This window comes from Polypterus senegalus, chromosome 8 (genome assembly GCF_016835505.1).
Source record: "Polypterus senegalus isolate Bchr_013 chromosome 8, ASM1683550v1, whole genome shotgun sequence".
Classification (NCBI taxonomy): domain Eukaryota; kingdom Metazoa; phylum Chordata; class Cladistia; order Polypteriformes; family Polypteridae; genus Polypterus; species Polypterus senegalus.
Window position 1 is genome coordinate 71,749,641 of NC_053161.1, and position 144,179 is coordinate 71,893,819.

General features: G+C 37.2%; 1 protein-coding gene across 1 annotated transcript; it reads right to left on the reverse strand.

Moving 5' to 3' along the window:
- Positions 1 to 322: 322 nt before the first annotated feature.
- On the reverse strand, positions 323 to 100,349 carry ntn4 (netrin 4). Its single transcript, XM_039761260.1, has 10 exons — positions 99,335 to 100,349; positions 96,795 to 97,330; positions 58,380 to 58,655; positions 39,732 to 39,858; positions 38,877 to 39,065; positions 15,291 to 15,504; positions 14,263 to 14,375; positions 10,762 to 10,830; positions 6,475 to 6,645; positions 323 to 2,394 (listed from the first exon to the last, which is right to left on the reverse strand). The coding sequence occupies exons 1-10, from the start codon at positions 99,477 to 99,479 to the stop codon at positions 2,255 to 2,257; spliced, it is 1,980 nt and encodes a 659-aa protein (XP_039617194.1). The 5' UTR covers positions 99,480 to 100,349; the 3' UTR covers positions 323 to 2,254.
- Positions 100,350 to 144,179: the final 43,830 nt, after the last annotated feature.

Here is a 144,179-nt window from a genome sequence, read left to right on the forward strand (position 1 = left end):
ACTTAACTAAAGACAGAAATAACTATTGTAATGTGTCTCATACAGTATATGGCAAATTTCACATTTGAAAATTTTCTAAATAAAACTCCTACAGACTCACACTTGTATGCCTTCCAAAATTTAAAAAGTTAAAAAATTAGATGTACTTCATTTGGGTGTAAGAATGGCAATAATCCCAGCCATACCCATCATGTTTGCTTTTTTTTTTTTTAAAACAAGCACAAAACATCTTAATGGACAAAGACTTCACATGGAAAAATACAACTGAAGGAACATAAAGGAAAAAGAAAGCAATAAAAATGACAATTGTGTTTTCATTCCACAATCCATCCATCCATTATCCAACCCGCTATATCCTAACACAGGGTCACAAAGGTTTACTATACAAAAGTGGGCTACCTAACCCTCCATATGAACTCCTTCTCACTTCCTGGCCTTCTTATAATACTAAACTTGCCTCTACCCTCCTTCTTCTTCCCACCTTGCCCTTGCCACTACTCCTTTCCCATCTCCAAGCTCACCTGAGATGGTGGAGCTATATAAGAAGCTACTCCTGGGAGCATTTTGGTGCCCTTTCAGCCAACAAGAAAGTACCTCTAGATCCTCTTAGTTCCCATAGAGAACACTCACAAAATTACAGCTCCTATGTGCTTCTGCTGTTATTGCATTTAGCAAAGAAAACCAGTGGTGATGCCCAATAGTTGCTTAGAGTTTTTACTACCACCATGAAGCATTCCCCCAGGTGAGAATGACTTAACCTTATCATCCCAGTGAGGAATGGGTATCCCTGAAAGGGTATCTACTATCCTGTCACAGCCTTCACTTGCATACCCCTGCTAACATTACATATTTTTTACTGTATATAGAAGATTTGACAGGCCAATGCAAATGAATCGGGAAGTTCAGTTGAGCTGTATCCATTAGCTGTTTCTAAACCAAGTGAAGCAACAAGCAGGAGAAAAGACTTTTTCACTACACATTAGTTTTATGAACTTAATAGGTTAGCCTTTCTTTGTAGATACGGTATATGTTACTGAAGATGACAGCTTGACTATTTTTAATGCCTCCCCATTACCTTAACAGATAAGCAGTCTACACTGCTTTAATAAATGTGTTATTTCACATTGCAGGAAATGCACGATTGATTGTGCATGTACTCTATGTGTGTCAGTTTTGATTGCTATAAATTTATCCAGTCAGCCAAACTCTCTTTACAGGTCCTTTTTTTTAAAAAAATGTGATTTATGCTTGCTGACTGGAGACCTGACTAGTGAAATCACCAGAAGCTGCCTGCTTGCTGAATTGAGAAGAAGCTTTAACACAAATGTGTAGATGCCCTATAGCACTACTGCTCTGTGACTCCAGCTGTATACCTTATTATTTAAAATTTTCAAACTACCTTTAAAACTCTGCTTTAATTATATTCAAGCTTGTTTATCTTACAATAGATTTCAAGAACATTTAATTATCACTTTTATTTTGAACTATAGCAATATAAAATGAAAAACAACATTTCACAGAAGTAGGACAACAACATTTGACATTCCCAAGTCCACAGGACTTCTAAGTGCATATGAATACAAATACATAAAATTCAATGAATTTTAAATGTTTTGGTAACACTGTTATCATCTTATAATAATATGTGTAATTCAGGAGATGGATGATTTATAGAAAACATTTACAGTGATGTTTAATATGGCTTTATGATATGCATGTACACACAATTAATATCAGCACTCTCTCCAAAACTTTGAAAGTTGTGTGAGACGGCTAAAAAGCACACAGTACGTACAATAACAAAATATTACTTTGGCTTCTAGTAAGCTTTCCTGAAAAATAAGTGACTCTATACTTCAGAAAAAAATGTTCTTGGATTAATGAAACAAAAATCAATGGCCAATGAGTTTTTTAAAAAAAAAAAAACACACTCTTTTTAACACTTCATTGATCACTTTCTCCATAACATTGTGACATGACCTGAAGATCTGATTGACGTATTAGACATTGATCCACTCCGTGAAAAATATCAGCTGTCGATAATGCCAATAGACTGTAAAGTGCATAAGAGAATGAAAATAGGCAAGACAGGAACAGGGCCAGCTTTGGTTTGAGGTTAAACTCAAGTTCTTTCATACCTCTGTACCATTCTCGGCATTCATTTCCAGTTCTGCTTCTTAGTAGTTTGCAAACTTACTGCAGCCCCTTCAGTGCACAAATACATTTTAAGTCTCAGCTCAATTTCCCAAAATGTTTACCATCTGCAGTCTGTTTTCAAAAACTGAACAACTTTTCTCCCAAGGTCTCGTTTCCATGGCTTGACAAAACTTTTCATATTTACGATAAGTCTTTTCTTCTTTGGATCTTCATGACCTGCCACTAGGTACTCCATTCCTGAAAAAGCAATAATGCATCAATCATTTTTCATTTTTGTTACACTTCAAATGCATATTGTTTTAAAAAATTACCAGTAATGTCTTAGCTGCAATGATAAGTAATGCTTACAAAGGAAAACAATTGTGCTTATAATAACAGATCTGACACTATGCTGATGTAGCAGATTTGACACTTCTTTGACACTTCTTTTAGTAGAGAGTAATTTATAAAAGGTGCAAAATGACATCTGCTTATCAGATCCCTCAAAGCCGACCCCCAGCATCAACAGAGACATTGGGCTTGATCATGCAAGGTTTACTCTGAGTGCTCAGCTGTCGCCACTGCTTTCCTGGGGAGATTTCTGGTGTCTTTCTATGAATCATAATGGCTACCACACATCTGCCTGCCTCTTTCACCTAATCTCTAGGGAGTCATTTTTCTCAGATCTTGTTACTCACACTTCACTACACTGACAAAAATGGCTTGCAAAAAGGCAGTACCTGTTATATGTGAGTCTCCACTCCACTATTGGCACTGCAAGTTACTATAAAATCACCACCCCTTGGATGTTTTCACATATTTTAATACAACATTGAATCACAGTGGGTTTAATTTGGCTTTCTTGACTTTAACCAACAGAGAAAGATTATTTAATGTCAAAGTGAAAACAGATCTCAGCAAAGTGATCTTAATTAACTACAAACATAAGGATTGTGAGTAGACAGTCAGTTTAAGTCCAACCACAAATTCTCACTTGGACTGACATCTGGAATGTGACTCGGCCACTCCAGGACATTAATTGTTTTTAAGTCATTCCTGTGTATCTTTGCCGTTATTTGTGGGGTTGTTGTCTTGCTTAAAGACAAAATGTATCAGTGGCTTTGTCTTTGCCTCTCTTCGATAAAGCTGTGACTGGTGTCTCTCCAATCTCAGCCACCGTAGCTTATAAGTACTTATAGGTCTCTTGGTGGCCTTCCTCGTTTGTCTTCTTCCTATACGGTCACTTAGTTTTTGTGGATGGCCTGCTCTAGACAGATTTACAACTGTGCCATACTCATCCAATTTCTTACTGACCGATTAAGACATACCGTAGGGTGTATTCAATAGTTTCTCGTATCCATATAGTGAGTTGTGCATTTCAGTTGCCTTTTCAGTGATTTGCTTTGAGGCTTCTTTTGTCTTCACTGTGTAGATTAGGCCATGATACTGACTCATTACTAGCTGGACCTTCAGCTACAGGCGCACTTATACTGTACTACAATCTATTGAAACACCAGACAGGTGGTCTCCATTGAACTAATAATGACTTCTAAAGCTACGTGGCTGCACCAGTGATGATTTAGTTAGTTTGGTGTCACATTAAAGACTGTGAATACATATGTGATCAATTATTTTGTGTTTTATCTTTGTAATTAATTTAGACCACTTTGCAGCGGTCTGTTTTCACTTTGATATTAAGGAGTCTTTTTCTATTAATCAGGGTCAAAAAATCCACTATGATTCAAAGCTGAGTAACAAGTGAAAACCTCCAAAGGGTGAATACTTAAACAGACACCATATCTTACAGTAAGTTCCAATTCAGTGCTGAGTAACTGCAGAATAATGTACATTTTATTCATTAATGTATGTTTATTTTATATTACTACTGTATTGTGATGTAAATGTTTATAAGCTACTATAAAGTACCTATTAGTCACAATTATTCTGTCCTGGAGAATACAGCCAGTAAAGTAACCAGTTAAATAATAACTAACAAAGCAGGGGCACCTTATCCCACCCATAAATGTTTTATTTAAAAAAAAAATTTAATTAGGCCACAGAAGTATTGTTTAATATAGCCATTTTTATTTATTTTTTATTATAGTAATTCCACACCTTTAACAGTAATTGTGATTACAAGAAGATTGGTGGAACAGAAAGCAAATATGGTATGTGTGGAGCTTCTATTGCAGTTTTCTTTCTTTCTTTTGATTTATGTATATTTAAGGTTAATGAACAACACAAACTTATCGTGATTTGGATTTTACAGCTTTGACAGTGTTATGTTGGCTGCTAGTAAGTGTTACTGTGCCCTCCAGGAGACATTCAAGGTTGGCCTCTGCCTTGTACCTGATTCTGCTGGTACAGGCTCTGGCTGGCCCTGACCATGTAATGGGAAAAAAAGAAATAAAAGAGAGATGGGTGATATTTATTTGAGAATGTGAAACAGTGTAAAATGCTGAAGAATAAGTAGGTTTTGTGTTGACTTTAACTGATTTTATTTAGTATGGAGCACTTTTTGCAACATTATGTTGCAGAAAAATACACATTTTTCTACAAAATAATCTTTTATTCTGATTTATACAGTATGTCAGCTGACATACAGCTGCATTATGCTACACACATGACGCAATGTACAAATCTAATACTAAAACTAAACTGTACAAAAATAATAGAGTGGTATTTTGCACTTTGGTATTTTCTACCAGTTAGCCATACTTAAAAGTCAAACAAACTAGAAAGCTAGTGCTTTAGCATCAGAACTTTGTCCTCCAATGTTTTAACACAGAAAAATAACAGAAAATACAATAATTATAGAATAGAACTGTATGAATGAAGAAAACCCATCTAACAAAGAAGAAAAAAGTATGCAGACTAATTCTGATGCTTACAGATCCAGTTGTCAGGTCAAATGGTATTATGTATAGTTATTCCTCTGCCCCCATCATGGCTATTTCACACCAAATCATTAAAAAGATTTGTTCAGAATGTTGTCTCAGAATATCTAGATCTGGACACTTTCTACAGTGTGTCAGACGACTAGGAACCTTGCCCCACCAGGACACCTGGATCAGAGAAGGACCATGAAAAGGGCAAGAGGGCAGCCCCCCTGATTTCACCCAAGGACCGTGGATACGGAGCTGGGAAGCTCAACCCTGTGGCGGTCCATGTCCAAACCCAGGGGGTGCCTGGACGGTTCCTGAGCCCTGAAGGACAGCACTTCTGCCACACCAGGAAGTGCTGCCGCTCCAGGTGCTGTGTACGCCAGGAGTGCTTCCGGGCGCAAGGGCAGCGCTTCCATCACACCAGGAAGTGCTGCCGGAAGACCATCACCGAGCACCTGGAGCACATCCGTGGCTGTGATAAAAAGGGGCTGCCTCATTCCCTTCTAGGAGCCGGAGTCGGGAGGAGGAAGACGAAGCTTGTGAGAGAGGATTGAAGGCGGCAGTAGAGAGACAAAGGACTGGAGGAGTCGTGTGTGAGTTGCTGGAACCTGTTGTAAATAGTGTTGTAAATAAACCATGTGTTGTGGACATTTGGAGTCGTGTCTGCCTGTGGCCGGGCTATCTGTTACAACAGATTAAACAAATCTTTACTTTTTTAAGCAAAAAGATTAAGATTAACAAAGATGTTAGTTTTATTCTTGTTTTATTATTATTTGTATTATTGTAACCTCAATAAATACACTTTCCTTTATACTAAATTAGTTGGCCCCCGCAGCTCCACCCGTGTAGTAGTGAAACAGGACAAACTTTAAAAATCAATAAAGAAACGGGTATCGCTAGCTAAGTGGAGGCAAGGTACACTCCAAAATGTGGTGAGAGGTAGACTGACTCAAACGGAGGCTGGCGCGTAAATGAGGAGGGCCCTGCCTGGCCCCCCACTCCTGACGTCACTCTTCCCTCCCCTTGGCCCAAAGCCTCTGTCTCGGATTCACACGAATAAATTGGTGCCACGACCAATCTATAATTCATAGCACGCTGAAAGAATTCTCAAAATCAGCCGGAATGTTCAAGCAAAAAAAAAAAACACGATATGGATCCGTAGCTCTATTGTGAAAAGCGGACAGACAGACAGACAGATATTGGATTATATATATATATATATATATATATAGAGAGAGAGAGAGATGTAAGGCATCATAAGGTCAATTTCCACACAGTCAGTTAACATACTGAATTTAATTTAAAATGATTAAAATAATAACATCTTGAACCAAATTGTAAGCAGCTGTTGATAAATCAAATTTATATTTTTGTGTTTTACAAACAGAATTAATCTGAAAATCTTGTCATTTTAAAGTTTGTCTAGTACAGCGGGAAAAGAATAGCAGCATACCTGGGTTTAATATTGGACATGTGCATCCTCTGGTGGTCCAGGATTCTGGGTAAAGTGTTATTTTTTCATGAGCTATTTTCATCTTGGTAGGCAATAATACTTTTTTGACCTTTACATTAACTTCAGCATGAGAGCCTTTGTCATGAGCTGACAGTATCTTTACTTTGAGGACTGACAGAATTAAAAAAAAAGGGAGCTTGTTAGTCATTATAAAATACTAAGACAACAGGGAATCCTAAAAAGAACCTTGGAAAAAATATTTTAATTGTTACCATTATAATAAATCATCCAAAACGTTGTAATTTAACATGAAACTACTAAGGCATCTCCACCCTCCTCTGTACAAACAGTTTTTGTGGCAACTTAATTGTTGTAATATACAGTATGCCAAGCATTAATCATAATAGATCAGCTTAGTATGCTCTCCCTGGAGGCATTTACAGGTATGTTCTTATCTGCAGAAGATACAATGTAAAACTAAGCTTATTAGATAAGCAAATGAACATCATGGCATAGTGGTTACCTCACAGCTCCAGGAGGCTAGGTGCAAATCCTGACCTGATGGCTGCCTGTATGGAATATGCATTTTAACTTTCTCACTCTGTGGTGTTTTCATGTGTTCAGCTATGAATAGTCATGTATCTATGAGTTTGTTATGTGTACACCCAGTGATGGACTCGTGTCCCATTTAAGAATGACCCCTGCCTTGCTGCTGGTGACACTGGGATAGGCTACAGGCACCTATGACTCCATGACATAATGATTAGATGAGAGGTTTCTATGTATGCATAAACATTCCTGTTCTGTTTTTGTAATTTATGATTACATAAAGAAAAAATAACTTTTACTCATAACAGTCATCATTGTTGCCTATCATTGTACACCTAGAAGAAACTTACATGGAAATATAGGAAATACACAATATATATTTAATAACTTGTTAAAGTTAACAAAATCACTTAGAAACGATCTTTAAAATGATATAATTGATCTCAAGGATCAGTGAATTAGATCAACATCACATAATATCTTCAGACCTACTTAATCCTATTCAGGGTTGTAGGTTGGGTTTAAAAATGTTAGGCTATAAAATTATAACTTAACATTTTCAAACCTCCTATAAAATTATCTGAATACTATTTATGCAAACCTGTGGAGCAGGTTCATGAAATAATACATTTAAAAATACTTACTGTATATTAAGGACTGACCAATTAAGAGTAGAAATTATGATGTTGCTTTTTTTCTTGCACATCTCACATTAATAAACATTTGCTCAATTATGAAACCATTATTAAATGGTAGTGTCCAAGTAACATGATCAATTTAATAATTAGGAATGAGACATTGCTGTCTAGAAGTATTTTTAGAAGAACTGGTAGCATAGTATTGCCAGCTGCAGACTTTTGGGTTTGAATCCCAGTGTGGAATCTGTAAGGGTTTCATTTGGATAATCTGGCTATCCTCCCACATCCCAAAAGTGTGCATATTAGAGTAATTTTCAACTCTATTTTGACTCCATATTAATGAATGTGTGTGTATGTGACGGTATCCTGTGATAGATTCCTGGACTTCCTGTTCCAGTTGATCTTCTCCCATTTCTATGTGGGGTTGATGTGCTCCATCAACCTTCTCTAAACAGCTCAGTCCTACACTTCCTTGCCAGTCAAGCCCTTTTCCTTCAGATCTTACTTTGTTTTATCCATCCACCTCCTCTTTGGCCTCTCTAGCTTTCTCTTCCACTGCTCTTACATTCCCATCACTATTTTGCCCACAACATTATTGTCTCTTCTCATCATAAGCCCATAACACTTCATCCTAGTTTTTCTGTACTTTCTTAGATATATCTCCCAATTTTGTTGTGCTTCTGATTGTCTCATTTTTTTGTAACTCTACACCTCCAACTCACCATTCTCATTTCTGCCACATCTAACTTCTTCTCCTGTGCTTCCTTCACTGGAATTTGCTGGGCATGTCTCAGCTCCATACATCATTGCTGGTCTTATGACTGTCATAGAAACCTTACCTTTAACCTTCACCTTATTTCTTTGAAAACAACACTCCTGATAGCTTCTTCCAATTATTACATCCACACTGCACTAAGTGAGTTATCTCCACATCTATCTTGAGCTGCTATTGATCCTAGATATTTAATTTTATCCTCTCTTTTCAGTAGATCTCCCTGCAGGCTAACTTCTGAATCCTGAGGATTACTATCCTCATATATTTTACCTTCTTCCTGTTTATATTCAGCCCTCTGTCTTTCAAAGCCCTTCTCCATTCTTCCAACTTCCATTACACTTCCTCTTTTCTGGTGCTACACAACAAAATTTCATCAGCAATGTTGGTTCCTGTCTCAATCCTGCTGCTGTTGGGATAGGCTGTGTCCGCTGCAACTCTTAAACGGATAAGCAAGAGCAGAAATTGGATTATTGAATCAACCTGAATTCACCTCCGCTAATCAGTTCTCTGTGAGGTCGAAACCTAATTGTTTGCATGCTATGTGTATGTAGATCTACACCCTCTTAAAAAAGCAAGACAACTACTGGGAATGCTTCACTTAACGTTAAAACTTTATTGTATATCTTTGATAATATTTTTTTTTGCCAGGCTGTGATTTGCATGGTATTGATATTCAATAATTTTAAATCCTACCTGAAAGACTTTGAATCAGCTATATTTCTATTTAGTGGAGTTGGCACAGGGCAGCAACTCAGTGCATTTAGGTATGTAGACATTGTCAACACAACCTGCTGAAGCTCAAACTTGGCATCAGAATGGGGAAGCAGGGTGATGTAAGTGACTTTGAACGTGGCACGGATGTTGGTGCCAGGCAGGCTTGTCTGAGTATTTCAGAAACTGCTAATCTACTGCGAATTTCACTCACAGCTATCTTTAGGGTTTAGAGAGAATGGTCTGAGAAAGGGAAAATATCTAGTGACCAGCAGTTCTCTGGGCGAAAATGTCTTGTTGATACCAGTGGTCAGAGAAGAATGACCAGACTGGTTTGAACTGATAGAAAGGCAACAGTAACTCAAATAAGCACTTGTTACAACCGAGTTATGCAGAAGAGCATCTCTGAATGCACATCAAACCTTGAAAAAGCATAGCTATAGCAGCACACCAGGTGTCACTCTGGAGGCTACAGTTCACACAGACTCACCAAAATTGGACAACAAAAGATTGGAAAAATAGTGCCTGGTCTGATGACTCTCGATTTCTGCTGTGACATTCAGATGGTAGGGTCAGAATTTAGTGTCAACAACATGAAAGTAAAGATCCATCCTGCCTTGTATCAACAATCCAGACTGCTGCTGGTGGTGTAATTGTGTGGGGGATATTTTCTTGGCACACTTTGGGCCCCATAGTAGCAGCTGGGCATTGTTTAAATGCCACAGCCTACATGAGTACTGTTGCTGACTATGTCTATCTCTTTATGACCGCAATGCACCCATCTTCTGATGGGTACTTCCAACACAGTAATACACACAAAGGCAAGTTCAAATCATCTAAATATGGTTTCTTGAACATGACAATAAGTTCACTGTACTCAAATGACCTCCACAGTCACCTGACCTCTATCCAGAGGAGGACCTATGGGATGTGGTGGAAAGTGAGATTTGCAACATGGACGTGCAGCTCACAAATCCACATCAATTGCTATCATGTCAATATGGCCCAAGCTTCCTGAGGAATGTTCCCAGCACCTTGTTGAATCCATGTATGTATGTCTCATACGTAAAGTCAAACAGGAATCACCACCCTAAGATGCTGATTGAAATCTACCTTGCCACAGTGCAAGTTTATCTGTATTGGACTAGCATCTTTCCCTCCCTGGCATCCTCTCACTCTAACCTTTACAGAGGATTTGAAAATGAATTTATGGAATATTGATCTTGTTTTTCAATTTAAGTGGTTATGCCACTACATTCTGCTTTTGGTGGCACAGTAGGTTTCTAGTCATTCATTACTGTAACTAAGATTAAAGTAGTACAGTGAACTGGTGGACTGAAGATCGACAATTGATTTGATGTATTGAACTAGTTTTAACAAATATTTGTGTGCATCAGTTCATGAATTATTGGGATTTTCTCAATTACAAATTAAGTTTTCTCAATTTAGAGTTCAAAACCTTTCAAAGTTTGACTTAGGATGACTCCCTTATGCACCAAGTTCATAATCTCCACATGCCACAAAGCATTAACTTTTGGTGCAAAACACTAGAAATTTATTTAATAAAACATTGTGCAATTCACTTTAATAAAAAAAACAGTTTTGAAAACTTACCATATGCATATTTCATTGCACAGAATAATTTGGGATTTCCTAGAATCTGTTCCTTACATTCACATTTACCTGCAAATAAAGGCAAATGTTAAAAATAAAACTGAGATCTACACATAAAACAAAATAATACGGTTGGTTTTTAGACATTTTCTTCTTTCTGCTCTATCACAATACTCTATATTCTGTATTTTGATTATATACTTTTTATCCATAGCCCTTGTAACTGTCACCTGGAAATTCAGTTTTCTAGTTTGATCAGTTCCAATTTGTTCTCATTCCTGTTAAAACTTGACTCTTTTAGGCTTATTGTTCTGCTTGAATACTGTTCATTATCCATATATCTTTTTTGTTAGCCTCTGATGTTTTATGTGTCTTCCAGTAAAATTATGTTTTAATTCTTGAAGAACTTTGAAGTCAATGCTATTTTTATACTGCTACTTGCCCCAGGTCATTTGCTTTATTTTGACAAGTTATTTTTATTCACCTTATTTTAAGCAAACCTCTCCAAACAGACCGGAATTGCACCCAATAGAGGTCTATTAATTTAAAAATAACCAATGATAGTGTACATTATTTGCAGTATTTCTACCACCTCTTTTACTGTTTTATACATTCACCTCTGTTATATATAGTCACTTTAGTATGAGCCTTATCATACAGTATGGTGGAGAAGTCTTTTTGAACCTGTTGGGTACAATCCATATGAGCGCTGTCACAAAGCATCTTGAAAATGTATGGGGTCATACATTAAAAAATGCACCAACCTTGTTTCTAAAATTCCTTCTCTAATAGAAAATCTTTGTTTTAATTTGTCTTTGAGGAGTATTGCTGGTTGAGAGAGTTGCAATAACAAAAGTCAGCAAGGTGTTTTCCTTCCCTATACAACTGGCAATAAGATGTCATCTTACTGAGGGTACCTATTAGTTCATGTCAAAGCTGTATAATCCCATCCCAGAAGAAGAGAATGTGTGCAGTACTTTCAAAGCTGAAACTCCAAGAGAGCAGATGTTGCATGTACAACTGATCATGTCCTTAACACAGCATGGTAATTAGGCAAGGAGCAGGTGAAAATCAGGCTAAAGTACCTAAATAGTGCAGAAATGAGCAATGACTACGGCCCAAATTTCAAATGTGGATCAGGTAGTACACTGCTTGAATTACTACTCTCACATTAGTTGCAAAATTCTTGCAGGGCATTCATGACTGTATGTGCAATACAACACAGTTGGTTGAACCTGTCATAACACATTATTTTTCATAGTTTTTATTGTGTGGAAATTGTTTGAATTTATTTTATCTTTTCCATGTATTATTTACCTGATGCAAATTGCAGATCATCTGACCGCAATCATTGGACTTATGAAGTTCTGGTATAAATACAGCTGCAAAGTGAGTCAAGATTTATCCTTCAGTTAGATGAAGAAAAAAAACCCCAACAATCATTAATGTTAGTGAGTTTCAGTTCTAAGATTGCCAAGTGCTTTGTTTCAGTTTCAAGCTTTTCTTTGCTTTGGACTATGATTATGTGTTTGCACCACTGCCTTGTTTGTGGGATATTTTTTGGTCTCCTGGTTTTGACCTTTTGCCTGGCTCTGTCTATGATTCTAGTATACGTTATTATCTCCTGAGGTTTCTTTAATAAAATGTGGATTCGAGCATGAAAGTATGTGTTGTGGTGGATGGCCGGGTCCTATGCCTGGCCAGGACACCCCTTCGTTAGGTATTCAGGGGGAGCAGCCCTGGATGGTGCAGTACCTCCCCCTGGATGCTGGATGGCCGCCCCCCCTGGTTTGGAGCGGTGCCTCAGTCTCTCACAGGGCTTCATGGGAGATGGAGTTTTCCACAGCCCTGTTGGGATCTGGGTTGGCCGCCAGGGGGTGCGACATGGGTCCCTGAGTCTTCTTACTGCCACTCACCCTGTCAAACCTGCAGCACAAAGTCTCCTCTTCACGGTAGAAACTGAGACTTGCTTTTGTTGACCACTCTTATGCTGTGCTTGAAGCTGTTGTGCTGTGAGGCACCTATCACGCAAGCTGATGACCCTCAGAAACTTGTCTTCTAATTGGGTGATTGGGTTGTGACTTTGGGTCTGCCAGATCTCTTTCTATTAGAGTTTCTTCCTGTTTCCAATTGCCTTTGGATTGTGTAGGACACCATACTCACTAACACTTGAATTTTTTTGGCAATTTCTCTAAATGAAAGGCCAACACTTCTATGGGTAATAATACTGTTTCATTTCATTTGTTAGTTGCCATTTTCTTGCCGTTATAACTGGAATACTGTCCAGGCAGTACTTTAATAGGGACCCTAATTGCTGCAGAACATCTGTAGGTTATAACCTATTAGTTGTTCCCTGAGGAAGGCCCGTTTGTAATATTCTGAAATGTCCTCTTTTTTCAGTTTTTGCTAACCTAAACTTTAAATTTAATCATCTGGCAGTTTATTGTTTACCTTTTCAATCTTTTAGGTCATTACATTTCAACTGATTAAATTTGAAGAAAAACTGGAAAAATTGAGGTGTTCTAAAACTTTTCACCGATAATGTATGTACAGTCACACCTTACAAAAACTCAATGTAGTGCTAGTTAATAGCTTCCAGCACAGCGGGCATTATAGATTGAAACTCTGCTAAACTCTGTTGGCCAGCTCTTTGAGAAGTGACAACAACAAGGCGATATAAATTGATGAAAACACTAAAAAAGTTCTTCAGTGCTAACACACAGCATTGGCCCTCTTAAAGGCAATTACAATACAATGTATACATCATATTCATCACTTTGAGGTAATATTGTCACATCAAAGCACATTGTAATAACGGCTTGGTAATATGAATTATTATACATGTGAGTGTTCAGTTAGTTGGTTTGGCTGCATTTCCTAGCTTGATCAAGGGTGTTGTCATTTCCCAGTTTCTCTAAGATGGTATGAATTCATCAGTTGTTGTAAATATATGCACATTCTCCCATCAAGTTTTCTTTTATAAATCTAAATGTTTGCGTTGAAATCTGCATACACACATTTTAACCCTTTTTTATGTGTACACAAATTTTAAAAAGCAGACACCCAAATCCTTTGTCACTCACAGTAATTCTAGATAATCTGTCTCATCACAGAACCACTGTCACAATTAAAAATAATATAAGTATATAAATATAATAAACAAAGCAAAAAGGGCATGCATAAAGGAGCTTTTGTTGCAGTACACTGCATAATTTGTGTTTGCAATATCTTGATGCAGGAGAAGGTATGTTCACAATATTCTATAGGTAAATGACGAGGGCTACTTTTAAGTGTGCCACCCTGTATATAAAGCCGTACATTATGAATGGTAGCTGGTGTGGGACTCCAATGAAAAGAACTGTTAATCATTCCAAACGAATAGAGTTTTCACAATGTAACTATACAGAATTATACTCCTTTGCATTTTTAACTGTGTTGAATGCATACAGAGAGCATAGTGAAAAAATCAAAAACAATGTGAAAAAATATATCCCTCCTTACCAGAATGACGAAGAGCTGAAAAACCCTGTTCATCTTCCCAGTCCCAGACAGGTTCAGTTTCATTAAGTGAGGAGATAAAGTCAGGTTTGTAGTACCAGTCAAGAGCTGTAGCACTGGAAGCATGTACAGTATATTTAATGAAAATAAGATTAGCAGCATTACCATATAGTGCCTGTTTCTAATCCAGAGGAAACTGACCATTTTTGGTTAATAAGAAACTATAAACAGTTTAATTTTTTAAATAAAATATACTTTTACAATCCTATGTGTTTTCATTAGAATGAGATAAAAATGCATGACTGCTCTGGGTGAGTAATTTTGAATAGTTCAGGAAAGTATAAAAGCTATCAACTTTTACAACATGCATTTTAAACAGGCTTCTTCCAGGTCTCCTCAATTATTGCTAGTGTTAATTCTTGCAAAGCATGATATAAAAAGGCAGATATGTGAAACTACATCAGTACAAAACAGTCAGGTAAAAAAGCAAGTTATACGAATTTAAAATATTTTGCAATCAGAGCTACCGGTACTCATTTTTTAAACTCATAGGGTAATCATTGTACGTTTCCTGCAATTTTATGAAATGTTCCAGCAGACTGTGTTCAAAGCTGAGTTACGCCACTGTTTCTGTGGAGTTTGCATGTTTGCCCTATGTCTATTTAGGTTTTCCTCTGGGTATTCCAGTTTTTCTGCCATGTTCTCAAAGGAGCATGAGTTAGTTTAACTGACCATTCCAAACTGGCTGGAGTGTGGGTGTGTGCATGAGTGAGCCTTCAAACTGACAGGTGCTCTGTCGTAGGCTGTTTTCTTCTTTGCGCCCAGTGCTGCTGGAACAGACTCCCGCCTCCCATGACCCTAAATTGGACTGGGTGGGTCTAAGAATGCCTGCTATAGACCAGCAAGTTTAGACTGCACAAAAAACAGTTTCCAAAAAATTATAACAAGTGTGACATTTTTAAAGGCTTTGTAAGGATAACTGCATTATTGCTAAATCTAGTTATATGTTATATGCCTTGAACCGTACATACCTGCTAATGCAGTCTCCTGTATAGGGATCACAGCTTCCAGCACAGTCACATGGTCGGCAGCCATAGTCACTGAAACCCCAGTATCCCACCATACACCTGTCACAGTGTGGGCCACCAATTCCTGGCTTACAAATGCAGTCTCCATTATTTGGATCACAGAAGGACACAACACTATCATTGAAGGGTAGAGAGCCAATAGGATGGCAGCCGCAGGCTAAAACATAAAGGATATGTCAATGTTACCAAATCAATTAACTGGAAAGTATGCAAGTCTGGTATAAAAAGAAATGTACAAGAATTAGTTAAGATACAGTTATATTTTGTGCTATGAATACAGTAAAAAATGTCTAGAAAAAAACTAAATAAAAAAACACACACACAAACCAACTGTTTTTTTAACTCCATGAAGTGAAATTTTACTCCAGTTTAGGAGTTCCAAAAATTAACTTATAGATAATGAACACTTTTTAAATTAATTTGCCTTCAATTATGAAATCAATTTTTTTGAATTTCCTTTAATTTAATTTTTAAACAAATGCACTTTGCGATGTGGTCAGTTTCTCAAACTTCTTTTTGTTTGAATGTTTGTCTCTTGTGCATATTTTATAAACTCACAAAACACATGAAAATAATTTTCCAGGCAGAAGAGTAAAAAAAGAAAACTGAAAATGTAAACTGAATAAATTGTACCATTTTATAAAATTAAAGTGTTTAATACAAAATAATTCTGCTTAAAGAAATGTCACTATCCATCCATCCATTATCCATCCCAACTATAGGGTCACAGGGGGTCTGCTGGAGCCAATCCCAGCCAACACAGGGCGCAAGGCAGGAAACAAATCCCAGGGAGGGAGCCAGCCCACCACAGAGAAATGTCAGTACCGCATGTTAATTCAACAATGGTGCAATCCCGCAACAGAGCTCGGCAGAGTGCTGTGCTGTGCATGTCTTAAATAACCATAGGCTATCATGAATGTGTTGTATTATGTCAGTTTCTATCCATTGAGGTTACCACTTAATTTTCAAATTGCTTTCACTTTTTGATTTACCCTCCTATTAAAGATTTCTCTTTTGTCCATATCTTAGGAACATTTTAAATTCTCAAATAACACTTCTCAGAGTTAAATGGCCTTTACAGGACAATTATTTTTAAGAGTGTACTTCCAGGACGTACTTCATCAACGAATCTAATTTAAAACTCACCAGACTGGTAATATGTGCTGTTTCCACATTATTAATTTGTATCTATTCTGAAGTTACACACTTCAAGATACTGTACATATACTAACCCTTACAAAGGCTATTACTTAGGAAATTGCTGTTAGTCTCATGGTATTAGTGCTTGCTGGTTGAAGTAGTGTTAATTGTTCTAAACTTTGATTTTTAAAACTTTACTTTGCAACTTCTAGGGGCATTTTTTGTTAATTGCATATCGATCGTCGAGACCTGATAGGCTGATTTCAAATTTGAGTTTCATGTACCATAACAAAGTTTTAAAATGATATATATTTTTTATACCATTTAGTCTTTCTCTCAGGCTCTGCTGTTTGGTGTCCTCCTGTTGCTTAGGGTGTGTTCTCAGTGGTCGTGACCCTAACCTCATCATGTCAAACGTTTAAAGGTCAGCTCAAGTGGCCTTGTTTTATGGCAGATAAACCATTTAATTCCTTTCCAAATATTTCCTTTCTATTATTTCCTGCTGATGACTCCATGCTCTTGTTTTTGACACTGAATTTTTTTTATCACATTTTGGTTTTGATCAAACATCTCGTTTTTTTTAAACTTTTGCCTCATTCTCTTTGACCTTGATTTCTGGGTTTAGTTTTAATTCTGGCTATAAAATTGCTTCAATTTCCCATTAATAAAATTGTTGAAAATGTTGTCTCCCGTCCTCTATCATATTAAAATACTGTCTTTGAGATACTGTAGGTGTGTAAATCACAAACTAAATGTTTAATTAATTGAAGAATTCTAAATAAATGTAGAATTTATTGCTAGCTTCCTGCACATGAAACAAGTGTGTTATGACTTACTAAGTGAATTTGGAGTTAAATAATATAAAATGATGGATTATTTAAAAAGTTAAATAATGATATATAGTTTAACAAAAGCTTGTTTTGAGCTTTTATAAATGTCAAAATCAGCGTTGGGTTCTGCAGCCGAAACAAGCGTTCAAGTAAAAATAAATACATAAAAACTGCTTGTCCAAAAAAGTTACTGAGACTAATTGAAATTTAGATTAATATTTAATATTTTAATAATTGCTTATAAATTGTAATTTAAGATATTTAAAAGAAATAAATATATTTTAGAAAATAAAAAAAATGAAAAGAAAATTGTAACTTCCCAATGTTTTAAAACATGAGCACTGATAAGAATTTCTTGGTCTTTCCACCCATGGCTGGCAAGGAGAGAATTTCCAGAGCAGTCTAGTTTATATTTTAATTAACTGTATATTCTTTCGTTCTTGTTTATCTGAAACTACTTTTGTGCATCCTTTGAAACTATACAAAATGCTAACAGGAAAAAACATGAGCTGAACGGAGGGGTTCTGGGATTGCGGTTGTGCCTTAGCTGTTTCATTGGGAAGTCGTGACTATAGAGCCACGTTAATAGCAGGCTTGTATGCTGCAGGCTCTCTCTCTGCCATTTTCCATTCTGAGAAGAGAAGAACAGGCCATGCTGCCTGTTTCTGGCACCTCAATCAAAGGCCAAGTGGGAACAAGACCAAGAGACTAATTAACATAATAATCAATCAATCAATCAATCAATCAATCAATCAATCAATCAATCAACATTTATTTATATAGCACATATTCATACAAAAAAATGTAGCTCAAAGTGCTTTACAAAATGAATAGAAAAATAGAAGACACAATAAAAAATAAACATAAGTCAACATTAATTAACATAGAATAAGAGTAAGGTCCGATGGCCAGGGTGGACAGAAAAAACAAAAAAACTCCAAAGGCTGGAGAAAAAAATAAAATCTGTAGGGGTTCCAGACCAAGAGGCCGCCCAGTCCCCTCTGGGCATTCTACCTAACATAAGTCAAACAGTCCTCTTTGCATTTATTTGTACTTATTTAATAAGACAGAAAGCCACCTATTAGACTGTTATCAGGTGGTATTATTTTGGCCAACATTCATTTTATGATGTTTATTTACATTTTGGGCATAATTAGAAGCTTTAATTTATTAGAAATAAATAATTAAATACATAATAATTAGAAGCTTTAATTTATACATGCATAAAAGTGTAACTTTCTTTCCTGCCTGTTTTAGTGGTCTATCTTGTTGCCTAAGGTCATAGATATAAAATGTCATGTAACACATGAGGGCTATAGCAGGGATCTGGGGCATACAGACACCCTAGGACGTTACCATCACAAAACACCAATCTACTGTATAACAATTATCATCTCAAACATTACACTAAAATAATGTATACTTGACAAGTTACTCTGTAACTTTTTACTGCTTTAACCTCAATATGGGCAAAGCGTTTTATTTTGAAGCACAAAGAGCAATGTTCTAATGCAAGCATTAAATAATGGATTTTAAAGTTATACTCAAGAAAGTGATTCTGATTGCAGGTTTTTGATTAGTTCATATTTTATAGGGAAATGCCTATGAACAGACACAATACACATTTGAACACAAACACATGCTTATTCATTCCATAAGACTCATTTAGAGTCACAAGGTAGTCTAACATGTATGTCTTTGGTATGGAATTGAAAAACCACAGTACCCAGAGAAATCTCATTTATATTAATAGCAGGGGAATTCCACACTGGCTGTGATTGGGCTTGAAACTAAAACCCAATATGCTGGAGCTATGAGACAACAGTACAATACTTTTGCTAAAAAGACAGGAATTAATGAAAGGTAACTGGTTCTGGATTCAAAACTCAGAAGCCCCTATTTGGAGTTTATAAAGTATATTCTCTCCATGTATGTGTGCGATTTCTTTGGGTACTCAGGTTTTCACTTACATCCTAAAGTTGTATAACTTTAATTGAAAGACAACTTTTAAATATCTGAATGAGTGTGTGTAAGTCTGTGTTCCGTGATGAAGTTCCATGAGGCCAGAGTTGTAAAACGTACTCAGAAAAGATAACTTGAGTAAAAGTTGAAGTATTTGTTCAAATTTTTACTTTAACTGAAGTAAGAAATATTTCTGTTACAAAAACTTGAATAAAAGCAAAAATCATACTCATATCCTTTCAAACATACTTCTGTACTAAAAGTAAAAGTACATGTTATAATAATGAGAAGGTTCAAGGTTTTGTCTAGAGAAGACAATTTATTACTCATGCAGTATTTTTGCTACAGAAATGCACTGCATAATCATGAATAATGCAAATACAATCCTGCCTTTTGTCAGTATATAATAGTTGTGTTAATAAAAGTGTGGCTCTAGTGAGTGTGTATATGACTTACACTGTGCCTCCCCTATTAGGATATCTGGCAAAATACTTGAAAACCAAAATAGATATTGTTTATTATACATAAATAAAGTAAAGATTGATTTTAGAAGGGTAATCACTACATTAAATAGTAAAATAATAGCTATTTAACTTTAATAAGAATTCTTCGAGGAAAGCTATGGTTTTCTTTGCTCAATTTAGCATGTCATTTTTATTTTAAGTTGCTCGAGCACTTATGTAAACTAAAGAATTAACCAGAATGAAACTGAAGGCATATTATTAACTTCCATCATAACCAAATGTATGCCCAGTTGGTTGTGTCATAATATATATTCATATTTGTAATGCATAAAATTTTACAGATTAACATTTTCTAGCACATATATGCATTAAAGCAACTTGCATTAATACTCCATTACAATAATTCAACTTCAGTACAACATAATAAAATGGCAATTACAAATCTGAGAGTCACTGTTCTACTGAAGAATGCACTGGAAATGTGTAATTTCTGTTAAATTGAAATGCTTTCTCCTGGATCATGTAAAGGACTAATAAAAAGGATAGCTCTGAGAAAATAAAAGTCACACACTTTGCAATGTGCAGTAATTATCCAACAATTCACAAAGACAAATCATATCACCACTCAAAGGTCAGCCTTACAGACGAAACTAGAATATTTACTTAATAAGCCACCTATATTTCCTTAGCCAAGATGAATTTCCTTCCTAAGCTTCTTTTTCAATTTCAAAACATTCCAGTATACATCAATAAATTAGTTTTTTAAGAAATTAGATTCAACCATAACCTAATTTATTTGGAATTTAAAACATCCACGTATCCAAAGGGCGACCCTACAAAGACTTAAGGTGGAAGGTGGCATGGCTGTACCCAACTTTCAATTTTATTACTGGGCAGCAAATATACAAGCTATAATAACTTGGACATGGACATAAATAAATGAACATACACATGTTTGGTCCGCAATAGAAATAAAATCCTGCAGTACTTCTTTATATTCCATGCTTTGTACCCCTAAAAATACAAGCTATCGCCAATATACTAACAACTCAATTGTGCTTCACTTGCTCAGAATATGGAACCAATGTAGGAAGTATTTTAAGATAGAGAAGCTTTTATCTGTGGCACCTCTGCACGAGAACCACCTTTTTCCACTCTCTCAAACGTACACAGTTTTTAATGTCTGGAAAACATTCAGGATGAAATCACTTAGAGATCTGTACATAGACAACGTCTTCGCATCCTACAAACAATTACACTTCAAATTTAACTTTCCAGCAACACATTTCTTTCACTACCTTCAAATTAGAAACTTTGTTAAACTAATCCTACCTAATTTTCCTCACTTCCCACTTACCTCTATTGTAGAAAAAATATTGTTCAGTCTTGGGGACTCGGACAGCATCTCCGTAATATTTAAAACCATATTACAGTCCCTCCCTTTCAAAGATCCAAGAGTATAGTGGGATAAGGATCTCTCACTCAACATCTTAGAAAAGGAGTGGAAGGTAGCAATGCACAGAATTCACCCAAGCTCCATATACGCAAAGCATAGAATTATTTCATTTTTTATTACATAGAAAATTTGTCACGTTAACAATTGTCCAAAATCTTTCCCTGGCAAGATCCAACCTGCGAACATTGCAATCAAGTCTCAGCCTCATTGGGCCACACGTTTTAGCGTGTACCAAATTTGGACAAAATTTTTTAAATGCCTACCAGACAGCCTTGGGGTCACAATTTCTCCGAATCTACTAACAACTGTGTTTGGGGTACTCCCAGACGGGCTTAAAGTGGAGAAGGACAAACAAACTGTAATTGCCTTTACTACATTACTAGCACGTAGACTTATCTTGCTCAATGATGTTATATACTATTTTAAATTGGAAAAAATCTAATTTTCACTTACAGGATCTAATCAATAACATTTTAGAAAAAGCATTTAAAAGCAGATTATCTCCCCTCTTTCTTATTCTGTTTATTTTTATTCATTTATTAAATTATCTATTTACTTATTTTTACTAGTTTAAAGTTTTACTCTGCTGGCCTTCCTCTCTTTGTTATGGATGGGTGTTGATTTGTTATTGTAAAACCTGACTTGCTTGTACGAAATGTTATTTGATTTTAATAAAATCAATAAAATACAAAAAAAAACTTAGCATCATGGCTTACTCTCTTAGGAAAATTCTCTGCAATCTTCATTACTTTGTGATAAAAAACATTAGGGACTTTCATTATTTACAGTATTTATATTATCATAAAAGTTATCAAAAAAACAGAGCTAAACTAAATTACTTTATTTACATGCTTGGCATCTCAGTGATAAAGGTATGCTTGACTTTCTTTATTTTCAAATGACTCACAAGTACTAAAACACCTAACCATGCTAAAATTTAAAAGGAGAAAAAAGTCTAGTGTGAGTTGAAAGATACAGACGAATGTTTATAGATAAGGATTAATTAATTCAAACAAACAAGTTCGCACAAAGCTCCAAAGAATCTGCTTTCATCTAAACAGTGTAACCTTTATTTCCCTCTCTGCACTAACTTGCTAAGTTAAATTCCTGCTGGACAGGACAATGCACAGTTCTGTTGCATCACATTCATTGCAAACTTTGTGTTATTTTATGTTGACAAAAAGAGTAATAGGCATACTATTCCTGAATAAAATCTGTATTAGCAATTTTTGCTTTGCCTCATAGTGCACATAATTACTTTTTTATACTTCTGTATAACACACTGATGGACTACAGATGTATGATGTTTGATATCAAATTTCATGGCCACTAGCTAAGTGATACTATACACTACAACAGCCTCTATTACAAACCTCCTTGGGACTATCAATTAAATGATATTTGCAAAATTAACAATTCACAATATAAGTTTGCTCTACTATATTAAAAAAACACAAATCTTACAAATGATACATTTTTTACACTGCATGTTTTTCATTAAAATAAACAGTGGAGTTTGTGGAATGAAAATTTTGGTGGGGCACATGAACCTGGGAGAGCGACACTGTCAGTGGAGATAGAACCATACTAAGTAGCTCTAAAAAAAGATGTGTGTATGGTTGTGGGGGAGAGAGAGAGAGAGACAGAGATGGATGATCAAGCACATAAAGAGCAGCACTTACTGTATGAGAGCTGCTCCTCTGCTTAAATCCATTGGTCTTGGTACACTGTCACTAGTGAGACTTGAAAAGGATTCTGCCTTTGACCGCTCAAAGAGTTGGGAAAAATGAGTACAGGTGGTGCTCCCTCTGAGACAGCAGTATGTATGTTCAGACAGTGGATACTTCTGTGAAGCTGTGGATGATCAGAGAAGTGGCAGGGTTGCTGGATGGCAGCCAAGGAGGGGGTGAGGGAGAGACACCGCATTTCAAAATGTATTAGACTATCAGTGATGATAAAATGTCATATAAGTAATCAACTTGATTTATCATATTGATGTTCATGATTCTAAAAGAGTGAGATGTACAAGGTCACATATCCTTTAAAAAGGTTGCTTAAAATTCATCTAGCCTTCAAGCTCCAAGGCGGAACAAAAAATTTCAGGCTGTACATGCACACACATGAGCAAACATGCCAAGACTATAGCAGGGTCAAAGGACACCTGCCTAAGTAACCCAGCATTAGGCTAGCAGTGCCAGGCACAAAGACAATTTCGCATACCTCAAAAAGACACCTGTTTCTAGATAAGAAATGATATTAAGAATATCATGGAAAACTGGATAGAGTTGATTTGTGATGTCCAGTAGATTCTGGTGAGCATAGACACGTTCTGTTAGCTTTCTCTGAGCTCAAATTCCAAAAGGTATACTTATCTTTACTTGAAGGAAAGCTAACACCCTTTTTATTAGCTCTCACATAATAAGAGACGACAAGACCCCTCGCAAGATCTCACTGGAACTGTCTTATTTAGTTAACCACTGACTTTTATGGCTGGGCTCACTGTGGCATTTCAGTAATTTTGCTTGTAAAGTATGGAGCAATATTTTGTGCATGTAACATACGGATATTGTTCACACAATATATAACTTGTGGTCTCAAGATATTACTTGTGCCCATAAAATCTTGTTTTCACAAGGTTAAAAATACACTGGTTTTAGGGACTTCAGGGGCTCCATATGAGCTGAAAAACAGAAAAAAAATTGCTTATTTCAAAACGCTTCTTTAAATTTGAAAACAAATTCTTAAAGTAGAGTTTTTTTAGGTGCTGTTTTCAAATACGACCTTGAGGAAAGTTTACATTCAGTTTCCATGTCTTAACACTGAGCGGGAAGCATGAGAATGATCTACCAAACGAGCAGTGGAAGGTGTGCTGCTGTGCTTTTATTTTCAAATTATTGGCTGCGTCTCAGCAACGCTGATCTATGATCTAAGTTAACCACATACCCGGTAAGTCTCTTTCATGAATTTATAATAGTTTGATCTGTGTAATGCGTAATGAGGACTTGCTGGAAAATGCAATGAAGTAAAAAGAATGCTATTTGAGCCGAAAATGTAATGGAGTAAAAGTAAAAGTAGCCTTAAATGAAATTTACATCAGTAAAGTACAAATGGCAAAAATGTACTTAAGTAAAGTAAAAAAGTAGTTGTACTTTGTTATTTTAAACCTCTGTATGAGGTGTTACTTCTGCCTTATGCATGATGCCACCTGGATAGCTCTTACATCCTGTATGTATTGAAATAATAAGGTTGGAAAATTTGTGAGCTACTCTTTAAATGAAAAACATTAAAACTAACAGCCACAGTGGTACATCAAAAGAGAGTCTGGTTCTTTTTGCTTATGTTCAGACTTAACATATCAGTTTAACTGGTATGATCTATTAAAATATTATTTGTTTTAAATCTTTTGTAAATCTTGTTATTTGTCTAGTATCAAGGCTTAAATTCCCTGCAATCGTCATTAGTTTGATATGCAAAACATTAGGAACTTTCATTATTTACAGTATTTACTTTATCATACAAGTTATCAAAAAAAGCAGAGCTAAACTAAACTACTTTATTTACATGCTTGTCATCTCAAAGATAAAGGTATGCTTGACTTTCTTTATTATCAAATGACTCACAAGTACTAGGGCATCTAATCACACTAAAATTTAAAATTGAGTTTGATATAAACATTTATTAATATATTCCATTACTGAGGTTTGTTAAGTTTTGCAGAACATCACCAACCGCTATGGTGTAAGGGGAAGTGCCCCATACTCTTAAAAATAAAGGTGCCAGAGTGTTTCTTCAGAGTGATGCATACACATTAAGGTTCCAAAAAGATTTATTTATTATTTAGATCTGTAACAGGCTGCATAAAATGATTAGCCATGACTAGATGGAAACAGATTTGAGAAATATCAATTGCTCAAGATTGTAAATGGTCTCCTGTTGCATACGTCTAATAACACAGGCTAAGTCCAGGTTTTGTTAATCTTAATGTAAGTGTGCCATACATTAAATATTTTTTTATACATATAAGGAAGTTTTTACAACCATAAAGAACTGTCTTCAAAAGCAAAGAACCAATCCCAGAATTAAAAAAGTTCTTGGTCAAGCAATGGTTCTATGAAAAACAACATAACCTGGTAAAGAACCATATAGTGCCATTAAAGAACCATTATATTTAAGAGTGCACCTGCCCTTAATGTAGAGACATGATTGAAAATCCAACTTGATACAAAGACAAGTGTCTATGAGTGTTCCTGTGTATTTGTGAGTCCATCCTGGGCTATGCCTCTGTTACATGCCATTTGGCATGGGAGTTGTAAAAGCATTACTAATATATGTGATGCACCATTTGTTGAAATGAAAAATGGAATGCATTTTATTACTACATGCATTACAAAATACATTCCAATATATAGTGAACTGCAAACAGTAAAACTGAATACACTGAGGTCTATGCAGATTACTTAGATTGCAACATGTCTCAGATGGTTAGCAGAGCTAGAAAATTATAATATCCATGCACTTCCTGTATCCAATTATCCAGTTCAGGTCATGGGACCTGGAGCCTTCTCCAGGCATTATCAAGCACAGGGTAGTAACCAACCCTAGACCACATGTCAGTCGACTGCAGAGAAACCTTAGGCACACATGCTCAATCACTCACATCAGGCCAATGACCGCTACATAAATATCTTTAGAATATGGAAGAAAACTGGAGGATCCTGTGAAAAATCCAGGCAGACCAGCTCTAACAGAAGCCACTGCTTTCACACAGACGCTGACCACTGCACTTCTGTACAACTCACGATGTTTATTATGCATACGGTAGTGTTATTTGTTTTTACACATTGAAATGCAATAATCTAAATAATCTACATAGCCATTTAATTGTTTGGTGAAATGTATATGTCAATTTTTAGTTTTTGTGTGGCATTAAGTTAGAGCAAAGTTTCTTTTCTTTTTTTAAATAAAATGCTTATATTTAAAAGAAGAATATGTGATAATATTATAATGCCAAATATCTATGAAAGTCTTTCATTATTTAAACAAAATATTTCATAAGCATAGCATCACAAGAACAACGTACAGTAACAAAAATACAGTACATATAACAATGCATTAGAACCTACAAATCAGCTGAAGGTGATATTCCTCTGTGAGAACATTTCTGTGCAAATACTGTTGATTATCTAATTCTCTTACACAATAAAAAAAAATATCTGATGCTACTTTCCCTTTAAATATGTACTTATGGGCCATTGAAATACTGTAAATAATGAAAGTCCCTAATGTTTTTTATCACAAAGTAATGAAGATTGTGTTTAAGTGGACAGAGCTTGGAAGAGAGGAATGGAGGTGAGAGAGAGAAAAGGAAAGAAGTCTGAAGGACTGATTGCTGGTGATTGGTGCACTGTTTGGGGTGTTATTGTGTGTTACACAATAAAACGTGTGTGTTAAGGACATTCTGTGTCTACCTGTTTCTGTCCGGGACTGAATATTCCACAATATTTTTCTTGAGCTCAGCAATCATTACCTTCAGTTCGGACAGATCGTTTAGGCCTTCGCGTTCCGCAGGTGAAGCTGCAAGCCCCTTTACAGCTGATGTTCCCGGCTCACAAGGAGTAGATGATAATGTGGATGGCAAGGCCATTTCCAGTTTCAAGTGATCTTCTGGAATTGACAAACTATCATGACATGCATCGCTTGCAAATTCGCCCCCACTGTCGCTGTCAACAGGAGATGATGCAGCGGTACCGGGGTCCTGGGAATTCAGTGCTTTTGCCTGTCTGCTCTGGGTCAGTCTCTGTAAGGTCATACCTAAAGGTTGAACTTGGACTTGACGCTTGTCTAGGCTTGGGTGTATCTTTGGGTCTCTTTTCCGTTTCTTTCTGAGCCCCTTTATTACTGCTCATGTTTATATATGCTTGCATATACTATAATAGAACCTCCTCGAGTTGGATAAATACAGGATACCTTGAGATAATAAAAAAATAAAAGAAAAATAAAAGAAAAATTAAAGCCGCTGCTAATGGAGTTCTGCTCTAGACGTCCATCTCCCGCAATGGGCGAGACCAACCCTAACAATCACATCCTTGACAAATAAATTTTACTTTATTCTAATCAAAACATTCAAAACATCAATTACTGTAAAGGAACATTGCTTCCTTTCCTTCCAATTATCTAGGTACTAACCATTTACCTAGAACCATAAACAATCTGTTAAAAACAGAAGTGTCATAGTAAACACAAAACAATGTCCTCCAGTTGTAAAAACAACATTAATAGTTGTAACTGTAGTAGTAGTATTTTGGCATGCACACAGAGTGGACAACTTTTCTCAAAGTTTGCTATCATAAACCGCAGCAGTTGTACACACAAGGCACCACCAAACTGGTATCAACCCCAAGACAATGGCAAGACTATAAAGGCACACATGTCCTATTATTTTAAATCATAGGGGAGTTGAGCACCAAATGCCAAAAAGCAGCAGAGCTACGAAGTGCCTGATGCACAATAACCTGTATAATGAAAATGCTAGATTAACCAGAACCATGCAGTTTAAGTATAAAGCAGTATTTTATTTTTGCAAAGGTGAAATCTCCATTACCCAGCAGACACCATGTTGAGGAGTTCTTCATTGTTTTGTTTATGAGAACAGAAAGAAATCAAAAACATTATGATTTACTTATTGGTAAAATATCTGCACCGTGGTACCTGGGTGTGCCAATAAAGAAATACTGAACATACAGTAAAAATCTCATTTGTGAACTGTAGAGGTACTGTACTTTGTATTAGGTAAGTTAAGGTTCATATCTAAAACTTTAAAAAACATAATGTATAAATTCCAACTGATCTCAAATACACATCCTCAGGTGTCTACTAATGTATAATATGCTCATATTTCTTTTTGTGTTCATAAATCCTTTAAACAAAGTGCAAATCCATAACTGACAAGAACACAGAATGTTTGGTTTGTGCCTGGATTAACTGATCGTAATAGAATTAATATTATATAAACTACAGATCTTTCAGATGGGAATGCTTTTCTGCTCTGGCAGACAGCAAAAGAAGTAGTGAATAAGGAAACAAGACACAAGTCATTGCAAAAGCAATAATTAACGAGAACTTGCAGGGCATGGTCACTAAAAAAATTAAAAAACATTGCATGCTTGATTCAATTACTATTAATATTTATATCATTTCTTTTTCCCTAGCGTCATTGCTGGTTGTATTCTTATAGTACAAGTAATCTCTTAACACCAGAGGGTATTGATTCTGATTACATATAAGACACCATCCATTATATGAAAAACTACAGCAGCTCTTCTTATTTGTTCATTCAAAATAATGCAGTTGGGCAGAAGTCCAATGGATGTCCTTTAAATATTTTAAACTCCCAGCATAGAAAATCACTACAGGTGCCACTGCACAACTGGAAGCATTAATGATGGCTGTTGCCAAACAAGATCATAGCAAGAGTAGACTCATGGTTGTGTGAGGTATGATGAAAGTATTGGGGAAGCGACACATGAGCACAGTCGGCTTTATAGAGCTAGGAATAGAAATGAGACCAATTACTGCCAGCACATACTTATATAAAACCAACAGAAGGGCTTGGCACTGTCCAGGGTGGAATAAAATGCAATGTGGATGCCAGACAAATTTCCCAGGGGGGAAAAATTGACCCCAAAACAAAAGTTCACTGAATAAACCCATGGGGAGAAACTTTGCAGGCCTGTGCCAATTCTCTAAAATGCCTCATGAAGAGCAATTGTGGTCACTAAATAAAGTTCAACAAGGACTACACCTTTAGAAAAAAAACATAGTTAATGGTAGAAATAGGGAATCTGTGCAAAATTTGGTGGAGATAGCTTAAAAGGTGTAAATGTACAGGCCGGACAAACACACAAAGACCTTTATATATTAGATTAGATGGATAGTGCCTTCACTTAAACTACACAAATACTTCCTGGAAAGTAAATCAAAATGGTTAATTAAAGGTGCAAGACTGAAAATAATTAAATGGGAAGGTGTCTCACACAGAATATCTGAGCTTGACTTTTTCATCATTAGAACTATGGCAGCTATTACTAATACTATATGGTTTGTAATCATACATTTTGTATTTTGTTGCATTCTAGATTTTTAGTAAAGCACATTTTGATGATGCTTGTTGTGAAGGACACTATACAAAATAAGAAGAGTTTAAGTCCAGTCATTCCCTTTTAATCCAGTTATTCTGTTTATGACACTTTTCCCAGTGTTATGCACAATGCATAAATCAGCCATATCCAGTCCAAACGAGAGAGAGGAGGTTAGGATTGTCATACCCACCACATGACAAACCAACTCAGGATCCCAAATTAGGACCTAAGTGCAGCCATGCAATGGGTGAAACTTCAGCACCACACTAGTTCAGATGGAGTGGAACAGTGTGAGGTTCTTTATGGTGGCTGGAGTACCAAGTTTCCTTGCAGGGTGGAGGGCCTAGCTGCAGGTCTAGATGCAGATTAACGTCATACCCAGAACAGAGCAATTGCAGGTTAAGGCCCTTGCTCAAGGGCCCAACGGAGTGGAATCACTTCTTGGATTTACGGGATTTGAAATAGCTAACCTTTCAATTGCCAGTGCAGATCCCAAGCCTCAGATCCACCACTCCACCCAAACTCATAAAGGGTTGATCTAAAATATACAGTATATATTTGGGATATGGCAGTAAAATTGTAATAACCAGAGCAAACCAATACAGTAAAACAAGTCAAACTTGCAAACAGCACACACTCGATGACTAGGTCAGGATTTGGACTGAATATTCTATATAAAAAGACTGTGTGCTTGACATTCCACTCCATCTTGTTTTGTAGTTTGTTTTTGGATGTTTACTCTTCTCTCACAGCTCATATAGCCTACTGTGTAATATTTCTACTACAAATCAAAACACATTTAAATATGTGTATACATGCAAGTTAAAATTATGCATAAATATGTAAATATAGAAAAAAACATTTTACATATCCTTACATATCCATGGCATAAATTATAGTGGCACACTGGTTATGAATTATAACTGAAGCACACTTCACTTGGTCCATAACTTTATACTAGAAAATGGCAGTTAAGAAAATATTTGAACTGTTATTATGGTAATGCTGTGGATTTTTTTAATTAGTCTAGGGGCTCAGATTTAATCACATAAAAGGAGACACTTGAATGTCTGGTTCTCAAAGAAAAGTGGTCCATACTCCTCTTTTTCTGGCTTAGTATCATGGAGTTCTTCTGAAAGGTGCTCTTTAAATTCATGCCATGCACTCTGTACTATGGAGGCTGTCTGGCAAGGTGATGGGCCACAATGTTAGCGAGCTGCTCAGTGGCTCATAATCAAGCTGACATCTCGCTTTGGTTTGTGCTGCAACATCCTGCCAACTCATTGTTTCTCATTTGTTGTCAGCCAAATGGTTCCAGCTTTTGGCTTGATGCTAAGCTGAGTTTGCAGATCTTCTTGTTTTTCTTGGCATAATGGTGTGAATAACTTTGTGTTATGATCAGAGAGTATGAGTTTCGGTTGTAATGAAAAACATTCTGTCTGTTGTACAATGCAAATGTCAATTGGTGCAGGCAGCTAGCAGTGTCACTCGTAACTGCATTGTGCAAAGTGCTTCATTCTCAGCAGATGCTGATGCTGTTCTTTTCCTGTCAGCCATGGTGCTTACCTGTAGAGCTGTTCTTGTCAGCCATGGCTGCATGCCTGTGTCACTGTTTGCAGTAAGAAGGACCTGAGGCCCAGTTACATTACCAGTAGCCAGCATCATGGGTTGTGTTAGGCATATCATGTCATACAATACAATACAATACAATTTATTTTTGTATAGCCCAAAATCACACAAGAAGTGCTGCAATGGGCTTTAACAAGCCCTGCCTCTTGACAGCACACAAGCCTTGACTCTCTAAGAAGACAAGAAAAAACTCCCAAAAAAGCCCTTGTAGGGAAAAAAATGGAAGAACCCTCAGGAAAGGCAGTTCAAAGAGAGACCCCTTTCCAGGTAGGTTGGGTGTGCAGTGGGTGTCATATACTCTGGATTAAGGCCAAGGTCAAGGACCATTAATTTGTGAATTTTCACATGACAGATGAACAACCCTTAACATTTTTTATATATAGATTGTAAAGTCAACCTTTCACTGCTTATTTACATGGTGCCGATAGATTGCTCAGGTCTCTATAAAAGTAGGTATCTTGTGATTCATTAATTTGTTGCATTTTCTGCTTCTAAACACAATGCAAACCTTATGACACCAAATAGGATAAGACACACTTAAACAGATGAATCTTCTATAAATGGTAAGGAAATACAAAACAAAATACAAAAACAACAACAACAAAAATGGCCTGGCAAAACTAAATAAGCGATCTGCAAGAAATGAGTAAACAAGAATTTTATACTAACCCAGGATTCACTGAATCACTTTTAACTCCATTGTAAACAGTACAAGGTGCCTGTTACAACTTGAATCCTTATTTAGATTGAACTGAGGAAATTAACAGGGATTGGAAGTTTGAAAAATTAAAAGGAAAGTTAGATGTTCAAACTACATGCAAATCCTACAGAAGAGTTAAAACTGAAGACCGAATTAAGCTTTGGGTGGCACAATGGACCTAAACATAAAATGAAAGAGTTACCTTCTTTTTGTTCAGTCAGCCAAAACAAAATTGCACTATTGTTTTTTTACCTTGAGAATTGTCTACGAATGACAGGAATCTGCAATTTTCACACATTAATATTTTCCTTATTTTATAAGTAGACATCAACCCTTAGCCAATGCAGTGCTACAGTCAGTAAAACTGCACTCTTAATAGAGTGAAAGTCTCCAGCCAGTACCTTCAAATATGAATTATTTAACAATGTAGGCCCACACAGAGTTAATTACCATAACTGAACAATTAGGTGGTTTTTTAACTGTTTTTTTTTTTTTACAGATTTTTGAATCTTCTGTTGTTGTAGTGATGATTCTGGAGTGACTGACAATTGTCTGTAAAATGGCAACCACTCAAAAAAATGTCTGAAGTCGTCACTGAATTCAGTGTGTTAATAATAATTCATGTAAACAAGATCAGTTGTGACATTAGCCATGATACACTACAGTACTGAGAAGCAAATCAGCTTTATGTGGGTACACATATTGGAATAAAATGAATTGAATATTTGTTCGTAATGCACCATATAAGTCCAAGAAATGTGCTGTTATCAAGATTACACAGATTAAAACTAACAGCAAAGGACAAAACTAACAGACTAATAATTCAGAGGAGCAAGCAAGTGTGGGGATAGGAAGATTGATTTATTTGACAGGACTGGATGAAAGTAATTAGCTGACAACACAGTACAAATGTTGTTTCTATAAAAGTAGTGCACGCTCAAGATGTAAAGATACTGGGAACAATTGCTGTTTTAGAAAGTGGAATAACACGGAAGCCTCTTAACACTCCTATAATGTTTACAGTAAATAGAGACAGTTTACGTTTTGATAAAGTGCAAAATTTAGGAGCCTTGAGTAAAGTTAATCAAACATTGAAAGTTGTAGAGATGCAGTCTGAAAGTGAGAGAAAAACATTTTGAGAATTTTTCAAAGTGTGAATGACACATTGCGCCTTTGTGACGCTACATCTCTGTGATCAAAATTAATGTAACTTTCTAGTTCAGACTGCCATTCGTTAGAAGCGTGCTTAAAGAAAGAGCAATCTTTGTTCATCTTATGTGTGATGTTCAGACATCCTGTTTTTATACCTAAGCCACTAGTTATCACATGTTGGGTATGAATGTTGCCATATCCCCAACATCACATCATCTGCTATGCTCAGACTTGTTCTGTGCCCGCAATGTTTAGAATTTGATTCATGTTTGTCTACTGCATGTATCCTAACATGTCTACATTGTTACTAACTGGACCTTGAGCATTTCTGCTTTTGCCTATCTTTGCACAGCGGAGCTCTCTTAAAGGGTGTATCAGGTTATGTTTATTGCTGATATACAAGCTGTGAAGCTGAAGTACTTTATAACTGATAATCAGTATTACTTGTTGACAGATGTCAATTCAAAATATACAATTCTCTTTTTAAATTCTTTAGTACAATATATTCATTGTAAAAATAAACTCACTGTAGATATAAATTCAGTACAAAATTCACTATACTAAAGTCTTCTGTTCATGCTCTTAGGAGATATGATCTTCAAGGTTTCCAATGGAATGTGTTCAGAAAGGGACGTACGGAGGCGGCATGCTTAGCTCTCTGGCATAACAGCTACAGGGACGGTTCACAGTCTGTGAGTAGTTTATAAATTCTTTGTATTCAAATATGATTTGTTTTCTATATTCTGTTCTTCTCTTACCCCACAACATTGGACATACAGTATCTGTGTAAATGGTAACACTAAATTGGTTAGTTTAAGTGTTCAGAAAATGTCTGTCCATCAATAGACAGGCATTCTGTTGCCTGTTGATCTTGCGATGGGAAAAATAAATGAACTTATTTTTCATAATCTATACTAATAAAAGGCAAAGCCCTCACTGACTGACTGACTGACTCACTGACTCATCACTAATTCTCCAACTTGCCGTGTAGGTAGAAGGCTGATTCCTTACAGCTTCCTTACAAAAGTTGGGCAGGTTTCATTTCGAAATTCTACGCATAATGGCCATAACTAGAAGCTATTTTTCTCCATTTACTGTAATGGAGTTAAGCTCGAAAGCCGTGGGGGGCGGAGTTTCGTGTGACATCATCACGCCTCCCACGTAATTACGCAGTACGTAGAAAACCAGGAAGAGCTCCAAAAAGCGCTGAAGAAAACATGCATTATATAATTAAGAAGGCAGCGAAACAATTAGAAGCGAGCGAGTGACATATAAAACCATATTCAGCGGCTCACGTGAACTGATGTAGTGCGCAGACAAAAAGTAACAGTTCCAAAGAGTGCTGAACAAAAACCGAATTATATTGCTACGCTCAAATAGACAAACCACATGCTGTGGCGCAATAGTAGAGGCTTTGCCTCTAGCGCTGACGTCCGAGGTTCGATTCCCGAGAGGGGATGCACTGAGTATGTACGCACGCATTTTTATTCATTGTGGGTGATGGTTGACCTCCAAGGTTATTCCTCTTTTTATTTTTATTTTGTTTTATTGTAGAATCAACTCTTGCCGTGCTCATCCCTACCACCTTCCCATACCTCTTCATATCTTAAATCATTCTTGATTGAAAACTTTAGTGCCAGCTTAAGTGAAAAATTAAAGAAAATGTACTAAGTAACTGCAACACAAACACTGACTTAATCAGTTTTAATGCAAAAAGATGCTGATGAAAGAAGAGAAGAAGCGGGCTGCTAGGGTGGAGAAAACAAGAGATGCTCAGGAAGCAGCAGGCACCCCTGCTCTCTTTTCTGTTTCTTTTTCCGGTTTCTTTGTGGTGGTGGCCTGCGCCACCTCCACCTACTCAAAGCTTCATGATGCTCCAACAATGATGGACGGATTAAAAGGCAGAAGTCTACGTGACCATCATCATCATCAAGCCCTTCCGTGAGAATCCTAAATCCAAAGAGGACTGTTTCATTTATATTAGGTAGAATGCCCAGAGGGGACTGGGTGGTCTCTTGGTCTAGAATCCCTACAGATTTTATTTTTTCTCCAGCCGTCTGGAGTTTTTTTGTTTTTTCTGTCCCCCCTGGCCATTGAACCTTACTCTTATTCGATGTTAATTAATGTTGATTTATTTTGTTTTATAATTGTGTCTTTCATTTTTCTATTCTTTAATATGTAAAGCACTTTGAGCTACTGTTTGTATGAAAATGTGCTATATAAATAAATGTTGTTGTTGTTGTTGTTGTATCAACCTCTTAGCAAACGAATGCTAAACATACAGAGAATGAGTCTGAAAACTATGAATGCTCAAGTCAAGTGTAACGTGCAGTGCGCCGTTACTGATCCAGATATAAAGTAAGACTAACAAAGTACAACAGATGTGTGTACAGAATTAGAACAGTGCCTCCATTTACCTAGAGCAAAAAATTCCACAATTTATTTATTTATGCTTCATTATCACCTCCATATTTATGCTCTCTCAGTAGACCAGTAAAGCCCTAGTCTACACTTTTTTTGGAACAATGTTTGATGAAATGATTGAGTTACTTGAATGAGATCAACAGCTGTTTAGATTTATGACGAAGGAAATCCCACAAGTGCAATTTCCTAATGTCTACAGGATGCAACAAAACAACCCAACAAATCTTAGTAAACAAGTCCCTTTTTCCAGGTTTAACTACAGTAGTCAGACGTTCTAGACAAGCACAAATCAGTACATGGTTTTCTTGAAGCAAGAATTACATGTCCAGGAACTTTTGTGTAAAATATAAATATGTAACATGAAATTAATATTCAAATTATAAAATTTGTCTGTTTCTACAATCGCACTTTGCTGAATTACAGTAAAATATTTTCTATAATTATATTGTTATTTCCTTCTTAATAAATGGATTAAAATGCCTGTGTGTCCATCCATTTGCTATGTCTCTGTCATTCCCATAGATGGTACATCATAAACATTAACACTTCTTTTTACGAATCACATACCAAATGGCATATAAGAGACACTGTATAGTGGACTGCATATGTTAACACTGATGTCTACACTGATGAATTAGATTTCAACCTGTCTTAGACGGGTAGCACAGCTATATATTCTATAATGCAATAAGAAACTGAAGTTGTACAGACTTATGGCTTACAAATGTGAAATTAACATGAAAAGCACAACAATGGACACTCATGGTCATGACATTTAACTATTTTGAACAAGGCACATCCATCCATTATTTTTCAGTGACATAATCCATGAAAGTACTACATTTCATTGGCTTCCTGTTAGTTTTGTTTTAATTACCAAGGCACTGCTGCTCTGCTATTGTACAATGCCTAACACATCTTGAGATAAACTTGAGATATAGGTTCAAATAACACTTTTAAGATACCTAGGTACCAATATAACTTTGCGTAGACATTGGTTCAAGTAGATGAATACCTAAAACACTTAAGTTTTTCAGTTTGTTTACCTAATTATTTAAATATTATTCACCAGCAACTACAGAGGAAATATTGAACATCAACACCACAGCCCACATATCCAAATATGTGAAATCTATTGAAAGACTGTAGAATTTAGATACTATTTGAAAACTCAACAGTAATTACAAAAATGTCACTATCTGTTTCTAAAAGCAATTGAACTAGTACTAGAGATATCTCTGGAGTTTGTAACTATTTCTTGCTTGAACGTCCAGTTTTTCAAGTTAAATCACTTTAATGCCAAATGTAAAAAATATAATGACTTTTCAATTCATATTCACATCTGCCCACTATGTTAAAAAATCAGCATCATTCAATAACAATGGTTCAATTACAATAAAATAGCATTATGAACACAATATGACAATCCTTTCATAGTGTTATATATTCAATGTGATACATGGGGGATGCAGTTTAACGTCATACCCAGAACATCTTTGCTCATGATGCTGTGATTTTTGTGGAGTCAATGGAGGCTCTGATCAGGCCTTTCGAGAGACTGAGTGAGAGGTCTGAGTTTCTGGGCTTGCGAGTGTCCTGGATCAAAACAAGACCCAGGCCTTTAATGACCTCTTGGGCACAGCCATCAGCAGTGTGTCTATCTGCGGAGAGAGGTTTGCTTACCTTGGCAGTGACATTCATGTCTCTGATGACTCTTCACATGAAGTTAGTAGATGGATTGGGAGAGCATGGGGGGTCAAGAGGTTTCTGAAAACGGGTATGTGGTGCTCCCGCTATCTTTGCAAAAGGAGAAAGGACCAATTCTTTAGAGTCCTGGTGCTTCCTGTTTTGCTATATAGTTGCGAGACATGGACGCTATCCAGTGAGCTGAGACGAAGACTGGACTCCTTTGGTACTGTGTCTCTCCGGAAAATCCTTGGGTATAGCTGGTTTGACATTGTATGTAATGAGCGGTTGTTAACAGAGTCCCAATTGTGGCACATTACCTGCATTGTGAGGGAGCATCAGATGCGGCACTATGAACATGTGGTGTGATTCCCCAAGTGTGATCCAGCTCACAGGATCCTCATTGTAGAGGACCCAAGTGACTGGACCAGGCCAAGGGGATGCCCGCGTAATACCAGACTAGATGGTCATATTTGGAGGGTGGGACTGGACCACATATCTGCCTGGGGGGTTGCCAACCAGGATCCTGAGCTTTTTCGTCTTGCTGTACCATTGTATCCCTAACCTGACTTGACCTGACAAGAGTTAGAAAAAAGAAACACTTTTTCTACTCATGTAACAGATGAAAGTAAGACAGATTTCAGATTGCTTGGAGTAAACCACATATTTATGAATTGAAAATTGCCCCAATTAAACTAATTTAAAATAGAGGTATTCTTTATAAATAAATTGAACTGTTTAAAACTAGATTGAAGACTTGCTTCTATTCTCTAGCTTTCCATGACCTATGTACATGACACTGATGGTTCCCTCCTTCTAGTCATTTGTTTGTTTTCAGTTTACTGCTGGTTGTGTTGTGTTTTATTGTATTTATTTTATTTATGTTTGTTGTGTGTTTTAATGTAAAGCACTTTGACTACAACATTACTGATGTTTTTTTAAATGTGCTCTATAAATAAACTGACATTGATGTCGACATTGACAACAATGCTGTACTGCTGGAACATACAGTGACATACAGATACTAGATATTAAAAACAGGCCCACCATTTTTAATACTGAATGTCTGTATCGTTTATGCAGTTCTGACATAAAAGCTCTTTTGAAGCTAGTTGGGTCACCTTGTAGATTTTGAAACAAACTGGCACCATGCATAACTCTCCAGAATCTACCCCACTGCTAATTGTATGACACTGCAAGTTCCACCAAGTTATTCCAATAGTTGTGCCACTCTACTCTGTTTGTTTTGTAGACAAGCTTACATGATCCTAAGAGATAACAGTAACTCACTGATCATTGTCAATCATGCGTCTACTCAAAAAACAGCATGGCAAAAATCCCCCATATAATAAAATTGTTTTTGTTGTGTTTCTTGATGCTCCAGGTAAGTGGCTAGCAATTTCTAATCTCAGCCAAAAGGGCCTCCAACATGCATCATGACAACAATGGCCCTATGAATCTATAAACCTCTGTTCTGAGGATGGACCAGTTAATTCTCCATGAAATTATTGACACTAGAATTTCCGAAATATGCCAAAAAAAATTTTCTTACTGAAAATTTTGTCATGAAAAAAATGAACATTTTTATATACATTAATGAACACCACTGATATTAGAAATAAAACTGAGATTTATAGAGAGACATATTTTTAGAGAGTGTCTAATTATAGATAGATAGATAGATAGATAGATAGATAGATAGATAGATAGATAGATAGATAGAATAAGAAAGGTGCTATATTAAATAATTAAAACAAATAAGAAAGGTACTATATTACTTAGACAGATAGATAGATAGAATAAGAAAGGTGCTATATTAAATAGTTAAATAAAACAAATAAGAAAGGTACTATATTACATAGATAGATAGATAGATAGATAGATAGATAGATAGATAGATAGATAGATAGATAGATAGATAGATAGATAGAAAAATTCCATTTCTTACGCTTGCAGGAATCTGGAGCAGAAAATGGTTTGTGGAGGTCTCTGTAAAAGCCCATCCTACACTTTTGGCAGTGCACTCCCTCAGTGTTGTGTTGGCAGTTGTCACACACTCCACCACTGTGGTTTTCTGATGTCAGCCACAGTGTCATATCAAAATGACAGCTCTCTGCATGTCCATTGCATTTGCACTCTGAATTTCAAGCAGAAAACACAATTCACTACACATTAGGTATTAGGTTATGTAAAACTTATAGAATGTATTACTGATTGAACAAATTATCAACTATAACTTTGACAACTAAAATACATTTTATGTTTTATTATATCTGTTTCAATAATGTATTCAAATCATATGTTTCTTATATAAATGATTACTTTTAATATGGAGCAATGTAAAACAATTCTTAAACATTTTATATACTGATATGATTCTTTTATAATGTGGGAAAAAGGAGAATATGTTCTTTTTATTTTTCAGTGAATAGTTGCATACCATTTTATGTGTTAAATATATTAAATTCAGATTTTTCATAAAATGGTATAATATAATATGTAGAGTTGAAATTATTCTTTTTTACTAATATACAATAGACCTGAATACAGTTTGCAGCTTGTTGATTTCATATCAGATACATTTGGTGCACTTGGATGTAGCCCTAAATGTCAGTAAGGATTCACTGAAACAATACAAAATCTTCCTTAACAAGTTTCACTGTTTCTACAGAATCAAAATCCACTAGTGAGTCATATTTATGCAAATTATCCTTAACATATTTAAAAAATGTGGGGCTATGCATAGCATAAATGAATAGAGAAAGTAAACTATCGCTGTAATGTCTGCAGTCATTTTACTTACTTTTACATTCATTGGGAGCTCCAGTAATGCCATTTGCAGGCTGCCAGGGTTGATCATTGTAAAGAGGTGCACAGAGCTGGCAATGGTCACCTGCCGTATTGTGCTTACAAATACACTTCCCATGAATCTGCAGGGCAGAGATGAGTGATTGTTGATGAGGTTTTTATTTTTTCTTTAGGCTGTATTAAACATAACTATGGATTAAAATATGCACTTCAAAGGTTTTAAGTATTATAATTACTCAAAGATGAGATACAAAGTCTATCATACAAAAAGGTTTCTTTATAATACATTTACAGACAGATCCTGTGGATACATTTTATAAGAAAACAGGAAGAGATTATTATGTTGATCATTGACTTCCATGTCAGTATAAGAGATGGAGACACGTGCCCTATGCATGAATAATTAACCACGTGGTGATAAAAAACAAACCTTGAAGGAGCCTGACACCCTCCCCCACAAACAGAAGAGACTCTATAAATAAATAATAATAATGATAGATTAATTACAATTTACAAGTAATTTATATCTTTTTGATAGAAGAAAAAGTGCAAAAGTATCAGCACAGACAGTTTGGAGAGCCTTCAGCGCAACTTCAAAAAACAATCATGACACACCAATTTGAAATTTCTGCCTTTAAAAGACCTATGTAATTTTTTACTTTTGACTACAATTTTGGCATTTCCACTTTGTTTTGTTGAAATTTATGAATGCACATCTCTGCTTCTTTGATCTCACAGAGGCACAGTGGTACAGTGGTTGTCACTGCTGTAATACAGCACAGGTCACTTTTTTGGCCACAATAATCTCTCCACTATAGTTGGTAGACGTTTCCCTAGCCCTCAGGGACATTTTAAAGATGATTGAACCATTATAATCCAGTCTATTCTAGTTCAGTTAGTCCTTCCCCATTGACTTCAATGCATTTTGCTGAGTTTAACGATATTTGCTAACTCTTCCGTGATTTGTCTGAACTTGAGGCGAAGCGAACACTTGACATCTTGAACAAGCGATACAAGTCTGAAATAAAAATGAAGCCAGAAAACAACCAACTTCCATCCGTTTTGAAAAAATGACAGAACAAAATTTTGGGAATGGTATAAAAATATGCTCTGCATTCCTAAAATAATAACACTCTTTCTCAACACATAAAGATACTTAAAATCAGCAATCCCTCATTCCTGTATGCAGTCAGATAATATGTTACTCATGCAATGTTGTGTTTGGGAGGAATTCCCTTTCAATTTAAGATACTGCCACTAGAAGATTTAATTCAGAAACATAATATTAAGTTTGCTTTTAACACTGATTAACACTAATTAGCATTTAGCTGTATGTTTATTTTTTCAGTTGTAACAGTAATTAACTGGCTAGCAAGGTGAAACATTGGATTAGTAAAAAATTATTTTCACTTAAAATTAAGAAAAGTGAAAATTTAATAAATGACAGTTCTGTAAATTGTAAGGAAATACTGATAAGTTACATTACAAAGAGTTAGTATTTTACTTTGTCAGAATTAAAAACATTATTTTTGTGTGAACAAATATTTCAATCGAACAAAAAACAATTATGTAACAATATGAAATAGTGAACCCAAACACTGCCCATCACCCTTCACCTCCATCTACTGTATGTTCCATCTCTTGTGCCATGCAATTAGGAATAATAACAACACCATCTTGCCATAATTCCTCACGCAAATAGAGGAGCCACTGAATCACATATTACTTTTTATAAATAAACTGAAACAGTTTTGGGTAGGCTCACTGATGCTTTGTGAATTGTCAATGCAGGTAAATCCTAGTCTATCAGATTACAAAATGAGGACAGACGATTCTTCAAAGTGATCTGGAGTTTTCCATCAAAAAGAAAGGATCTAGTTAGTAACCCCTGTGCGTACTGTACTTTTACATTAGCAGACAGAGAGAGCTAAGCTGAAGAGGTCTGGTAATAGACATCATCAAAAAAGAGAGGGAGAAATTAAAGACTAAAAGAAGAGGGCAGAACAAGTACATTTTGTGTAAATACTAAGGCGACTGAAATACCAGAGGGGATCAGGTTTAAAGCTCATTAACAGTAGTTATAAGGGCAAGATAAAGCCTTTATTCATGTTTAAGAGAATAAAGACATAATTAGGATTCCTCAGGGAAGGTTTGATATTTTTGAAGATGATATCCCAGCAGAAATATGATAATACAATACGTAGCTCATAAAGAGAAGAATACATTTGTAGAAGGACCTGTGTGTCATGGAGTGAGGAACTCAATCGTAATTTCTGAGAGGGCAAAAGGAGCTTGCAAGAAACAAAAGAAGAGAGCTGGGTAGAGGCAATGTAAGAAACACCCTGAAGGCCCTTACTGCAGATTGTAGTTACAGATTGAAAAAAACAAGAAGAGGAAGGAATGCTAAAGTGAGGCTGAATGGAATGAATAGAGGCCAGAACTACTGTATAGCTTACCCAACATGCTAATGGTAGACAGAACACTGAGTTGATCACTTAAAAGTAAGGCATGAATAGTAAATATTGGTAAATGCATGTGCCATCAAGGTGTGTGGCCTAAGTGTGTTTTTGTTATGCACTAATCCAGTAAAGCTGATGCCATGATGTGCTCTTGGTGACACTTACAGGACTTGAGACTGAAAGTTCCAAAATCCATTGTATTTTATTTGCATGAGAGGGCAATTGAAGACTTGGCAGGGAACCAGGTTGATGGGGCAGAATGACTTAACAAATTCCAAATTGGAAACAGTACACCCAATAATACAATTTATAACCTGGAAGTGAGATATCTTCATCATACCTAGAAATTTCTTTCCATTGTAAATAAATCTAGAGAGCAAAAACAGAATTTCTTGCCAGGAAAAAGAAGGAGAGTGGTGCTGAGGTCATAGAACGTATAAACTGTCTTGAAACAACATTTGTCTTGACCATGGCTAGCTGTAAATACAAAGACAAAGAAGTTTCAACAATGATACGACTGACATCTTGACATCTGTAAAACCACAACAAGAACTTGAGATTTCATGTACAGATGAGAATACGTCAGTGCCCAGATAATTGGCCCAGTTAGTAATAGGGATGGCACATAAGAAATTGATTGAACAAGCAGTGGGATCGAGTGCAAAAATGAAATATTTGAGGCAAATTATTTAATAGCCAAACATGGATCGAAAGATTTTGAAATCTTAATCAATCTGAAAAGATCTAAAACATGTACACTATCCCTAGGAACAAACCTGGATACAGACACCCTTGTATAGAATCCTGTAGTTTGTATTATTACTTATGTAGGGGTGAGAAGCTTTGATGTATGAATAACTTCTGCCACTGGCTCTAGAAGACAACCTTACTAATCCAAAAGAGGTAAGAGATGTCTGAATTTGAAAGCAGTACTATTGATAGAGCCGATTACAATATTTTATTTCATGCTGTCCAAAACCTGTCACTGAGCTGATTAAATGACTTTTCAGCATCTAGAGAAAACAACACTGCAGTGTGAAGAAAAGAACAGACTGGATCAATAACATGAAATAGTCTACATAAATTATGTCATATTTAATGGAAACAGATTAATCCAGTTTGCTCTGGGAGGGCTGGTTTATCTATACTAATAAAAGGCAAAGCCCTCACTGACTGACTGACTGACTCACTGACTGACTGACTGACTCACTGACTGACTGACTCACTGACTCATCACTAATTCTCCAACTTCCCGTGTAGGTAGAAGGCTGAAATTTGGCAGGCTCATTCCTTACAGCTTCCTTACAAAAGTTGGGCAGGTTTCATTTCGAAATTCTACGCATAATGGTCATAACTAGAAGCTATTTTTCTCCATTTACTGTAATGGAGTTGAGCTCGAAAGCCGTGGGGGGGGCGGAGTTTCGTGTGACATCATCATGCCTCTCACGTAATCATGCATTACATAGAAAACCAGGAAGAGCTACAAAAATCGCTGAAGAAAACATGCATTATATAATTAAGAAGGCAGCGAAACAATTAGAAGCGAGCGAGTTACATAAAACCATATTCAGCGGCTCACGTGAACTGATGTAGTGCGCAGACAAAAAGCAACAGTTCCAAAGTGCTGAACAAAAACCCAATTACACTGCTACGCTCAAACAGACAAACCGCACGCCGTGGCGCAATAATAAAGGCTTCGCCTCTAGCGCCGAGGTTCGATTCCCGAGAGGGGATGCACTAAGTATGTACGTGCGCTTCTCGATTCACTTTAGCCTCGCATCCCCTTGGTTTGAGACGTATGAAAAAATATGCGGTTCACGCAGAAAGACAGATCACCAATTGAAGCTGTATGAATAATGGATACTTTATTCGCGATAAATGATTGTTTTGGTAAAGCAATACTCGTATTCATTAGATGAACGGTAAAAAAGTAAGAGCGAGGGGAGGGTAACTTATTGAGGCACACAGGCAAAACCACAATAGCACGCGGGCTCGATGTACTGCAGTGCACGTCAACTCGATCTGAATTGCGCGATCACATTTGAAAAAATATTTCTTTTCAAGTTCTATTTAGTCCATATGACTCAAGGCCCACGGGCCACATCCGGTCCGGCGTGTAATTATATCCGGCCCGCGAGATCATTTTATATACAGTACTGTATTATTGTTATTAATGGCCCTGGTAACACAATAAACTACAGATCCCATAATGCAGCGCTTCAGCTGCCTTGCCAAACACTTACCGCGTTAATCAAGTCTAGCTTATGATGCTGCAAGTTATTGCGAAGCTAGCCCACACGATGCCGAAGAGAAAAGGTGATTCTGAACATAGAGCCTTTAAAAACCGATGGGAGGCTGAGTATATGTTTACTGACATTGCCAGTAAACCCGTGTGTCTCATTTGTGGAGCTAATGTGGCTGTAATTACAGAATTTAATCTAAGACGGCACTATGAGACAAAACATCAAGATAACCTGAAAGACCTGAATGCAATGCACAAGATACAGAAAGCAGAAGAGTTAAAGAAGAATCTGACACTTCAGCAGACGTTTTTACCCGTGCAAAATCACAAAGTGATTTCAAGTGAAGCTACTTTTATGGGAGACACAAATGCACCAGTGCAACTTGCCCCAGTTTCCCTGTTGCCAAGTAATGTTGAAACAAGTCGGCACTACAGTGTTCCCAAATACGCACTTTGCTGATAAACTGAGCACACTGCGCACTGAGTTCGCATGGCGCTTTGGTGACTTTGAAGAACAAAAAAAGAATTTGGAGTTGTTTCGCAACCCATTTGCTGTCGATGTGGAAACTGCATCTGTGCAGATTCAGATGGAGGTGATTGAGCTGCAGTGCAATGGCACACTGAAGGCAAAGTACGATACTGCATGGCCCGCACAGTTTATTCACTCCATTCCCGCAGAAATGCTCCAGCTTCGTCTACATGCCTTGTGTATATCTGGTACCACATATCTGTGTGAGAAGCTCTTCTTAGTGATAAAGACTAACAAAACAGCACACAGGAGTCGCCTCACTGATGAGCACCTGCAGTCCATCCTGAGAATCTCCACAACACAGAACTTTATGTTTGGTATGAACGAACCTGTTGCCAAAAAAAGATGCCAGGCGTCCAGCTCTAAAATGACATATGAGCAAAGACAACTGAATAATTTGATTTGTTATTGCTGAAAGGAACACATTTTTATTTATATTTCTAGGTTTTGTTATGCACCATGTTCATATTTGAATTTGTATAATTTTGACAGGATATTTAAAATTTAAGTTTATTTTTTATATAAAATTACATAAGAGTAAAAAAATTTGAATGTTTGCTCTTTTAACGTTTACTTTATTTCTAACTTGTATAATTTAGACAGGATATATTTTTATGGAGAGCAAAATATTATAAGTTATTTAAGGTTTGAGTTGATTTATTCCGGAATAATATTCTGACGACTAAATAAAAATTCCTTCTATTTAAAATTTAAATAGAACTTGAACAGAAACGATAGTTCATTATATCCACGCAGACTTGCATGTAAGAGCGGGAGTCATCCGTTTTAACAGGCAGCGAATTGCACTGATACGAAATAGCCTGCCCATTTAATTATTTAGGAATGGATAAATAACTTAAGATTTTGCACAACTAATGTTTTTCATTTTTCTTCCTTCAAGGATTCTGGCACCCCCAGCAACAGTTGCTCGCACCCCAAAGACTGTATATACTAGGCTTGGGCGGTAAAACGGTAATATGGTATCCCGGGATCTAAAAATAGCAACGGTGTCAGTTTCAATACCGTTATACCGTCATAAAAACAATGCACTTATATAGGAGACAAGGATTAAATATTAAATATAATTTATTTAATGCCTAAAAATGCGTATGCGATGCGTGGTTGTCATCACGTGACAGCGTGGAGGAGAAAGAGAGAGGTGGGGAAAGATGGCGAGTCGCGCACCAAGTGACCTGGTCTCGAAAAAGAACACAACTTCTGCAGTTTGGCAGTATTTCGGGTTTCGGCCGAACGAGAAGGGAGAGGCGGTAAATACGGACGAGGCAATTTGCAAATTGTGCAACAAAAAGGTGACCGCGAGAGATGGAAATACATCGAACCTAAGGTCGCATATACGAAACCACCATCCACTCACTGCTGCGAGGATGGACCCGAGTTCACTCAGTGCAACAGTTTCAACGCCTCCCGATGCAGGACCAACAACATTTAGGTCCACCGCCAGTACGCAGCCGACGATAATGGGGGCCTTCGGAAAGCAACAAAGTACAAAAGGGACAGTGTCCGTTGGAAAACCTGTACTGATGCAGTGACAAAATACTTGGCGAAGGAAATGGTCTCTTTCCACACAGTGGAAAAAGTCCTTACGGACATGGTAAAGGTCCTAGATGCCCAGTACGAGCTGCCTGGACGGAAATATTTCTCACAAACAGCCGTCCCACATTTATATAGTAAAGTTAGAGACAATGTTCAAGTACTGCTGTCAGCGTCACACAGTTATTCCTTAACAACTGACATGTGGTCGTCAGTTAACATGACTCCATATATGTCTCTGACTGTCCATACTATTACACCTGACTGGAAACTTGAATCCAAATGCCTCCAAACTACGTATTTTCCTGAGAGTCATACAGCAGACAATCTTGCTGCTGCGCTCAGAGCTGCACTTCAGGAATGGCAACTTGACGAGAAAAAACTTTCAGCCATAACCACTGACAACGCTGCCAACATTCATGCCGCAATCAGGTCCCTGCATTGGCCGTGGCTATGCTGCTTCGGTCACAATCTAAACTTGGCTGTCACAAATGGATTGCATGACCAGAGGCAAAAAACCGAGCGCGCCCTCGGACTATGCCGTAATATTGTCGGGGCCTTTTCACACAGCTGGCAACGTAAGCATGAACTCCACAAGAAGCAAGTGGACTTGGGACTCCCAAAACATAGTCTCATAACGGTAAGCATAAAGCGTGCAGAGAGTTCCTCAGGGCAGGGGCTCAAATATAAAAAAGGATATATATGTATATATATGTATATATATGTATATATATATATATATATATATGTATGTATATATATATATATATATATATATATATATATACAGTATATATATATATATATATGCTTTGCATCACATAAATTATATTGAAAAGTAGGCTATATTAAAATAGAAAACCATTTTTAAATTGTAATTTTTTTCCTGTATTTTTTATCAAGTAAATGCAGGCTTGATGCGCATAAGGGACTTATTTAGCCTGAAATAAATGTGCATGCAAATTTCACCAAGTGGAATAATATACGTTAATGGACTTATTTATTTATGCATTCATTTGTTTATTTAGGCCTATTTATTCATTCATTCGTTTATTAACGAATGAATTGGCCTAAATAAAACAATTTCGCTTATTTATGCCTATTTATTCATTCGTTGTTATTTATGCCTATTTATTCATTCATTTGTTTATGCCTATTTATTCATTCATTTGTTTATTTAGGCCTATTCATTTAGATAGATAGATAGATAGATAGATACTTTATTTAATCATTTATTCATCATTCATTAATTAATTCATCCATCCATCCGTCGGCAGGACTGCGCAACTTGCTGGGGCTCCAAACTGGCAATGGTGGAGCGAATCCTCGAGCAGGCCCAAGCGATCAGACACGTCCTGTCTGATGACAGAAGGAGCAGCCTGTCCCTGACCTGGCAGGACATGGACGTCTTGAAAGCTGTTCACGAAGCACTGAAACCAGTCGGTGACTTCACTGATATTTTGTCAGCAGAAAATTATGTGACCAGTTCCTGTATCCTCCCCATACTACAGCTCTGCAGGGACAATGTGTTGGCTGCGTCAGAAAATGACCCCAGCTAACAAAGTCAATCAAAACTGGAATTCTAACAAAGCTGGAGGCCAAGTATGAATCCAATTCAGTGCGCAAAATATTGCGAAAATGCACTTTCCTTGACCCTCGTTACCGTGGAGGATATGAGACGGATGACAACGCATTGGCTGAGACCAAGGCTGAATTACAGGCTGAGATCGTGAGCTTAGAGGCAGCAGGTCCAGTGGCCATCAGAGTGGAAGAGGGAGAGGAGCAACCTGCACCCTCACGAAAAAGATGACTTTGGGGAGTATGCTGCAAAAAAAATCTGATGCAATGGCAGGTCCCGTCGGCACCGTAGAGGACCGAGTCGGAGCTGAAATAACAGCCTACTGTTGGGAGCCAGTTACTCAAGGAGACGAGGACCCACTTCTCTGGTGGAAAAATGCTGCCGGGTGTTTTCCCCAGATGTCGCGAGTGGCACGAAAGTACCTGTGCGTCTGTGCCACAAGCACACCATCGGAGCGGGTTTTCAGCACCGCAGGTGAAGTTGTCGGTCCACAACGTGCCCTGTTAAAGCCGGACAAAGTAAACATGCTGGTTTTTCTAGCGAGAAATCTTGAATAGATTGATGCCACTTGCCATTCGTTCCTTTTCGCACTGTGTTTATTTTTATTTAATTGATTCAGGTATTTTTATTTGGTTTACGTTAAAACGATATTGGAAAGAAGACGTTTTTGTTTAGGACTATTGCTTGGCAATACTTTTTATAATATGGATGATGTTTATGTTAATTCAACTCTGGTTGACTGTTGTGGGTCTAGTTGCACTTTTTTATAAGCTGCTCATATTTGTTATTAAAAGTTGTTCTGGCGGTGTGATTTAATTTAATTGATTTGTGTGCGCTCGCGGAAAACTGTTCTGGATGTTTATGTTAATTTAATTCTGTTTGACTGTTGTATTTGCACTTTTTTATAAACTGCTATTTGTTGCTAATAAAAGTTGTTAATATTGTTCTGCATGTTATTTTGTTATTGTTTCAGTATTAGTGTTTGATATTCAGTTTCTGAACGGTTTAGGCACAAGCCAACAGTTTGGTGATGCTGTCTGAGCCTTACGTCACAAATTTTTTTATTATTCACGGTAATACCGTATACCGAGGTAAAATAGGAGGAGGTTTGACGGTATCAAAATTTGGATACCGCCCATCCCTAGTATATACGTGTATATATATATATATATATATATATATGTATACAGTATGTGTGTGTGTGTGTATATGTATATATGTAGATATGTATGTATATATATGTTTATATGTGTGTGTGTATGTATAGGGGGCGTCCGTCCTGGTTATGTTGGGGGCCTCGGGTAAAGGGCTTGGAAGCCCAGCCCTGTAGAGACCCGTGGCCACCTCCAGGCGGCGCCCCAGTGCCTGATTATCCCGGGAGCCCGGCACTTCCACCACACCAGGAAGTGCCGGGGGGAAGACGACAGGGGACACCCGGACGGCTTCCGGGTGCGCAGCTGGCACTTCTGCCACACAGGCGTGTGTCCGCGGGACATTGCCGGGAAGCAGCTGGAGCCCATCCGGGTTCCTATAAAATGGGCCGCCTCCCTCCAGTCAGCAGTGGATGTCGGGTGGAAGTGGACAGAGCTGGAGAGAGGACTGGAGGCGGCCATGAAAGAAAGGCACAGAGACTGTGAGCCCTGGACTTTGGGGAATCAGTGCAAGAGGCACTGGGGTTTTGGGTTGCACGTAATTTGTAAATAGTGTAAATAAATAGTGTGTGGTGGAACTATGTTGTCCGTCTGTGTGTGTCCGGGTCAAAGTTCACAGTATATATGTAGATATGTATGTATATATATGTATTTGTGTGTATATATGTGTGTGTATGTATATGTATGTGTGTATATGTAGATATGTATATATATATATGTATATATATGTATATATATATATATATATGTATATATATATATGTATATATATATATGTATATATGTGTGTGTGTATATATATGTGTACATCTGTATATGTATATGTATGGATATGTATATACACTACACTACTTCTCCGCTGCGAAGCGCGGGTATTTTGCTAGTATATAATAAATTGAAACAGGTATGCCAGAAGTTTAGACACTCACTTCACTAAAACATTGATCTGAAACTCTGATATTGGGTGGGGTCTTAATGGTGTTTTCCAGCAGTGTGCTAATAACTGTGTTGACTCTAGAGCTTAAATAAAACAAAAATGAGCGTTAAGAAAGAAAGAGAAAGTGAGTTCCAAAAACAGTATTACTGTATTTTATTTATTTAACATTTTATTGAATCTTTTAAAAGGAAGCTACATTCCATACAAGCAAGGCAGACTTGACAAAATTAAGTTCAAATCAACCCCCAACCATGAAAAAGAGAGCTAGGCCAACAGGTATAGTAAAACTTTAAGAGTATGGGAAAAAAAAGGGAGAACATTGTTTTTCCCAATTGAAATACTTATTCTACAATGTAATTGATTAGATCCTGCCAGGTTTTAAAAAAAGTTTGCAAAGATCCTGTAAGTGAGAATTAGATTTTTTCCAATTTCAAATAGTATACTGTATAACATCAGCTACCCACTGACTTAAAAGAGGTGAGCTAGGATTCTTCCGGTTGAGCAAAACAAGTCTACGTGCCAATAGTGTAATAAAGGCAATTACAGTTTGTTTGTCCTTCTCCACTTTAAGCCCATCTGGAAGAACACCAAACCCCACTGTTAATGGGTTAGGAGAGACTGTGACACCAAGGCTGTCTGAAAGGCATTTAAAGATTTTTGTCCAGAATGATGTTAATTTGGTAAATGCCCAATGAGGCTGGAGCTTGATTGCAATGTTTGCGGGTTGGATCCTACCCTGTAAATATTTTGGACAATTTTAAATGAGACAGTTGTGCTGAACAAAAGATTTTAAGTTGAATATGTTTTTATATATTACAGAAATGCTGTCTCAAAACTGATCAATATTTCTTACGGAATAGTAGTAGGTGGGAGGTGAGGAAAACTGGGCATTTCTGTTTAGCAAAGTTTCTAATTTGGAGGTAGTGAACTGCATATGCGTTTGAGAGGGTGGAAAAAGGTGGTTACCATGTAGAGGTGTCACAGATAAAAGCTTCTCCATCTCGAAGTACTTCCTACATTGGTTCCATATTATGATTGGGTTGTTAGTATATTGGCGATAACTCGTATTTATTGGGGTACAAAGCAATAAAAATAAACAAGTACAGCAGGATTTCATTTTTGGTCTGTGTTCATCGGTTTGTGTCAATGTTCAGGTTTTTATAGTTTGTATATTTGCCGCTCAGTAATACTGTAAAATTGAATGTTAGGTAGAGCCATGCCACCTTCTGCCTTAGTTCTTTGTAGGGTCGCCCTTTGGATGCATGGATGTTACTGTATTTTAAATCACAGAACAAATAATTTAAAAAAACATTTGAAACACGAATGTGTGCAGTATGCTGACCTCACAATTATGCTTAAAGATTTTAACAGTTTTTGCTGATGATACCATAACTCAAGGAATTACAAATGGTTTAATGATTACACAAAAATCCACGGACAAATGCACACTATGTATGGTTGAATGCTTATTTATCAAATTAAATTATCAAAATAAATTTTTGAGACATTTATAAACATTCATTGATTGTTTGTTTGGTCTGACCTGTATACATTTTTATATCACACTCAGGAGTACCCTGACAAAAGTATTGACTCCTCAAAAGTTCTCTCACTGCATTAAAAACTTAGTATTAAATTTTTAAAGCATCAGCGCTCCATGTACTTTATGGTGGGCTGTTCAAAACCTTCCCATAATGCAATGCATATCCTCCTTTTGAATCAAGAGAAGCTGATATTGTGCAAAAAGAAATAAAAAATAAACCAGATAAGTGTGTAAAGCATATGATAATTTAAAATATTTTAGTTTTCTATTCATTTTATGATCTGTTCAATTTCTTGTGGATTTTCAGTGCTAGATGACATAACTCTGAAGGTAGTGTATGGAAATATTTTACTATTCACAGCTGACACACACATGCAATTAGGAGACAATTTCAGGGCTTGGCTGACTGCAATTGCACTCCAAACCAGGGGTTGGTGCTGTCACTTAATGTACTTTTTCTCTTTCCCCCTCTACAGAAAAGACGATTGACAGACCTTTCATAATATATTTACCATTCAATAGCAGCAAAAAACACTGACAGCTTATTAGTAATCAAATTATAACCGTATTATTTGTCATAGTACATGTAATTTTTCACAGGTTTTATTGTGCTATTTTAGAAAGATTTGAATTTAATTTTACTCATTTATTATTTATACATCTCAAATCTAGTAGTTTAATTTCAATAGTTCAATCTCGTTGCTCGTGGTACTTTTGACTTTCCTGGTTAGACCTTTGCCTGGCTTTGATTTAGGTTCTGGTTCTGGTTCACTCACAATAATCCCTAATAATCACAATGATGTCATAAATATGGCTCATAATGCTACCTTAACAGGTAAGGATTTTAACAAGACAGATGATGGGATTATTTCACAAGAAGGATTATGTTTTTGTCTGCTCTCTCCATAGCAACGACATGCTAACCCCATAAAAGGAAGAACTGAAACATAAACAGCAATTGTTGACCCTGAACATCATTTACACGTCTGATTTCCCAAGAAGGAGTATGGACAGACTGTTTGTGTGTCTGAGGCTGAAAAAAGAGGGAAAAACAGAAATATCTAAACACGATCACCCTGATGAGAAGAGATGCTGGCGTCTACTGGGAGATCGCTTAAGTGCTCTAATCTGAGCACTCACTCAACAAATATACCTGGTTAGTACCTCAAAAGCCTTTTTTATTTGTGCCTGCATGCTCTTTCAACATGCTGCAAAATATCAGAAGCATACTAATGCACTCATGAAACAGACACAAGCCTGTATTATTTTGTGTAATAGCTTTTATTATGTGCAAACATGTTCACTATTACCCCAACCATACCAGACCTACGGCTGAAGTGGACCAGAACCTACCTTAGCAGTACTTGGCTCAGGTAAGGACCAGTCTTGGGGAGGGTACCAGCCAATCACAGGGTCCATTAATACAGTGCAAAATTACTGTATCATTGGAAAGTAACCTAACCCGCACATGTTTTGGTTATGTAGGAAGAAAATAGCCAGAGAAAAAAACACAGAGACACCAGGAGATTGTGTAAACTATACAAGAACAATGACCGGGTAAAAGAGCCAAAGGTCTTATTAAAGTCCTCAACCATCTAGCACAACCACTTTTCTCACTCCTTTGTTTTTGCAAACGATGTAAGAGCATTAACACTCAGACCATTAGATCTGGAGGAAGATTGTACCCACAGGTAATAAGACTACTTAACAGAAGGTACATGAATATTTCTTACTATATAAACAACATTTTTTTTGCATCTACTTTGAATGTCTCTCTATTACAATAAAAAAATACTGAGACAAGATGTGACTTTTTCAGAAAGATACTTTCACGTCCCGCAAGACAAGACGTTGTGCCAAGAGATTTAACCACACCTGGCGTCGGAAATAAAAGACAAAGAGTAGATGACAAAGAAGAACATCGTAAAGAATTCAAAAACGTTGGAGCGATACACATACAGAGCAGGTTAGAGATAATGAAAGTACTAAAATTCGAAAGTCTCAAAAAAATGATAGTAAAGCTCACATTAGCGCAAACAAACGGAAATTATTACTCAGTGAATTCTTATTTAAACTTTAAGTCAGAGACTTGTAGATCATCTAATTCGTGTTGCCATCAGGGAAAAGTAGTATTTCTTCTCAATGAAGATACGTATCCGCAAGAATTAAAAGATCTGATGTTTGGTGAAAGTGAAATCCACATACGCAAGCAGCAGAGACACAAAGTGGCTGGCACGTAGTGCAGGCCAGGGGTTGGCAAGCGAAGCAAGCAGGGGGCGAAGCCCCCTAGTTTTTCCTAATGTTAATTTAAATCCACTTACAAATGGTGAACATAAACTGAATGTCTATCATTTGTTCATACGTAAGACATACCAACCCCATCACAAGACACAAATGGTTAAATAACATCTATTATAATTTTGACCAGCGTAGCATTATATAACAGCAAGCAGTCTGATTACAGTTTTGCCATTTCTTGCAATTTGCATATGCATATCTGATGCGTTTATTTCCAGCCTCTGAATACACAAGTGAATATGTCCTCAACTGGATAATTAGAAAAATGCCACCATTGCATCTTCTAATATCCTCTCTTCCAGCCATGCACTCTTATCTGTTGTAGCAATGAGCCTAAAAGCTGCTTACGTATCCAGCCATAACAGAAACTTTAATACTGGTTAAATTGGTGGCTTGTGGATATCAGACAAATCCATGAACTGGTTGATCATTGTTCATTTGGCCACTGGGTGGTTGTAGTTTGTCCAGTACACTCAGCAATTGTGTTGGTGGCATACCCATTGTTAAAGTGAACACATGCAGGTAGCAGCAGGGTTTTCGCTAGTCACTGTGGCATCACCAAGGTTTTTTTTTTCACTTTTGTTTGTTTCCTATCAAAAATAAAACCTAAAACATCTGTTTGCTAAGACATTGTTCACATTTTCCGCCAACAAATAGTAGCCCAACAGTAAGTGATCAGCAATTCATGAACAATCCATCCTTTTTGAATGACTATTTTCAGTAAATCATATGAACTGATTCACTAGAGCTTAACAGGCGTGCTAAATAACTTCAGTAAGTTACTAGTTGATAACCTCCCGTTAACATTACTTGTTTTGAGTAGCTGTGACTGGCAAACTTTTAAGTCAATTTAATTTTAAACCTTGTTATGCAGACATACACTATATAATGGACATCCATAAATTAACCTTTATACTGATGAAGTTAACACTGGTGATTTTGCTGTTAAAGTTTATAATCAACTGATATTTTAATCAAGGGAGATGTGTATTAAAATGCATGAATGCAGTACAGGCTAATTTTCATTTCATGAAAAAAAATGTTAAAAACCCAATCAAAACTGTGGGCCAATGAGGAAAGTGGGTGGCTCTAGGCCCACTCAGGCCAAATACTTCCTTCGGCCATTAATACATATTTATGCATATAATGTGATGATGCATTTAACCAGTGGTGTTAATCTAATATTTATTATCTTTTATTTGTTTTCTACCATTCTTACTGACACGTGGAAGTCATACATTTAAGAATTTCTTTGTATTGTGTACATGACAAAACATTTGAGCTTGAATTTCAACTGGTAAAACATGAAATGTGAGGGGGTGGCTTCCTTAACTGGCTGGGATGCCGCTAGGATGGAAGGACTGGGTAGACAGCTTACACAGGGCTTTATCTCACCCAGTACTCTAGATGGCCAACAGCCCAGGCGCAGATCCCCACATGGGTGCCTGCAGGGTATGCTGGGTATTGTACTCCTGTGGGACAGCCCTGCTGGGTACAGAGGTGGCCGCCAGGGGGAGCTGCAGGAATGGGGAATCACTATATTATTGGGTTTCCGCCTCAACCAGAAGTGCTGGCAGACCAAGTGTATGGAGATCACTGCCGGAGTTGCTAGAGGAACTGCCTACCTCGCATCAAGGAGCCAGAAGGTGGATGAAGCTTGTGAGGAGGAGTGGAGGAGGCAGTGAGAGATCAGGAGAAGAAAGACAAAGTGTGTTTATTGTGCTGTACGGTGCATATGCAACATACTTGTGGCTAGGGGTAGTGGGAGCTTGTGGAGAAGAGTTTTCCCCAATAAAAGACTCTTTGGGCTTTTACATTGGGTCCGTGGATGTTTGTGTTGGGTGTTTGGGGAGCTAGAACACCCCCTGGTGACCACAGCAGATTCATAGTCTTACTTGAAATATAATAGGAAAGGGCTAATAACACAAACACTCTGCAAGAGGTTACAATCCAAGGCAACAGGATACAGCCAACATTCTTCATAAAAGTGAAAATAAATACATTTAAAAGAAGACATATAAGCAGGAGGTCTATTAATTTTTGCTGATGAAGATTAATTTTATAGGTTTTTCTTCTACTGAGTAAGGCAAAAAGAACCTGGGACAGTGCAGCTTAAAGTCATTATTCTGAATTTATCTTGCTTTTTAACATGCAATTTGTTCGGCCATTTTCTTTCTCTTCTTGACCCCTTTGGCCTAACTTACGCTGGAGAGTATGTGCCATTACAAATAACAGAGTTATTTTCAAACCATCTTCATTTGCCTATGGAGAGATCCATTTCAGAATGTGCCCAACCTAAGGTTAACAATCGGATGTGGGAAGTGGGTGGGGGGGGCGGGGGGCTAGGACCTATATTATATAGATATTTCTTTATATGTATTGTATAATATTGTTATGTATAAGTTTTCGTCTTTAAGCTGTTTTCATAATTATTGTGTATGGCTCTGGACTTCTAACTGGAAGTGTACTTATTAAGAAAATCTCAATGTATATATTTATATATATATAGTATAGTATATATATATAATATATATAGTATATATATTCTTTGCAACTTGTATTGATAGCACAAGTTTATAGTGACAGAAAACCAAAGAAAGCTTTTGTTGTCATGCAGCTGTCACAGTTTGGAGAGGTAACTATTTTAAGCTGCCTGTACTTACTGTGTGTTAAAAGGACAGAAGGGTTAAGTGGTCCTTATCCTTTTTTAAATAAAGGGAGACAGAATGAGTGCATCTATTCAAAGCATTACAATTGATGGAGAAAACACCTACTAGTGACTGATAGAACAGCTCCAAAAAAGGGATTAGACTGTCACTCAGCCTTGGAGTTCCATGTCCCAGTTTTGCTGAACTTACTCAGTTGAGAAGGTAACTTGTCAATACTGTCTAGACAGCTATAAACGTTTTTTGTTTCTCTTGGGAATTGTATGGGAGAAAAGGTCAAACTATGTCGACAACATCAGTCAAACAAAGGCTGTGCAAAGGTGGATGGCTGAAAATTGAACTACGATTAACAATCCTTTCATTTAAATCTTTCTCCAGGAAAGTGTCAAGCAGGCACTTTCAAAGACGTGTATGTGTGTAAACTTTATTTATTGCATTGAACTGGTGCAGCATATTAAGGCAGTGAATTTGCATTACAGTTTTGTTATTTGAGCTGAATGATGAACTTAATGCTACATAAAGTGTCATTCAATTTTTGTCAACAACAATAAGAGCTTCACTAGAATAGAACATTAGTTATATGAATGGTAAATACAAATATCTTTAATGATCAAGTTTCAGTCTAAAAAGGACAGTAGACATTCAAAACATTAAACAATGGAGACTATTAAAAGTAAATTACCACTTTTTTCTAATAGAAATGTAAATGTTTAGGAGAGGCTCCCAATAAAATTCACACACACTTTATTCAACTGAGCTACATTGTCGCACATTCTGTTCTAATAAGAAATGACAATTTCTGCCTCTATTCTTTCCTCAGAGTCCACACCATTTTCCATTATCCAGACACAACTACTTTGTTTATCATGAAAGTCCAATACTTTTCTTTGCTTGTATCTGACAAACAGGTTACATAGTTTCAATCACTATTACTTTGTCATTTTTGCCATCATTTACACTTAACTAAATCTACAGGAAGCAAAGCACTCTAATGACAATACATTATTTATTGCAACTAACAGGCAAGACCTGTATAGAAAAGCCAAGGTTATCGGGTCCTTAAAAAAGCTGTAGCCCAAGAAAAGCTTAAAAATAGCAAATTTGCACAAAAAACTATTCCAATTTCTTAGGTAGATAAAATGACACACTGCAGCGAGAGGATTAGGTACAATACATACCATCAACTGAGGTTTTCCAACAGCAGTGGAAGAAGTGCCCAATGGATGGAAAACATGGTAAAAACCAAAATACCGCACTGATTACAAAAAAGTAGCCCAAAAAACTGCAGCCCATGACAGCCCATTTTTTCCCATGGATGATGATCAAAAAATAGCCCAATTGGGGAACAAAACTGTGGACCTGGCAATACTAATGAAAGCCAACTCTATAAATGTGTGAACAATATACATCAAGTAGGTTACATTTACAGCACTGAAACGCTGCAGTGTAAATAGAGGTTCTATATTCATTCAATCAGATAACATAATTACATGAATGTGTTAACATATTAATTTATCTGCCAATAATGCTCTACTAGTTTTACCTACAGCAGAAAGTAAAATATTATAAAACATTAACAAGGAGTTTGTCATTTGACTGGTAATAACAGAATGCTAGTAAAATTGCATGACAGACTATGAAGACTACTAAAAACTATAACAGCACCGGAGTAGGTTCGATTTACGTACCACGTGTTGACTCTTTTCTTTGATTGGCTGGTATCCGTTTGCAGATATGCACTGCTCAGCATGCCCATTACAGAAGCAGCTGCCCTTCACGACAAAATCATAGACAGCATAATGTGCCAAGTGTTGGGGTTTGATGTCTACTTCCTTACTCTGGCAGGGACACTGCTGCCGCTTCAACAGCTGCACACGTAGGTTTGTTACCATTAGCTTCTCCTGAGCTGCAGGACTGTAGGGGTCAACCTCAGAATGTAGTGGTGGCAGTGCTCTGTATATCACCTAGACAGACAATTGAAACCATAAGAACTTTGCTAATAAACTTTTTTTTATTTTTTCTAGTATACAGTTGTTTATTAAAAAAGAAGCACATAATCTCTTTCAATGTACAGTTGGGCTTGAAAGCTTGTGAACCCTTTAGAATTTTCTATATTTCTGCATAAATATAACCTAAAACATCATCCGATTTTCACTCAAATCCTAAAAGTAGAGAAAGAGAAACCAGTCAAACAAATGAGACAAAAATATTATTTTTAAAATTTATTTATTGAGGAAAATGATTGAATATTACATATTTGTGAGTGGCAAAAGTATGTGAACCTCAAGGATTAGCAGTGAGTTTGAAGGTGAAATTAGAGTCAGGTGTTTTCAATCAATGGGATGACAATCAGGTGTGAGTGGGCACCCTGTGTTATTTAAAGAACAGGGATCTATCAAAGTCTGCTCTTCACAACACATGTTTGTGGAAGTGTATCATGGCACGAACAAAGGAGATTTCTGAGGACCTCAGAAAGTCCTGCCCTTAATCCAATCGAAATGTTGTGGAAGGACCTGAAGCGAGCAGTTAATGTGAGGAAACCCACCAACATCCCAGAGTTGAAGCTGTTCTGTATGGAGGAATGGGCTAAAATTCCTCCAAGCCAGTGTGCAGGAATGATCAAAAGTTACCGGAAATGTTTAGTTGCAGTTATTGCTGCAAAGGGGGGTCACACCAGATACTGAAAGCAAAGGTTCACATACTTTTGCCACTCACAAATATGTAATATTCAATCATTTTCCTTAATAAATAAATGACCAAGTGTAATATTTTTGTCTCATTTGTTTAACTGGTTTCTCTTTATCTACTTTTATGACTTGAGTGAAAATCTGATGATGTTTTAGGTCATATTTATGCAGAAATAAAGAAAATTCTAAAGGGTTCACAAGTTTTCAAGCACAACTGTAGTTTTGAGACAATACAATTTATCAAAGCATTAAAGGCTGAAGATTTCATTTTAATTATGCACAACGGTTATAGATGGTGGAGACGCAATCTCCATTAAATGCCTACATGCTGCCTTCTTTAACAGAAAAAAATCCTCGTACTATTAAACCTTCATGTCTTCTCTGAGAGCATGGCTCAGTAACGGAAAAACTTCTTGAACAGGCTGTAAAATATATTTGTCTTTGCAAACACTAGAGGAACTGTGGCACAAAAGAAAGAAGCAAAACAAAAAGCAAATAATAATAATACACAAAAACAAATCATCACAAACAAGTACTTCTTTCAGTAGACAAGGGAACTAAATAATAATGTTTTACATTTTTTAGGTTGTATTCTTTAATTAGGAGCTCATAGCAATTGGCTTTACATTCAAGAGTAAGTGGGAAATCAATTCACAAAAGCTACTAACATCCTTGGGACATGTTAACAAAGGCTTTTGGACATAGTCCCGACTTATAAAATGAATCTGTTTTATAACCGTTTCAAATTCACTTGGAAAAAAAATCAAACTGTTGTTTCTACACCACAGCCCCCATCCCGACAACCCTCTTGACATTTTCTTTCCTTTGACCAAATAAGATATACCGCTGTGCAACATACATGTTTCTGTAAAGGTTTTCACTAAGAAACCTATCTGCAAAATAGGAAACAAGAGTCGTCTGCTTTGCATATTGTGTTCAGAACAGCAACCGTCTAAATTATTGGCCTTGCTTTCTTACCATTTACAAAGAACATGTTTATAGGTACAAAGCCAGCAAGATAATAATAGAAACAAAGCTCTCTTTGGCTGTTCTTGAGAAAATGTATCATATATAAGCAATTCACATACTGTATGTATAAGATGAAACATCATGACTGTTTCAAAGGTCAAAGACTTTATATTTATTGAAAAAAGTAAAACAAAGTTTGCAAACATATAGGGACCATTAAGTCTATTTAACTCTTAAGGATAGTTTATACTGAGTTGATTCAGTTATCTCATTAAGATAATCCTAAACATGACAGCAAATTCATTCCAGACTACTGCAGTCTTCTAAATCTAGAAAAACGCTCATTAGCAGCAAATGTTGAAAAGAAAAAACAGACAAGGAGATGGGCAATGCACTGTTTATTTCATAGAAAAGGTTAATATAAATTACATTAACTATTTCTAAAATATTGTGCCCAGACTTTGCAAAAAAAAAATTGAATAAAGCACACATGCCATTATAGTAGCCCTATTGCACAACAGGACAATGTAAAAAAATGTTGGATTAAACTGGTCACAGGTGTTTTAAATGAGTTCCAAATAAAATAAATTTAGTTAAAATTGTTAAATTAGGGTTGATAAACATTCCTAACTGATGAACAGTGTTCACAAAATCTCGTCTAAAATTGTTCGGTTATGGAGAACTAAAGGATAAAAATATTGGTTCCCAGTACATTAAATCACTGAATTGTTATTTAATATACCTATAGTGTGTCTTTCATTGAATTGTCACTCATTTCAAATTGACAGTTTGGTTGCTGGAGGGCACCCGAAATTGCAGATTTTGGTTCCCATCCTGCTGCTTAATTAGAAGTCAGTCCTTACCAATAATGGAACTTCTTATTTAACTTTATAGGTGGAGCTTTCATTTTGGCATGTCAAGCCACTCTTACATTGTAGATTTTTCTTTTCTGAGGCAATCATCTGAAGGATTTTTGATTGAGAGCAGATGGGGACTAACAAAGTATATCAATTCAAAATCAAATCAAAATGAGCAATTCTCAGTCTTTCAGTTTTTTTTCCCTTTCATTTCTTTTCAAGTACAGGTCAAATTCTTTTAGAACAACGTGCACAGGACTGACAAATAAATTTATTATATTTGTTAAAAAGGAATTGGAACATAGTGTGTACATATAGTTAACAAATTTAACTGTGGAATACTGAACTCAAAGGCAATGTCTATTTTCTTCTTGCTCCAACTTTTTTATGCAAAGTAAATTGGTTTCGTTACATAAACATCGCCCCTTGGTGTCCAAAGCATACAGTCAGTATTATTAGACTAAGACGTTTGGGTGGTAGGGGTTAGGGTCCCACTCAGTTTCTGGAGCAGGCGCCATTTGAGTTACATAAACAGCACCAATCAATGTCCATAACGCACACCCCCTTTTTACCGACTCTCTCTGGTTGCTGTCTGCTTTATGACCCTTTTTTTAACCTGGAAAGGTTTGACATGCAAAGATCATGATAAAAGATAAAAGGTAAATAAGAATTGTCGGATGTGTGCATTTGCAAGCACAAAATTCAAAAACATTTAAAAGCAAAAAAACACTATTTTTTAAAAAGATTATGGTGTGCAGGTATTCATAGGGTAAAATCTCTGTGAAATTAAAATTGCTTGAGTAGCATAAACACAAGGGAAGCTCAGCAGTCAGCACTTTTGCTGAAGTGCAAGCCAAAAATGAATCCTTGATTTCATCAATGTGCTCAGTGAAGACAAACCATACCTTGAGAAGTCAGGAAATAAGCAACATATTCTTGCTGTGGTGAACCTCAAATACACCTCAAGTCAAATTTGATTGACAGTTATCCCACTACTTGATACACCCACAATGCCTCCAGTCTGCAGTACCCCTTCTCGAGCTCCACTGCACTGTGGGAATATGACGTCTATTGAGCAAACTGAATGGCAATCTAACTTGCTGTTCACGGGAGCTCCTGAATCGTGACTTCTGGGACAAGAACAGCAGAAATACATACGTATGTTTTGTTGCTTTTTATGAAAAATGGCTTTGTTGTAATGAATTTTGCAGAAAAAAACGGATTTCACTGTCATGAGGTTTTTTTTTAACATTAGTTCAATAGGAAATTGGCCAGGACCAAAAAAAAAGATTTGTTAAAGTTGAGTTCATGTTTTAGAAAAAGTTATAGCTAATAACAAGTATATACAGGTGTAAATGGGACCAAGTTAAATGCTGTACTGTTGATTCCTTTTTCATCTGCATCTTGTTGTTAACACAGTTCTTTCAACTAAAAAATTATTCAGCAGAGGTGTGTCAAGAAACTCTTTGAGTGGGCTCTTATATACCAACAGCAACATGTCTGCATAATGCCTCAATGTGAGTGTGACAGCCATGTCAGAAGTTTTAGTCATTCTGTGTTCAGACCAAAGTGTGTGTGTGTATATTTATTCATTTATATATTTATGTATGCATTTATTTATTTATTTATTTATTTAAAGAGCCTTTTCCTGAGGATAAATAAAGTTCTATCTTTATATCTATCCACCTATCTATTGTTAATTGGCAGCTGTCAAACGAAACAAGAATCTATTGAAATGGTGAAGGCTGCTTTTTACAACTACAGAAGCAAATAACGTTTGGGAACCTTAAGTAAAATGAACCACAAAAATATTACTTGAGCAATACTTTTTTCAGAAGCAATAACTGCCTTCTAATTAAGTGATTGGATGGGAACAAAAACCTTCAATCACTGCAGCCCTCTAAACCTCCAGAACCAAACCCCAGCACCCCTGGTTTAAGAGAAGAGTCCAGACAAAGAGCAATGTAAAAATAAATCTCACAGGTTGGTTATGCGTAAATATAATAAAGCATCACACGGAAATGGATACAGGGACTCACAATGAGTCTGGGGTTGTGTTGCCCAGGAAATACTCTGTGATTGGATGATCCACAAAGCTTAGTCGGGTTCAGCCATAAAAGATCCATATGGAGCCACTATATGGACTTGCCACCCAAAAGTGGATGGATGGTGGTTAGTGATCCAACTGTTCAAATCTTTCGCCACAGTTCATACCTTGAAGTCTTAGATTAACTCTATAAAGCTGCTTTCTCCTAGCTTTGAAATTGGCAAATTAATGAATGACATTATGAAAAAGATGTTCTTATCCTTGTTTAATTGCCCATAAATAATGTAATCAGAATGATTCTGGGAATGGTAGACAATTAGAATATATATACTACGCGATTCTGGGCATTAGAATGGTGAATTTGAGGATGACTTTTCACATTGTTTGAAATTCCAATTTGAGTATAAGTATAGGCCAAGACTCCGCCTATTCCTGAGAAGGCAACATACAGTAGCAATACAAAAATTTTGCCAAAGCAATCTGCAAAAATGCTATATTTTTTACATGGTACAAGAGATCTAATTAACTACAACAACTCTCCAAATATGAATTAGCTCCTAAACCAGTAATGGCACATTGCACGATGATATGCAGTAAATACACTTGACTTGAGCATTCATAGTTTTCATCCTCTTTCTTTGTATGTTTAGCATTCGTTTGTTTAGAGGTTGATCTTGTGGAAAAATAATAAACAGTTTGATCAATCTGGTGTACGTGACAAAAGCCATGCAGACCCTGTCTTGTCCATAGTGCACATGACAAGTGCAACTTCTTGTTTCTCCTAACAAACAAAAAACCACAAGTGACCAACTGATGAACTTAAAGGATGTTGTAAATGCTGATCCAAGCAAAATGTTGTAAGATGTAACGGTTTGAAATTCTTGTGCAACTAAAGTCATAAGACAAAGGCCCTATAAAAAACGTGGGACACCCTCGAGGCAGGTGTCCTAGGACAGTGCTTCTCTGTCATTTTACCTTTGCCTGGTGTGTATTAATAAAAGATTTTTTACTAACTTTAATTATATCTCTCTGTCTTCAGTCACAAGAAACGACACTAGAGAAAAAGTGTCCACAATATGCTTGCTGCTTCCTGAGCAGCTCTTCTTTTCTCCACCCTAGCGGCCTACTTCTTCTCTTCTTTCGTCGGCATCTTTTAGCGTTAAAACTGATTAAGTCAGTGCTTGTGTTGCAAGTACTTAGTACATTTTGTTTCATTTTTCATTTAAGCTGGCACTTAAGTCTTCAATCTGCCTCAAAAATAATTTAAGATATGAAGTGTAAGAAGAAGTGACGACAAAGGTGGTAGGGAATGAGAACGGCGCCCGTATGTATGTGTCGCACGGTTGTCCTGCTGGCCACTCTTGAGAGTTGATTCTACAATTTAATAAAATAAAAATAAAAAGAGGAATAATCCTGGAGGACAATCATCACCCTAAAAAGTGGATAGTAGACGTCACATAGTATATGTGTACCAAATTTCAGGTCAATAACTTAAACAATTTGCTACAGGTGATTTACAATCTTGGACAGACAAATGGACAGCCACGGTAGCATATTATATAAGAAGATATAGGACATACAGTAGGTAAATGACAAATTGCATGCCACATCAATCTTTTGATTGATTTGTTATGGAAATACTTGTTTCGCTTCATAGTTTGTGCAATTTCTCATCATTCCATATCTCTCTGGTGAAGCCTATGCTGTCATGCATGCATTAACCCCATTCTGAAACACCTACTTCCCTCTACACAGATGACTGTTAAAAATATGAAACTTAAAAGTATTCTAAATTTCCATCTATATAGCACTTGAAGGGCTATGGAGTTGTGTTCTTGGATTCAACAATCCTATTTACATATTCCTTTCCCACTTTGATTTCTTCACTATTCAATTACAGGGGAACAAACACATTGGGTGCCTCAAGAGACCACACTATGAGTTGTGTTTGTATAATGTGTGGGAGCTGCATGTGACGTTGAATGTTATCAGTTGAGCTTCTGTACATCTCCTTTATTATCATTACCACAAGCCTGAAAGACACTGCAGACTCTTGATCTTTCAACCTTTTTTTTTTATACAAAACTAAAGAAGACAACTTAAAAGGGGGAAAATATTAAAAATAATAAAGAGCAATATAAAAAAAATTTCCAGTGCAATTAATGTGTGTTCTATGACATTTAGAAATTAATAATCTCATCTCTTTGTTGCCTGCTTAAACCTTAAAGCTTGTCTTATATTTGCATCTCCGTTTTGATTGACAGTTCCTGAATGTTATGTGTTGGAACGACATGACTTTTCCAACGATTTTCAGCTGTAGCCTTCATTTGCATAATCTTAGTGAATTGTGGATAATCACAGTATGAGATTGTGATTGTGTAGTCCAAAAACCACAGTGACCCAGCCATAGTGTTCTGTGATTAGCTGCAGCAAAACCAAATGGTTTTTAGTTTTGCTGTAAGTTGAAGTGTGTGTGCAGGTGTGGGCAGGAGGAGGAGTACAGAAAGTTAATCAAAGACTTTGTTAAATGGTGCAACTCAAACCACTTACACCTTAACACCAGCAAGACCAAGGAGCTGGTGGTGGATTTTAGGAGGCCGAGGCCCCTCATGGACCCTGTGATCATCAGAGGTGACTGTGTGCAGAGGGTGCAGACCTTTAAATATCTGGGAGTGCAGCTGGATGACAAATTGGACTGGACTGCCAATACTGATGCTCTATGTAAGAAAGGTCAGAGCAGACTATACTTTCTGAGAAGGTTGGCATCCTTCAACATCTGCAGTAAGATGCTGCAGATGTTCTACCAGACGGTTGTGGCGAGTGCCCTCTTCTACGCAGTGGTGTGCTGCGGTGGCAGTATAAAGATGAAAGACGCCTCACGCCTGGACAAACTTGTTAAGAAGACAGGCTGTATTGTAGGAGTTAAGTTGGACAGTTTAACATCTGTGGCAGAGCGACGGGCATTAAGCAAACTCCTGTCAATCATGAATAATCCACTGCATCCACTGAACAGTGTCATCTCCAGACAGAGGAGTAGCTTCAGTGACAGACTTTTGTCACTGTCCTGCTCCACTGACAGACTGAGGAGATCGTTCCTCCCCCACACTATGCGACTCTTCAATTCCACCCGGGGGAGTAAATGCTAACATTAATTTTATTTTTATTTTTTTCATTTTTATTACTATTTAATTTAATATTGTTTCTTTGTATCAGTATACTGCTGCTGGATTATGTGAATTTCCCCTTGGGATTAATAAAGTATCTATCTATCTATCTATCTATCTATCTAAGAGGGTGAGGCTATCTTGTGTGTGAGACTTGACAATCAATGACCACGCACATAGAAGTTCAATCCACTCAGTCTTGTTGTTAATGACCAAAAAAATCCCCAGGTTTAATGACGTATGCTCTTCTTTACTTCTCATTACAAATAAAGCACAAACAACAACAACAGTGGAGTTTACTACCTGGTTGTTGTCCAACTTGTTTGTTTACTCTCGCATATTGATTACCTGCCAAAATCTTTCAACATTTGTATACTTTCACAGTACAATAGAGTATCTAAAATCGTATTGAGAAATCAATAAAGAGCAATCCACCATCTCCTATGAATTCTGGTCAAGTAATGTGACATGCTCGAGGAAACAAGATCCGGCAACTGCAGTTGTTCAGTGTGACATGCTCTCTGACTAAAATGTGTAGCTAGGGTTTCTGCACTTACTAAAATGACATTTTAATGAAAATGCAAATGACTGTGCATTTTTCTAGGGGTTAGTATGAAAATATGGATAGTCTTGACATCTCTCAGTTATCCTTTGGACTATAGGTATGGTACATAATGTACATATTAAAAAGAAGGCAGGAAGCAAACTGGCCAGTGCATGGAAATGTTTGTCTAATGAAAGTTATTATAACAAACACATAGTCTCATTCGAAGTTTCATAGAAATAATGCAAATTACTATCTTCTACATACTGGACGGCGAAACAAATTGCCTAATTGAAGATATCTGGCAAAAGGTCAAGCCCGCTGCTAGTTGAAAAAAAGTATAAACATTTGCAATTAGCAGCCACAACTCCTTTCCATTTCATAGCAGGATGTACTTGAGAATGTGTGGCCTGGAGCCATAAATGAAATATCATCTTTAAAACATATAATATGCAGAGATGGGAAACCTAGTATATAGTACTTAAGGCACACATGGCTAAGTAAGATCTAAGTGTAATATCCCAAGCACCACACCATAACATGTTTATAAGACTGGAATAGAAAACCCTAATGCAGTCAACAACAGTCAAGTAGACTGTCAGTGATTTTTGAAATTCAAGCAAACTCAGCCTCTCATAACATTATAACATTTTTGGACAGAATACTCACTAGTTATGAGTCAGTTTATAGAAATGAAACAATTGCATCTTTGGGAAGTGAAAGGAAATCTCTGTTCTCAAGGGAAAATCCAAAGACATGGGAAGAATGTGCAAACTCCACACATACAGTAGCCATGCTGAGAAACGTTTGCCTTGTGCAATACAGTACAGTACAAAACCTCGTCTCTTGATCATATAGCATCACATCCAACATTCTCTCAACTAAAACCACACAGGGTCACATAAAAAAACTGAAATGACAGAACTTTTTAGTCATGTCTATAGAGCCAATTGGTTCAAGGACAGGAACAGGCTCCAGCTCCCAGTGACCTTGTACTCAAATGATTAGCAATATGCATGGGTTTCTTTATTATCAAAAATATTTACCAATTACGCCAGCTGCCTTATACCGAAACTTGTGTACTTTCTCATCATTCTAGGAGCTACAATTCAAATACTATGTATAAATCTGCTGATATGTAGTTTATTACTTACAAGTATCATGCCATTTCTTGTCTCTTGGTAGGTATATACTCATATATTGATGCCATTCAAGCAAGTAAACCTACATATTTAATTTACTGCTTTATGCTGTCAATTTTGACTTCCTTAGCCATTAATTTAAATCAAATGCAAGCAATGGCTTTTAACATCTAACTCACATGAAGATTGGTAGGACAAAACTGGTGGCACAAAAATTGCACTTACATTTACAATTACATTTCACTTGTTATTTTTTGCCATCATTTTTCACTATGCAGTTTCCCACAGCCTCTTTAAGATTTGTCTGTATGTAGTATTCCTGTTATGGACTGAAGTCTCAGAGTCATAAAGAGACATTATTAACAAGAGCTTAAATTTTCAAATACACATGTTACTTCTCTCTACATAAAAAAACAGCTAATGTACTAGACAATAGAAATACAAAATATTAAAGCAAGTGTTAAAAAAACTTCAAGCAGACAGATAACATAAGGTGGTGATGAGGTTACCAAGGCAGTACCTGGTTATACATACTAAACAGAAAGCCAACAATTGATTCCATGAACCTTCAGAAACACACAGGTTAGGTTAGTTCAGGTTGGGCAGCATGCACTAGTACAGCGCATTGACGCATCCACTACACAATGAAACAGCTTGAGAACTTAATTTAATTAAATTAACATTGTTTTGGACAAAGATCTTTGAATGCCTATCAGACAGCCTTAGTGTCACAATCCCTTCTAATCCATTAATTGCTGTGTTTTGTGTACTCCCAGATGGGTTTAAAGTGGAGAAGGACAAACAAATCATAATTGGCTTTACCTCACTACTAGTACATAGGCTTATCTTGCTCAACTGGAACTATCCCAACCCACCACCTTTAAGTCATTGGGTAACTGATGTTTTATACCATTTGAAATTGGAAAAAAATCAAATTCTCATTCAGAAGATCTTTTCCAAACATTTTAAAAATATGGCAGGATCTAATCAGTAACATTTTAGAATAAGCTTCTATATCAGGGAATAATAACAATAATACATTTTATTTATATAGCACCTTTCCCATGCTCAAGGCACTTCACAGAATTTAAGAAAGAACGACAGGGTATACAGTATATAGCATTGTACTAAACCAGATAAATAAATAAAGAAAAGTAAGATAGTAAATTCAGAGAAAAGCCTAACAGACAACAAAATTGATGGTCTTGCACAAATACACAGGTTACATGAGCATCTTGACATACAGGTAGACTGAAAAAAGGGTAGTAAAGTCAAGTAGAGCTAAAAGCCTTCCTGAACAGATGAGTTTAAAGTTGTTTTTTAAAAGGATTCATGGAGTCAGCTGACCTAATTAATTTCGGTAGGTCATTCCAGAGTCTGGGCACTATACAGCTGAAGGCCCTGTCACCCATGGAGTGTAGATTAGTGTGGGGCACAACAAGATTGCCAGAATCAGAGGACCTTAGTGGGCAGGCAGGCACATAATGATCGAGAAGGTCACTCATGTAGTTTGCCGCAAGGTCGTTTAAGGCTTTGTAGGTTATTAGTAGGATTTTATATTCAATTCTGCAAGACACAGGGAGCCAGTGAAGACGGAGCAGGATGGTGTGATGTGCTCGCTGCTGCTGGTTCGAGTGAGGACTCTTGCAGCCGAGTTTTGAATCAACTGGAGCTGTGATATAAGATTAGAAGGGGCACCTGCCAGCAGCGAGTTACAATAATCAATGCAGATGTGATAAAAGCATGGACAAGCTTCTCAGCGTTAGGAAAGGAGAGGAAGGAGCGAACATGTGATATGTTACATAGGTGAAAGTAAGAATGTGATTTATGTGGGTGGAATGAGAAAGGGAAAGGAAGGAATCAAAAATGACACCAAGATTCTTTGTAGGGAAAAGGATACTCTTCCTCCTTTCTTGCTGCTTCAAAGATTTGTTTTGTTGGCTGGCTCTCCTTTCTTTCCTTCTTTTGAGTAGGGGTTGAATTTTGGGTTTGTTAAGTTTTATTTGATTATATGGATTGTTATTTGCTTTTCATTAAAATTAATAATAAAAAAAAAAAAAGAAACAAATTGGGATCCCAATCGACAACCCCCCAGGCAAATACATGGTTTGGTCCTACCCTCTGGAAATCACTGGAAATCTGCCACAGCCAGGTGTTACGCGGGCATCCTCTTGGGATTTTGTGAGCTGGCATGTGAAAGTAAAATTCAGGGCTAATACTAAGAGTGCCAGAGAGCTGGCTGAATTGTGGCTCTCTAATGAAAACACCATTAACAGACACTTAGACTTGAATGCAGCATAAGCAGGCATAAAAAGAAGAACATCAAAATAATAAAAATGACTTTATGACCAATATCTTCTGAACCCCACCTTGTTACACCACGCAACCTCCCATTCCACACACACCATTCACCTGCTATATATTGCCTTTGATTCCTGTATGTCTAATCATTTTTCCTCTGATGATGACATCTGGTAGGTTTTTGAATATTTAAGAATAAAAAGCAATTTTAATATACTTGATTCATTTTTCTCCTTTTGTGTATCTCTAGCTACAAATATGCAAACTGTATCACAGACTTTCACTTCCATATATATACATACATACATATATACATACATACATATATACATATATATATATATATATATATATATATATATATATATATATATATATACATATATACATTATAAAGTATATATACAGTTATAATTGTCTGTTAGGAGACATATGGCCATTAGGACATGTACTAGGAAAAGTCTGCAATTCAGTAGAAGTGTCCATAATAATGGATATGTTGGTAGGCAGTCCCTAGAGGGATGCCTATATCACACTGTACGTTTTGAATAGTAGAGCCCGTATTAAAAACAACTCAGTTCAGCTGACACTAAAGAGCTACATGTCTCCTCGTGTGATTGTTGGAGGACCCGATTTCAGTGGCAAAGTGGATAAGCAGCCACTATGGAATGCTTTGTGTCTCATGGGCTGGTAAAGTGCAATGGAAAGAATTTCACTGTACGCACAACACTACCTTAAAGGACACAGAAGAGTTTTCTTAATTCTATAACTGGAAGCACTGAGCATCCATGAGTTGTAAGTTGAGTTGTGTGCCCTTCTGTAGCAAACATAAAATGTGTGATATCTAAGGAAAGCTGGCTCTTTAAACATACAGAAATGGCCCAGGTGTGCATGGAGAACGCAGGCCACCAGAGCAGTTTCTGAGTGTGCTCCTGACTGTGGAAGTAGCCTTGATGTGGTATAAAACCACTTAAACATCAAGACCTAAGGTACAAAGGCCTGTGCATCACTGAGATTTTACATCCATAGATGGGACAAAACTGGCAGAGTTTCCAAGCTTGTGGAAATGTTCTTTTGATTGGGTTGATGGAAGGGTAAAATGGATATTTAGCTTGTCCCCAAGTTACACCCTTTGAAAAAGTGTGTCTAGTGTTGGACTGAACTGACCACAGGACAGAGCACCATCCTCAATTAGAAGTCCCACAGAAGAACAGATATGTTTTGCCTACTCAGAATATTATCTTTTTGTTTGAATCTTATTGACGAGATCATGCCATTGTGCGCTGTTTATGTTTTCATTTAGTGGAATTAAATGGGACAACCCAGCTGGTGTCCCAAATTTTTGCACCTCTGGGCCATGTCATTCCCGCACTTGACGACGAAACATACATGTTGCATTCGATGCACATTGTCCTTTTTTGTCTCTGCTTAATATTGTACGCCTGTCACTTGTCTCTGGGAAACATGTACAAAACACAATAAAATGGAACATAAACAACAATTATTTGCATAATGCCTTAATTAATATTTAAGAAATAAACAGGTTTCAACTCCCTTTATTTCTGGATTAAGTTTACTAAATAGTTTATTGCATAAAAAAGCACATTAATGGTCTAATGTCATGTAACACACATAAGAATTGTGACCAGTAGGGGCCATATTTGAGCCCCAAACACCAGACACAAGTCTCAGGTTCAAACAAATGTTTTCATTTAAAGAAATACCTTTAAACAGGGTTTACAACCACAATACAATTCTGTCTCTTCTCTCTCATTTTTGTCATTCACTCCTCCCAGCGGAGCTTTGTCCTTCTTGGACAACTGATTCACACCTGGTTGGGTGAGGCAGAGCAACCCCCTTTTTTATCCTGGACCTGACAGCGCCACCACATAACACGCAGGAAGCACTTCTGGGTTGGGGAGAAACTCCTTAAAATAACAAATGCTTCACTTGCAACTTCCCCTTGCAGCTCCCACATAATTCATCAGGGCTACCCATCAGAACTACAACTCCCACGCAACCCTCATGGCGTGCATAAGGAATGTCCACTAGAAGGATGCTGCCATCTGTCATGCTATGGGAACATGTGGCCTTGGGAGGCAGTCTCCTTTCACCTTTTTTATTATAAAGGCTTCTATCCAGGTAATGAGCTGTCCACTCCAGCCAAGATGCCTGATAACCCGTGTCCTCTATGATACAATGTGCATATATGTAACCCAATGAATGTTAATGCATATTCTTTTATATTTAAATGTCAAATATTGCTGCAATTAATTATTATGACAATGCTGTCATGGATGTCAACTTGTCATAAACATAAGGGGACAAAAAGTTGTAGGCTACAAAAGTCAAAAATAATAATTCAGTTTGGCTGCATTCAACAGCCTACCATTGAGACAGTTATGGCTCGGCTTCCAAAGCTCTTCATTGTTATTGAAAGATGTAACAGCACAGGACTGTCGTAATGCTTATATACACAGAAAATGTTAACATTATACGAAGTTATTGTCTGTTTTTACCTGCATTTTTATCACTGTTTCATTTAATATTGTTTTTATCAGTATGCTGCTGCTGGAGTATGTGAATTTCCCCTTGGGATGAATAAAGTATCTATCTATCTATCTATCCATTAACTAGAGCAGACTGGGAGACACAGACTCAACAAAATAAAAGTAAACGTTCAACATAATTGAATTCAAAGTTTAATTAAAATGTTCGTTAAAACCTGTCAAAAATCATCCTCTGTTTCTCAGCACCATCTTCGAACTAACTTCTGCTCACTGTCAATCTGGGTTCACTTAAACATTCTTTACAGTGGACGTCTCATTGGAAAAGTCATGCAATGAGTGGATGGTAATATTGCTTTCTGTTCATACATTGGTGTGGACACTGTCAACAGGAATCATGAGTTAATTTTTAAAGATAATTACTATATTCCCAGTGCATAAAATTTTTTGAATATGATGACCTAGACAATTAATTTCATGGAGCTAAATAAATCTTTATGGTTTATGTTGCTACTTTCATAAGATTATACTTTTATTGTCACTGCAGGTTATAGTGAGAGGTCAGGTTTATAAGTAGTGTGAAGGATGGCCGGCCGTTTATCCCGGCCAATACCCCCAAAGCTACCAGGTGGAGCCCTCCTTGTAGCATAGAGGTCCCCAGAAGACCAGCAGGGCATCATGGACAATGTGGCTTTTATGCACAGCCCTGCTGGATGCCATGGGGGCCACAAGAGGGAGCTACAGGGAGGACCGAGGACTTCTTTGTGCCCTATGACCCGGAAGTTCGTCATAGGAAGAGTGACGGGCTTCTGGGATGAAGAAATGAACTTGTACCTGACCCGGAAGTGATTGAGAGTCACATGGACTGGGGATGGAGAACACTTCCGGGTCAGGAGATATGAAAGGACTGTGGGAGCTCCCAGCTGAGCTGGGTGGAAGGGTGGCAACGAGCTGGAGGATTGATTTATTGTAGTATTTGTGTGAGTTTAATGAGTATTGTGGTGGAGAGTGTGCTTTGTGCACTGTGGAGATTAAATAAAGTCAACTGTTGGACTTTTACCTGGTGTTTGGAGTCGTGGACAGGGGTTCAAGGGAGCGACAGCGCCCCCTATCTACCACAGTAGCCTTTAGCAACATACAGATTTAAAGTCATTCAGTTGCTAGTTACTACTGAACTTTATCTTTTCTCTAGCATTGCTCTGAGATTCACAGTGGGAGGCAATTGATCCTCCAGTAGTGGGAATTGGGCGCCTTATGGTTTGAGGTCCAAAGTCTTAACCACTGTGCCACACTGTCTGTGAACATAATGGCAGTTAGTTCAGTATTTGGGGTGTTGTAATGGTCTGTGAGATTATTGTGACAGGTGAAGTTTGTGTTGAAGAACACTAGAAACCGTACAAAAATATAGTATACCTCTAAGTAAAAGAGAGTCCTGCCATAGTTTGAAAGAAAATAGTACCACCCTGAATAAAGAAGATGGCATTTCACAATGGGACATTTGTTTTGCTTTTATTCATTCCACTCAATATGGGTCTTTGCTTATAGTGCCTGCTTCAGCATAACCCAGCAGAAGAAATAAAGGAATTTCAAAAGAAATTATCTGTTATTTTTCTGAGGGGTTTAGCACCTACTGCTAGATGCAAATATATTCTCAATTATTGGCTGATAGCTCTACTCCAAACATATTGTCTAATGGGACAAGAAATTATTGAAACTGCACGGTCTGATTAGACAGACAGTCAAAAAGTAAGCACTTGGAGACTGACAGATTTTCAAGCAAAATTTGAAGAAAGGCTAGGGCAAATACCTATACTACAAACTGATAATCTAGAACAACAAGAGATACATGATGCAGACTCTTTATACAGTTCCACTAGTGACATTACATAGTAGCGACTGGCACAGCAACCAAAAGCAGAACAGGTAATCCACTTCAATCTAAGCATGTTTGGGCCCGGCCTGTGCGTGGATGAGATATCATCAAGGAAAAGCTTGGGTTGCTGCTGGAAGAGGTGTTGGTGTGGCCATTAGGGGGCGCTTAACCGGTCATCTGAACATACATCCCAGCACTGACAGGGACACTGTGCTGCAAAAACAGTGATGTCCTTCAGATAAGACATAAAACTCTTAACTCTATTAGGTCATTAATGATCTCTGGTCATCTATCATAAAGAGCAGGGTGTCCTCCTGGCTAAATTGCCTATCATGGCCTGGTCATTCTGGCCTTCTAATAATCCCTAACTGTCTCTTTCACCTCTTCATCACCTAATAACTAATGTGTGGTGAGCGTATGTGCATAAAATAGTAGCCGTTGCATCATCCAGAAAATGGTAATTTCCAAAATATTTTAAACCAACTGAAAACGAACCCAGATAAGAAAACTAATTACAAGCATTTAATTCCATGTGTTCCATAAACTGCTAAAAATAAGAAAACAGCACAGAGGAAAATGAGATATAAGCATACACGACAATTAATTAAAAACAAAAAAAATTATATGTATGGTGGGGTATTTCCAGTCTTGCTTTTGAGACTATGTTGAGATATTTGAATCAATTTCCAAACTTAATCAAAGATTAAGGAGATGAACAATGTTAAGGGTAAGTATAAAAATGGATTTATATTTATCTATAGCAGGGGTCCTCAATCACGGTCCTGGAGAGCCGCAGTGGCTGCAGGTTTTGCTCCAACCCAGTTGCTTAATAAAAAGCACTTATTGCTAAAGTAACACTTCTGGTTCACTTTAGTGATTTTGAGCCCTTATTGCTTAATTTTGTCTTAAACAGCTATTTTAATTGCTCCTTATTATCAATAACATGCAAATGACAAGAGAGAGCAGCATTTCTCCATTTAGCTTATTTACATTTACACCTGTGTGTATTTATCTGCACTATTGGGTTTAATTAAATACTTGGAAGAAAAATGAAGAGAAAAAAGTGAAGGACTGAGAATTACTCGTCCATTTTAGCCTTCAAATCATTTGCATGATAGAAAGGGAAAGAAAATCTAGGATATGAGAATGACCTGACATAGCAGAGTTAATTAAATTTCATAGCTTGTTAGTGCTTTATTGGCAAGAATTGCTTTCTAATTAAGCAACCAGGTCAGAACAAAAACCTGCAGTCACTGCGGCTCTCCAGGACTGGGATTGAGGACCCCTGGTCTATAGGAATAGTATTTCCAACATCAACATCAGCCAAAAAAAAGGAGAAATAAATTATACAATTGTATAAATGCACATCATCATATCAGGAACTAAGGGTCAAGAACGGCCTAAGTCTGTTGTAGGGCAATATTAGCTGTGTATCTGTCACTTTCTGTAGACATAAAAAGAAACGTTCTCTAGAATTCTCTTTTGTAGCATTAGATCAGATCTATGCATGTATATTTGCCTGGTTTGGGGTTTTTATACTTGGAGATTTAATTACTGACTTCAGCTTTCAGTTTGGTTTTTGTTCTAAAGCTGATCTTTGTTACTGTTCTTATTTACTCATCACCATTTTGACTGCTTGTCATCACATTCCCGTTCTCATTTTCGCAGGAGATGGCTCAGTGACGTCATGGATACTTCCAGTATAAATACAGTGGCACCTGGTGTGTTAAGTTTTCCTTGTAGGATAGTACAACCTTCTAATCCTTAGCAATAGTAAACTGCTAAGCCAAGTAGGCCCTGATGTTATGTTCCTTTTTAGCTCTTAATACAGTCCTGTCATTTGACCTTCATTTTTGTTTTTACCCAATGGTCATGTTTGCTTGATTGTTTGATTTTCTGGCCTTCAATTTTGGTTTGTTCTTGACCACATTTTTTTTTTTATTCACATATTATCCTCTGATTATTTTTGGCTCCCAATAATCCTTGGGCACCATATTAGTGTTCTCAACACCTTTGATGTTGTAAGTTATTTTATTGTTTAGTGTACTTTTCTGAGTTTTTTGTTGAATTTTGAGTTTTGCTTAGAAGCTTGTTTCCTTTCTTGATTCCTAGTTTTGGCATTTTGCCTTTTGAAATTAACTATTTATTTGGATTTGGACACTTGTTTGAATGTTTTTCTTTTTAACTATGTCCTACAGCCTGCATTTCTGGATTCTGCTTCTGGATTATTAACTACATTAAATAAATCATTTTATTTTGTTCCCCAGTATTCCCACTTCCTCACATGCTCGCCCTGATCTGCATTATGTTTTGGGTAGGGGAGGTCAGCTCTTCTATATGGAGTGTTGTCCCCGGCACAGAGGAGATAGAATCTGCTGGGCCAAACTGTGCATACTCCTTCTTCTGTGAACATGCTGACCCCTCATGTCCCTGACACCAAGTATTATAATAGCATTCTATCATGGATTCCTGCCCAATTTTTCTTATTTTTTGTGTAATAACCGATATGTGTCAGGAAATGTTTCATGGGTAAACTTGTCAATATGTTTATTATACTTACACACATTCTCTCACATACAAACTCATGTACTTGTGTTATTATGTTTTATTTTTTGTGGAACAATACTCTAGGTGCTCTTCCATTTAATATTACAGAATCTTTCACAAATATTTCTGTGTTTAAATGCGCAAAAAATCTTTTATTAATTGATTCAGTTATCTAAATGTAACAAAACAAATTTGTTATGGATTGGTATGTATTTGACTTCAAAAGAGTGATTCATAATTATTAAAACAGCAATTTATAGATTTGAAAAAGTCAATAGGCTGAACTTGTAAGATTTATTCACAAGTATTAACCAAGACTCATTATTTTTCCAACTATGTAAATTGATGTAGAATTTAGGAGACCCTCTTTTTAATTTAAAACCTTTTAAATGTCTACTTTGTATTAAGTTCTCTCCCTTTTGTCTATCTCATGGTGAGTTAGGAAACAGGTATTAGAGGACTGTATTGTTATTTGATGGAATTTTAAGATTTTACCATAGCCTGCTTTCCAAATTTGTAATGAGCAAAGAAATTTTGAAGGTCATACAATGTGAATTAATGTTGATAAAAAGCAAGAGCACATTTCCCTTTTAACCTTGAAAAATAACAAAAATAAGGAGTGGAATCAATAAATAAGCAAATAAATAATGCATGTAAAGCAAACTTGAAACCGAAGTACAACTGAACAGTAAACATTGAAAGGCCTGTGAATGGAATTTATCAAGACAGGAATGCTGGCAGCACTAGACGACACTTAGAGACAAACACGTGTTGATTTACTGTGGGAAGGGAATTTCAATTTCTATTCCTGGGATGAAATAAACAGTAAAGCAGTTCTGAGCTAGATCCATATTCCTTGTATATTGTACACATACTATAGCAGCTATTTTTTTTTAACAGCGTTCAGTTGTTTTTTAGATTGTGGCAGTTTACATTGATATGAAACTATTGCTTAAACAGTACATATTGTAAATAGTGACGAATAACATCTGATAAGAATTCTTTTTAATGAATATTCATCTGCATCTGACATTTTTAAATGTGTACATTTTTCCTGGACAGGCATCTGTTTCTTTGTTCTGCTAGAACAGTTTTTCCTTGCTGCCCACATCTTGTTTTGAAGAAGTGATAATGTATGTTTACTTTAATAGCACATCTGATAATGGCATCACTTGCATTTGTTATTATTTTAAAAAATGCATGACGTAGCTTGTGGATGTTTGCCTGCATGCATTCAAAAGGCTGGAATGTTTCTGAAGAGGATTTCTCAATAAGGGTTTGCTAGTAGAAAGAGAAGACATTACATTTATATACTGCTTTTCAAGACACTCAAAATATTTTACATAGAGAGGGGGGAGCCACTTCAACCACTGCCAATGTCCAGCATCCACCTGGATGATGCAACGGCTGTCATTTAATGCCAGTACGCTCACCACACATTAGTTATTAGGTGATGAAAAGGTTGTAGAGACAGTCTGTTAGAACGGGGAATGACTAGGAGGCTAGAATGACTAGGCTGTGATGGGCAATTTAGCCAGTACATTGGGAAACACCCTACTCTTTACAAAGGATGCCAAGTAATCTTTAATGAACACAGAAGGATGACACCATTTTTGCAGCATTACTGTACTGCGACATTGGAGCTCACACACAGACCACAAAGTAAGCACCTCCTAATGTGGGCATCTCTTCCAACGTCTCTTCAAGCAGCAACCCAAGATTTTCCTGGATTGTATTCCATCCATATACTGGCTGGGCCCAAACATGCTTAACTTCAAGTGAATTACCTGTTCTGAAGGACATGTAGTGCGGCTGTTAGATAATCCCACGTTGCTTCTATACTCATACTATATTATACTATTCTCTACTCATACTACTGCATATGCATAGTATAAATATTAAGGACATGGGAATGATTTTTAACTAGTTTTTTAAAGTAGTTTCTGTAATTATAGCAAGTCTAATCATAATGACTAATAAGTAGGTATTTACATTTTCACAATCATATTTTCCCCCACTGCGGTGGGTTGGCACCCTGCCCAGGATTGGTTCCTGCCTTGTGCCCTGTGTTGGCTGGGATTGGCTCCAGCAGACCCCCGTGACCCTGTATTCGGATTCAGCGGGTTGGAAAATGGATGGATGGATGGATATTTTCCCCCAAGAACCAGAATGAAGCAGAATGCAAAACTACTGGATTTTGCAAATGCTTTCAATATTGTACTGCATGTCACATACTTTCCAACAGAAAAAAACAGAATTACAAGTTACAATAAGGAATCAAACTATCTTACTTAAAAAAGGCAGCTCGCACGTTTCGGCATGGTTTCTAAACACACATCTGTTCTGCTATTCTATGCATACCTTATTATTTAATATTTGGCCCTAAAATGAAACCAAGTAATGCTTGCCTCAGGATACCCTGATGGGCCAATATTGTGTCAATCTTTGGAAGCAGAAGAATTATAAAACAAAATGCAAAAAAAAAAAGATAAAAAACATCTGGAACATCAAATAAAAATTTCTATCCAATTACAAGTAACACTTTAGCTTAGATTAACTTTTTTTTCTCAGCACCCCTTGATGCTGACATCACAGAACTGTAGCAGCTGTGTTGGTGATGTCATTACCTGGCCACACATGAGCAGAACTTTCATGTGTGTGTACTGTAAGTGAACTCCATGTTCAAATTGTAGAACACTGCCCAATCAGCTTTGCACATGTGTGATGTCACCACCTGATCAGTACTTCAGTTAGATTTGCACAACAGAATGTGTTAAAATAAAACACACAATCATTTTTTAAGGGTACATTAGTTGACAATAATGAGAGTACTATGAGTACTGGAGCAAATGCAGCACTAATAAAAGAAAAGTATTCAGACCTCTGACACTTTTCATTCATCTTGATAGTGAGAAGTCAAGCAAAATGACACCTTTAATTGGCTAACTAAAAAGATTACAATATGCAAGCTTTTGAGGCAACTTGGGCCCCTTCTGCAGGCAAGATGATTCTTGCCTGAAGAAGGGGCCTGAGTTGTCTGAAAAGCTTGCACATTGTAATCCGTCTAGTTAGCCAATTAAAGGTGTCATTTTGCTTGACTTCTAACTGCATTCATAACAGCTAACATGGTACAATACCCTGGTACTACATTCATCCTGATAAGAATTAACAATAATTGTGGTTCTGAGGTCAACGGGAGATAACTGTAAGTCACTAAGTGGCAACAGGTACATATGATATAATCTGTAAATCCAACAGTATTTTAGCTATTTTAATGATGCCACAAGTTTCTTGCTTTAATGTTCAAACTTTATTGAATATAACATATGCTTAGCTGATAAATGTCAGTCTCAAGGTATGCAATTATAAGCCTTTCTAATGTCATATCCTAACCAAAAATGGAAGTATTTTTAATGATTTCCACCCAACAACAAGTACACAACTCAAATCTTAACACTGCTGATGGCTTGAATCCAGATTTCCCTACATATGGGAGCAGTTAAAGACACACCAGTAACATCAAACAAAGGCATACACAAATGCTGCAGTACTTTTTTCCTTTTGCTACTTTTAATATTACTTTAATAGTTATGTGTTTTATCTTTAAATGCCTATCAGACAGCCATGGTGTCACAATCCCTTGTCACGGGCAGCTGGGTGTCATACCCAACCAGGATGTCTGGAAGGATCGGGAGAGGGATTATACCTTCCCTGGGCCACGAGAGGACACCCGCCCTGGTTGCTAAGGGGGTCATGGGAACCAAGCTGGGAAGCTCAACCCTATAGGGGCCCGTGGCCACCGCCAGGGGGCGCTTACTGAATCCTACAGCCCTAGAAGCCAGCACTTCCGCCACACTAGGAAGTGCTGGCAGAAGGAATTCCAGGACAGTGGCGTAGCGTAGTGGGGGCGGCACGGGCAGCCCACCCCGGGCGGTAATTTTAGGGGGCAGCAAAGAATTACTGTATATTTTTGTCTTTTAAATTGAAATACCTAAATTAGGGGGTGGTGAAATTTTCCTCTGCCCCTGGGTGGCTGACACCCACGCTACGCCACTGTTCCAGGAACACCCAGAGTGCTTCCGGGTGCTCATGTGGCACTTCCGCTACACCAGGAAGTGTCGGCGGAGGTTCATCAAGAGACACCAGGAGCATATCCGGGGAAGCATAAAAGGGGCCACCTTCCAACAGTCGAGGAGCGGGAGAGTGGAGAGAAGGCAGCCCGAATAGGACCATTGAGAGGCCCAAGAGAAGGGTATTTGGTGCTGGGGCACTGTGTGCTGTGCGAGACTATTTGGCCTCTTATATTGTAAATACTGTAAATAAACCGTGTGTGCTGGACTGAAGAACGGAGTCTGTCTGTCTGTGGTTGGGCTGGCTTTCACACCCTCCTAACTGATTAACAGCTGTGTTTGGTGTACTCCTAGATGGGCTTAAGGTGGAGAAGGACAAACAAACTGTAATCGCCTTTACTACACTATTAGCACGTCGACTTAATCTTGTTCAATTGGAAGAATCCTAACTCTACTCTTTTAAGTCAGTAGGTAACTGATGTTTTATACTATCTGAAATTGGAAAAACTCAAATATTTACTTAGAGGATCTGTACAAAACTTTTTTTAACCTGGGAGGATCTAATCAATAACATTTTAGAATATGTATTTAAATTGAGGAAGTGGATTCTCTTCCCTTATTTATTTTAAGTTTATGTTTGTATGTATGTATGTATGTATGTACTTATTTTTCTTACTATTGAAGTTTTATTCTGTTGGTCTAGCTCTCTTTTTCATGTGTGGGGCTTGATTTGAACTGAATTTAGTTTTGTATAATTTGACTTGCTTGAATGGAAGGTTATTTGCTTTTAATAAATTCAATAAAATGTTTAAAAAAACTATAATAAATAGTTATCTGTTTTCTTTACATCCTTTTCTTCATCACACACTGCATATTTGACATTATACTCTTCTTAATATGAATGCAAATGTGTGCATTGCATTGAACATTGCCATCAGCCCCAATTATGCTAACTACCTGCACTTAACATCGGATTTGTAATTGCAAAAACAGCATTGCACAAAGTAATACTGATTCAAACATCTGCTGCTACTGTTTAAGAAACATAAAAGAATTTTATGATGCTGTCTGGATGCTGACCCAGGCTGAAACCAGTCAGTGTCCATAATGTCAGAATAGTCACATTAAATGTTTTTTTGGGGTTGTGGATTCCACATAAAGAGTGGAAACTAAAAGCGCCAACACATTTCCAAAAATCTTCAGAAAACAAAGGCCTCAAAAGATAAGTTTAGTATTATTCAAGTCAAAGTGTTCTCTTCACAGTCATGCTATATATGCATTTGCCACTTGAAATTGTGTTCTAAAATGAATCGCTTCCTATAAATTTAAAACAATATCTTGCTTGCACTGGTGCTTTACATTGCTGTCTATGGCATGGAGAAAAAGCTTAAAAACTTACCAAATGCATTCATTTTCCAAGCCAAGACTGTTGTCAAATATTGATTTGCATCTTGTGATTACACACACATTGTAAAATAATTTCTACATGTAATTTTTAAACCAAAAAAGTCAAAATTATGAGATGCAGCCATTCTAAAAGAAGACCAACTATGCATGCAATCTCAGTGTCTACTTCTGCAATAATCTAGGGGTGGTTCCTTCCTGACACACCAAATCACAGTAACCTTTTCAGGACACATGGTTGGTTTTGTTTTGATTCACTTCTGTATTTAAATGAAAATTTGCAAAAGTGAATAACAAACGTATCCTTACCATGAGAAAAATAGTAACAGGAGTATGGGATAAAAAGGGTATTTCCAGATCCCTTCTGTTGTCGCAAACATATGTCGAAAACATAGAAGGTGCAGATCAAAACTTGACAACTCTCTCTGACTTGAGAAATTGACATATTTGATAAGTTTAGACTTTTCGTTTTTATCCATACACTCCACTTTAATGTGCCAGAGCAGCCAAGATTTGTTTTTAATGTATAGAAAGCACTTGACTTTAGAACACAATTTTGCATGGAAAACACATATGTTTGTGAAGAAATAACTTTGACTTGAAAAATACCGAACTTACCCTTTAATTAAAAATTTGGACCTCTTTCCTTCTGCTTGTAGAAGGATAACATATTTGGTAAAGCAAATATTTTTATTTTCTAATAGTTCAAAAAATCTTACGAAATTAGTAGTGAGTGTAAAATGTTCAATTACTGTTACACATAAACATTTGAATGTAAACTAAAATATCAGATATCTTGCAGACTGTAGTGATTTTTTTGACATGGTGTCAACCCCTTCCCACCATATTAAAATGATGTCAAGTCCTTTGCTGCTGCTTTTTATAGTATTTTTGCTGTACTCATGTAATTGTATAGCATTAAACAGATACAGAAACAGTACAGGCTAAAGACCTTATAACCTTACCGATAATCTATATAATAAAAGCCAAGCGCGGTGTCCGTGTCCGGGTCCGCGTTCCTTTTGGCTGTATAGCTGCCCCGTAGAAAAGCCCCAGTCCATCCCCTCTCAGAATTCCTGCTTAACCCCCTCTGTTCTTTCCCTTTTGCTTTTATTGTTCCTGTTCCCGAAAATCTTTTCAAAACAACGTAAAGAAATAGACAGAGCGTCACATTAACGTCTTCTCCCCTCTGCCTATTAAATAATCAATAAAATGAAATAAAAAAATCACAAAAGAAACAGAAACCACAACCTACCCTTACAGCGTCCACCGCGCTTCTGGCATTACAGCCAAACACGTGGTGTATGCAGGTTATGAGGTGTGACGCTAATTAACGCCCGTACTACAACAGATTATATTGTTGATATACTATTAACTATTTACAGGGATCAACTCTTTTGGGGAAGTTCATAAAAAAAAAAACTAAATTATAAATAACATGTGCACCTGAGTATTTCGAGCCCCGCATCTGAGACGGATGCTTCCCCTGGTCACCAATTCGTGTGTTTCACTATGCCCACTATGCCTTTCCGTCTTCAGCTACCCATGTGCACTTGTACGGAGGAGACCTTACGGAACAATGCCGAAACAAAATGCAACTAAACCTGCTGCTGCAAGAGAGGACACATTACAGCGTGATTACGAAGCAAAGAGGCAAAGGCATGAATTTCGCTCGCAAGAAATGGACACTCAGCATTCACACAGATTAGCTCAACGATGCATCTCTGCCGCACAACGAAAGGCAACTGAAACCCCTACAGAGAGAGAAGACAGATTACGCCGTGATCGCGAAAGAAAGACGCAAAAGCGCGCCAATGACACACCCGACGAGAGGTCCTTACAATTGAGTTCTTCAACTGTGGTCATCCAACGCGCAGTGTGGCGCGCGCCAAGTTGCTAGTATTTAATAATACAACATGCCTAAAATTCTAAAATCTGCCTAATGGAGTTCAGGGTCTCAGAGCTAAGTCTGGATGATGGTTCCAGTCCAAAGCAAGGCTCACTCACACATAATCCCACACTCAGTCAGCCTCGGCCAATTCAGTGCCTCCAATTCATTTAACTAACACATCTTTAGGAATTGACAGGAAGACCGAAGTTTTTCGGTTTCAGTTTGGGTCAGTGCAGATACTGAGGGAATACAGAAGCTCCACACAGATGGGGTCTGAGCTGAGATTTCTACCAAGAACTTGACCTTGACTAATCAGATTCATTTGAGACAGCATTATTGCCTGAAGAACACCTGTATTTTTCAACTTTTATTAAAAACTGTATCACAAAGAGAGAGATTACATTTCTAGTATCCAGTTGAACAAACTTAATGGGTACAGCTCCATTTTGGCCAAAAGATAAGATTAGAAAAAGTGTTTTACTTCTGGTCAGTGTATGTGGAGATGCCTTCAGGTCAGACTTGAATAATGCAAAACTATTGTTTATGGCCATGGACAAGCTTCCTTCAATGGCAAAAAAACAGCAACTAGAAAAACAGCGTGGCTCTAATGAAGAACACTATTATATTTATCCTCTTCTAAACTTCAGCTACGTCACTATTAACTGTTTGAAACTGCCTTTCACACTAACTTAAATCAGACACTGCTATATATATATATATATATGGAAGATATAAGGTATATCAAACCTTATTGAGCTCATTTTGATCTTCTTGACATTTTATGTTATTCTTACTTTATTTAGTACTATTCCCATGCCATAAAGGTATGCAGGCAACTCAACATTTTGGAATGCTAAGCTGACGAGGCATTTATAGGTGTTCAAACCAGGTGAAAAACTGATTCCACAACTGTGGTACATAAAAATCTTTGGATTTATGAGTTTAGCCTTAAGCACTTGGGTTTATAGCAACAAGTCATACTCAGATGAAAAGAAATCTGTAACAGTCTTAGGGGAAAAATAAATTAATTATTTATTAATGTGGAAGGAGTTGAGAAATCCATTTTCAAATAACATGTATTCCATAATTGAATGGTAAGAAGGATAACTTACAAACTTCAGGACCACTGCCAATCCATACAAGAATGACCACTATATTAAAATCACTCCAGAGTCATCCATATGATGTTACAAGAAGTCTTGCAGAGCCCCACAATTACATCCTAATATCTACAGACATCTGTTGCTGTTGGAAATGTCACAGAACAGGAGTTTCCCATCAGATAAGGACTGCCTTTCATTAATGATAGTTAATAGAACAAATTGAAAAAATCATGCTTAAATAAAACGCCAGCAATCTGGTATATCCACCATCTCATATCACATATCAAGTATAAGAGTTAGAGGTGTAGTGATAATTTGACCATGATTTACTAACACAAAACTTAAAAACTTTGCTGTTATTGAATCTTATGATTAATTCTACAAAATATAGCAGCCACAAAGTGAAAAATGAGAGACAATCTCTTCTTAAAACAGTTTAAAGAAACTGTACTGTATTTATGTCTAATAGGGCCACATTTTACCCTTTAAAATACTAAATAACATATATAATGATTTATTCTAAAGACTAGTAATGGTGGGTCTATAAGTGCACTTGTGTGTAATGTGAAGCGAGAGCTGTGGTTTAGAAATTGTTTATCAATGACATTTAACCAAGCAAATGTCAGTGAATGTGTTCCAAAGTGTTTGAACCCCTCGCAGTCACTTAGACTAATATCCCGATGATCTTTGTTAGCTCAATTGGCTGTCAAGGCTTGTTTTTTGCTAGTTCACAGCAGAAAGCAAAACAACGGCAAAGATCCAAGTTTAGGTCCTGGTAGCTCCATCCGTCCTCCATATCTTCATAATCAGTTCCCCCATGAGCAATTAATGTCAAGTAGTAAAAAATGGACAAAGCAAAGGTCAATACAAATGTATTCTGTAAAGAAAAAAATGCTTCTCCTGAAAGCACATCCTGTAATTTCCTGTGGACACAGAATTTAAATTAGAAAGTATATCATTTTAATGCCAAACTCTTTTCTATAAAGCTGCTTCAATCAAAGTAATTTGATCACAGAATAAAAAAAGAAAAAATATCCTCACAAAGAGAGAGAGAACAGTTGGGTTAAATTATGGTTAAACATAAACAACGAGAGATTTCCACACAAATTTCTGACTCACAAAATACTATATCATATGAGTGCTCGTCTTTGATATAAGATTGTGTGATTTCATACATAATTTGGAAACTTTCTTCTTTAATTTATAAAGTAGAAAATATATGTTAAAGAGGAGTTCATTTTGAGCTATTTACATTTTAATGGTATGACAGATGCACCAGCATCCCCGTCAAAATAGAGTACCTTCCCTTACCTTACCTAGGCAGGAGGCCAACATAATGAATTGTAGAGAAGGCAACAGCAACAGCACTGGCATCTCAGCAGCAATGGGTGGGAATCACATGCCCAGCTGGGATATCAAAGGACAAAATAGCTGGAGCATCCCGACTGGGATAAGTAATAAACTCTTTCTCGGTCAGGAGACAACATATCTGGGACAATGGGAGGCTGCTTCTCATAAACAGGTCTTTCCTCCATATGCTGGGTGGCAGCATCCCTTATAGCGAACCCTAGTGTGGATGCCCACAGGGCAGCATAGGAGTTGTGGGCCCTTAGGACTGCCCTGTTGAGTTCCATGGGGGGCTGCCAGGGAGAGATATAAGGAAGTGAAGGCTCAGGTTTAACCTGACCTTGAAGTGCTTCCCGGAGACAAGCAGTTCAGACTGGAACTACTTCTGGTCTGAGGCCTAAAAGGAAGCCCTCCGTTTCACCCAAAAAGTTGGAGTTGGAACAAAAGAAAGACATCAGTAGCCTGGGAGGAGTGGAAGAGAGAAGAAGGAAAAAGGATTGTACAGTGTGAAAAGAAGCCCGTTAAAGGTACACTGTTCAATAAATACTTATTTTGAATGTGGGGACTTGGGTCTGTGGAGTTGTGCCTGGGGCTTGGGGCTTGGTGGCGACCCATAGTGGTCACGAGAGTAAAAACAATTAAATTACAAAGTTTTTCAAATAAGGGAAGCTAAACTCTTTTCATGTGAAATCTGTCCATTTGCATGAGTGATTGGGTTTTTTTAAAGTTGCAAAACTAACTGAGGAGACCCTTTACACAGCACAATGAATAAGTAAAAAGTTTGATTCAAAAAGTGTTGCAGTTAGCCTTTTGAGATTTACATGCAGGCTTATGATATAGATGTTTACAGAATTAGCAACCCTATGCCAGAAACAGCACCATTCTATCACTGGGTACATTCCTGCTGGGAGGTGCTGATTAAAGTAATTCACAAATCCTTGGGATGTCAGAGGATAGCCATAGAACTTGGAGAAAAAATCCTTGTTGGCACACTGACAGTTTCTGGACCAAGATTTGAGCCCAGGAATATGGAACAGCGAAGTAGCAGAACTAAATACTTGTATGTAGCCTTATTTTTATTTTTCTCAAAATTATTAACAATAATTAACAAAAAAATATTTTTTTATGAAAAATAATAGAGGTTAAGGCTTTGGACTTCAAACAATGAGGCTGTGAGCTCAAATCCCGCTACTGACACTGAGCAAGTCACTTCACCTGCTAGTGCTCCAAATGGAAAAATAAAAGAAATGAAACAAGTTGTGTCACAAATGTTACATGTAAATCAACTCAGATAAAGGAGTCAGTCAAATAATACAGTAAGTAAAATCAATGGTAAAAAATTTTGACAGTGTAAAATTGAACGAGAACCTCATGTTCTACAAACTGATAAAGAGATGGCGAGAGAGAGACAAAGTATTCTTAACTGGACTCTCTTGAGTGCAATGGTTATCTATTACTATGGATTTTAATGGATTTAGATATATTTGGATCATCAATACTAGCAACCTAGAGGTTCAGCCCAATTATATCTACAGTAAGTCATGATTTGAAATCTCCTAAGTATAATTATATACAGTTACATATGTACGTCATTACATATAATGACGGAGGAGATTGTCTTACCTGCAAGAGGCACAGAATCATTGACCATGCTAGTTAAAAGTCATCTGCACATGTCAAGATGAAGATCTCCACTGATATTGTCTACTGTATACGTTTATTCCCATTCAAGGTATTGCTAAAATTATATTTGCCGACCACCGGGCTGCCCATGCAGAGATCATCTTTCTGCCCAGAGCCACAGAATGACTCATAATGCACCTGGTTGTGAATGTGTACCAAAATAAGGAAGCATTAAATGAGTTCCCTCTACACTTGAAATTTAAAATAAACTTATGCTTTAATCTGACACATTTTCAGTCCTCCGCTTTCTATTCTATACATTGCGGCAACTAAACACATGCATTTTACTCATTCCTCATTATATATCTGGAAAATGAGAGTTTAGATGCACAGTATATGGCTAAACGTCTGTGGACAGCTGACCATCACACCTATATAAGTCTCTTCGACATCCTATTCCAAAACATGGGAATCATATGGCGCTTTTCCACTGCATATTACGGCACAGCATGGTTCAGTACAGCTCACCTTGGTTCGGCTCAGTTCGGCTCGGTTTGCGTTTTGACTGCAGTTTAGTACCGCTTTAGAGTGGGCGGGATTATTCACGTGTCGTTATAGTTGCGGCGCCTCTACTGCCGTGACATCATCGTAAACGCGCCACAAACAAACACACAACAATGGAGCATATCGACGGAATGGTGTTTTTCATTCTCGGCATGTGGATGTTTTTAACAGCAAGACGAAGGAGTTTGTTTCAAAAGAGGCTGATGGCAGCCAAAGAAAACACAGCTAAAAAAAACAAGAGAGTTTTGGAACCTTTACAACAACACGCAGACAACGACAACACTTTAGCTCGACGACACGCAAGGGTAAGCATCTAAAAAAAGCATATCACTAGCTAACTTTTATCACTGTTGCAAAGCCAACGAGAGGAACGTCTGTACTTCCTCAATAGACCACGAAACAGCCATTTTTGGTTAAAACAAAATGGTGCGTCCGAACCTTCGCTGGCTGTGCTAAAAATCTAGCGGGTCTGTTGTGTCTCATGTCGCAAGTTCAGTGACGCAGTAATGATGATTTTCTCCGGCCAATCAGTGACCAGCAGAGTTTACACGTCACGTTTTGGTAACGGTTCGGCTCGCTTGGAACCTTGGCTGAGGTGGTACTAAAAAAAGGACCAGGTACCAGGTACTGTTCCCAGTGGAAAACCCCCCAAAAGTGAGCTGAACTGAACCGTGTCGTGCCGTACTATGCAGTGGAAAAGCGCCAAATATGGAGTTCACCCTTAACACAGACACTTTGTGCAATAACTGTTCTGGGAAAGCTCTACACAAGATTTAAGAGTGCATCTTTGAGAATTTTTGCCCATTAAGCCCTTTGCCCAAAAAACATTTGTGAGGTTAAGTACAGGTGTTAGAAGGGAAGACCTGGCTCACAATCAGTGTTCCAGTTCATACCAAAGGTGCTCATAACTGTTGAGGTCGGGTCTCTGTGCAGGCCACTTGAGTTTATCCAATTATGGATATGGCTTTGTGCACAGGGGCAATGACTTGCTGGAACATGATCTTTAATCAATTCACAAACAGATCATAGCTAGAAATACAAAAAGCATAATCCAAAATAACACGTGGTAATAGGCAGCCTCTACTTAGAAGACTATTATTTCTTTCTTAGCAGGGGTGCATATGACCTACAAAAAGGCAACATGATGATCATACTACCTAGCCAGAAGACTTAATTTAACCAAATGTCCTTTCCTAGTAACAAATTTAAAACATTCTTTTCTGGCTAATTTTTCATATGGGACTCTATAATATTTCTTTCTTGATCAAACAGATCTATGCAATTAATTTTAAGTAACTGAAGAGGTGTAATACTATGGATTAACACCTGAAGTAAGGAATTTTGAAATGTACCTTTCCTGGATTGTTTTTCTAGGATATTTCTTTAAAATATTTTGGGGTCTAATCTGCGTTCTTGGTAATGATCTTGTAAAGTGAAGCAGAACTGAAGGAGGAGATACTGAAATGGAAAGCTAATTTAGAAGGCCTCAAAGAAAATGAAAGAAAGTTCAAGGTGATGGTGGCGGTGAAAGGGCAAGAATCGTGGAAGAGGTAGGTGCATAGCCATGCAGCCTGTGCAGTGGATGTATTAAGAGAAAATCAATCCAATGAACAGGCTCTCTGAAGTGCTTGCATAAACATTGTAGGCCTAGAGGTCTAAATGGTAATCTTCAGATGGCAAGTGAGACCTTTGTTTTAGAACATGTGTGAGAGGGGTGCAGAGTGCTGATATAGTAAATGTAAATATAGATATCAGAAGAGTTGTTTTGGAGAAAGCAGGAAATTCTATTAAATAAGTGACATGGTTAGTGTAGTTGGGATGAATGATGAATGCCAAGATAAGAGAAAGACTTGGTGTGGAGACAAAAGGTGTTGTGCTGAGGAGAAACTGACTAAGGTGGTTTAGGCATCTGGATTGAAAGGCGCCAGATGATTGGGTGAAAAGGTGGTGTGGTATAGCGGGTCCACGGCTTCCAAAAAAAGTCAGGTTTTTTAAAATACGTATAGCCGTGTTGTTCTCCGAGGGTGCGATTGCACAACCGCGGGGAGTTAATGAGGTGACTGGAGTGAGTCACACCTGCACGTGTGGGTGCGGTCGTTCTTGTTTGCCTCATTGGCTTCCTGCGGTGTGTAATTAAGACGCTGTGTCCACAGAGGCAGAGGTGGATATGTGTATATAAAAACGAAGGTACACCAGAGAGAAAAGGGATCGTGGAAAAAGATAAGAGAAATTGGAGAGGAAGAGAGGGACAAAGGCAAAAGGTTGATGGAGAGAGAAAAGCGGATACAGTAAAAGGTCGGAAAACAGCAGTCAGGTGGTGACGATCCGGCCACCTGGAAGGTGGAAATGCCATGAGCTGGGGTCCCGTGAAGGAGCGTTATTCTGTTGCGCTCAATGTACCAGTGAGTGGGATGAGCAGGAGGGGTGCCCTCCCGAAGGATCTGAGGAGCGACTGCGGGTGCGCGAAGGATCGAGGAGGGAGAGTTGACCTCGGCGGTCTGGCAGTGACTTCCTGATGGAGGCCAAGACTGAGGTTAACTGAAGGAGATCGTTGTTGTTGGTTTCCGCTGGCCGCGAGTAATGGAGAGCCGGGGAGGAAGAGACAGAGGTGGGCTGGAGAGAAAGAGACTGCGTTTTAATTGCTGCATATATTAACCTTGTGTTTTAAAGGATTTATTGTTGGTTTTAACCCCACTGGACACTTGATTTTATGGATTTATTTATTGAACTTTGACTCTGCACTTTTTGATTTGATTATTGTTTTAAATAAAAGCACTTTATGGAATATCCTCTGGCCTTAAGAGATTTGTCAGCTCATCTTGGTGAAATTATCAACGGTGTTGGGTTCAGGGTTCCCGAACAGACGAGGAGAGCATGGAAGAGAACCCGCATCGTCACCAAGATGGAGGTGTAGATGATAACACCAAAAGGGTGGCCAAAGAAGATGTAATTGCAAGTGGCGTTGGTTTATATGGAAAAAAAAAAATCAGTTTCACCCCAAAGGATGTTGGGCACTGCAGAGAAAACATTATAGAACATGTAAAATATGTTGGCGTACAACTAGGTAACCTGCGTAAACCCAGAAAAAAAAAAGTTAAGCTTCTGCTGATTATGATGGTGTAATAAGTTAAACTTTCAATCTAAAGCTTATGCTTTAATCTCCACTGCTGGCCCCATGTGACCCCTTAAATAGTACAATCAACTGTCCTGTACCCAAATTTTAGAAATACGCATTCTCTTTAGCATATATTTACATTAGAACATTGTGACAAGAACAGGCCCTTCTTCTCAACAAGCTCAGCCATCCTATTCTCTTAGAGTGTCCAAAATAACATCAAGATGCGATTTGAAGGTTACTAAAGTCCTGCTGTCCACCACTCAAGTTGGTGATTTATTCCATTTGTCTATGGTTCCTTGCACAAAGAAAAAACTTTTTAACATTTGTATGAAATTTGCCCTTAACATGTTTCCCACCAGGTCCCCGTGTTCTTGTTGCCTTAAGATTGTGGTCACTACAGAAAGTTACAATACAAATTTACATTTGTAAAAGCAAGTGTCATCAGAACGTTGCCTCCCCCGGAATGGTAGCTCATCTGGGTTGTAGCGGTGCCTCGGACTCCCGCAGGGTTACATGGGAGTGAGAGTACGGTGCTGCCCTGTTGGGATCTGTGGGTGCTGCCAGGGAGTGCTGCACCTGAGAGAGAAGGTGCTGAGTCCTGGAGAGCAGCTCTTCCACCACACCCAGACCCAGAAGAGCAGCCGGAAGTAGGTCAACGAGCACCTGGAGCATTTCTGGGTGACCTATATAAGGGGCCAGCAAGCCGTATTCCAGGAGCCGGAGGAGGAGGATGACAATGACGACAACAATGAGGACAAGGACGACCATGACGACGACGAAGCTTTCTGAGGAGGAGTGGAGGAGAAAAGAAAAGAGTAAAGAAAGTGTGTGATTGGGCTGTTGGGGACACTGTATATAGATATAAATTCACATGTGCTCTTTGGACTTGTGCCTCTAGCATCTATTTGTGTCAGGTTAGCATGTTATAGCACCATCTATCTTCCACAGTTTTTAAATCAAATTATTCTGCTTTTTAAGATATAGATGTTTAAAGTTAAGATTTATTTCTGTTGTATTATACAATGTGAAACGTAACTCTGCAGGGGAGGCAGATTGAAATAGGCCTAAAACTTATTTTTTCAGAGAATTGCAATAAGTTTTAAAATTTTAACTGTAATGTTGTAAATATATAAACAGTATAATACCAATTAATATACTGACGATAACATGACATTCTCGACCCCCTAATACAATACATGGTTGTGGGAACTGAAGCCTATCCTAACAGCACTGGTCACAAGGCAGGAATCAGCTTTGTAGAATGTTGCAGTCCATCACAGAGCCTTCAATTTCTAGTACCACAAACTCCAACTCTGACTTCTCTGTTTGGAATTAGACTAATATACTTACTGTGTTGATTGAAAGCACACGAGATAAGAGATACAAGGCACTGCCAGTGTGAAACATCAGGCTACTTTTTAGCACTCTAACTTGTTAAAGTTCAGGCTTAAAGGCTGTAGTTATGTTGTTGTGACTTACAGATACTGAGTTACATTAACATAAGACTAAATGTACTAAATTAAAAAAGATATATTTTTTTATCAAACGTCTAGAAGAAATAATAGTTGAATTAGTATATGTGAAATTGGAAATTTTAACACATTATATTACAATTTACATTTAGTTGGACTCAGAGCCGGTACCTTTTTACTCACTCTGACTCTGATCCAGTAATTGCTTTTGACTCTGACTCCACAGTCCTGTGCACATCTTTGAGGACATAGAAGGAGAACTCACACACTGTGAGAAACTCTGTATGGAGATTGACTTGCAGTAGCATTCAAAGCCAGTAAGTTGTATCATTGAGTAAAACATGTTTAGGAATTTTCAAAAAAAAAAAAAAAACAGTTCAAAAGTAAATGTCTACTGACTCCTTGAATGTTTTAATTTATCAATTGATAAATATGCATTTTAGACCTATGCATACAGGTCCAAAGTCCTAGACTAGAGATGAACATGAATGACTTCTGACGCAGCATTTGTCTCGATATTTGTGGTCTATTCATGCCTGCATATGAAATCCTTAATTAGTCATATTTCTTGTTAAACTATAGTATCATCCTAATTAATGAACAATACAATGTTCTAATTTTATTTGTTAGTGATTAAGTATATAGGAACAAGAAGTAATTATTTTATGATTAACAGTAGGCAAGAATGAAAACAAGTCAGTGCCTATGCCTTTTCCACATCAGAAACTAAGTACTTTTAAGACAAAACAACTAATCAGTTTCAAACAATGCAATAATGTTGGAAAGTCAAAATAAATACAGTATATGCAGCCGTTACGTGTTCCTTCTGAATTTAAAAACAAGCAAGCATGACTAATCAAGCAAGCAGCACTTGTAAAAAAATATCTTCAGCAACCGGAGCCTTTCAGGATCAAGTCTGCCTACTTTGCCTAAGGTGCGCTGCCAGGAATATGAACTTTTTCACTTAGTAGCCTGCCAGGACCAGGGGCAGAGTTTACTGCACTAAGTTCATTGCTGGTCTTTTTACAGAGAGCATGAAGTAGTACAACATTTCTTATATTTTTCTGAACTACCCAAATGTTTGTTACCATTTTGCAGGATTAACTTACAGTGAGGACTGTGCCTAATGAGTTATCTTGTAAACGTGTCAGTCTTTGTTAGAATTAGGGCAGTGTTTTCTCTGGGAGACAGATTTCCTCCAACTTATAGATGTTGTCATTCTCTACTGCTGCAGTCATCAAGATTTATTCAGATTAGAAGAAGAATCACATACTTCATGCTGGGAAATATCTTCCTGAACATTCATCAAATCAAATTTCCCTTTGGCCATGGAAGCATTTTTTTCACATGTAAATGGCACAAAGACAAGACCCTTTGAAAAGGATCAATGCTCCCACTTCACAGAAAATGCAGACAACTGATTCATCAAAGTATTCTGCATGAGATTTTACATATACTGAAGTATATAGAGTATATATATATATATATATATATATATATATATATATATATATATATATATATATATATATATATACTGTGTGGTTTGCTTTTATCCAATATTAGCTGTCCCCTGTGGGTCCACCCGCGTATTAGAGAGACAGGACAAACTTTACAAATAATAAAAATGAAAATGTAATAATTTGTATTGAGAACAATTTATATTGTTAGCTTTTGTATCCAAGGGCCTCTAAATATACAATATTTTAGGTTTTGCGATCAGCAGCGAGAATTTAACTGTGATCTCTTTGCAAAAATTGTAAAAAATTGGCAAGGTATCTCTGGCCAAATGGAAGGTAGGTACGCTCCAATGTCAAACGTGGCCACTGTATCAGATCATGTTCAGCTCTGATGGGAGAGCATCCCCCACGTGGGGAGAAGAGCAAATGGCCGTGATATCTCTGCCAATGAGCAGGTACCATCTAAAACACGCGTAGCTGTGATCTCTCTCTCTCAAAAATGTCAAACATCACTCTTTAATAATCAGTAGATGATAATGTCTGTTGAACAAACAGGTATCGCTAGCTAAGCGGCGGGAAGGTATGCTCCAACACGTGATGAGAGGTACAGCAACTTGAACGGAGGCTGGCATGTGAGTGAGAATGGCCCCATCCAGCTCCCTACTCCTGAGGTCCAACATCACCCTTCCCTCGCCCCACGGCCTGTCTCTTGGATTCGGGCGAATAAATCGGTGCCACAACTAAACTCTAATACTTGATGTGATGAGAGAAGTCACAAAATCAACCGGAATGTTCAAGCAAATTATATAAAAAAACCCCAATCTAAATCCATTAAGTAGTTCTCTGGTGAAAATGCAGACAGACATACATTCATACATACAAACAGACAGACAGACAGAGAGACGGTGGATTTTATATATATAGAGAGAGATTACATGTTTAACTTTAAAAAGAGCCTGGCACCCTACTGAGCCAATACCTTTACTTCATGCCATATACCAGTTGTAGTCATCTTCATTATTTCATAAATCAAAGCAATTTTAAAACCAACATATTTTGCTTCTCCTGGTTGCTATGTAATTTCAGCTAAAGCTATACAATGTATTTACCCTAACACCAAACAAGGAGTGTTTTTCACATTTTTTTCCCCCCCAACAACAATACGGTACCTGGCTTTCAGGCAGATTCTCGGCCCAGAGTACACTGAACCTGTCTGTTACTTCTAAAGAGGCTGGAATGCAGCATTTTCAACAAGAAACAACATTACAACTTGTGCCACCTGGTTCTCAGGAATGTTAAAGTGGAGTCGAGTGAAAAGTGCCTGCAAACCTTCGCAATGAGCAGTACTGTACTAGGAGTGAAGAGATTTGTTTATACAGTGGAGTTACAAAACACTACAAAGTCTCCTCTTACCTCTCCCCTTGTGCAGGGGAATGCTCCAGAGTACTTCGAAGTGCACATGGCCCGTTCTATTACTGTGTCATCCTCCAAGCCGAAGGTTTCCGAGCAGTTTGTAGAGTAGTATTTATAAGGGGTCCAGCTCCTTCCAAAGTCGTGTGATTTTTCCAAGAGCATTGCAGCAGGCCTGGGTGATTTAAACACCATGATCATATGTGTGAAATAAAACTGTGTCTCTAGATTAAGCTGGATGGTCTCTCTGTGTACACCTTCAGCAGACTGCCACCAAGTGTGAGGGAATCGAAAGGAGGAATCCGCCATAGCAGCCGAGTGGTGGGCATAGTTGGGATGGGCCGCGTTACACTTGTCACACTTGTAAGGCCGACAAGAACCATCTGCATTGTCACTAAATGCGCAGAAAAGGTCTGTAGAATTCAATCCACATGTCGATTGGGTGAGCAGCCTTCTGCCAAAGGCCAGATTCCCCATCCTAGGGTTACATGCACGATTCTCACACCGATGTGCCACTCCCACAGACATACTGCTGAGCCCTAAAGCAGAATAAGAAGAAATAAATATCAGTAACACTGCTTCTTCAGCTCACGTACCAACAGGTAAACAATGTGAAGAATAACACTGATATGTCTGTTCTCTGTTTGCTGGGGTTTCATTGCATCTGCAGCCTGTAAAATTACATTATAGTTGTGCTGCCTCAAGAGGTTTAACAGCACCAGCCTAGAGATCTAGGCCCAGTATTCAGGACGAAGGGCTCAGGGCCATGTCTCATAAACCTAAACAGAAGCATGGCTAAAATATTTGTGACATTATTTCTTTTTGTGTACCTTGCCTTGGCTCAATGACCCCATTCTCAGTAAGTAGAGAACTTCTTTTCTTCATTCAGTTTCAGAGCTGTCACAGTCGTATTTAATTTTAAACCAAACCTACTGTATTTATCAAACTAATGCTGACTTAACTGTACACCCTTATAGTCCATCAAGCACATTCTGTTTGAGGTATTTTTTTCCAACTTAAAATTGAAAGCCAGGAAATGCATGGTCTGTTCTCACAGTTCCCTGTGCTAGAATGTGAATTCATAATTCCCCATCGTTTGCATCACTTTGTATTGAATGTGTTTACATTGTACAATATTGTTGGAGTGTGCTTGCTGTCAAAAAACCTGCACTGATTACTTGATTCCTTTGTCTGGAAATTGTGTTAAACTTCCAAAGCTTGACAAAGCTCAACTCGTGCAACAGTATATAGGATCTCAACATTCCCTTTACACTATCGTTACTCTTTGTTCTCTTTCATCCGTGGATGGCAAGCAAATGCACATGGCATAGGGATAACCACACACACACACAGTTCTAAAGAACACAGCTCAATATGGTCTGGGAATTCATTGATTTGCATTCATTACTTATTTTGCTTTCATCTAAACATGTTTCATAGGAGTTGCCTAAGGTTAAAAAATGCATTCAAATTTTTAAAAAGTAAAACAAGCTGTTTAACCTTGAAGGATTTAAACTACCAACAAAGCAGTCCATGCACCATATAATACACAATTAAAACGGTGAAGACAGTTATTATTTTTGGGGAATCACACACTGATTTTCCCCAGGAAATACAAATTAGATTATTTATGGACAAAAGTTGTGTCTCTGGTTATGACATTAAGGTATTTTATGTGACAAACAATGTAGCAGTACAAGCAAAGACAAAAAATATCGACTGTATTCCTCATTAAAACCAACACTGAAGTAAAATGCAGCAGTTTAAGCTTACTGTTTGCAGTTCAGAAAAAAAAACAAACAGTTAACTTGCAGGTTCAAGACAATTTGAATAACAGCATAACACACAACATTCTCCAGCCTGTTGGCGCAGTGCTTAGCGTTTCTGCCTGGTTGTTGGTTCCTGTGGAGTTTGCATTGCATGTCCTCCCTCTGTCTAAGTGGATTGTCCTCATAAAAGTCCCAAAGATGAGCATCATAGTTTATCTGGCGGTTCTCACTGGACCCAGTGCGTCACTGGGCTGCCGGTCCAGGGCTGTTGACTCGTTTTGAACCCAGTGTTGCCCGGATAGGCTCCGGCAACGCCCCGACCCCGACTTCGATTAAATGGGATTGAATTGAAGGACTCTACATCAAAGTTCTTACATGGAGAAATAGTTTTATCGTCACGTGCAAACTGTTTATAACAAAATAAAAGCATTATTTCTATCAAGTCGGATTAAATAATGAATTAAATTAACCTCAGGCATTTATCTATTTACGTATTAAAAAGTATTGCAGTCAAATATTTAAACCTGAAACTACAGTTCCAACTCATTATAACTCAAAGAGTGTCAAATTCCACATCAACCAAACGAATGAACATGTCAAATACTTAAACAAACTTAAAATCAGTACGGGTCCATAATAATGTTTCAGATGCTTTATACGATTAATATAAATTGGCAGTTCCTAAACAAATTAGTAAACATCGGATGAACGGCGAGGAAGAGGCTTATGCGGATTATCAACTTCTGTTATATAAAGAAACACATAAACACTAACCTGATGAAACAGAAGAAAATCCCAAGAGAGCTGTCAAGGGAATCACAATCTGGTGAAACATCGCATTCCTGTTGAGAGGCATTGAAAGAAGCAGAAGAGCTGAAGGTGTCAGCAAAAACCCCAAGTAACCTGTGAGCATCTGCATGCGCACTCCACGAGCGCTGGCGTTTATGATAACATGTGGAGGCAGGTTTGGCCAGATGAAGAAAACGCTCGGCAGCCCAACTCCGCAATATCTGCCCCTCGGAGCACAACACGCAAGATATTCTGAAAGCTCCTGTTTTTTTCCCTAATGGCAAAGATCGTTAAAATGATCAGAACAAGGAAAAGACTTTCGCAGGTTAAGAAAAAAAGGAATTTCTCTCGCTGACTGTCTCGCCCTGTAGTGTATTAGTTAACAATAATGTTCCGAAAGTGACAGTGCGCGCGCCGATTCGCCCCTCCCATTTGCTATTTTGCTTTGTGTGTTCCATTTTTAAAAGGACATTCCTGTAAATCATTGTTAGTCACTCGGTCTGCGATCGGCAATTGCGCGCTATCAGTTTTTATTGAGGTGAGATTACTGTTATGGGGGTTATGCACCAGTCTGATATGCGCAAGATAAATCATTTACCGATCGCAGAATGTCCTCCAAACACGCCTGTCGCTATGTCTGAAACGCGCACTTTCTCCGATCCGATTAATACAAATCAACTGCGCAGAGTTTCGGTTTGGCAAAAATAGCAGCGCTCGCTTACAGTTAAGGAAACTTGAGAGAAGCAGCCTTCATAGCCGCCAGGCCGGGAACGTCTGAAGTAAATATGACTCCCAGTGTCAGCACTTGGTTATGTAACTGGCGCTGTTATCAAAATCGACTGAAAAATTACAAGTGCGCAAACAAAATGCCGAGATCTTAAAAGGATCGGTACAAGCAAGAGAGTCATTTTTAAGGAATGCACCGAGAGAATTGCCAATGAATAAACCACCTGAATACCCACACAATAGTAAAATGTAAGCGAAACTTTAGCTGCTGTGAAGTGTACTGTTTTCCTCGCCGTTTACAAAAAAACCGATCACGTTTTGCTTGGTTGGCTCAAGCTAACATAGCGAAGCATGGAAGTTTGCACTTGGTCATGCATTCAACTGTAATTTTATTAAAGGTCTTTCACTATTTCATTACTCCATATCACCAACGTGCGCCATAACATCGCCAAATAATATTTACTATCGCGGATGCATGCACCTGAACCTTAACTTGGATTATATTACTGCTCTAACTGTAGATGGCTATAACCAGGACAAGTTATTATTATTATTATTATTATTATTATTATTATTATTTTTTTTATTATTATTATTATTATTATTATTGTTATTATTATTATTATAAAAGGGCGGCACGGTGGCGCAGTGGTAGCGCTGCTGCCTCGCAGTTAGGAGATCCGGGTTCGCTTCCCGGGTCCTCCCTGCGTGGAGTTTGCATGTTCTCCCCGTGTCTGCGTGGGTTGGCTCCGGCAGACCCCGTGACCCTGTATTCTGATTCAGCGGGTTAGAAAATGGATGGCTAAAAATAATAAGACATCTTTACGTGTATATAGCGCCCTTTCTCACTACTCAAAGTGCTTATTGTTTCCGAAATATGCACAGAACCAATGGTGAAATTTCAAGGCACAGTTGGTTCCTACTCAATTTATGGAAATACCTTAATGAAACCTTCACAATGATGGAACTGACAGTCCCCTGAGCCACTGGCTTAAATCTGTTCTGTTAATTGGAAACTTCACATTTTAGAGAATACTAGGTGCTCTTATTGAGCATGTCCAGCATGGCATGGAAACTTTGGGCTGGGGTGCAAAACGCTGTCGGCCTACATTTTAGGGGCCCTGAAGCTTGAACTGTCATGGTAGCCCATTCAAAACTAGCAACGGAGGTCTGAGTAACCACTGTTAATAAAAACAAAAGGCTTAGGCTAATCTAACAATGTTTCACCTTTATGACTTACCTCACGTTTCTAAATGTAACAATTATTTTTGAGTAGGGGTAATTAAAATAATACTGTATATCCTTATGAGCACTTTATTGAAAAAAATCTTGTCGGGATTGTTATCACGAGTATTATTGTGGTGCAGAGGCGATCACGACGCTAACATGATTCACTTTACCGTTGTGATTGCCTTTTCAACAGCGACACACCATCTACTGTCTGTATCTACCAAAGAAGATATTTTTTTATTACGTTTTGAGTTTTACTATATTTTAATTATACTTAGGTAAATTGTTATTATGTAATGTATTATATGATTAGTATATTTTAACCTTATATAAGATTTTTTGTGCAAATAAAATGTTTGCAAGCAATGAAACATGCTTTAATTTTTTCAATTACAGCTTATAAAATAAATAATTTTAACAAAAATTTTAATTTCTGTCATTAATGTTAATAGTTTTTTAAAGTATTTATAATTTTTTTGATTAAATATTTTTAGAGTGATACATCCTTAATTTGAAAGTTTTTTCAATTAAGGCGAGCCTACATTGTACTTTAAAAACTTTAAAATGTTTATTTTAAATATTATCTTGTGTTGAATTACACTGTATTATTAATATTATTATTCGATTAAAACCCCTCCTCATGTAGTAGACACCCACATTTTTAAGCAATGTGGACTAAAGTAACTTCGGTAAATCCGTCCTAACTGTGGGACTTAAAAAAAAAAAAATAGTGCCTAATAAATTGGCAAAAAGAACAGGATCAGCATGAACAGATCCTCTGTAACATCTTCCAAGATAACTATTCATGTATTGTCACAATGCACGTCAGAGGAACATCTTCCGGGCTCATCACAATACAGTACTCATATACACTCACCTAAAGGATTATTAGGAACACCTGTTCAATTTCTCATTAATGCAATTATCTAATCAACCAATCACATGGCAGTTGCTTCAATGCATTTAGGGGTGTGGTCCTGGTCAAGACAATCTCCTGAACTCCAAACTGAATGTCAGAATGGGAAAGAAAGGTGATTTAAGCAATTTTGAGCGTGGCATGGTTGTTGGTGCCAGACGGGCCGGTCTGAGTATTTCACAATCTGCTCAGTTACTAATATTTTCACGCACAACCATTTCTAGGGTTTACAAAGAATGGTGTGAAAAGGGAAAAACATCCAGTATGCGGCAGTCCTGTGGGCGAAAATGCCTTGTTGATGCTAGAGGTCAGAGGAGAATGGGCCGACTGATTCAAGCTGATAGAAGAGCAACTTTGACTGAAATAACCACTCGTTACAACCGAGGTATGCAGCAAAGCATTTGTGAAGCCACAACACGCACAACCTTGAGGCGGATGGGCTACAACAGCAGAAGACCCCACCGGGTGCCACTCATCTCCACTACAAATAGGAAAAAGAGGCTACAATTTGCACAAGCTCACCAAAATTGGACAGTTGAAGACTGGAAAAATGTTGCCTGGTCTGATGAGTCTCGATTTCTGTTGAGACATTCAAATGGTAGAGTCAGAATTTGGCGTAAACAGAATGAGAACATTGATCCATCATGCCTTGTTACCACTGTGCAGGCTGGTGGTGGTGGTGTAATGGTGTGGGGGATGTTTTCTTGGCACACTTTAGGCTCCTTAGTGCCAATTGGGCATCGTTTAAATACCACTGGCTACCTGAGCATTGTTTCTGACCATGTCCATCCCTTCATGACCACCATGTACCCATTCTCTGATGGCTACTTCCAGCAGGATAATGCACCATGTCACAAACCTCAAATCATTTCAAATTCGTTTCTTGAACATGACAATGAGTTCACTGTACTAAAATGGCCCCCACAGTCACCAGATCTCAACCCAATAGAGCGTCTTTGGGATGTGGTGGAACGGGAGCTTCGTGCCCTGGATGTGCATCCCACAAATCTCCATCAACTGCAAGATGCTAACCTATCAATATGGGCCAACATTTGTAAAGAATGCTTTCAGCACCTTGTTGAATCAATGCCACGTAGAATTAAGGCAGTTCTGAAGGCGAAAAGGGGTCAAACACCGTATTAGTATGGTGTTCCTAATAATCCTTTAGGTTAGTGTACAATAGCCCATTGGGGAGAGAGGGGGCACTGTCACTAACAGACCTCTTTTTTACTCCTCCTCTGCAGCAGTGAAAAGATGCCCCTTGCGGGAAAATAAGCCCGCCCCTTGCAGCAACAGAGTTATAAAGGTCTAAGACATATGGATTGTGGTATCTCATTTGGTTCCAGACTTGGAGGAAGAACAGAGCTTCCTGTGACAGACCTGCTCTCAAGAGCTAAAACCTTCTCTTGAAGGCAGAAAGGCTGCTTATTTTGTTTCTAATTTGTGCCCCTGAGCACTGATTTTGAGCCATGTTATTGGAGAATTAAAAGGGGCGACCCTGTTGGCACCCCAACACTTTTGGGACTTGACCTGCAATTATATACCTGTCCACAATATCTATCATTTGCATTTAATGTAATCAGAATCTCAGTAATGTCTTTTAGATTTCTTCATTATACCAGCCCCAGTATGGTTTCCATTAAGGAAAAGCTGCACGATGGACTGCTGAAGAGTTGCTAAACATTCACGTCCGTATCCACATTGCCTGTGAAGTTTATTTCTGGTAGATCCTTTCTGAGGACTTCCCACCTTCTCAAATTTAGTCCACCTCTCTTCCTTTTCCTTTCTTCCTTAAATAAAACACCTTTTTTACTCCCGTGTTGTCTTCCATTATCAATATTTTGCTAAAGCACATTAGCCTTCATTTTTCACTTATTCTGCACTCCTACCTACTTCCGTATTTTCTTATTACTCTTCTGTATTCTGATTTCTGTGGTTTCACATCTTCTCTCCCAAGCCCTCATTTCTTCTGTGTTGTATTGCAATATGACTGTAATACCACTAGTGTATGCTTTCAATTTCAACCTAAGTGTCACTCCTGTCATAGATTCCAACTATCAAACTACCCTTTTGGCCTTGCTACTTTTATTCTTTCTCCGACAGCTTCTTTGACCTTTATACATTATAGAAGTCAAGTACTTAAATTCAGAAAGTTGATTTTCCCTTCTTCTCTTTCCCTAATCACTACTGTCTTCTGTTCACCAGCCCTTTCATTGCTACAGCTTTCTTAGCACCAATCCAGTCCATTCTTTTCTAAACACTACTGCTTCTTAAAAAAAGAAAAAAAAAAAAGATCCGTGTACAGTTCTATGTCCTGGAACCAGTGTTCTGTGTTTGAACCCATCTGGGTTTTATCTATGGAGTTTGCAGCTCTTCCCATGTATGAAGTGGTTTTGCTCTAGAAACTCTGAATTTTCTGCCACATTTCCAAACACATGTATGTGCAATGCAAGTGTGAATGGAAGTGTGAGTGGTCCAGTGATGGGCTGGTGGCCTGTCCAGCACTCTTTTTTTTTGTTGAGCTCAATACCATTGTAAAAGGCTTCAGCCCCCCATGGTCCTGAATTAGATTAATTAAGTCTTGGGTTTCGTCTTGCTTTTTATTTAGTTGTCTTCTAATTGTTTGTTAATAAAAATTTCTCATCTTAAATACTTGGCTGTTACTTTGTCCTCTCTATTATAATAAAAAATCTTAGGACGTGACAAGACTAATCCTGCGACGAGAGGTGACTTTTTGAAGAGACTTTTTGGAAAGAGGTCCCGTGAGACAGAGACTTTTACCATGAGATTCTTTCAAATGAGATTCTTTCAAGTCATGTCCTACTTACAACTATTTTCAAACAAGACCACGGTCATCAGGTGCATTCTGGCACTTAATCTGGACACCAATCTATTAAATGGCTTACTTCTGAACTCACACACACGCTTACGAAGATCCAGTTTAGAATCACCCATTCATCTAAATATGGCAGCGAGAAATGATGAAGTCAAACAAATTAGTGCGAAAATTCACAAGCGGTTACACGACAAATTGATTAAATGCATATCAATAGACTATGCTGAAGCAGTTGGTGGTGATTATGCGGAAGATGAAAACATATATTTACAATATCCCATAGAATATTTACAAGTGTTAACACCGTCCAGTCTTTCACCGGCCGAATTACTGTTGAAAGCAGGATGTATCGTAATTTCATAGCGTAATTTATGTTTGAGTGATGGGCTATGCAATTGGACAAGATTAGTTGTATTAAAAATTGGTCGAACAATTCTAATGTAAAATTTTAACAGGCAACAAGAAAGGTAATGTAATACATATTCTGCGAATAACATTAGACACAAAACGAGATCTTGATATGCCATTCGTATTAAAACGTTTACAGTTTCCCGTGAGAATAACTTTTGTTATGACAATTAAATCACAGAGACAAACATTCGAAAAAGTCGGTTTACTTATTAAAGAGAAAGAAACGATATTCATTCACGGGCAAGTTATATGTTGCTTTGTTACAATGTAAGTGCAAACACGGAATCAAAATTCAATGCAATCTTGAAGAAAAGTTCATTCAAAATATTGTTTTAACTGAAGTTTTAAATTAAAATTGAAAATAATGCATATATAACAATTCCTATGAAAATAACAACCTGTCATTCATCCTTCCATCAATTCTGACTGTGAAGCATCCCCATAGCAGATTGCTGCCACCACCATGCTTCACAATAGGGACAGTATTAGGCAAATGGAGAGCAGTGCCTGGTCTTCATGAGACATAGGGCTTTGAGTTCTGACGAAGACTTAACTTTTTCTCTCATTAGACCAAAGAATCTTGTCCCCCATGCTCTCAGAGTCATTTAAATTGTCAAATGCCTTTTACTCAAGAGTGGCTTTAGTCTAGCCATTCTACTAAAAACACCTGATTGACAGAGTGCTGCTGAGTTGGTTGTCCTTCCAATAGGTTCTTCTGTCTCAGCAGTGGACTTTGGAACCTCTATTAGAGTGATCATTTGGTTTTTGGTCACTTCCCTGACCAAGGAGGCCCTTCTTGTATGGTTACTCAGTTTGGTTGGACAGCCAACTATTCAAAGAATCCTGGTGACTCATCCCTTCTTCCATTTCTTCCGTTTCACAATTATGTAGGGTGATGTACTCCTAGGAACACCCAAAGGTTTAGAGATGGTTTTATACCTTTGCCCTGCTCTGTGGCTCACCCCAATTTGACTGTAGAAGCCTACAGAAAGTTCCTTTTAACTTCATGGTTTGTTTGTTTGCTTTTTCCTAACAGGCATCACAAATTGTGGAACCTTATATGTACACGTGTGTGCCTTTCTAGATGATGTCCAATCAGTTGAATTTAGCACAGATGAACTGCAATCAAGTTCTAGACATGTTGAAACCAACAGTTACTGTAAATTAATTAAGTGACAAACAATGGATAGTTGACACCAGTGGAGATTAATATCATAAAAGAAAAAGTCAAAAGTAAAGTCACAGTCCTGGAGACCTCAGCCAAGTGACTGCCTATCCTCTTCTAGGTTTTCTATAGCACAATCTGTGCTGCCTGACCAATCTGATGAAAGAATGTTTCCATCTGATGATTCCAATATTTCTTTATCTGAGATAACTTTTCCATGGGCAGAACAGCATTCTGGCAATAGGGCAGCAGCACCAAGTGCCACATGCAGATACAGAAAAGAGAAAAAGAGGAGGGTTAGTAACAATTTAAAAATATTATGATAGATAATGTAAAACTAATCAGCAGCTCTAGTCAGGGTAGGCTAGACTAAATTAATATGTTTTCCGGACAAAGGAACTATACAAGAACCCTTTGAACTTGTGAGGCTGTGTTCCTTTAATATATGCAGCGACATCCCTTCTGTGTTCTCTAATTCTGCATATTGCCAATGGTATTTACTTTGTTATAGTTTGTTGGGTGGATAACATCACTTCAAGAGAGAGGCTCACAGAATCAACAAGCTGATAAAGAGGGCAGGCTCTTATTGGATGCAGTTTTGATCGACAGGTGGTAGTGGCAGAAGAGAGGTTAACGAAAAAAACAAATGGTAATTATAAACAAAGCCTCATGTGCTCACCATGACACACTACAAGTTGACTATTAGTAATCTGGAATACCTGGAACCTGTCATTGGAGATGGGAAACATGAAAGGACTGTCCTGGCATCAGCAACAGGAGCAGACATGCTTCTGTCTTAATGAACTGAGTGAAACACTGACATCTTAAATTCATTTTTGTAAGTGTGTGTGCACCTCACTTTTGAAGGAGAGAAAACTAATATTGAAGTATGTACATATGAGTTTTGTCACACAGAAAAGAGAACCAAAGTTCAATATGGATGTCTGACAATGCCTACAAATAATCACTGAGTATAAAGAAAAACACACCACCCCTGCAATGGACTCCTCGTCTACAGCTAAACTAAATAGTCTGCTACACATTCGATGAACAAAACAATGTAGAGTAGACTGCAGTCAACCAGTAGGGGGTCTTTAGCTGCCTTTTATCATTCATGCAACTTCTAAGCATATCAAACAACAGGGAAGCATTTAGGACAGACTTTGTTTCAGTAATGACAATGAAATATTTTGTCATTTTACTTCTTACCAGATATTTTTAACCTATCACTTAAACATGAAATAGTTCCAGACCTCTTGAAGAAGGCTGATATTAAAAGACATCAACCATGTGCTGCTTCATTGACTTCAGGCTTATCAGCTTGAAATCTGTCATAATGAAGATATTTGAGTGGTTCAGAGCCAATTTTCACTCTAATGTGCTTTTGAACCAGCACCAATTTGCCTGATGTACAACAAGGACATCATGAAAGTACATCTTTGCAGAACACTGTGTCTCCGGGGGTTTATATTTAGAATTTCCAATTATTCCTGTCTGCATTAATATTATTGACAACAACTCTTTTTTAAACAATTTTCCCTCAAACATGATAAACTAATAGACACGAATATCGATTAGTTCTTGTTTTATGGGCTTTTGGATTTGATAAGCAGCTGGTGGTGAATCAGAAGGACATCTTTTCTAAGCCCCTCTCCTTGAGTACAAGCTTTCCACACAGGTCTGTTCAATTACTGTACACACACACCCCACTCACTTGTACTGGGCCAGTCCAGAGTCATCCAGTTAACATAATGTTCACATCTTAAGAATGAGGGAGGAAAATCTAGGAAAAAACATGCAAACTCCACACTAATTGCACTCAGGCTGACATTTAAAACCAGGACTCTGAAGAGAAGGGATAGCTCTAATCACTGTGCCGTCATGCTGCTCATTGACATACTGAATATGTTTTAGTCTATTCTGTTTGCATACTGTAAGGTATTCACCTTGGAATCACAGCATGTTTTACATGTTAGTACAGTAGACAGTAGTTATTACTTCAAAATAAATTCTCCAACAAGAACACACAGACACAGTTGGAAACTTGTTAAGGACAAGTTTTTCTTCATGCAAGAACCACAGAAATTTAATAAATTGCAAAGTAGCGTCGTGGAGACTAGGACTTTATGGATCTTTTTAAATGTCAACCTGAAGTTATTTTGGACAATCGAGATAAATAGTATGGACGAGCTCTTTGGGCTGAAGGGTTTGCTCTCATCATTAATTTTCTAATGGTCTAATGCTCTAATATTTTTTTGTGTTTTTATTTTAACAATATTTCTAAGCATGTCAGTCTATGGACTTGTAAATGAAAGAGTGCCATGCTGTATAAGAATAAATTGCATTTAATTAAAATAAAATCATTCAACTTATGCACCAATAGGTTTTAAAGTTTACACTGAACAAAGAATCCTCTATTAATTGTTTTGCATATTCTTTGGTCACATTTAAATTTTTTTAGTTAGTTAATGACTTTGTTCAAATGTATATAGCATGACTTCAGGACACTGGCAGATGAAATGACTAGCTAAAGATCAGGTGGAGATCACTGACTGAAACTGAACCAACGACTTTACTATTCAACACTAAAACTACTGCATTGTTTTATCATTATTTTGGTTCAGCTTACTTTTGTAAGAAAAGGAATACACTTTAACCTAATAATAGATGACAAGTGCATTTTTGTTTTTTCCTTCCCTCTTTGCTTTGTCTGGAATGAAACATTTAAAATTAATGATTGCCCTAACCCAGAGTTAATTATTCACTATTTCATCTAGAAGTACTCCTTGAATTAGTGTCATACGTTTACGTGAGCCTCATTTACTATTAATCTTGCAGAGTGCTGCTTGTTTGATAATGGTTTATAGGGCTATTATTATTGTAAGTGAATTTACTTTCATGTGCTAAGAACATTCAACACATCTTCAAATTACTGTTAGTGTATCTCAATGTTATATTTAGAATAAGAAGTTAACTGTTTCAGCAACTTCTTGCCTCCCATTTTAATCAATAACATAGCATGTGAATACATTGGACTGGGTGAAAGAGGCAGCAACTTGTATTGGTGGGTGTGGATATCTTTCATTATGTAAAGCACTGTTGCTGTTCATATATAATGTGCTTTTTATCTTTATGTGATTGTTACAACATCAATCATTGCAAGGAATTTGAAAAAGTCAATTCAAATAAAGCACTGACACAAACATATCTCATAAAAACTCATGATTATAAATTATTCCCTAGAGGCCAACAATCAACCAATTTCACAAAAAACACATATTCATTTGAACAATGGTGAAAAAGTACTTTAAAGAAATTAAAAGGCAGTTAGAGGGGAATATCATGGAAAACAGAAAGCTTCACTATTTTAGTAGTAAAATATGGTTAAAAAAGAGGTGAAGCGTATAACAAAACATCAGGGTGAATTCAAATACATAGAAACTAAAATAGAAAATACTCTAAATTCATAGTTCATGTGTGGTGAAGCTGAAAACCTCCCAGTAGCTTTAGTGACTATTAAGGAGGTACTCTGTTATTTGGAGAGAAGCGTTACTAGGATTAAAAGAGCTGAAGTAAATGGTTGGGGCTGGATAAAATGCATTTTAGAGTGCTTAAGGAAGTTAGTGACTACATATTTAAATATTAAAGCATATTTTTTAAGATCAATAGACACAGAGACATATTCCTAAATATTAAAAGCAAGCAAATATTGTTGTATTATAGAAAAAATATTATGCCCATCCAAGTAATAAGCGGTCAGCAAGCTTAATGTGTATTACAGGCAAATTAATAGAAGCAAATATTAAAGAAAATACTGAGCAGCACACCCCAGGTACTGGTGTCTTAGTGAACAGTCAACATAGTTTTATGCATGGGAGATTGTGTTTCACAAATATGCTTGAGTTCTCTGAGGAAGGAGCCAAAGCAAGTGATAAGAGAGCCGCATATGATATTATTTATCGTGATTTTCAAAATGTTTTTGAAAAGTACCATATAAAAGGTTAGTGATCAAACTAAAGCAAATGGAGGTAAATTAGGATTACTAACTTTATCCAAGGAAACTTATAACACTGCAGACATGATTGGTTACACTTCTTTTGTTTTCTCCCAGTTGGACCACAGGCAGGTGAAGTGATTTGCACATGGTCATACAGGTGTCAGTAGTGGGATTTGAACCCAAAATCTCAACATTTGAGCTCCTAGGGTTATAGCCTTATCCACTACACTACACTGGCTTAAACACAAAAAGTCACATCTTACAGTGATAAAACCTTTATCTAAATTACATGAGTTCACTACTGTTTCTCATTTATATAAATGACCTAGATGTTACTAATGAGCTGTTGAAGTTTGCTGATGACACTAAAGTGGAATAGCAGATACTCTAAAGTCCACCGGATAGACCTAGACAAATTCAGACTTGGGTATATGGAAAATGAAATTTAATGTAAATATATGTAAAGTTTTATAGGTAGGAAGTAGGGAATCCATTCCTGGACGGGTTTATCCATTCCTGGGAATTCCAGAATCCCGCATGTCATTCCTGGGAATCCCAGGCTCCCAGAAATGACACAGTGCACAGGCATCTCACATGTGAACAGTTTTAGAACGAGCAACACTTATTTTTAATAAAACTACTGCAATATGTTGACACCAATAAAAGACTAACCTTATCTACAAGCAGTTCATGCTGTCATATAAGTACATGTATCTAATTAGTTGCGGTAATAAGAGGGTAGAAAGCACAACGTGTCGAGCATGCAGTTGTCCACGTGCAGAGTACTCCAGCCGCTGAGAAAGCACGCTCTGCCTCCACTGAAGTAGGGGGCACAGTCACGCAAAAAATGCTGCCAAACTCCGTTGTTTTTAAACTTGACAAACTTGGCCATTTGTATGAGGCTTTCAACACAAACAACTGATGTTCCGACTGCCGACTGGACCCAAGCTCTGCTCCAGTTGGAAACTTGACACCAGCCTGTACTGCCAACAGCACAGACATCAATGAAGTCTTCCCCGTCCCGGCATTCGTGAGCTGCAGAGTGCAGACTCATCCCAGTCCACTGTGCTCAGTCTTGACTGCTTCTGGTCTGTTGTTGACTGAATTAATCGGCAACACACTACACCGTGGGCCAAAAAATCATGCCACTTAATTATTTTCAACTATAACTCTGTTATTTCTTGATCAGTTTTCACACTTTTACATGCTATATATACAAGCTTGGCCTTTCCCATTCACCCGGGAATTACAGCAGTTTCATTCCAGGGAATGCAAGAATGAAAAATGTCCGGGAATCCTGGGCTCCAGGTAGGAAGTAAAACGATGGACTTATTATGACAATAAATCTAACAATGGGAATTAAACACAAGGACGAGTATATAATTTAAAATCTACTGTATAAAGGGAAAACAAATAATTTACTGCCTCGTACTCCTTGCTATGCTGCCTTCATGCCTGATTCAGACATGGGGGGCCTAACACATTCATCCACCATGTGTTGTACTAAACACTCCTTTACAAATTGCCTCACTGCCTCCACCGACTCTTTCTCCTACCAATTCAGTTCTTCTTATTACCCCCTCATGTTACTCATGCGAATCTATTAACTTAAAGTACAACAGAACTAATTAATATCCATAGTGACCACTAGAGGGTGCTCCTGCCACCCAAACCCCAACACAGATAGACACGGACACAAGTTCAGCACACACTTTTTTTATTTTCCCAAGTGGGAACAGCTTCCCCCCATTTCCCACCTTCACAGCACAGTTCTCAGCACAAACATGGTACACAAAGCGCACTTCTCTTCATCTTCTTTTCTTTCTCTCTCTTGTTTGTCTTCTCCTCTGTCCACCTCCACTCCTCCTGGCAAGCATTGTCCTCCACCTCTCAACTCTGGATCCCAGAGTAATGGCAGTTGGCTTCCTTTGTAGGGCACCGGGAAGTGGTCCTGGTGCTTGATGACCTTCTTCTGGGTGTTATGGAAGTGCTGCAACCAAGGGCTGAGCAATTCTTCAGACGCCCACTGGTGGTGGCCACACCACAGCAGGGTTGAGCTTCCATGCTCCAAACCCGTGGCACTGCTGCAAGCCAGGGGGGCTTCCCTCTAGCGTTCCAGGGAAGGTAATGCTCTGGATATGCTATCTCCCCTGGTTCTCCAAAGGCACTTTTCCACTGCATAGTACGGCACAGCACGGTTCAGTACAGCTCACCTTGGTTCGGCTCAGTTCGCGTTTCGACTGCAGTTTAGTACCGCTTTAGAGTGGGCGGGATTATTCACGTGTCATTATAGTTGCGCTGCCTCTACTGCCGTGACACCGTGGAACTTTTACAACAACACGCAGACAACGACAACACTTTAGCTCAACAACGCGCAAGGGTAAGCATCTAAAAAAAGCACATCACTAGCTAACTTTTATCACTGTTGCAAAGCATAAAATGAACTTAACTGCCAGTGTAACATTAAAATGCTGATTCTCTATATTACAGATCTTCCACATTTTGCAAAAAAGTCGCCGCAACAGACCATCTGTTTGGACATTTAACCGTGCTTCAGAGTGGTGGGATGTGATTGTTCCCGGTTTTACAAACACTCAGTGGCTGGAGAACTTTCGAATGTCTGAAGAAACATTCATCCACTTATGCAACAAACTGCATCCAGCGATGGAGAGACAGGACAGAAACTTCCACGTGTGTGTACCTTTAAAGAAAAGAATAGCCAGTGACACAGTAATGACGATTTTCTCCGGCCAATCAGTGACCAGCAGAGTTTACACGTCACGTTTTGGTAACAGTTCGGCGCGCTTGAAACCTCGGCTGAGGTGGTACTAAAGAAAGGACCAGGTACCAGGTACTGTTCCAAGTGGAAAACCCCCCAAAAGTGAGCTGAACTGAACCGTGTCGTGCCGTACTATGCAGTGGAAAAGCGCCACAATTATAGAGGCACCACGGCCATCCACCACACCATGTATACTGTTTTTACTAACAAAAAGCTGTAAAATCATCTTTATTGATTGATTAATTGATGTTGTGGATAATGTCAAAACTATATCATTTCAGCCACTTAAAATTCAAATCATAAATGATTAAAATCGTTAAATCATATATTAACTAGGCTTTTATGGAACTGTAAGATGGTTTAACAGAATCTTTCCATAAACAAGGTACTGAACTTAAAGATAATAATTATTTTCATATTCAACTGTTTGTTGTTAATATCTACTCCATATAACAATTTGATGGGAGAACCACTTTTATAGGTACTTACAGTTCAAGGTTACTTTCTTGTGTACAGTATACAGTACAGTGAAATTCATAGATTTTTTTTATCCAAAGGGTGGTGCAGTAGTAGCACTGCTTCCTCGCAGTAAGAAGACCAGAGCTAATGTCCCAGGTCATCCCTGTGTGGAGTTTGCATATTTTCTTTGTGTCTGTGTGGGAGTTCTACCCCACAGTCCAAAGACATTCAGGCTAGGTGAATTGGTGATGCTAAATTAGCCTTGGCATGTGTGTGTTCACCCTGCAGTGGACTTGCGCCCCATCCAGGGCTTGTTCCTGCTTTGCACCCTATGCTAGTTGGGATAGTTTCCAGCATTCCCCATGATCCTGGTCTGAATTAAGCAGGTTAGAAAATGACTTTACAATTTCTGTGCAACATATCACCAAACTTTGATGTCATATTCAGCAGGTATTACTACTCAGACATGGACCTTACCCTGAAACCAGAGGTGGTAGTAAAGAAACCATATGTTTGAGAAGTATAAAGTTTGTCTTTGAGAGGGTAGATGTGGAGTCTTCTGATGTATGCTCTTTAGACTACCTTCATTTTCTTAATTTTTTTTTTGTTAAAACTTCCTTATTTAAATATTATATTCAATAAGGTCAACAGAATTGAATCCTTGCCCATTATAAAATGTTCTCTGCCTTCTTTTTATTGACTGTTTGACATTATTTGAGGTGACTGATAAAAAAATGACTTCCTCAGCAATGTTGCATTCAAGTATTTGTATGTACAAGCATCACGTATCCGCTCATTTTCAAACTTGCTTAATTCAATTCAATTTGCTGAGTGACAGAACCTGTCCTGACAGTACTGGGGTATTGAGCAGAAACCCTCCCCAGTTCAATTTATCAGAATGCCCACCCAATCATACAAGGCTAGTCTAAATTTGGCAGTCTGTCTAACCCAGGGGTCTCCAACTCCACTCCTGGAGAGCTACTGTGGTTGCAGGTTTTCATTCTAACCCTTTTCTTAATTAGTGACCAGATATTGCTGCTATTTAACTCTGCCTTAATTTTAGTTGATGCACAACTTAAGACTCAGGCTCCTTAATTATTTATTTTTTCCTTAATTAGCAATCAAACAATATTAAGACACAAAATAAATCAACACATAAACAACAACCTGCATCCATCACACAATAACTGAAAATAAAGAAAGGTGAAGGCCTCAGAAATGTTGATCTGCTCAGGTCCACAAACATTTTGACTGCGCTCTTAAAAAAGAAAATCAACAGTTTTGGAAATTTCTGCCGTGGCAGAATGAACACCATGGAATTAAATAACGGGTTTAATCAGCAATGAGAAATGGCTTCAAGTTAAGAAACTGAATGAAGGTTGGAGTTTGAGACACCAATTTAGTTGGTCATCTGTCGGCTCACTTCACAGCAGGTTTACGTTTAGGTGCCGTTTAAGGAAAAAAGAATCAATTCAGTGGTCAGAGTCTCTGGAAAAGTCAATTGAAATAAAGGGAAATAGTTCATTAGCAGCAAAAACTGGTCACTAATTAAGAAAAGAGTTATAATGAAAACTTGCAGCCACAGTAGCTCTCCGGGACTGGAATTGGAGACCCTGGATCTAACCTGCATCTCTTTTGAGATTTGAGAGAAGAACATAGTATTCATAAATATATGGATATTGGAAGAATATGAAAACTCCACTCTGGCAGTGTCCATGCTAGCATTTGAGCCTGGGGCTATGAAACTGTGAAACTGCAGCACTAACTACTATTCCACCTTCTTCTATACATAGATGTTAGACTAAAAATTGTTAGTCAAGCTTATACTTTTCATCCATCTTTTCAATTTCTGCCTTTTCTGTAAAAGAGTAAGGGAAACCAGAACCCAGCAACAGGCACATTAGGAACCAACTCTGTAGAGGATATAGTCTGTACTAATGCCCAGACCACTGCTTTCTTTCATTGGGACGACACAGCATTGGCTATCTATGTACAGTACAAAATGTTGGAACTGTTACAAGAAACGAAAGTCCTCAGAGGAAACCTCCAACAATATGTTAAAGATACAGAGACTCCAAACAGAAGGCTCATCATCCAAGAAATGAGAACAAGGTGAAAGAGATGCAAGGAGAACTGGTACACATTGCATCCCTAAAACTAAAAAAGCTGGAATCAACCTAAAACTGGCTGCAAGCAGAACAGACAACTGAAAAAAGTTGAATTTAGAGCTGTAATAGTAGCGGCTTTAAAATATATGTTGACTGGGTAAATGTTTAAGTAACACTTAATCTGGTCTTTCAAGAAAATTAATTTAACATTTAATATTTCACTGTAATGAAGACAGTATAAAAGAATATTGATGGCTAGTTTAAATTTAATGAACTGAATTTTACAGCTGCTTTTAAATTCTTATGAGATGCATACTATTCAGTGTGTATTCCTTGAATGACACAAACATTCTGTTTTGTTTACCTTCCTTTAAAGAAAATATTTTAAGTGTTAGTTAACTTTCATTGTGTAAATGATTTTTCAGTATTGGTTGCAAGCAAACAGATCCTTATTACCTGGCCAATGTGTTAATTTCAGTTCAAATAACTGTTATTCAGTGTGTCTGCTGCATGAAATGATTATAGTCACCTTTAGACATAATAATACGTTTCATTCTCCCCTAAAATGATTGTTTATTTTGTGTTATCAATTCATTTTTTACTGTTAATTTACTGTTAAATTGTTCTATTGTAGTTCTTGGTATGCTTCTTTCATTCACTTTCACATTCTGGGTAAGAAAAGCAAAACATCTTTAGTCTGAGCGAGACTTCATCCATCCACCCCTCAATTCATTGACATGTCTGCATGTCCACATGGGGGACTGTAACCAGTCCCAAAATCAATGAGCACAAGATAGCAGCTAGCCTTGGGGAAAGAGCTGTCTGCTGCTCAGAGTACCCATAAAATCGAAGGGGTTTTCAATTCTTCTTTGAAAATAGCAGCATGTCTTTGGACTATGGGAATGTATGATGGATACTGAAGCCTATGAGGCGGCACATTGGTGCAGTGGTAGCACTGCTGCCTCACAGTAAGGAGACCAGGTTTTGCTTCTTGGTTCCTTCCTCTGTGGAGTTTGCATATTCTTCCTGTGTCTGTGTGGATTTCCTCCTGGTGCTCCAGTTTCCTCCCACAGTCCAAAGGCACATAGGATAGGTGAACTGGCGATACTAAATTATCTCTGGTGTGTATCTGTGTTTGTGTACATGTGTGTTTGCCCTGCAATGGGCTGATGCCTTGTCCAGAGTTTGTTCCTACCATGCACCCTATGTGAGCTGGGAGAGGTTCCAGCAACCCCCTAACCCTGTTCTGGACTAAGTGGGTTAGAAAATGACTGACTAACTGAAGCAATATTTACAATATTGCAGATTCCATTCAAACTTACAGAGTTTGTTCTTATGTTACTTGATCTAGTTATAAAAGGAGCCATTTTTACATTATGGATGTTCTGAGTGGCCGACAATTCATTATAATTTAACTATTTCATCATAATGGTTTCATTAATGTAGTAAAAGTGATAACTGATGTGTCTCTCATACATGTGGCTTATTTTTTTTAACAAACATTTGTTTTCAAAAAGTTATATATAACCTTTAACTTTAATGCATAAACTTTAATGTATTTAATGCTTTTCTCCAGGAACCATTGTTTTGAGGCAAATTCTAAGAGTAAAGGTATAGAATTGTTGCTATATACGGTACTGATATGTTTCAGTGCAGAAAGGTTTAAGCAACTCACTCAGGTTCAAACAGTAAATCAGTACTGGGAACTAAATTGGCAGCTTTATGCTTTAAAGTTCAGTTTAATGATGTCTTAGTCAATACGCTACGGTTCTTAATTAAACTATGTGAAAGGAGGTCTAAGATAGATATGCCATTGTTATGACCAGTTTTAACATTCATTTCAAGAATTCATTTTCTAATTGTAAAATGAGAGTACTGAAAGCAGATCAGTGTTTTCCCTTTGCAGTTCCCTGTTTTAAAGATCTATGTAATTATAAACACATATTTAGTATTAAAAGAAAATAATAACCAACCTTTTTACAGTAGGTTTATGTCTTTTGGTAATACATTCTATAGGTGAAAAAATGCTGTATAAACTTCAAAATATTGTTTGATACATTCTTTCCCCTGAGTTAACTGTTACTGATTAAGATTTTTAACTGTGCCTACTGTGTGACCTCTAGTGTTTCATGAGAAGATCGCATGGGTTTACAAACATACAGTACCTAATTTGAGAAAACATTTATCTTATTTGCTACCGTGCCCAGGTGACCTGTTCATGGAAGATTCCTACCTTACGTCAGGTCAGCTTGGACCTCAACATCCCACAGCTGTATATTGGACTTATCTGGTACATGAAATGAATGTATGACTGGTACTAGACTTCCAATAATACCATGTGATGTTCAAGAAAACATTCAGAGTTGGGCTGGGCCTAATGACCAAAGCAGGGGAATGTGAAGAAGAAATTGCTCATGATACGATGAAAACCACATCATCTGTGATACATTGTGGAGGCAATTTTATGGCATGATCATGGATGGTTTCAAATGGAAGTAAGTCACTGGTATTTATTGTTGATGTGACTTCTGGCAGAAGTAGCAGGATGAATTCTATAGTTTTTTAGGGCTATACTGTCTGCTCAGATTCAACAAATTTCTTCAAAACCAATAGGATTTTGTGTCACAGTACAGATAGTACAGACAGTAAAATGAGCCAAAACAATCTGTGAAAGCAAACCAAGTACTTTTGAACAAAGCACAGTGGAACATTCTTCAATGGCCAAGTCAATCAACTGACTTCAACCCAATTAGACATGCATTTCACTTGCTGAAGACAAAACTAATGGCAGAACGTCCAATGAACAAGCAGCAGCTGCAGATAGCTGTAGTGAAGGCTTGGCAAATTATCACTAGGGTGGAAACCCAGCACTTGGAGATGCCCATGGGTTCCAAACTTCAGGCAGTCATCGACTCTAAAGGATTTTCAACCTTTATTTATGATTATGTTAGTTTGTCCAAATACTTTTGAGTCCCTGAAATGTATAAAGATGGCTGTCATTCCTAAATATTTTTGGTAAACCCATTAAATTAAAGCTGAAAGTCTACACTTCAATCACATGATTGTTTTATTTTAAATCCACTGTGGTGGCATGCAGAGCCAAAAGGATGTAAATTGTGTCAGTGTCCAAATACTTTTCAACCTGACTATATTTACTACTTTACTACCCCACCACCATCATTGGAGACCATTGAGCAAGCCATCAATTATATCTGTCTTTATATTCAGAAAATATCAATATAAATGTAAGTGTGTTTATTTTTGGATATATTTCAATGACTGCAATGGTTTTGCTATTTTCTTCATACTAGTTATTGACATCTTCATGTCTGTAAAATGCTGTAACCTAGATAAACTTGCAAAAAAGTGTAGTCAGTCTTCCAATTTATGTCTAAAGCATTTTCATTTACTCTACACTTCCATCCACACTTGGCCTTTCAGACATGCAAAGTCCAAAATGAACGGTATGAATCCAGTTTATCAACTGAAGATGAGAGGCATGGTAGCTGTAAACTGTTAATATTTAGTTATATAAGAGCCCTTTGATGGGGCTGAGTAGGAAATAATTACAGTGGCTGGTTCTGAGCAATAATACAAAGTATGTCTGCATACCTTTTAATTGACCTATTACAAAGAATCCAGTAATAAGTAACAATTGGAACCTGATAAATAAACTTTTTGGAACAAAAATAGCAACCACAAGAGCACTACTGCATCAAGTTAGTGTGTCAGTGATTTAAATAGTTAGCAAATTATAAATTATCACAAAATAAAATTAAATGAAAATTAAATGTTTAGAATTAGAAATGATCATAAGCAGAGTATGCAGTTTCCAACACACCTAACATCTGATAGGGACATATGGCCTCAGTTGCTCTACCCATTGGTGGCAAGGGTAGGAGGGGTGTTGTATGTCATGAATTAATTGTAACCATTGGTCTTTGTTAATATCCTCACATTTTACTGTGATTGCGCTCAGTACACTTTTGGCACGCATACTTATTTTGCTAAACTGGAAGAATCCTAACTCTCCTCTTTTACGTCAGTGAGAAACCGATGTTTTATACTATTTGAAATTGGAAAAAATCAAATATTCAGTTAGAGGATCTGTACAGATTTGTTTTCAAAACATGGCAGGATCTAATCAGAAATATTTTAGAATAAGCTCTTAAAGCACAGAGGAAGCAATTATTTCTGCATTTCTTTTTTCTTCTCCATTCATCTCTATTGGCTTATCAAACTCATCAATTTAGGTATGTTTACAAGACTTAAGTTTTACTCCATTGGCCATGCTCTCTCTCTCAGGGGTGGGGGTCGACTTGTTCTCAATCCTACTTTTTGTAAAAATTGATTGATTTGTATGGAATGATTACAATAAAATGAATAAAAAAATCCTCACATTTATGTCTTCAAACACATCAGGTGCATCATTAATCTTGGTCAACTTTTATCTTGGATCTCTGGACAGAGATGATTTGTTAATTTGCATGCTGACAGCTTCTTTAATGTAAGTCAAGTATAAAATTACTATCTGTGTTGTTGTATTTTTTTGTTTTTGCTATTGTGGTGTGACATAGTTTGTAGTCTTGCTATAGTTTGATTCACAACATTGAACATATTTCAACTGAGAAGTGCAAACTTCCTTCTGGACTCACCCCATATCTTCGTTTTTTTGATCTGCTCTATCATGACATTAATGTATCTTTGTATTTTTAACAACTGTTTGTTTTAGAATTCCTGTTTTAAATTTTTCTGCATGTTTTAGGCTTTGTCCCACAATTGCTTCTCTGTCTTTTAAATCTGAACTACATGATCCTTGATAAAGGGAAAAGGGTCGTTCTGAAATACTGAAATATTTATTCCATTTATAGCAATTTGCATTATACTGGTAGTGAGGGATGTGTTGGGACAGTTCACCCAGGAGTGTTTAATTCTACTAGATTTATTGACTCTTCCACGTGTACCATGACTAGTGTATTGTGTAAGGTTACTGTATAAACACCATTTAATTGTATACTGCATTTGGAAACAAGATGAATTATGCCTCTATTAGCATATAAGATTTTTAATATTAACTGGTTGGTGCAGTTCTGAGTCTCTTTTCCCTTTTATGTAATTACTGATTTATTAATTATCCATTTTCCTCTTTGTTTATCGATTCATTTAACTTAAGTGATTAGTTCTGCGAATCCTGCTAGATTAATCTCTATAATCATATACTTTATGTATTTGTTGCTACTGTGGTGTAGAAATGGATTGTGCAGATTGTGCAAAGTATACAGTAGTACAAGGGCCTACATGCTTGGGGGGCCCGCTCACGGCCATATAGATTTTAAAAAAAAAGTTTAATAAGTTAACTAAAACAACTGTTTCACAGTCTCAATGAAATGGCTTCAACGTTCAATGTATTTTTACCATCAACTCTGACCTCAATGACTGACAATGAATTGTATGCTGCTGTCGTTCTTCTTGTTGAACACTCTAGCACCGACATTTCACTGGCGTTTTCTGCTCAATTGTTGTCATTTCGTGCATGTTTTCAATCCATCTGTCAACCAAGTCAACTGTTTTCAAAGTAGCTGAACTGTTGCTGATAGATCACTTTGCACTGTCATCTACTTTAAGTGACGTTTGCATGGCTTACATGTTACTGTTACCCATACCAGTGACTGTTGCTGCGTGTGAATGATTGTTTTCCAAGTTAAAACTCATCAATAATTACCTCAGAAACACCATGTCGCAAGACAGACTTAGTAGCTTGGCTATACTCTCAACCGAAAATGAGCGTGCCAGAAAACTTGACGTGTCAAACATTGTTGAGACTTTTGCACAACAGAAGGCACGCAAGCAAGTATTTTAAGAGTACTTGTGATATTATAAGTAATATGATTTGTGACACATTTGTTCTGTTATTTTTGTACCTTTTGTGAAAGTGTTTCTTTGATATTTCGAATTCAGGCTTCACACATTATACACTTCATGTCTACATTTTGTCAATTATTACTTAAACATGAAAAACGTTTCTGTTTTAACAATGTGTTTACATAGATCATTGTAGACACGGAACACACATGAAATGCAAGTGTTCCAAATCACGATATAGTATTTATAAAAGGTATCATTTTGCTTCTCACTTTATACAACTCTAAGCAACTGACACGCAGGTAAACAGAATTGAGCTGAGAAAACTGTGCGGGGTGGGGGGATGTGATAGCAGGCTGCTTGCTGTTTGCTGCTTATCAACACATTTAAAGGACAAAAGACGCTGACGAAGAGGTGCGAAGCGGTTTAAGGTGATTAAAAAGCTATTAAAAAACTTGTTGTTTGTTTGTCACCAACGTGTGATCTGATAGTGACACGGCCCGTAAGATCTAGTTGCAAATAAATTACTAACAGCTATGCTAGACAGAAGGGACCCACCTCATGGCCTTCAGCAAGCTAGCTACACCACTGTGTTGCTATAACTTGGAACAACATGCTGTATGTAGACCTGTATGAGTTTTATATATGATCATGTTTTATATATGATCTTATTTATTACCTCCTTTTAAGAGTTGTAACTTTTTTGTTTTATTTAAATTTCCTTGTTTTATCATGTATTTCAATATTTATGTCGTGCATTTTATTTTCTTTTGATTTGAAATGTGTCTTTCTGTGCATTGTATCTTCTAATGATGAATTTCATGCTTGTGTTCATTTTATGGTATTAAAGCAACTCGATAGGACCATAGGGTCAAGGGAGTGGTTCTGGGATACTAGGAAGGCCCAATGCACTTCTTCATTTTGAATATAGCAGGAGGGTGTTTTTGGTTGTTTCCAGACTTGGAAGACAGCAGACATGGCATGATTATCTTATTTATTTGCAGTTTTTTTAAAGTTTAGAGCAGGGAGTAAAATTTCATAGTAATAGCGTCCACATCTATGAAGCAGCAGACTGTAAAACTGTCATAAACATATGCTGTATGGCATATAACCAGTCACAGGTAGTGTTTATGTGAGCCACTCCCTGCCAGTAGAAAGTTAAGCCCCAAGTCAATGACACATTTTTAGAAGCAATAGCCTTTTGAACTGGATTTATTGTTATCATCTTTTATGGCAATACACCTTTGTGTGCCAGCCATCCTATACAGCAGCATGTTTTACACTCCTAAGCTCTGCAGGTCTGTTTACTACTTTTTATAGTATTAGTGTAGATCACCTAAAGTGGAAGGAGCCTGCAATGGAAGAGACACCCGCACTACCAGAAGTCTGATTACTCAGTTAAGCTGGCAGGGCTCTCCTTTGGCTCAACTGGTTATGCTGGGTGCTAGCCAGATAGAGTATGGAACCTATTGGGGACAACCTGAATAAATCCCTTTTACATCTGTCTGATTAATTACATTTAGTTACATTCTAATAATAAATGCATTTATCCATTTTATTACCTCACATAACTTGATTTATTTATATTAAAAAAGTGAATTTTTACTTTTACCTTTTAATTCTGCACCATTATTTTCCAAAACAACAATAACCAGATGTTCATGCAGTCATTTTGAATGGATGCAAGGTTGATGATCTTAAATTTTTTTTTATAGATGAATTTAATGTCCCTTTGTTGAAGGTGTGAGATTGGTAATTTAGTGTATGCCAGTTTGATTTGATAGAACTGATCAACATTTGGATTGCATCCTTACTTTTCCTTAACTTGGCCCAACTTGCCTCCCAAAACCAGACAAACCCTGCCTCATGTGTACCTGTGAAACACGTTTTCAGTGTTGTTGCCAAGATATTTTGATAGGAAATCCAATCTGTATGTTATTGATGTGACATTTAATAATGTAATGATGATTTGATCCAATACAATTATATAACATTCATGAATAAAAGGAAATGAATTTAATTTAAAAAGTACTCATTATTTTGCTTTGAGGCATCCTGAGTTGGTTTGTCATGTGGTGGGTGCGGCAATGCACTGTATCAGCGCCTATTCTTAACCTCTCCTCATTATATATTAAAGCTTAGCAGCAAGGTATTGAACATTTCTATTACTTTATAAGGCACCATAGCTAACATTTACAGATGTAAAACTTTTTTTTTAAATATTTAAGTGATCCTTTACTGCTGGTATAGTCTGAGTCATAAGTTGGTAAAGATTTCTACCAGTGTCTCAGTTTTTCTATTACAGTGTTCACAACTTGTACCGTTATTGTCAACTTAAAACTCTATTTTTTTATTTCACTTTTCCTTAACTTTTTTCATACATTACCACATGAAAGTTAACTGTGTAGCACAGTTATGCAGTGGTAGCAATGCCGCCTCACGGTATCGAGACCCAGGCTCATGTCTTGGGCCCCTTTGTCTGTTTGGTTTGTGTGTCCTTGCTCTGTGATGGACTGGCACCATTTCCAGAGTTTGTTCCTGCCTTGTGCCCTATCCACTCCAGCGACTCTGGTATTGATTAAGCAGATTAGAAAATGACACAACATGAAAGGTAACTTAACATGTCATGATATTCAGTACTGGAAACATATATCACTACATGTAATCTCAGAACAGATTTTCATTTAATTAAATTAAACTTTGTGAAGTTCTATTTTAGTTCCAATTCCTCACTTAAATAAGAATTGAGGAATTCATTCATAAATTGTCCTCAACACTGACAAATAAATGGACACACCAAAACACACTGACATAACTGAATTTAAAATTAATCAACTATCAATGTAATGCAACATGTCTTTAGTCAGAAATAGAAAATCGAGATTGAGAAATATCGTATGTACACAAAGAGAACAAGAAAACTTCATACAAATGACATCCCAATCAAGATTTAAATATTAACAGAAAGGGCGGACCTGGTAAGAGTTAAATTTGAGAAGTTCAGTTTTAAGACCACCAGAGGTTTAAAATGTGTCATGTTAATTGATTCACCTTGATGCTGAAATTATCTTTTGCTGCGATAAAATCTTAAATTTTCCACCTGCTTATGTACTTTTAACTTAATACCCCCATTTTGTTCATTGTTTTATTTTATGTTGTTTTAGCTCTTTCAAAACATAATGCCATCAAAACTAATGGAAATTTAGCTCTCAAAACTTTCAGAACTTTAAACCTTTGTAAAGTATCGAAAACATGTTTTATTATGTTCTCATAACACTCACTTTTTCAGGTTACTTCAATTAACCCTAGTAATAATAATTCTATACATTTAGATAGTGCTTTTCCCACTACTCAAAACGCTTACTTTTATTTTTTACAGTGAGTAGGGAGCCACCAAACACCAACAATGTGTAACACTCACCTGGATGATGCAACATCAGCCATTTTTGTACCAGTGGACTCAACATACATTAAGTGTTAGGTGGTGAAGTGGTGAGAGAGAGCAGCAACTACTAATGGGGGATGATTAGTGGCCCAGAATGACTAGGCCTTGATAGGCAGTTCAGTCTGGACATTGGGGTACCTACTCTTTACGAAGGTTGTCCAGGGATCTTTAATGACCTCAGAGAGTCTGGACCTCTGTTTTATGTCTCACCTGAAGGACACCGCCATTTTTACAGTACAGTGTTCCCGTCACTGCACTGGATAAGTGGAATCCAATAAGAACTGAAGCTTTCCCTAGATGGTCTCCCATCCAAGTACTGGCCGGGCTTGAACGTGCTTAGCTTCAGATGGATTCATAATTCATTATTTCACTCTTTCAATTTACTTTGGATCATTAGTACCTACATTACTGAAAAGACTTGCCAGCTTTGCCAGATATATTGCAAATCAATGCATGGCAAGACGTGTGATGTGGACTGGATTAAACTATAAATTCCAGATTAACTGCTCATGAAATGTATTCCTGTTTAGGGTCACTGTCTCCTTAAATGATTACCTCTGTACCAGCTCTGTTTTGAAGATACAACAGGGATTAAATGGGAAATTCATTTCAAATATTGGTGTAGTTTTACTGGATATATTCAACACATCTTCATTCAGTAATCATCTATTGCTACATCCTGGAGATGAAGGTGGGGCTCATGGTGGGGCTTATCCACTCTCCCTGGATTGACACTTTTGGTAAGGTAATGTGTTTACTGCTTAAGCGGAATTAATTTTTCTGCTTACCACTAAAGATAGTAAAGTATAATGGTAAGTACAATGTGTCTGTAAATTAGTGGGATTTTCAAATATTTGATGGATAAAAAATGTTTCATAAAAAATATTGTGTGCATGTCAGTAACTTTTGTGTGTAAACAGATGTCCTCCCAATATCATGATCTGAAGTGAAGTTCTGCTGTGCTTAAAGCTGCATTTAATGTATCAGTAGAAGGGAAAAGATTGCAAAATGATCAGCAGTCCATGCTTAAATCGACATGAGTACATTGGTTGTGAATATATTTTGTATATAATAATATCACTTCATCTCTCAGAGTTAAGAACTGCTGAAGTGGCACAATATCTGTATGCAGGTTTTAAAATTATAGTGCTCACATTGTAATTTAGGTGCACTGCGATAATAACTGTGATTTGTATTATTTTTAGTTTATTATGAAATGATACTGTGCCTTGCCTGTTGTCTATCACAAATTAAACGAAGACACCAAATGTACCAAAAACTTCATTATTATCTTTCTTTTGTACTGTATATGTTGATAAAGCATTTATGGAATTAAAATACATAAAGCAAAGACACTTGTGCATATGCTTTAACCATCCTACTTCAATTCTGGAACTTGGTGAAGTACAGCCTATCATTGTGGTTACGGTATAGGTAATTAAATCAAATATACAGTTGACTCCTTCTTAGGGCAGTTCGTTTTTTGTTTGAAAAAACATCACAATTAAATGCGTAAAGGAATGAGGTCCCGCGGGAAGCCCCATTTAATGTCCAAGATTTGTTGAAAAGAAGAGGAAACAAAATAAAACAGATAGGCATCAAACACAGTTATAAACAGTGTGGACAACTGGAAAGCTACGCATCACATCTAGAAAATGTTGGGGTGCCAGCCAGGTCACCCTTTTTAATTTAGGACAATAACGAAAAACAGAAAGAATGCTCAATGGCATATAAACAGTAAGAAATCATAGCATCCTAAAACGATATCTTGGTCTTCTTGTAATAGAAGTCAATCGGGTAGTCTTTGGGAGCTCCACTCTAATCACTGATCTGAGACAGCTTTCCCCTGAGTGTTTGTTCTTTTATAGTCCAATAGAAATTAGGGGCAGAGACAATTGTCGTCAGTTGTGCCTTGTCTCATCTGTGGATGAGAGAAGAGACAAGAAAGTTAGCAACTGCTCCCCCTCTCACTTACCTCTGATAAACCTGGGATGTGATCTTCCGATGCACCTGCATGACAACACTTATGGAAAGTTTTTCTGGCTGGGAATTTCATCCTGGTCAGAAGGCGGTCCAAGAGTGAATGCTGACTTCTGGTGAGCTCTCAGTTTAAATAATGGCAACACTGAGAAGAATGGGATTTGCTGCATTGATGCGGAAGTGATGTCAACTTTTTTTTATTTCGCTTTTTCATCTGTTCTAGGAACAAAAATGAACATATGGTTAGAGACTCTGCATCACCTCACCTCACCTCACATCAGACTGCACTCTCCCTCACACACAGGTTTGATGCATGCAATTGGCACGTGCCTGTTGCTGTCTCTCTGTATGTCGCCAATATAATGTTTGCAGACACGTTTATTAAACACCCTGACTTTCCACAGTCTGGCTTATATCTTTAATGAATGTGTTTGACATATTTAGTCTTGCTGATTGGACATAAAATCGCAGTGTAAAGGCACAAGGTAAGGCAGGTAGTACCGTACTGCCTTGATGTGAGCCCAACTGGTGCTCGCTGCTGCTGTTCTTCTATGCAGAGACGCGGGTGCCAATAAGTTAGTGATATCAGAAAGCCAAGTGTACTGCAGCAGTCTGTTTATATTTATTTTTTGTTCCAACTGACTGCCAAAATAGAAGGTTAAGATTATTAAAACTAAAGGAAAATAAGGAGGACTTTAACAAAAAAGTGACAGAGATTTTCGTGGAGAAGGATAGGTGCATGGACTTCATTTACAAATAAAGGTAAGACCATAAACAGTTTTCAGTTTTATAAAAAATGGGATCTTGTTACCCTTTTGTTATACAGTCTGTATTAAAATCAATTAAAGAATCAGAATTAAAAGCTTTTAAAAACAACCAAATATTTAAACAATTTAAGTTGAAATCCATTTTTTTGTACACCTCTCTATACTTTTATTTGTATTGAATGAGTATGAACTGTGGAATTTCAGCAGCAAATTTAAAACACATGGAGGATGCAGAGCAAATGCGCTCTCCTTGTTCTCTCTCACCGCTATGAATGTAACGTTCTTTCTTAGCCAAATATATACATTACCTATGTGTGTGTAAAGAATACTGATGAGATATAAAACATAACCAGTAGTCAATGTGCATGCTGCCAATTGAATAGTGAATAAGATATGGGTTCATATATTTGTTAATCTCACTCTGAAGGAGTCAGTGCCTCACTAGCCATGAACCTCACTGCACGCCACTGACACATATACAGTAAGTATGCATATCTTTAAATAATAAAAAACAGAGATCCATAAACTGTGACTAAAATGTACCTACATTATGTTCAAATATGACCAGATGACAACAGAAAAGAAAAACTAAAACTGTTGTGTTCTTCAGGGAAAAACCTCAGAGGGAGTTCTAGATCATTTGGAATAAGCAGAGTTAGAGTTTGATATCCTACACTGACTTGACATCCTCCTATTCCTTTGTATTTTACAGCAACGTACAACATATTCCAGGGTTGATAACTAAAGTATGATTATGCTATGGCCAGAGTTTGACATCTAATATAATTGTGCCTTGATTAATTGCAACATTTAAGAAAAGTAACCAAGACATTTTTGCAGTATGGGCACTCAAAACAACAGCTCTGTAAAGGAAATGCTATCTTGAAGTAAAAATAATTGGTTCTCCATATAAACTTAATTGTGCTTTCTTATATTACCAAGCAGGACATTCCAACATATAGGGTCATATACTAAACTACAACTAACTAAAGAGAGTACATTCCACCCTAATCTTATTTGTCTGTACAATTTCAAGGCTTTCATCTTATAGGTACAGAATACTATTTCATGTTAATTAATGAGCACCATTACAATTTAAAGATTTATACATTGGAGAAAAGATTTTGAAATTAATTTAGAGTTTTAAGAACACATGGTTGAACCTTTCCGCTCCATTAATGATCTTTGTGATAATATTTTGAATTAAGTACAGGCAGAAAATAAAGCATGCCATGGAACAAATCTCTATGAAAGAAATATTTAGATTAATTTACACTGTTCTGTTTAGTGAAATTCCTATATTTTTAGCTGGTAATAGCAGGTCTTGGATAATGCAATAATATGAATAATAAAGGGCACACAAGTATCTAAGATAACGCCTAAATTGTGCTTAGATTGTGCAATGCAAATATTTAGGGCCTCTAATTTAATAATTCAGACTATCTTAAAATTTGCTGTTAAATTTCCATACAATATGATAATTAATTTTTGTTCCTTGTTTAAGCATAAGTTTAAAATAACTGAAATGGTTCAGATAAAAATGGAGAAGCATAATTAAGTCTGTTTCTCAGCAAAGTATTATTCACAAATATGGTACAATCAGTATTACTTTTTCAAATAAATCAACTAAAGGTACAGCGAAAACAGTAATGTTCCCAGCAGAGATCTCCAAGAAATGCAATATGTAATTTTAGACAGTAATAATACTGTTTTCATGACATTTAAAAAAATTGTCATTTTCAAAATGATTTTATAAATAAAATTATGTGGTAACTGGTGTCAAAAGTTGCATTTTAATCTACCACCATAATAATTGCAATGATTTCTCTGTTGTAATATATTCCAACATCATAGGCAATACAAGTTAAAGCTGGTTCCGTGCTAGTACAAGTAAGAAAGTCAAACTTAATTTTTTGCATACAGTATGTTATTGCGTTTATGGTGAGTTTTAGCATGTGAAGCTATTTTAAGACATTTGAATTCTTCAGTAAAGGTCTCACTTATAATGGCTACCTTTAAAATAACAAGGGCAGTAATATTTTATTACTACAAACAATTGGAGTTATAAGAAAAGTGATAATTTTTCATTCATTTGGTTGGAAATTTGTTCATTGCACAGATCAGTTTCATTTTATACATTAGTACTAGAATGTCTGGTCTTGATAACATGTTAGTGGAAGTTATGTACTTTGTGAAGAAGCATTGTATAAAATATAAATCAACTTAGATAACAAAGGCATCTCAAACAAACTCTGATCTGAGAGACATAATGTGACTGTAGATACTCTAAAGTTAATTGGTAATACAAACACATTTATTGGGCACAGAGATGTGTAGGTCTACTATGTGGTATGACTCTAAGACCGGGCAAAAACAGTAGTTAGCATTATCTAAGATTCAACAGCTGTTATCAACGCACTGTGGCTGGCTGGAGCTGCCAACATGTTATCTGTGTTAATCCCTCTTGATCTCTCCTTCATCATCAAAACAGTCATTCATCAGATCCTCCTTGCCACCCTCTCCAAGTTCAACATTACTGAAATGCTCTCAGATGGTTTGAATATTACCTCTCGGGTAGATCTGACTATGAGTTCTGTTAAGGAGAATGTCCAGCACAAGAATTATCCATTGACTGATGCTGGGTCCTCTCCTCTTCTCTCCTTATACTATTTCACTGGGTTGAGTCATCCAGTCCCATGGTTTCACATATTAGTGCTATGCTGATGATATCCGGCTGTAACTGTTGTCCCCTGTAGAGGATAACATGGCATCAGCTGAAATCTCAGCATCTCTCATGACTATCTCAACCTGAATGAAGGAGCAACATCTCCAACTCAGCCTGGCAAAGATGGACCTACTTGTTATCTCAGCCAGCTGATCTATTAAACATCCCATCACTCTTCAGCTCAATTTTACCCATTTTCTGCCCAGAACTGTTACAATATTGTCTTGAGCAGGGTGTATAATTTATATTAAGTTTAAATATTTTAACACTTGAACAATGAGACCATTGCTGTATATGAATGAATCAGGGAAGCTAAAGAGAAATGTGACGTTGCAAGAGAATGACTCAATCTGTAAGAAAACAAAAGGGATCTTTAAAATAAAGAAGAGAGTATCAAGCAGGGGTTGGAGACAACCTGTCAATTGCATTATCATGGGAAATGCCATACCTAAGATAGGCATAATACATAGTTAACATGTTACAGGGTCACACATAGACAGGTCCAAACTGGATTTAAAGGATAGGTAGTTGGTTTGAAGTCAAATGTAAAGCTTTGTGTCTTAAAAGTCTACTGATCCTCTATGACTTCAATATCCTGTTCACATCATTTGTTCTCTAATTACAGTTGTGCTTGAAAGTTCATGAACCCTTTAGAATTTTCTATATTTCTGCATAAATATGACCTAAAACATCATCAGATTTTCACTCAAGTCCTAAAAGTGGATAAAGAGAAACCAGTTAAACAAATGAGTCAAAAATATTACATACTAGCAAAATACCCGCGCTTCGCAGAGGAGAAGTAGTGTGTTAAAGAAGTAATGAAAAAGAAAAGGAAATATTTTGAAAATAACGTAACATGATTGTCAATGTAATTGTTTTGTCACTGTTATGAGTGTTGCTGTCATATATATATATATATATATATACACACACACATATAAACATATATATATACATATACTCATATACATATATATATATATACACATACATATATATATATATATATATATACATATACACACGCATACATCCACATACAGTATATGTATGTGTGTGTGTATATATAATATATGTGTATATATATATATATTGAAATAGTTTTACTGTCAAATAATGCAAAGAGTACGCAGCACGTGTTTCGCCCTAATTCTGGGCTCATCAGGCATACACACTCACTGCATCCCCTGTCAACAATCGAACCTCGGATGTCAGCGCTAGAGGCGAAGCCTCTCATGTTGCGCCACGGCGTGTGGTTCGTTTATTTGAAAGTATGTAGATCGGGTGTATATATATATATATATATATATATATATATATATATATATATATATATATATATATATATATATATATATATATATATATATATATATATATATATATATAAGATAACTCCTGTAGCCACAATAAATGCCTTTATTGAATAGACAAACCAGGGGTGAGCAACTTTCTACTGCAGCCACAGCCGCAACACACATAAAAAACATCAATAATAACTCATAAACTTGCAATATTATTTAGGAAAATCTCAACATTTTACTCACCAAAAATTCATATTATTTGTAAACAAAATCCATCCACCTTTCTTTCCTCAAAAACAATTCTATTACTCTGTTGTACGGATTATCCGTGCATTTCAGTTCCATCAAAAAGTCCCTTTCTATCGCCATCGAAGCTAATGTTGAAAGTCGAACCTGCCTTGTCGTATTTCTGGCATAAGTTTTAATTCGCTTTAGGGCTGAAAATGTCCGCTCAACAGAAGCAGTGTACACGGGAATGGTCACCGCCAAATATACCAATGTGAACAGCTGCCCCATGCTCTCATTCAGATTTTTCTGATGAAGGAAGTGAAGGAGATCAGTGGGAGATTTTCCTGCAAAATCATCCATGGCATACATTACAGTCAATTCTGTTTTTAGCAGAGACGGATCAAAAACCGCTCCGTGGCTCCTGTGTTAAACTGGAGAAGGCTGCATGCGTGAAATTTTTCTTGTATTCCCGAAACTTCTGGGGCTCGAGGAGCGCGACAAACATCAGGTTTTTGTTGTCTTGAAATCTGGTCTGTGTCTGGCAAATAATATTGTCCAGAATCCTGCCATGGAGTTGGCAGTAATGCGCGCGAGGATCTTGCGCTCGGATCGCTTGCGGTGCGTTCAGTGGCCTCGTAGAGTTCCTCATATCGGCTTCTATCCAATCAATGGGTCTGAATACGGTGATGTTGCCGTACGCCTGCAAAAAAAAAAACAACTCAAAATCTGATTGGTTGAAGCAACAGGCTAATTGACATTTAGAGTGCCTGCAGAACGGATTGGACTCACTCACTCACTCACTCACTCACTCATTCATCACTAATTCTCCAACTTCCCGTGTAGGTAGAAGGCTGAAATTTGGCAGGCTCATTCCTTACAGCTTACTTACAAAAGTTGGACAGGTTTCATTTCGAAATTCTACGCCTAATGGTCATAACTGGAAGGTATTTTTCTCCATTAACTGTAATGGAGTAGAGCTGCAAAGACGTAGGGGCGGAGTTTCGTGTGACATCATCACGCCTCCCACGTAATCACGTGAACTGACTGTCAACGCAGTACGTAGAAAACCAGGAAGACCTACAAAAAGCGCTTAAGAAAACATGCATTATATAATTGAGAAGGCAGCGAAACAATAAGAAGCGAGCGAGTGGCATATACTACCATATTCATGAGTGATGCTACCTCGAAAAGAAAGCAAGGTGTAAACCTAAACTTTAAATTAAGTTCATAGACAGGCTACCGCTGGCGTTTCACATGCCCACAGGTAATGCGGGATACAAGTTTAATGAGAGGACGGGATATAAACGAGAGTTTTGATCACTTTGTAACTAAGTTAAAATTGTAGGTGAAGGGGTGTGCTTATGCAAATTCCGAGAGACTGTGTTTGTTGGGGATTGACAGTTAAGGCGGGTGGGGGAGTCACGTCATCATCTTCCCTCCCATTTACCTCAAGTTAATACACACGCTGTCTCTAGAGTTTCAACACACTGAATCCTCCAGGCACTACTTACAAAAGGTCACATTGACAATCGTGTTACGCTATTTTTAAAATCTTTCCTTTTCTTAGCACAAGCACAGCTGAGAAGCTTCGATGCATGTGCTCCATAACGCGTTGAAAAATAATGCATTTAATCACACTTTGCATTACATGCAAAGGGGAGCTTTTGTCAATGCATGATTTCCTGGTACACCGATTACATTGATCAGCGCATCCCGATTCATTTTACCCTCGCACCACCTTAGTTTGAGAAGAAGTATGAAAAATATGAGGTTAACACAGAAAAACAGATCACCAATTCAAGCTTTATGAATAATCGATTCGCCATCAATAATTGTTTTGGTAAAGCCATCCTCCTTCCATTTTATAATTTTTCCGCCACTAGCCATGATTAAATGAACGGTAAAAAAGTAAGAGCGAAGCGAGGGTGACTTATTTAGGCAGGCATATATATGATAGCAACACTCATGACAATGTCAATCATGTTACGTTATTATTAAAATGTTTCCTTTTCTTTTTCATTACTTCTTTAACACACTACTTCTTCGCTGCGAGGCACGGGTATTTTGCTATATATATAATATATGAATTACCTCCAAAGAGTGCTGAGACTTTTGATATCATGAACGAGTGTACAAAAGGGGTCTCCTGCCCAGCAAAAGTCGAGCAGCCAGCGGCGTGCATAGCTGTGCCGGCCTTTGAGATGCTGACTGCGCTTCTGCCTTAAGTCAAAGTGAGCACTTTTAATTTTTTTCATCCGCCCCCTGAGCTATAGCCCAGAGAAGTGCAAACACGGGACCCCTTTTCTACACCACAGCAAAATAATATTAAGGCAATTCACACTTTCTTTTGCACGTATACGATTATCAGGTCCTCAGCTCGGATTATGAACACACGCATACGAGTTGAGGACTCACAGTGCCATCACAGCCGATTAATGGCGGGACGTCTCACCAGTCTACACAAGACCCACCGCGACTGTCCTCAAAAGGCGATCATAACGTCAGCGAACACATCTCTCTATACTATATAAAAGAAAAAGGCAACTTTCCTTTCTTTACACCTTTTTCCTTTTATCCCAAACCAAAGCCTTTCTCTCTTAACACGGCAGAGGACACAAAATAATTTTCTTTAATTGCGGTAAGGCACATTACCAGAGGCACAAATTTGAACGTTCACATAGAAAATGTAATTTCTATACCACAGCCGTCGTGTAGCGCCTTTCAAAAGGGATCTACTACCGAGAGATGATCCATATACATTTTAGCTGCTGTTAGTTACTTACCTGTTTTGTTACACAGTCTTTAAAATGTAGTTTACCCGCAACCACTCCAGTAGGGCTCAATGTACCTGTACTTCTTAAAACGTTAATGTTTTACTGTTTAATAACTTATAGACTATATTTCATTATTTTTCCCTTGCACTCAGTGACCAAAGCTATACACACACATATAGACACATACAAACATACACACAAGTATATGTATATATATATATATACACACACACCCCTATCTAGATTATATATATATATATACACACACACACACACACACACACACACACACACACACACATACATACATACATACATAAAAACATATATATAATTTGTGTGTGTAGATATGTATATAGATATGTAGATATGAAGATATGTATGTGTATATATATATGTATATTATATATATATGTGTGTATGTGTGTGTGTATATATATATGACAGCAGCAATCCAAGCTGTGAGAAAACAGTAAAAAGGACGCGTGTCAGACGTCGTGGTACATTTTCTGATGCAGCTACGAAAACAACTTTGTGGCGCTGCCACCAAATACACAAAACAATTACTTTGACAATCATGTTACATTATTTTTAAAATGTTTCCTTTTCTTTTTCATAACTTCTTTAACACACGACATCGCTGCGAAGTGCGTGTATTTTGCTATATATATATATATCACAGTGACACTCATAACAGTGACAAAACAATTACATTGACAATCATGTTACGTTATTTTCAAAATGTTTCCTTTTCTTTCTCTTTCCTTCTTTAACACACTACTTCTCCGCTGCCAAGCGCGCGTATATATATATATAGATAGATAGATAGATAGATAGAGGTATATATATATAGATAGATAGAGATATATATATAGATAGATATATATATATATATATAGATAGATATGAGAACAACATAGATAGATAGATAGATAGATAGATAGATAGATAGATAGATAGATAGATATGAGAACAACACTCATATCAATGACAAAACAATTACATTAACAATCATGTTACGTTATTTTTAAAATTTTTCCTTTTCTTTTTCGTACCTTCTTTAAAACACTACTTCTCGCTGAAGCATGGGTATTCTGCTAGTATATATATATATATATATATATATATATATATATATATATATATATATATATATATATATATATATATATATATATATATTCAAATATGAACACCAGCTTGCTGCTATTTTTATAAAATATGAGTTATGAACAGCAACAATCCAAGGCAAACCCTAAGGTATAATTACCACAATACTTTCACTGTATCCTGCAGATTTCTCATCCATCTCTGTAATATTTAGATTAAAAAATGGAGAGGCAGAGCTCCAAACATAATAACACTAAACTATGTACTCTACATGAATTACCATTCTAATAAAAAAAAAAATCAAGAAAATTAAGCAAGAAATTTTGGCTGATGGATTTTTACAAATATTTTTATCAGATACTGTTGATTCGTAAAGCTTCTCAGTGCTACATGAGTATGTGAAAAGAAGAATTTAACAAACAGTAAAGTACAATTACACAGATAAGATGAAATTGACTTTTTTCCCAACACACAAATATGAACAGCATGTCATAGCTTGATTATATACTTATATATAATTTCCTTGTTTTTCATATCAATGTGTTGCAGCAACTGATTTAGCAGCTCAATAAACCTTAGTAATAATTTTATTTCATTCTGTAAAATAACTGACAATTGTCCTTTTTTTAGAGCCGTTGAGTGTGATCCTGATGACTTAGTATATTTTAAATGGAGTACTGACAAACACCTGACAGCTTCACTTTATGCACAGTAATTATCTTTTTAAACTAGTACTTTATTGCATTAAATTAGGAGGCACATCATTTTGCTTTATCACACTTTGAAAATGAAAGAATGAAAGAAGTTTGCTCTATATACCTTTTGTCTGGTTAGATTTGACATTAATTTGTTCATTTATTTCTCCTACCTATTTTTATCAATACATGACTGTGTTATTATTATTATTATTATTATTATCTCAGTTCAGCAATAAGAACAAGACTGTGATTATACCAATCAATTTGATTAATGAATAAAGGAAAATTAAAAATAAAGCTTGTTGCTGATTTGTATCAAATAGAAAAAAACTGTGACATATGAGTGGGACGTGAATGGGGAGTTTTTTAGATTTTAGAAACATATCATTATTATTCCTGTGTTATTCTCATTTATCCAATTGAGTTTTGTTCTATTATAATGTTTCATTTCCAAATAAAATTATTTTTAAAAAAAAAACAACAATTGTGAAACTAGGACATACTTTCCTACATAAGACCAAACTCTCTCTGTAAATATTTCAGACATATTTAATCACACAGGGTCTGTTGTGAAAGCTGTTTGAAGTTGTTTATGATCTTATGTGTTATGGTCTTACATGAAATAAGACTAGTAGAGCACACATGGATAATTATTATTAATATTATTATAAAGAAGAAAACAGTATGCAGTACTGTGGTGGAGGATTTGCCATGTAAACTACAACAACAGCTGGTGGATATGGTTGATCTGCATTGTCTAAGCATGCTTTGAGCCTTGAAAGCAAAGAAACATTTTATGGTTGAGGAAGAGGTTTCTTCACTCTGGGTAATCCCAGTTATTTCTTCCATTTTCTGGAAAATGTGAAGCAGACACACTAGGGGTGGAGTAATTAAATGCAGAAATCAAATGATTTGGTTAATGGATGGGACTGCTAGGGGGAGGAGTGGATTAGACAATAGGAAATCTGAAAGGAAAGAGTAATTTCCTTTCAAATGCCCTGTGTGACCCAGAGGGAGGTATTTGGAGGTGAGGGTTTTGTTTGTAAGGAAAAAGGAAAATTGTCTAGAGACTACTAGCCCCCTGAAAAGGAAAGGAGAATCGATTATAAATGTGAGTGTTGCATGCATTGTAGGTCATTATTCAGAAGCAAACAAGCCATTATTAGCAATACACTGACAAGTGAACAGCAAATAGGAGAGCACTGCTTCTCTAGTTCTTGTCACTATGGAAAGGATTCTTATTTTTACCAAAACACAAGTAGTTAAAGTTTTGTAAGCCTTGAATAAGAAGAGATTGTGTCATTGGCATCTTTAATTTCCAAGTTAGAGTTAAATCATTAATTAGAAAAAGCTATGAGTGTCATAGATATGAAGGATATGACTGTCATAAAGTGGAGCATTCATTTTAGGAAAAAGCAATGATGCAAACTGCAAGCTCTTTTCATAATCTGCATAAGTCATATATAACAACTCCTGTCATGGATGTAACTGGGTATTTGTAATTTGCCATGGGGCTGAGAATTCCTACTTTTATCAACAGCAAACAACTAAAATGAGCTTGATGTCATTGGCACAATGAAACAAAATAAATGAATAAACCACACCACAAAAAAAATCTGAAATCAAATTAAACTAATGCTAATCAAATAGTATACTGAATTTGTTGTAGAAGCTGTTTGTAGTTGTTTACACTCAAACCTCTAAATAATTTCTTAATTTTGTTTTTTAAAACATTAATTAAAGTAAACCAAATAGAATAAATGTGAATAGAATAAACACAGAAGGAGGAATTCAAACAAGAGAGCAAAATCAGAGAAAAATTAAACCAACAGCACAATCCAAAAACAACTTTTAAGAGAGAAAAGAAGGGAAGGAATCCAAAAAAGTGCAAAATAAAATAAAACAGCAAACAATGAGCCAAAACAGGGATGTCTAAAATACATATACCTTAAATTTAGAAAGAGGCCAAAAGCCAGACAATTCTTGATTATAATTCATTTTAATAAACTAATGTAAATAAAGAGCCAGATGAGAAACCATAATAATAACTAGAAGCTGAATCAACGTCAAGACCAAAACTAATTGAATCAGAAAGTGTCTCTTGCTATGACGATTAGCCATTAAAGTTGATTCATTAAGGATGAGCTAGAAGAGTTTACCATTAGGACACTGCCAATAATAAAGGCGAATAATAAATTATAAATCAATCATTTCAAGCACTGGTAGACATTTGCAACATTAGTAATGTCTTGGTTTTAATTTCTAATTCAATTTAATGGCACCTTGATAAATATATATCAGTTTCTGTCAACATGAATATTTCTCTGTGAAGTATAAATATGTAACAGTAGAAAGAAATATATGTATAATATATATATCTGCATAACCATTCATTCATTTCCTAACCCACTTATACAGAGCAGGGTCACAGGGCAGCTAGAGTCTATCCTAGCAAACATCAAGCCTTAGGCAGGAACATTCCCTGGACAGAGTGTCAGTCCATCCATACACACACAAAGACATGCACACACACAATCACTAGGATATATTTAGTGACTGTGGGAAGAAATTGGAGCACCTGGAAGAAACATGTGAGGAGCATGCAGACTCCATGCAGACCCTGGTCTCTTTATTGTGAGAGAGCAGCATTGCCACTGCACCACTCTTTGAATAGCCAAAGTATATACACTATCACACCTGCACGTTCAGGGGGCAGCCAAAGGGTCCAAATGAGCGTGAAAGAACAAAAGAGGGGATTTGAACAGAGTACTAATGTCTTTTCTCTTCTCTCAACAGACCAAAAGAAGATTAATAAAACATTCTCACCTCAGTCCCATGTAATAGCACCACTTCCTGCTCCCTGTGATTACATTATTTCAGTTCCTTTTTCCAAGGATGTCACTTCTGGGCCTGTACTTATGACGTCACTTCTGGCCCAGTACTACCAACTTCGCTTCTGGCCCCATACTGATGACTTCACTTCCCATTCCCCCGATGACTTCACTTACAGCAAGATCATTTCCGCTTCCTCTCAGTATCTCATTTCCAGCCACCATTCCATAAAAGACCTGTGAAGAGATTGGCTATTATCAAATGTGTTTTTTACAAGTTTTGACACTGATTCATCTTTTACGACTACTAAGTCCACCGATATTATATAGGGAATTCCCCAACTCTTTATGTTTGCGTTTCTTTGTCTTATTTCTTCACAACAGTAATTATTGAGTATATTTGCTACATAGTGCAGCAGTCATGTTGGATCTCCAGAAGAATGTAAGATTTTCTGGAAGTAATACATTCAGGCAAGGTTGGGGAGCATGCATCGATACAGCGTGTTGCCTCACCCACCACATGACAAAGCACTTTGGGATCTCAGTTGGCAACCCAACAGGCAGAAACGTGGTCCAGTCCCACTTACCTACCTGAAGCAGCCTGGTGTTATGTGGACATCCCTTTGGCCTGGTGCAGCCTCTCAGGTCCACAACAGTGAGGATCCTGTGAGCCGAGTTACCCTCGTGGAATAGCGCCACACGCCGATAGTTCTGTAATTGATGTTCCCTCACAATGCAGGTAATGTGCCTCATTCAGGACTCTGTCAGCAACCACTTGTTTGGCACAAAGTCAAACTAGTGGTAACCAAGGATTCTCTGACGAGCTACAGTGCTCTACATGGTATAGTTCAGTCTTTGTCTCAGGTCATTAGATAGTGTCCATGTCCCAAAACTATATAGCAAAACAGTAAGCACCAGAACTCTAAAGACTTGGTCCTTCATCGTTTTGCAAAGATTTCGGGAGTACCACACACCCCATTTCAGTGACCTCATGACCCCCCATGCTCTTCCCAATGCATCTACTGAATTCATTTGAAGAGTCACCAGATGCATGAATGTCGCTGCCGAGGTAAGTAAACCTTTTGACACGGTCAGCACTCTCTCCACAAACAGACACACTGCTGAAATAGTACAAAAATTGGAAAACAAAGAAAGTACATCATTCAAAGCAAGAAAAGAAAAAAAAAACAAGTAGAAAATGAATTCAGCTGTTTACTATACTATACTACAGGGGATTAATCCTGTACCTGGTCATTGTTTGTTAGTACTCCGCACATTCACCATATGTACATGTAGGCTTTCTTCACTTTTCTTCCACCTTGTCAAGCTAATTATTAGAAGGTGTGAGTATGTCCATGTTCATAACTGTGTCCTCTTTCCAGGACTGGTTTTTACCTTTTGTTCAGTAACCACTGGGATAGACTCCAGTCCCGCTCTATAAGTTACTTACCTCTGCTTCAATGACTTAAGCAAATATGTTGTTCACGTGTGTTTAAGTGACATCAGATGTATGCTGAAACTGAAAATCCCAGGCTGATATGTGAGTAGAAGGTCGATCATTCAGTCATTATCCAACCCACTATATCCTAACACAGGGTCATGGGGGCCTGCTGGAACCAATCCCAGCTTGCAAAGGGCACAAGGCAGGAACAAACCCCGGGCAGGGTGCCATCCCACCGCAGCGAGTAGAAGGTGACCCTAGTTAATATCAAGTCTATGTGTGTTTTTTTTCTGAAGTAGTTATTTTCATTTTTTATGTAGCTTTTTTTTACTTTTTACTCATTACCCATTCATCCATCCATCCTTTGTATCTGCCTTTTCGACTACAGGGCTGCCTATTGTTTTAAAGAAATCACAAACAATTTGGGAAAATTACAGTATGATATGATACAGGAACAAAGCAAACACAGACACTGTTTCTAGAATGCGGAATGTTTTGTAGAATTTAGTAATGATTACCATTTTGCTGTATTTGTATTTCCAGACATGTAGAAATAGATTTTAAATCCACCTAAAATGTAATAATATATCCATCTTTATGTTTATTTTAAAGGATCAGTTTTGACTTGACAAGGTTGCTGGAAGCCAGTGTCATCAGCAGTGTTGTGCATGAACTAGTTTAAAAAAGCGTGTTCATTGAACAAGCTAATTTATCTAAGAATGGTGAACTTAACGTAATATATTTGCAAGTGAAGAACTTGAACGTGAGCTAGTTCAGTTTTATGTGACATTCTGGATCTGGTTTAGGTCCAGATTAAAAGGTTTTGCCTTACCCTGTAATGTAGGAGTGGAGCTGAATCTGAATACGGTGTTTGGATAAGCACAAGTAGTTGATATTTCTGAAAATTTATTTCATATGAATTTTTTCCCATTTATTTGTATTCGGAAAAAATAACGTAAAATCAAATAGGCACTGTCTGTGTCTGCCTGCTTGTGCTTAAGCTGCACCCCTGCTGACTCGAGCACACTGGCACAAAGCTCCGCTTTTGCTTTTTGGAAAACGTACTTCACGAGGCCACTTTATATGTTTACCATTGGACATGCAATATGTGATGCAAATTTTGACCAGCAGCTTAATAATTTGGTTCACCTACACGCTGGTTCCACAGTCGCTATTTGTGTCACATGGTGGGAAATTGAGCGGTAATTTACAGGTATACTAAATATATTTGATTTCTTTTTTGACTGGGAGGATATTAGCACATATGGTTATACATGTTTGTTGCTGGGTATAACTCAATAAAGTGTATTTAAATAAAAAAAGTCTTCATAATTATTTTATTCAAGAACACTGAAATAGCCTAATATAAGGCATGCAAAATTGAAAAAAGTAAACTCTTGGGTCATTTATTCTCACTCCTTAATAAATACAAAATGATGTGAACATGAACTAGTTTGAAATAGAAATGGTGAACTATGAACGTGAGTTTATTCATTTTAATCTGCGTGAACTGAACTTTGAGCTAGTTCTTGTGAGGTGTGAACTTGCACAACACTGGTCATCAGGTGCAAGGCAGGAATCAGCCTTGCAAACTCCATGCAGACCCTGGTCTCTTTTCTGTGCACAAGGAGCTGTTCACAATCACTAACGCACCCTGCCCTTGACTGTTCCTGTCAGTATAAGCTCTGACTAAAAAAGGCATGAACTGGAAGTACTGAGCACAGAAAATGGAAGGAAGGATGGTATGGGGCTCCATTAGAGAATCCCCCTTATCTGAGTGGTTGCTGTGAAAACAATGCTAGATGAAAGCAGCTGCCAATGTCATTGTGTAAGTCAGTGCCTGGAACACTGGAGGGAGAACTGGTGTTCAGTAATTGTGATTAACCATCACCTAGTGGATGATCCCATACTCAAACTGAAGACGTCAAACTCCCATCTGGCCAGTGATCTTTACTTAACTGTTTTTTTTTACTAGGCAAGGCCTGTGTAATTCAAACTGCTTTTGCTGGTGTCTCAGTGCTACTGATAAAAGCAAGTGTGTGAAGATTCAAACAATGAGCCACATTGTAGTATTCCTGCTCTGTGTCGAAGTTGACGGGGGCATGCAAGCTGTACACAAAGCCTATGATGAAGCACAAAAGAGTTTAAAAAGGGTAACAAATACTCACATAAAATTATAATCCATCTCTGGGATTGTCTCCCTTTCCAGTAGTGAAATGCCATAAGTTCTGTGTTATAAACACAGCTGCTCGAAACAGAGATAACCTAGTACTTTGTGCGCTTCATTGCAGTCCTAAAGTGCAGTACAAGATGTAAAGAGACAAAAACAACAAAAATCTTTGTCCTTCATGTATTATTATTATTTTCCAGATGATATCCTTGGCCTCTTCGTGTATTAAATACACAGTATTATGGCTAAGAACAAAAAAAAATGTATTTTAAAGTAAGAGATTGTGCAATGATGTTGCTGAGTCAGCTACTCCAAGCATGGTTTAATTTTCTCCAAATTACTCTCCGAACTGTTACTCAGTTAAGACAGCATGTCCATTTAAAAATGATATATAATTGTGGGAAAACAACTGTAGGGCTCTGCTGTGCATTTTCAGGTATTTTAATAAGTAGTGTGCTTTATTCTATGTCTGCCCATCCCAAAAATATCATTTGCTGGAATGTGAAATAATGACCTGCAGAAAATAACTCTAAGATATGAAACGTGATGTTTGGGCTAAGTGTAAAAAGTGATTTCAAACTAAGAACTAAACAAGTATTGTAAAAAAAATGACTTAGATACTGAAACTTGTTATGTTGTTTTCCAAATAATTTATTCCTGCATTTTCTAACCCTGATTCCTCCAATATGAAGTCATTTTAAAATCTTCTTGGAAGCATACCATTCTCCTTTTAGAATGAAATCAGTCAGAAGAAAAAGATGTGCTTACCAAACTTTCTCACAGGAAAACACAACTTTACCAAGCCACCACAGTGAAGCAGTGTTCCAGCTAGGAGGGCCCCTTGGGAAGCCTGCTTCCATACAGTATG

Coding starts and splice junctions, on each gene's coding strand:
- ntn4 (XM_039761260.1), bottom strand. CDS start 99,479: ATGCAGATGCTCACAGGTTACTTGGGGTTTTTGCTGACACCTTCAGCT. Junction 15,505..38,876: donor TGCTCCAGATTCCTGCAAGC/GTAAGAAATGGA, acceptor TTTATGTTTTAG/CCTGCGGCTGCCATCCTATT. Junction 10,831..14,262: donor TTCAGCTCTTCGTCATTCTG/GTAAGGAGGGAT, acceptor CTTTATTTGCAG/GTAAATGTGAATGTAAGGAA.